At 51.4% G+C, this 139,789-nt stretch overlaps 5 protein-coding genes and 2 non-coding genes across 20 annotated transcripts; 2 read left to right on the top strand and 5 right to left on the bottom strand.

Moving 5' to 3' along the window:
• Positions 1-756: 756 nt before the first annotated feature.
• Positions 757-9,828, bottom strand: DACT3 (dishevelled binding antagonist of beta catenin 3). Its single transcript, XM_057712247.1, has 4 exons — positions 9,540-9,828; positions 4,309-4,405; positions 3,988-4,140; positions 757-2,997 (listed from the first exon to the last, which is right to left on the bottom strand). The coding sequence occupies exons 1-4, from the start codon at positions 9,786-9,788 to the stop codon at positions 1,601-1,603; spliced, it is 1,896 nt and encodes a 631-aa protein (XP_057568230.1). The 5' UTR covers positions 9,789-9,828; the 3' UTR covers positions 757-1,600.
• A 7,350-nt stretch (positions 9,829-17,178) lies between these two features.
• On the bottom strand, positions 17,179-49,819 carry PRKD2 (protein kinase D2). 3 transcript variants are annotated; one of them, XM_057711724.1, is made up of 19 exons: positions 49,702-49,811; positions 48,813-48,902; positions 46,458-46,596; positions 42,661-42,792; positions 39,190-39,344; positions 38,863-39,085; positions 37,192-37,269; positions 36,963-37,116; positions 34,306-34,423; positions 33,935-34,012; positions 32,320-32,578; positions 30,746-30,798; positions 30,525-30,597; positions 29,926-30,032; positions 28,749-28,910; positions 25,088-25,186; positions 21,184-21,451; positions 17,966-18,051; positions 17,179-17,631 (listed from the first exon to the last, which is right to left on the bottom strand). In XM_057711724.1, the coding sequence occupies exons 4-19, from the start codon at positions 42,698-42,700 to the stop codon at positions 17,419-17,421; spliced, it is 2,166 nt and encodes a 721-aa protein (XP_057567707.1). In that variant the 5' UTR covers positions 42,701-42,792; positions 46,458-46,596; positions 48,813-48,902; positions 49,702-49,811; the 3' UTR covers positions 17,179-17,418. The 3 variants fall into 3 exon arrangements, with proteins under 3 accessions (XP_057567707.1, XP_057567706.1, XP_057567705.1); XM_057711723.1 differs by having other exon boundaries at positions 48,813-49,233; positions 49,525-49,807; XM_057711722.1 differs by having other exon boundaries at positions 48,813-49,819.
• A 2,556-nt stretch (positions 49,820-52,375) lies between these two features.
• On the bottom strand, positions 52,376-81,961 carry STRN4 (striatin 4). Of its 4 annotated transcripts, none has more exons than XM_057711726.1 (19): positions 81,641-81,961; positions 74,485-74,588; positions 73,932-74,005; positions 72,891-72,969; positions 66,964-67,161; positions 64,721-64,862; positions 62,817-63,077; positions 61,316-61,475; positions 60,620-60,733; positions 60,159-60,253; positions 58,186-58,361; positions 58,032-58,079; positions 57,609-57,730; positions 56,238-56,405; positions 55,922-56,062; positions 55,365-55,463; positions 55,106-55,192; positions 53,570-53,804; positions 52,376-53,322 (listed from the first exon to the last, which is right to left on the bottom strand). In XM_057711726.1, exons 1-18 carry the CDS (start codon positions 81,920-81,922, stop codon positions 53,635-53,637), a joined length of 2,520 nt encoding a protein of 839 aa, XP_057567709.1. In that variant the 5' UTR covers positions 81,923-81,961; the 3' UTR covers positions 52,376-53,322; positions 53,570-53,634. The 4 variants fall into 4 exon arrangements, with proteins under 4 accessions (XP_057567709.1, XP_057567708.1, XP_057567711.1 ...); XM_057711725.1 differs by having other exon boundaries at positions 60,159-60,274; XM_057711728.1 differs by lacking the exon at positions 62,817-63,077 and having other exon boundaries at positions 81,641-81,960.
• On the bottom strand, positions 76,752-76,824 carry TRNAG-CCC (transfer RNA glycine (anticodon CCC)). The gene has a single exon. It is a non-coding gene; the product is annotated as a tRNA-Gly (tRNA).
• On the top strand, positions 81,559-94,536 carry FKRP (fukutin related protein). Of its 9 annotated transcripts, none has more exons than XM_057711736.1 (4): positions 82,098-82,769; positions 83,162-83,223; positions 85,375-85,470; positions 89,587-94,536. In XM_057711736.1, exon 4 carries the CDS (start codon positions 89,627-89,629, stop codon positions 91,112-91,114), a length of 1,488 nt encoding a protein of 495 aa, XP_057567719.1. In that variant the 5' UTR covers positions 82,098-82,769; positions 83,162-83,223; positions 85,375-85,470; positions 89,587-89,626; the 3' UTR covers positions 91,115-94,536. The 9 variants fall into 9 exon arrangements, with proteins under 9 accessions (XP_057567715.1, XP_057567719.1, XP_057567717.1 ...); XM_057711734.1 differs by having other exon boundaries at positions 85,404-85,470; XM_057711732.1 differs by lacking the exons at positions 82,098-82,769; positions 85,375-85,470 and adding an exon at positions 81,559-81,577 and having other exon boundaries at positions 83,092-83,223.
• A 2,428-nt stretch (positions 94,537-96,964) lies between these two features.
• On the top strand, positions 96,965-97,068 carry LOC130839451 (U6 spliceosomal RNA). Its single transcript, XR_009049848.1, has one exon. It is a non-coding gene; the product is annotated as a U6 spliceosomal RNA (small nuclear RNA).
• A 2,157-nt stretch (positions 97,069-99,225) lies between these two features.
• SLC1A5 (solute carrier family 1 member 5) lies at positions 99,226-110,261 on the bottom strand. The gene is made up of 8 exons (XM_057711729.1): positions 109,068-110,261; positions 106,717-106,759; positions 106,229-106,276; positions 105,010-105,176; positions 102,998-103,231; positions 101,948-102,142; positions 101,668-101,802; positions 99,226-100,096 (listed from the first exon to the last, which is right to left on the bottom strand). Exons 1-8 carry the CDS (start codon positions 109,634-109,636, stop codon positions 99,862-99,864), a joined length of 1,626 nt encoding a protein of 541 aa, XP_057567712.1. The 5' UTR covers positions 109,637-110,261; the 3' UTR covers positions 99,226-99,861.
• Between the last annotated feature and the right edge of the window lie 29,528 nt (positions 110,262-139,789).

Below are 139,789 nucleotides of genomic sequence, written 5' to 3' on the forward strand. Positions count from 1 at the left end.
TTCCTAGAATACAACCTAGTAAAACTGACATGAGAAACAGAAAAGCATAAACAAATAAAATAAATAAAAAAGTTAAATAGTACTAAACCCTCAAAGAGATTCAATGAATCAAAATCCTTCCCATAGATGAACTGGGAGATTGGGATTGCCATACACACACTACTAATAAGAAAAAAATATATCAAATTGTACACACAAAAAAATCCTTCCAGGCACAGATAACCAAAAAAACCAAAACGACAACCCCCCCCCCCAAAAAAAACCAATGCATACATATGGCTCAATTTATGTAAGTATAGTTTTACCTATATAGAGTATAATGTATGTATATGCATATATAGTTATATATTTATATATCTACTAAGAATCATATATGTATGCAAGCACATAAAGGAAAACAAACAAGGATGCACATCAAACTGATTACGATGACTTCCGAGAGAAGGCATTTGGGGCTGTCCCTTTACCTATATTATTTCCATTTTTTAAAATTTTGTTTGTTTTTTCTTTATTCTTTCCAGTTTTATGAAACCGTATTTATGACCAAACAAAACTCAACCAAAGGTCAGATTCCCTGAGGTAAAACAGTCAATGGTAAGAAAATGCTACTGGGACCTACCCTGGGATCTGCCATCTGTTTTTGGACGCTACCATACCCAAAGCAAACAGTGGTTGCTCAATAAATATTAGTGCAAAGGAAAAGCCCATTTAACCACAGGAGAGTCCACCAACACGTATGTAACACTGTGCATTTATTTACAAAGAGGTTAGAGAAACACACAGATTCTGGCCCCCCTGTGCAATGGGGAGTCACCATCGTCATAATAAATACAGTAATTTTTAAAAAAAGGAAAAAAAAATACTGGATTGGAACAACTGAAGGTCATCCTGGTCTCCCCCACTCCCTCTCACAGAGGGTGCTGCGAGATAGAAGCCATCTTCCTTCCCCTCTTCTGCCTCCCAATCCTCCATATCCGTCCAGAGAGGGAGGTGAAAGAGTCTTTCTTCCCAGGTGTTACCAACTCCTACTTGACCCTCAAAACCCCAAAGTCAGTGCTCCTTCCCTTCCCAGGGCACTCTGCAAGCACCGTCTGGGTCAGACACAGAGTCTCTGACCAGGGTGCTAAGGGGATAATCCTCAGGGTCCAAGGACATGGAGGGGGGCACTTCGTAAATGAGGAGGGGGGGCCATATCTGGGTATGGAAAGGAGGAATAAGAGGGCTCAGTGAGAGAAATGAAGGGGAACAAACAGACTAAGTGTCTAAACTAAAATGGGGAAATTCAAACTGAATTACCCCTTCTGCATACCATAGTACACCCATAGTACAGATAAAGAAAGTGAGGCCCACAGAAAGAGAACTTTCTTGGCCAAAGGCTGCAGAGCCGGCAGCTGAACTGGGTCAAAAAGGCCCCTCCCCCATTCCTCCCTGTGGTGAGGGAAAGCCTTTTCAACCAAGACTGCAGGGGATGGGGCAGTGAGGAAGGGTCTTTGGAAGCAGAAAAAATGGTGGTCTTTGGAAGGAAGGTGTAGGAGGGTCAGTGATTGGGGGTGTGGTGGTGCAGAGGCCATGAAGGGGGAGCCCAAGCAAACCTCTAAACTCACACTGTAGTCATGACCTTGAGAGAACCCGAACGGAAACGCAATATCTTCTTCTTGAGCGCGTGGGAAGCCTTGATCTTCACAAAGACTTTAGCGGGGCCCGCGGGTGCCCCTCCACCTGCACCAGCCCCTGGCCCGGAGGCCGCGGTGGCTGCCACCAGCTGCTGCGGCCACACGAGGCCACCGCTGCCATCGGAGTCGCTGGATGCAGAGCTGAAGGCAGGCGACTCCCCCTCGCTGGCGCTGGATTCACTCTCCCCGTAGCCGCTGCCAACGCCGCCTGTCGGGCCCCGGCGTCCGAGGGGCCCCAGGCGCCCTGCCGAGCACTCCGAGTCGCTGCCCGCGCAGCCATAGAGCAGACGGCGCTGAGGAACTGACGGGGATGGGCCGGGACCCGGGCCTCGGGCGGCGGGGCCGCGGGGCCGTCCGCGGCGCCCATCGGCAGCGTCGATCTCGGCCGTGGAGCGCCAGCGGCGGCAGGACCCCGCGGCCTGAGCCGCGAGAGTGGGCGCTGGACCACGGCGAGGCCGTGGCGGCCGAGGCTCTTCTCTTTCGGCTGTAGGGTACTTGGGGGGGCCCGGAGGAACCGCGGCGGCGCGGCCCAAAAGGCTGGTCTCGGACTGGGAGCGAGCGGCCTTGCGAGCCCTGGGCGAACCCCGGCGGCCCGAGGCCTCGGTCATGCGTCCGCGGCGGCCCGCGGCCCGGGGACGCTCCCGGGGTGGGGACTGCTCCACGCTGCGGCCCCGGGTCAGTGGGGGCGCTTTGCGGCGCGCCGCGCGGCCGGGGAGGCCGCGGGTGGCGGCCTGCGCGCCCGGGATGTACTGTGCCTTCACCAGGCGGCCCTCGGCCGGGCTGTCGGGGGGTGAGGGGGCAGCGGGCAGCACGGCAGGCTCGGCGGCCGCTTCCGACTCCCACGGCGAGGCCCAGGCGCGGCCCAAGGGGGCCGGGCTGGCGGGACGGCCCCCCGCGCGCTCCACCGGGGGCTCCGGCGCGGGCCGCACGCCTCCGGGGGGCGGGGACGCGTCGGGCGGCCGCTGGCGCACGCTGTTCTGGCGCCTCGGGCCCCCGTCCGCGCCCCCGGGACTGGTCCGGGGCTGGCCCGCCCCCCGGCGGCGGCGCCTGCGCAAGAGCGCCGAGATGTAGCCGTCCAGGGGCCGCCCCGCGCCCGTGGCGTCCGGCGAGTCCGGGGGAGGACGGCTGCAGGGACGTGGGCTGCGCAGCGCCACGGCGTGCAGGGGGCTGGGTGTCAGGAACGGCCCCGCGCGGGCTCGTCGCTCCGCGGAGGAGCAGGCCTCCGGGCCCGCAGACCCCGCAGCCGTCGGGTAGGGCGCCGAGAAGGACCGGGGCACGGCTGCCCGAGCGCCCACCGCCTCTGGTGCGCTGGGACTGGCGTCTCCTAGAGGAGGGAGGCAAAAAAGGAAGAGAGGCTCTCAAAGCCCTTTCCCAATGAGCCTAGGAGGGGCAGGCTGCCCACCGCCTCGCCTACTCTCCCGCAACATTAAAAACAAAACAAACAAAAACCACACAGAGACACACACAAAAACCTGCTCTCACCCCTTCCCTCATACCAGGTTCATAACAAAATCTTCACAGTGGCCTATAATTCCTTGCACAATCTGTCCTGCTTCTGCGTCTCTGACCTCCAACTCCTCTACCTTTATAGGTCTTCAGCTACATAGGCTTGGATGCACAGGCCAGTCACACTCCAACCTCAGGGCCTTTGTACTTGCTGTTTCTGCTGCCTGAATACACTTCCCTCAGGATATCTGCTTGGCCCACTCTATCACTAACTTCAGGGTGCCACTCAAATGTCACAGCCTCAGTGACGCCCTCCCTGGCCATATTTTCTAAAATTGCAGTTCCCTCCCCAACTGAAAGGGACAGGCCCTCGTCCGCTTCCCTAATTCTCATGGTACATGTCAGTATCTAATATCCTAGACATTTTACTTATTTATCTTGTATATTATCTATTTCTCCCACTAGAATGTCAGCTTCATGAAGACAGCAATTTCTTTGCTGCCATACCCTCCACCCCTAGGATATTTGCTAAGACAGCACATATAGGGACTCAGAAACTTACTTGAATAAATGAATGACAGCAATTTCTGTTTACTGAATGGCTACCATGTGCCAAGTTCAGTGTCTTAGGGCAGAGGCTCACTGAATAGTCAAAACTTCCCTATGAAGTAGGTGCTGTTATTAATCCCATTTTAAAAGATGGAGAAACAGAGGCCCAGAAAGAAGCGACATGCTCAAAATCACACAAAAAGGGACTGTCACAGCCAGAATGCGAATCCAGGTTGGTCTGACTCAGAAGCTTGTGCTCAAAAGCATCCTCTTATTGTCTATTTCCTGGCTCTCAGGTGCCCAACCCCACCCACCTTACCTAAGGACTTGGGCCTCTCGCTGGCATAGATGCCCCGGGGTTCAGAGGGACCCAGGCGTCCATAAGAGCCAGATCCGGAGAAGCCACTGTCCCCACAGAAGGTCGAGGGTGGTGAGTCCGGACCTCCCGTGGAGCTGGGGTCTTCATAGAAGCCTGGATTCCAAAAAGAAGGGGAGAGACAGTCAAGGGGGGGCTGAAAGGGGAAACCAGGGACTGGGGGGAAAGGAGGAGATCAAGAGGCAGAGAGTGGGGAGCCTGAGAAACAGGAGACAGTGGGGTGGGGTGTCCCAGGCAGACTCCATTACCTCTACCCATGCTTACCCGAGCTGCGCCCACTCTCCTGCTCCAGGCCCCCAGACTCCAGGCTCAGGTCTCCCAGCTGCTGGCCCAGGTCCCAGATGAGCCCGGGCAAGGCCTCCTGAGGAGGTGGGGAGAGCAAGATGGTCAGAAGTCCTCCCCGCAGTCCTCTGCCGACTGGTTCCCTGTTCTAGGCGCTCATAGGCAGAGGTTCACTTTGACAGTGAGGCTCTGATTTCAAAAACGTAAAAGCAGTATCTAAGTTCCAGGATCTCCCTCAAGATCTCTGTCCCTTCATCCCATTAGAAAGTCCTTCTGGCCGTCTAACCCCAGTCCCTCATGCTGCAGTCACCTCATTCCCTCTTAAGTGTGAGTGATAAGTCTTCAGAAGGCCCCATCCCTTGTCCCCTCCCTATCAGCTGTTCCCTCCATCTGGTGCTCATGACCCTTTAACCCCTATTAGAATGTCCCTCTTTGAGTGTACCTTCAGGTGTTCTTGCTGTAAGTGCAGTTCCCTGCTGAAAGTTGGTGTTCACGACCTAGCAGATCTCTTAGCCGTCCATGTGTCCGCCTTCTCCCAGACTTTGACTTTCCCTTCTCAGATGTTCCCATCTTCCCCCACTGCCCCTTATCACCAATGGAAGGTCTTTCTGCAAGTCTTCCTTAAGTCTTTCCTGCTGCAGATTGACTCTTCCTCATTTGAATAAAAGAGTCTGACCGCAACTCTTATAAATCTTTGCTCCTTCTCTCAGAAAGAATCCCCCCATGCCTACTGGAAAGTCCTGTGAATCTAGCCTTAGTGATACTGTACTACAGCAGTGAACCCCAGAGGGTTCCTTTGCCCCCAACAGGGACCACATCCTCCTCCTGCCCTTGCTCCATTCCCAACCAGAAGCCCCCAGTGTCTGCCACAGCTCCTCACCCCCATGGGAAATTTCAGTGGAGTCTACCCTGGATCCTTCTTGCTGCAGGAAAAGACCATTTCCTATCCGACGTGAATAAATGAAGGTGAAAACCCTTTAAGGGGAGTGACTGTGATGGTGGGGGTTGGGGCTGAAACAACAGAGATGGGGTCTCCAAGACACGAGGACTTAACCCCATTTTGGAAAACAGGACCAGAGCCCGGAAGAGTCTCACAGGGATCTGGGTGAGGCCAGAGGTGGCGGCAGCCTCAGGCTGACGGTTGACCCTCAGACAAAAGCGGCTTGTCTGGACGGCAGGCAGAGGGAAGGAGGGAGGAGGGGCTGAGAGGGCAGACGCCCAGCCTTGCCTATTTAGGGCAGAAAGACTGGCCGGCTCCCCCGCAGACCCCCCCCCCCACCAGCTTCCTACTCCTGTGGCTGCTCTCCTGGGCCCCAGTCCTCCCCCTCCCCCCTAGAACAGAAGCCCCCATCTGGGCTTGTTTATGGGAGGAAAGTCAACAAATCGTTCCACTTTGGGCTCCTGCCCTGGGTGTACAGAGATGCTCTGGGTGGTGTCCTCCTTGAGCAGAACCCAGGAATGCAGCTGAATTGTGCAGCATTGGGGGTGGCTAAAAAACATCAAGGACTGTCTCTATACCCCATACCTTGTCCCCCACTGATTGCACCCTTGGTCACTCTGCTCTAGCCACACTGGCCTCCTGTACGTTGTCATGCGTGCTCCTACCTCTGTAGGATGTGTTTCCCCAGCATACCCTCCTGGCTCCCTCCCTTACTCCATTCAGATTGGAGCATACATGCTCCCTTCTCTGACCACTCTTTCCAAAATAGCTCCCAATCATTCTGCACCTGGGTTGCCCTGCTTTTTTTTCCAACATAGCGACAAAGACCTCCTGACTTAAAATGATATATCAGGCTGTCATTTGTTTTTTGTCTTTCTCACTAGATTGTCGGCCCCAGTCCCAGGAGGGCAGAGATTTTTGTCTGTTTTGTACACTGCTGTGCCTTCCCTGCCACCACCCCTCCCCCCAACCCAGTACCTAGAATGGCTCCTGGCACAAAGTAGGTGCTTAGGAAATGTTTGAGGAAGGAATGAATGCATACAACAGAATACTATACAGCTGTTAAAATGGAATGAGGCAATTTCTATATAGAACCATCACCAAGACCTATCGTGGAGTGGAAAAAGAAAAATGCAGAATGTATAGTATAAGGGTGAGTCAGAACTACCTGAGGGTTGTGTTAAAACCTAAATTACTGGGTCCAACCTCCAGAGCAGGAGGCTGAGAATTTGCATTTCTTTTTTCTTTTCTTTTCTTTTTTAAAAAAATCTTTATTTTGGTTTCACCAGGTCTTAGTTGTGGCACATGTGCTCCTTAGTTACAGCAGGTGGGCTCCTTAGTTGCAGCACGCATGTGGGATCTAGTTCCCTGACAGGAAATGAACCTGGGCTCCCTGCATTGGGAGATCGGAGTCAACTACTGTGCCACCAGGGACGTCCCTGAGAATTCGCATTTCTAACAAGTTCCCATGTGACGCTGCTAGTCCAGTGGGCCACACTTTGAGAACCACTGTCATAGTCTCTGACACCTCACCCAGGAAACTGGAATTTGAAAAAAAGCAAAGTGAACGCTACGTTTCTTGGTATGTAAGCTGTTTCTGCACGTAGATGCAGAACTCACACCAGGGTGACAACGGTGGTGATCACAGGGGAGAGGGTGGGTGGCAGTCAAATTGCCAGGGTTCAGATTCAGCTCTGCCACGTCCCAGCTGTGTGACCTTGAGCAGGTTACTTCACCTCTCTGGGCCTTAGTTTCCTCACCTGTAACACGGGCATCAGTCAACTCCCTCTCCTGTTGTTGTGAGGATTAAATGAGTCTAAACAGCAGTTCCTTTTAAGCACTTAATAAATTCTGGCTTTGATTATTGCATGAAAGCTATGATTTCTAACAAGGAAAATATAAAATCTGTAGGTCTAATTTCAGTTTTTCCACTGCAGGGAAGAGCAGGAGTTTGGAAGACAAACAGAGGCCTCCTCCTCCCCTGTGCCCGGACCCCTCAACACCCCCCTAGTCTATACCCCCCACATTTGTAAGTCTGACCTCATTTCTTCCAGCTGCAAAGGGATGAATCTTTAAAAGACCAGAAGGTCCTTGGCCTGAATCTGGCTCCCTGCCTACCCACAATGCCCCTCATCCTTTTCTGCAAACCCTTCTGCAAGTGGGCCTGAGGCTGTCCAGTGCAGGCAGGTTTAACATAAATGTGGTTCGGAGCCCTGGAGACCCCTTTGCCCACACTTTCCCAGACCTCTGCTCCCCGCACTCACATGCCCCTAGTCTGTGTCCAATTCCTTTTATCTCTGTTAGGAAGTCCTTCTACAAGTCTAACTTTAATTCTTCTTGCTGGAAGAGGACCATTTTCTTTGCTGGGAGAGAACAGGACTCCTGCTCCCATTCAGGATTCTTGCCTCTTCCCTCTGAGGCACCCCAAATCTTTCCCTGCATCCCTGTCACTCCAATTAGAAATGAATCAACTCTGGCTTCAGTCTTTCTTGCTTCAAAGAGAGTGTATTCCTGGGCGTGGGGGGTGCAGGAGTGGGAGGGGTAAGCATCACACAGCAGAGGCTCAGGGATCAGACGAGGTCCCCACCCCCTCTTTGGAAGGACCCAGGAACCCCCAACACCAGAGGAGTTTATATTTAGCGCTTCTCTTCTCCTCCCTCGGCGCCGTCTCCCTCCGGTTGCCTGCCACCGCCTCCTCCCTGACGCTGGGACGGAGCTTTGCCTGGAGATCGTGTGCGGAAGAGGCCTCGCCACTACCACCTCGTGGGGGGATACTGAGGGCTTGCGGGTAGACAGAGAGGCAGAGGAGGGGAAGACTGAGGCAGAGAGAGGGAGAGGGTGAGGGACAGGGAGGCAGGACACAGCGGGTCCATGCCCATACCTTCTCCCTCTCCTGGGAGGGGTGGGAGGTGCCTTCCCAAGCCCAGCTAGCTTGGGGTGGGGTGAGCTGGTGAAGGCCCCCACCACGCGTCTCTAACTTTGGGAGGGGGTGGGGCCTCCCACAGCTGTTTCTGTTTCCAGAGAAGAATGTGCAGGGTCCCTCTCCCCGCCGGGGGGGGGGGGGGAGGGGCTGGGCGTGCAGAGTCTGGCTTCAGTCTTCCTCCCCATTCCCCATCTGGGGAGGGGGCAGTCGAGGTCAGTAGCAGGGAGAGCCCCCTCCACCACCACCCCACCCCCCGCCCCCTGCTACCTCGGCTCAGGTTTCCCCAAACGGGAAGCTCTGACCACACACAGGCTTGGGGATGGGATCCGCCGGTGGAGCCGGGTCTGGGGCCTGGCAGGCTGGGGGGAGGGGAACAGAGAGAGGGACGAGGTTGTGGGGCAGGAAGAGAGAGAGGTGCAGAAATACAAGAAGGGAAGACCTGGGAGACAGAGATAGAGAGACAGAGGATTGAGAAAGACAGAGAAATAGACACAAAGTCACAGAGATGTGGCAGTAGGGAAAAGAGTGCAGGAAACCCAGGGAGAGGTCAGGAGAATTAAGAAATGGCATAGAGAGGAAAAGAGGGCTGATGCTCCTTCAGTCTTTCTGGAGACCTCCGCCTCGTCTTCCACCATCAGAGCACCCAGGGAGTCAGACACCCATGATACCTCAACCTGCCACCTCTTGGGTTAACCAGGGCTGTGGCCAGGTAGGAAAGGAGGGGAAATGTCACCAGAGGGTCAAGATCACCGTAGGATCCTAAGGGACTGTGAACTTCCTCTCAGCAGCAATCCCTCGCTCAGGAAGCCCGAGGATCCCCTCCCCCCTCCCCGCCCCCTCCGGAGATCTCCAAGCACACCAGGACTTCGGGAAGTCGAGGCCCTGGTATGGAGGCCGGGAGAGGGGCATGTTTGGATCCCGCTGTGTGACCTTGGGTGAGTCGTTTGCCCTCTCTGAGACTCAGGTTTTTTTCTCCATGGAATGGGAACTATCACCCCCTATCCCCCCAGCTGCAAGGAGACAACGCCTGCCAAATTCTCAGCCCAGGCTTGACACATACTTGGCGCCCAGATGGATTTTCTCTGGGGAAAGGGTGTAGGGAATGGGCCTGTGCATCTCACGAGGGTCCCGCGGAGGCGATGCAGCCCCCTTCCCCAGTTTGGGGGCGGGGAGGCCTGATCCCTCCCGCCGCCCAGACTCTCCAGCCCCACCCCCCTCTCCTTTCCCCCTCTTCCCTCCCCCACCCGGACGGGTGTCTGAGCATCCAACCGAGACAGACAGACAGACAGACAGACAGGACAGACAGATACAGACGGGGGCAGAGGAACGGACGGACAGACGGCCCCTCACCAGCTGCTCTTCCAGGGCCGCTGCGGCCCGGCGCGCCGCCGCCGCATCTTCGTCCTCGTCGGCGTCCTCCTCGTCCTCGGCCTCGGCGCCCCCCATTCCGGGCTGGGCCAGCCGCAGCGCCTGCTGCACGCGGTACTCCTGCCTCTCCCGGAGCCAGTGTAACTCGCAGAGCCCGGCCAGGCTGCCCTCCAGCCAGCCCCGCAGCCGACCCCGCTCGGGGCTCACCGGGAACGAGAAGGCCCGGATCATGGCTGCGGCCCCCCGCCCCAGCCCGGCCGGGCCCCGCGGCCACCCCTCTCCCGGTCCCACCTCCCCGCCCCAACAGCCCGCCTGCCCGCCCGCTCGCTGGCCCGGCTGTCACCGTCTCATCTGCATAGACGCCCGCCCATTGGGCCGCCCACCCGCGCCTTATCTGCATGGCCACGCCCCCAGCGACAGAGCAACCATCGCTTATTGGCTGGTACCCTTCCTTACGAAGATGCTTCGCTGTGCACCCGCGCCCCTCAACGCGACGCATGCTCGCAGCTGCCTACTCGCTCTGCTTACGAGCCTCCTCGCCACGCCCCCCTTCTCTTCTCCCTTTGGGCCCTGGACACGCCCCCACGCGTCACAATGAAACAAGTCCGCCCTTGCCCCGATGTCATTGGCCCGTGTCTCCCCCATCCCGCAACTGGTTCCGCCCCCTTGCGGGAGAGCTCTGGCTATCATTGGACTGTCCCGCGTGAGGGGCAGGGGTGATCTATAAATAGAGAATGGGTCCACGTGACATTTTGGCAGCCTCTGCTCTCCCCCCACCCCTCCTAACCTTCGGCTTCTGAGGCAGCGTGAGGGGCGGAAAGGATTTGAGAGTGGAGTGCTGATTTTGCTTCCTCTTCCAGGAAGCCTTCCCAGACATTCAGCTAGGATGTTTAAAACTAGAGGGCCAGGCCAACTAAGACCGACATTCTCCCATAAAATTGTGCTTCTAAGCGAGGCCGAAGCATACGACCGGCTTAGAAGGTCCCCGAGCTTGGTTTAATAGTCTGCTGTTATTGCCTTGAAATTCTTATTCTTTGAAAAGGGGCCTCGCATTTTCATTTTGCACTGGGCCTTTCAATTTCGGTAGCCAGTCTTACGTCTAAGAGTCTAAGATCGGTCATGTCCCAAATTCTGGAATTATAAGACCCTGGCTGTAAGAGTCTGTGATTCCACCCGAATAGAATCTAAGCGTTTTTTGTCTCCCAGATGCTGTAAGGCTTTGCGCTCACCAGTCTGCGATTCCAGGGGCCTTTGTTCTACGTTCTAAGAGGCTTTGTTCTCAGCCTTCTAAGATGCTCTGTTCTCAGTGTTCTGTGGTTCATAGGAGTCTGAGCCTGACATTCGTTTCCAAGGTTCCCTCGTCTCTCCCCTGGCTCCGCGAGCGGGGCTGGCACCCCCTCAGGCGGCCAGCCTGTGTCACTACGCCGAGTGTGCGTCGCTACAACCTTCAAGTTCTAGCTCCAATATTCATACCCACTTCTCAGACAGACCTTGACACCCTGAAAGCCGGGGCCCAGAAGATCATGTAAGACCCTCCCTCTTTTATGATCCCAGGTGACCTTTTGGTTCTGAACTGGAGAGGCAGATTGAGAGCAAAGACTCTAGAACCAGACTGCCCGGGGTGAGCCCTAGCTCTGCCACTTTCTAGCTGTGTGACCTTGGGAAATGTGCATAACCTCTCCGTGCTTCAGTTTCCTTAGCTGTGTAATCGGGGTTGTAATACTGTCTGCCTCATAGAGTTTTTATGAGGATTAAGGAGATGTTTGTCAAGTGCCTAGAGCTGTTCCTTCTGTGTATAGAGAGGTCTGATAAATAAGTTAAAAATAATCTAGTGAGTCACAAGGAGAAAAATGAGTCTGGGTTTTAGTAGAGATAAACTTTATTTAATCCCCCTCTTGTTTAAGACAGATGTAGACTGTCCTTAAATTACCTTAATTTACCAACAAAGGGGAGATGATCAGGTTGATGAAAGGGGATATGGAAATCTCGCTCCCAAATAAGATTTTCTTAGTAGTAAGTGTCTGGGGTGATGTCAGGATTGGTTTTCATCCCTGCTGTTTGTGCAAGACCAGCTGAACCACTTGCTGTGTAAAATGTTGGATCTGGAGCTGACTTGGGGTTCTGGTCACAGCCATTTGATGATGGGTAGTCCTAAGAAGGAATTATTCATGGTTGAGTAAGGGAGTAAAACCAAAATTTGAGACCAGAGGGCAGCCAGTTGAGAGGGTTCCAAGTAGGAGGTGAAAAGAGAGCCTTGGTTGGCGGAGTCAGAACAGCGATAGCAATTTTATGGATTTCTTCGTTGGCCTTTTGATGTTGATGACGATGATATCTGCAGCGTTCCTGGGGATGAATGTGCAGCGGTTGCTTCCAACCACAGCACACAAGTCCCTTCCCTGGAAACCCCTAAAGAGCTGTCCAAACACGGTCAGAGGCCATATGAAATCCTTGGAGTTTACTCCCAAGCATTTGGTTTCTTGTTCCGAGGTTTCTTTGGGTCCTGATGAAAAAGGAGATTACAGGCATCCTGGATCTTGTGTCCGCATGACCGTCAGCCTTCACAGCATTTGGCGGCTTTCTCACCTTTGTGAGGAGTTGGGGGTTTGATAGGAGAGTGCAGTTTGAGGTATTGACAGAATGATGGGAAATTGAAATACTGATAAGGGCTGTGAAGTCTCCACATGTAAATTATGCATCGTTGAGGGGCAATCCAAGACGCGTGGAAATAATTGCTTTGTTTATTTGAATGGTCAGAAAACAAATATTGATTAAAGGTGGAAAACCAAGAAGAAGATACAGGGACGGGACCGGGACCATGAGATGAGTCACAAAAGGAGCGATGCCACTGACACCAAGAGACATTGTCAGTGACAGGAGTTGACTTGGGATTAGTAATATTGTGATAGCTGGGAAACCCAGGTGAGTTCAGTGAGGAGGTGTTCCTGCCATCAGGGTTGTTACGGCGTCATTTAAAGTTCAGTGATTACAGGGATTTCCCTGATGGCTCAGTGGTTAAGAATCTGCCTGGCAATGCAGGCGACATGGGTTCGAGCCCTGACCCAGGAAGATCCCACATGCCACGGAGCAGCTAAGCCCGTGTGCCACAACTACTGAAGCCTGTGCTCCACAACAAGAGAAGCCACTGCACTGAGAAGCCCACTCACCGCAATGAAGAGTAGCGTCCGCTCACTGCAACCAGAGAAAGCCGTGCACAGAAACGAAGACCTAACGCAGCTAAATAAAGAAATGTATATTTTAAAAAAAGTTCAGTAATTACAGAAGCCAAGTCCCATGCAGGGGCCATTAGGGAAGTTGTATTGAATAGAAGCAGCACATGAACCCTGATTCGTAGATGGTGGGGATGGAGAGAACTTCCTGTAACAATCAAGTACTGAGTTGGGAGGAGTCTTCGAAGGGAGTCAGTGGGACAATGCTCAGTCCCTCTGCAATGATCCTATTTTCCAAATCAGGTCACATTCTCAGAAATTGGGGGATAAGACATATTTTGGAGGGACACAATTAACCCGTAACAGACCCAGAAACCGCTGAAGTTGTGTTTCGGTGAAGATGAAATGAATGATGGGGTAAATGCATTCTGTGGATAAGGTTTTACCTTCAGGTGCAAGGTCCTGTCCTAAATAGTGTGCTTGTGGCTTACATAGTTGTAATTTGTCCCCAGATATCTTGCATCTCTGTAAGCAAGGGTGCGGGGTGGATATTGAATGGCAGTGAGTGAGCTGTTGAAATGAACAGAGCTGACGAGAAGATGATCCACGTTTTGGATTAGAGAGGAACTGCGACGGAAAAGTAAGTAGGAGCTTCAGTGAATCCTTGAGACATCACCGTCTGTGTGTATTTTTGACATTCCCAGGTAAAAACAAAGAGGGACTGTGAATTGGGGGGTGTTGGAAGGAATAGAGGCTGACGGTGATGGTGTTTGGATTGGGAGCTCTCGGGAACCAAGGTTTGTCTATTTTATTTATGGCCTAGAGGTCTCGGATTAGCCCCTATTCCAATGGTAACGTTGGGGTTCTTCTTCGTTCCCCAACCAGGTATTGAACCCAGGTCCTCGGCAGTGAAAGCACAGAGTCAACCATTGGATTGCCAGGGAATTCCCAATATTGGGGTTCTTGACAGTCAAGATGGGAGTGTTGCAGGGGCTGGAGGCGGGTATGGGGAGGCCTTGAATGATGGCTTGAGCCTGTCAGAGTGTATGAAGGTGGTTTCTGGAGGGGCGTGAAAAAATCTATTTCCACTTAGCCTCCAAGATGCACCCTGTTTGCTGAGTTGGAGGCCCAAAGAGAATCATGGATTGGGTTCAGCATCTCTTGATTCTGTGGGCCTCAGGGAGAGGTTGATGGATTTTTTTTCTGGGGGGTGATCTAAGATGATCTAAGATGGACAGTGACAGTCAAGGACTGTGAAAATTAGGCTCATAAAAAGGAACAAAATTGGGTCATTTGTAGAGACATGGATGGACCTAGAGACTGTCATACAGAGTGAAGTAAGTCAGAGAGAGAAAAACAAATATCGTATATTAATGCATATATGTGGAATATAGAAAAATGGTACAGATGAACCAGTTTGCAAGGCAAAAATAGAGACACAGATGTAGAGGACAAGCATATGGACACCAAGGGGAGAAATCGGGGCTGGGGGTGGGGAGGGGTGGTGGAATGAATTGGGAGATTGGGGTTGACATATATAGACTAATATGTATAAAATAGATAACTAATAAAAAATTAAATTAAAATTTAAAAAAAAGAAAAATAGGCTCTCTTGTGAACATGAAATGTTCATATTCCCAATTGATAGGCTATCCCTTCCTGAAAGATTTATTGGAATAGTTCTGGTAAGAGATTGTGCTGGGTAGTAAGGGGCCTAACAAGATGGAGTGACTTAGACAGTGGTGTGGCAAATTGTGGCATCTCACGGCAATCATTCCTGGGCACCGAGGACGTGTAATGGGTGGGCAGGCTATGAGATACTTAAGGGGGTGAGGTGGCCCCTGTATCTGCAAAGCTGGGGGAAGCATGCCTATTAATGGGAATGGCCATTTCCCTCTGTGGGTTGAGGGGGTGTTTGTGGACACAGGAGAAAGTCTGCTGGGAGTCACCAGGGAGACTGAGTCTCAGGTTCAAATTCCTTTCTTGTATTTTAAAGCTGGACAGCTTCAAGTCAACGTCCCTTTTCTTTACAGTACCTATGGGTGTCTCTATCAAGGTTAGGTTTAGTGTTTTCTGATGGCCCTGATAGGATGGACTTTTTTTTTTTTTTTCCTTGTCTCCAATCGTTTAAGTAGCAGGGCCTTAAATGGGATTGTGTGGAATTTTGTTTTCCCCCTGCATCCTCATGTTGGGCTCTCTTGGAGTTCTGGAATCAAGGCATTTCGCCAGTTAGTATGATGTTTTTGATCATGTCTCTAATTTTTGGTCTCAGGATGTTGACAAAACTCATGGCCAAGATAGAGGCAGTGTAATTGTCAAGGACCAGGCCTGAGTGTTCTTTCCATACATTTCCTGGCCTGGCTCTATCATCGCAGGTGGATTCGGCCTTCTGTTGTCTACACTCCTGGACTTTAGACCAGTCAGTTTTAGGAGCATTCAGGATGGAGTCTAAGAGACATTCCCCAATAGTGTTGGCTTGGATTAAGCCTCAGGGGTGTTCTGGCTCATTTGGAGACCCTCATTGACTGAGGTTCATTTAGCTTTTTCAAATTAAAGAACTGCAACTCCGGAACCGACCAGCAGATGGACTAATTGATATAATATGGGAAGACATGGAGAGTAAGCTCTGGGTAATAACCTAAATTGGCTGCTAAATACCACCCTGTTTTTATGGTGCTCAGGAAACTTTTTTTCCCAATTTATTTATTTACTTATTTTTTTAATTAATTAATTTATTGGCTGTATTGGGTCTTTGTTGCTGCACACAGGCTTTCCCTAGTTGTGGCGGGCAGGGGCTACTCTTCATTGTGGTGCGTGAGCTCCTCATTGTTGTGGCTTCTCTTGTTGCAGAGCACAGGCTCTAGGTGCGTGGGCTTCAGTAGTTGCGGCACACAGGCTCCATAGTTGCGGCTCATGGGCTGTAGAGTGCAGGCTCAGTAGTTGTGGTGCACAGGCTTAGTTGCTTGGCAGCATGTGGGATCTTCCTGGAGTGGGGATGGAACCCGTGTCCCCTGCATTGGCAGGCGGATTCTTAACCACTGCACCACTTAGGAAGTCCCTTTTTATTACTGCTGCGTTGGGTCTTCGTTGCTGCACACAGGCTTTCTCTAGTTGCGGCGAGCGGGGGCCATTCTTCATTGCACTGTGCAGGCTTCTCATTGAGGTGGCTTTTCTTGTTGCAGAGCACAGGCTTCAGTAGTTGTGGCCCACAGCCTCAACAGTTGTGGCTCATGGGCTCTAGAGCTTGGACTCAATAGATGTGGCTCACAGGCTCTACAGCACAGGCTCCCTAGTTGTGGCACACGGGCTTAGTTGCTCAGCGGCATGTGGGAGCTTCCCCGCACAGGACGATTCTTAACCACTGCACCACCAGGGAAGTCCCAGGAAACTCTTTAACTATGGTGTGTAACTCTGAGTGTGACCAAGCTGTAAAGAGAACTTGTCTAAGTGCATGCTCTGATGGCTTTCCTTCAGCTGTAGGGCAAAAAATCTGGGTGACAACAGGGAGTTAGGGAACAGAAGGGCACGGGGTGAAAGGAGGAGAGAGGTTCCCTCTGCCTACAACCTCAAGGCCAAGGTAAACCTTAAGAAGTCAGCTCAGCGACTTCCCTGGTGGTCCAGTGGTTAAGACTCTTCACTCCCAATGCAGGAGGCCTGGGTTGGATCCCTGGTCAGGGAATTAGATCCTGCATGCTGCAACGAAAGATCCGCATATCGCAATGAAGATCCCGCGAGCCATGCCACAACTAACACCCGGTGCAGCCAAAATAAATTAAAAAAAAAAAAAAAAAAAGTGCAGCTCAGAAGAGGTGCCCCCACAGACTCCCAGGCTCCCTCACTGCTCCATCCTCTTGGGCTCTCCCATTCCAACCCTCCCCCCCACGCTAGGTCATCGCTAGCTGGCAACAGGTCTGTCTCCCCCACTGGATGGTAAACCCCCTGAAGGTGGGACCTGGGGTGTCTGAGTCACCACTGTGTCCCCAGCATCATCCAGCACAGTGTGACGAATGGATGAACCAGTGAATGAGCACTTTCACTGTGTGTAGGAGTCATCGCATAAACCTAAAAGAAAATACCAACTATTGTGTATCAGCTTTCTACCATGGACCAGACTTGTGCTGACTGCATTGTTATTAGTAGCTGTAATTAGTAGCAATAACACCAAATAAAAAATTAAGCCGTTAAGCCACAGATTACTTGCTTTTCTCTAAATCCTTCCCCCCCGCAACATATTCATTACCCTTCCCTCTCTTCTTTATGCTCCTCCATACCGTTTCCCCTTTTAGTCTCCCCTCCTGGCAGTGCTCCCTCTGTACATTTTTTACCCCAGTTAGTCCTCCTTCCAAAACTCCTCTCCGTTCAGTGCCCCTCCCCCCATCCCTCCTCCAGCCCATCTTCTTTCCAGGTGAACTCCATTCAGGTGAACAACAGGCTAGTGATACGAGAGTGCGGTGTGGCCGAAGACCAAGGCCACCGGGCCAGAGATGAGTCCGCTTTAATTATTGGGGAATTATCCTTGTAAATAACCCCCGCCCCTGCCCCCACCCCCCGCCATGCCCCTCCCCCGGGGCGTGTCCACTTCGGACGGGAAGCTGCTTCCCCTAGAACAGTTCATCGCTGGGAAGGTGTGGAGGGCCCCTCTCCGAAGACAGGAGGACAGCATCACGAGGCAGCCTGGGAGGGAACACGAGGCCTCAGAGGACACTGATGCGCTCGGCCAGCCCCTGCATCTCGTGGTCAGGGGGTGGGAGGGTCCCACCGAGCTCCCCGTCGGCTGGCAACCCCGGCCCAGGCAGTGGGTGCTCTGCCACGAACTGCTCCCAGCGTGCATCGTCACTCTCGTGCGTGATGTACCGCTCGCCCATCTTCCCCTCCAGTTCTCGGAGGTCCAGCCACGTCTGGTACTCCTGGGCCGGGGAGAACAGGGGTTAGTTTGGGTGCTGCACCAAGGACAGCCAACAGAGGCCGGGACTTCACCCCCGTATAATCGGCCCTGCCAGTAAGAAACCGGGTACCAGGGAAGGTGAAGCCACGCTTTTCACAACCTACCTAGCCAGTTAGCTCCACCCCCTTCTACAGCCCAGCCAATGGGAGGCTCAGCCACGCTCCACGTCCACGAAAAATGCACCTACAGCCTTCACTACCTTAGCAGTCAATAGGAGATGTGGTTCCACCCCTTCCTCTAACCCAGCCAACGAGTCAGCCCCTCCCACTTCGCTCTCAGCCCTGCCCCTGCATCACCTGTAACCAGGGGTGGCTGAGAGACTTGTCCACGCTGTAGCGCTTTCGCATCTTCACCTGCAGCAGGTTGTTGATGAGGTCGATGGCTGCACCGGAAGGAGAGAGACAGCTTAAGCCCTGCAGGGTGAGGGGCCGCCCCTCCTCCAACAGGCACCTCAGCCTACTTACCTCCCATCCAGGCCTTCCTCCTGCACTGGCCCAGGTGGCGTGGAAGCCCCACCTGCACTAATCACTCACCCACCCATTTCCTCATTAAATTACACACGTATCCCCACCCCTCACATGGCACACACACTAGATACTACATCTCTTCACCAAGTCTCTACCTCAGTTTCCCCATTGCTATGTCGCCATCATAAGTTTTGTCATACACAAATGTATACAGGTACATCTGTTCCATTCTTTACTTGGTATTTTTCTTTAAGCCAACTCATTTACCCAAGATTGCTGGGATGTGGACAAAGCAAGTTGGAAAACATTGTGTATAGTATGCTGACATCTGTGTAAAAAGGGGAAAAAAGAGAATATATATCCACATATCTGCTTGCATATATATATATAGAGAGAGAGAGAGACTCGTAATAGCCATTGCCTTTGGGAAGAATGGCAGATAAAAGAGTAAGAGAGAATTTTCATTTTAGACCCTTTTGTATATATAAAAATTTGAACCATGTACATAACCTATGTAAAAGTTGATAGAATTTTGTTTTAAATCAATTCAATTTTTCCAACTCACTTTTTAAGGTGAAAATACACAAATATTATATATTATATAATGTATGAATATATATATTATATAAAGCATATAATTATATAAAACGGAAACTTTATATCACCCTGGTCAATGGAAATCCTAAGATCACTTGCCATGTGCACAAAAATAAAATGAAAAGAAAACAATGTTATAAGATGCTAGTCACCGGTTTTCTATAGAAGGCCCAGAGTCGGAGGCCTGCTCTTTATGAAAAGGATTAGTGAGTGTCAGGCATTCAAGACAAGCCAGCACTCATCCGAGGCACCCTCCTTGATCATAAACCTTGAAAGACAAGGCCCGGCTGAGTAAACCCCTCTGAGTACAGGCCTTGTCCACACAGGCTCCCTCACACACACCCATCCACGCTCAAATTCACTCACACACTTTTGCTGAGGGACTTGCAAGCTGGTCCCAAAAGACAATTCTGAGGACTCCCAGTATTCCTCCAGGATTCAACTCAATCCACCTCCTCACTGCTCAGTATTTACCTCTTTTAGGCCACCAACACCTTTTCCTGCACTGCACAACCCCTCCCTGCCTGCTCCATGAGGTCACACCCTTCCAGGGCCCTAGCCTCTCATCTTTAGAAACCGCTCAACAATCTTCTCCCCACATGATCCCTTCTCTCCAATTCATCCCAGGATTCCCAGAACCTAGGACAGTCAATATCAGGCACAAAGTAGCCACTCAAAACATACTTGTTGAAGAAACTGATATGGGTAAATGATTGTGTGTTTTTTCTTGTTTGTCTTTTGTTTTTGTTTTGTTTTTTGGCTGCACCATGTGTCTTGTGAGATCTCAATTCCCCAACCAGGGATTGAACCTGGGCCACAGCAGTGAAAGCACCCAATCCTAACCACCAGACCACCAAGGAACTCCCAAATGATTGTCTTCTTAACTAACCACACTCCCATCTTCCTCTGTCTTCTTGAGCCTCTGGCTTCAGGACCTGCCCCTTGTTCTAACTTATTTAAGGCTTCTTGATGTGGGCCAGGATCTCAGCCCCGCCCCTGGCTCACCCTCACACCTGGCTTTGCCCCAAGGCCACAGGCCTCAGGACTTGATTGTCCCAGGCCCTTCCCCAAGTCGGCAGGAGTATCACAAGGCCTGCCACCACTACCAGGCCACGATGCCAAAGCCTCTATATGCAGAGATCCCAAGGTCCTCCTCCCAACTGGCTCCCTGCCCCCCCTCCCCCCCATGCTTCCCCAGACCTCCACCTGCTCTCAGGTTCCAGGCGTGACTTTGATCTCAGGATCAGTCCTTCTCCTGGACAGCTTCAGAAACCCTCCATGGCTCTACCCCTCCTCTAGCCATGTCCCTAAACCAGCTCCCTCCAACACTGGATCCAACCCCAGGCCCCAGGCCCACCTCCATCCCAGTCACAGCCCCAGTACCCAGCAAATTAGCCAAGCCCTTGTTCCTCAACCCTGCCCCCTGGCCCCACTGCTCCTGCAGGGCTAACCCTTTTGGGGTCACAACCCCAAAGACTCCAGGCCCCAGCCAACGCCTTGGGAGGATCTGTTCTTTCTCCTGGCCACCCAGCCCTTCGGCTTTCTCGGGTCTAGTCCCTCTCCTGGTCCCGCCCTAAACAAGCCAAGTCTTACTCAGTACCCAATGTGGCAAGCATCTGTTTTAGTCCTTCAAAGGCACTGCCTTTCCAACTCACATAACCTAGTCTAGGCTTGAGTCTCAGGATCCTGGTTCCATACATGCTCTTGAGTCCCTACCCCAAAGTTCTAGGTCCTGGTGCCTCTCTGTTTAAAAGACGGCCCTTGGGACTTTCCTGGTGGTGCAGTGGTTAACACCCCGGCGCTTCCACTACAGCGGGCACGGGTGTGATCCCTGGTTGGGGAAATAAGATCCCACGTGCCTTGCAGCGCGGCCAAAAAAATAAAAATAAAATAAAATAAAATAGGGCTTCCTAGGTGGCTCAGTGGTTAAGAATCCGCCTGCCAATGCAGGGCACATGGGTTCAATCCCTGCTCCAGGAAGATCCCACATGCTGCGGAGCAACTAAGCCCATGAGCCACAACTATTGAGCCTGCGCTCTAGAGCCCGTGAGCCACAACTATTGAGCCCATGTGCTGCAACTACTGAAGCCTGCACGCCTAGAGCCTGTGCTCCGCAACAAGAGAAGCCACAGCAATGAGGAGCCCGCACACCACAACAAAGAGTAGCCCCCACTCACCGCAACTAAAAGAAAGCCTGCGCACAGCAAAGAAGACCCAACACAGCCAATAAAATAAATAAATAAATAATAAATTAAAAAATAAATAAAATAAAATAAAATAAAATAAAAGACGGCCCTCCCTGTGACCTTTCTCCATCACTAGGCCCCACCCTCATGGCACCAGGCCCTTTCAGGGCCCACCTCTCCTGCGCCCCGCCCATTCTTCCCGCCACGCCCCCCTCACCGGGCCCCGCCCCTCGCCTCCGCCCAGGAGTCCTGTGAGGCCCACACCTCCAGCCGAGATGCAGCTCCAAGGGCAGGCCGGGTACATGAAGGCAGCATTCTGGATCTGGTCTTTGATGTCCTCGTCCTCGTTGAAGGGAAACGTGCCGCTGAGGCTGACGTACATGATCACGCCCACCGACCACATGTCCAACGAGCGGTTGTAGCCCTGGTTGAGCAGCACCTCGGGCGCCAGGTAGGCCGGCGTGCCCACCACCGAGCGCCGGAACGACTTCTCCCCGATGATGCGCGCGAAGCCGAAGTCACACAGCTTCACCTGAGGAGGCGAGGGGTGGAGGGTCTGAGGGGGTGTGGAGGTCGCGCCTCCCGCCCCTCCGCAAGTGCACCCCCACCACGGTATTCCAGACAAGATCGAACGCTGGTTCAAATCTAGGCTGCTCACTGGCTGGATGACCCTGGGCAAGTGACTTCCTCTCTCTGTGCCTCAGTTTCCTCATCTGTAAGAGGAGCAGGAGGAAGAGGAAGAGGATCGTACCAAAGCCTATCTCAAAGGGCTGTGGTGAGGATTACATGAGTTCATCTAAAGCTCCCAGGACAATAGATGCCTGGCGTGCAGTGAGGACTCCACAAACACTCTCTGCCATTATACCTCTGTCACATGGAGCAGGTCTCAACCTCCTCATGCCTCTGTTTCCTCCTTTGCACAATGGAGATGCTAACAGTCCCTACCTTAAAGGGTAGCTGTATGAACTGAAAGAGGAAATACATGGAAAGAGTTACGAGCAGCGGCGGGCAGAGAACGAGCCTCGGTGATCTCAACGGAGGGACCTAACTTCTCCGAGCCTCGGTGATCTCAACAGAGGGACCTAACTTCTCCCAGCCCCGGTTTTGTCATCTGGACTGGGGATGTTAACAGCAGCTGCCGCTCAGGCTTCCCTGGGGATTAAATGCCACAAAGCATGTAAACTGCTGACCATGGAATCCAGACAGTAACAGGTGAGAGCTTACCTTGCCCTTGTGGGAGGCAGTCTAGGGTCCTGGACAGGCTTTCGAGCCAGCAAGATCTGGGTTCAAGGTCCTGTCTGCTGTCTACCAGTCCACAGGCAGCTGTCACCTCTATTCACATACTGTCCCTCCCCTACTCAAAACCCTTCTCTGGCTCACTATTGCCCCAAGCCTCTGTTGTCTTCAAAAACAGCGACACCCCAACCTCTGACCCAAATCTTAGGTGGTATGACAGCCATACCACCCTTTCTTAAGATCCTTTGACCTTCTGACAACCTTATAACCTTGTCCTTTTCTAAGATCCACCCTTTTCCACCTATCTTACAATGGAATATTATATGGCCATAAAAAGAAGTGAAGTACTGATACATGCTACAGCATGAATGAACCTTGAAAACAGTAACATAAGTAAAAAAAGCCAGTCACAAAGGACCACATATTATATTATTGTATATTATATACATAAATTACATATATATATAGTTTATTCCATTTATATGAAATGCCCAGAACAGGGAAATCCACAGAAAGTAGATTAGTGGTTGGGGGTGGGGGGATGGTGGGACTGGAGGATGTAAGAGGTACGAGATTCCTTTGGCGGTGACAAAAATGTTCCAAAATTGATCATGGTGACGGTTGCACAACTCTGAATACACTAAAAGCCACTGAATTGTATACTTTAAGTCGGTGAATTGTATAGTACATGCATTATATCTCAATAAAGCTGTTAAAAAAACAAAAGTACAGATGTTTCCACCACAGGGTCTTTGCACAGGCAGTTTCCACTGCCTAGAACACTTGCCCTACCCCCTGCCCCACCAACTACTCTTTTTCCAGATAGATTTTCTCTGGCCCTCCACTGGGCTATACAGTTATGTGAGCTCATAGAAGTGTGTCACAAAACTCATCACAGATATAATTACATTTTTGTGACAATTTGATCAACCTTTGCTTTTCCATGGTCTTTGCTGTCCAGTATGGTGGCCACTGGCCACATGTGGCTGCTGAGCACTTGAATGTGGCAAGTGCAGCTGAGGAACTACTTTTTATTTAATTTTAACTAATTTATATTTAAAAAGGGATCCTAGGGACTTCCCTGGTGATCCAGTGTTTAAGAATCTGGGCTTTCACTGCAGGAGGGCATGGGTGCAATCCCTGGTCAGGAAACTAAGATCCCACATGCCGTGAGGTAGGTCCAAAAATAAAAAATAAAATAAAATAGTAAAATAAAAAGGGAATCTAGATTTTGTTATTGGGAAACTTTTAAATATGCTTGGAACAACTTGGGTATGTCGATCTACTTTCCCAACAGTTAATTTTATGAAACCTAAGTACAAAATCAAGTATTTCTGATAGAAATTTCTGAATTGAGATGTGCTGTTAAGTGTAAAATACACACCAGATCTGGAAGACTTAGTATGAAAAGAAAGAATATTTCATTAATAATATTTATGCTGATTACATGTTGAAATGGTCATATTTAGATATACTAGAATAATTATTAAAGTTAGTTTCACCAGTTTCTTTTCGCTGCTTAAAATGAGGCAACTAGAAAATGTAAAATGACACACATATAGTTCACATTGTATTTCTAGTGGATGTTAGTGCTCGAAGTTAGCGTTTCTCATTCCCTGCACTCTTGGCATTAGGGAAAGATAACCCTTTGCTATGGGGCTGTCCTGCGCACTGTAGGATGTTTAACAGCATTCCTAGATGCCAGCAGCAACCACCCCCCTAAACAGTTGTGACCACCAAAAACGTCTCCAACATTATCAGATGCTCCCGGGGGTGGGGGGGGGGGGCGGCAAAATCACCCCCAGCTGCAAGCCAGTAAGCATAGAGATGGGGATGTCTCTACTTACCACAGTTCCTCATGCCCCAGCATAGAGCTTGGCACATAGTGGGCGCACAGGAACTTTTAGTTGATGACTAAAATGAGCTTTTAAAATGAAATGAACTAAGTAATTGCAAAGCATAGGTAATAAAGCAAAAACTTCACAGGGATGTGGAAGAGCTAAATGAGAACCTGTAACCAAAGGCCCTGAAACACGGTAAACACATGTTCAGTTGTAGCTGGTATAATCATCACCCTTGCTCAGGCTGGCTCTGCCTCAAGGGGATTCTCATCCACAAGTCAGAGGCTCATCAAAACTGTTTTCCTCGGACTTCCAGGGTGGCCCAGTGGTTAAGACACAGTGCTCCCAATGCAGGGGGCCCGGGTCTGATCCCTGGTCAGGGAACTAGATCCCACATGCCTCAACTAAAGATCCTGCATGGGGCAACAAAGTTTTCGCATGCCGTGATTAAGACCTGGTACAGCCAAATAATTTTTTTTTCCAAAACCCAAAACATTCTCTGGGGAAGAAGGGAGGGAAATGGGATGGAAAAAAAAAAAACCCCAAAACACAAACAAAAAATCCCCCGTTTTCCTAAGAGACCCACAAAAGAAATTACCAGTTGCTCCTCGCAATATGTTCTCTGCTTCTCCCCTTAATAAAAATCCTGAATTTAATGAGCTACATGACCACCCAGAATTAAAACTACATTTCCCAGCTTCCCTTGCAGCCAGCCACGACCACATGATCAAGCACCAGCCAATGGGATGTGAGAAGTGCTCTGCAACTGGGGAAGGAAAGGGGTGTGTCCATTTCTTCTACTCTGTTTCTTTCCTCCCTCCCCCTCCTATTATCTTTTCACATGGGGGTGGGGCAATGCCACAGAGAGGCCAGAACAAGACTGCAGGCAGGAGCTGTGGTCCCCAACACCATGGAACTGCTTTTTCAGCCTCAAAATGCTTCTGCTGGACCCTTCATGAGTGAGAAACAAGCCTCTATCTCATTTAAGCCATTGTTATCTTGGATCTCTGTATCTGATTAATTATCTTAATTAATGCACCCACCACCAGTATTGGATGGACTTCCCCAAGTCAGGAGGGGACATGTCTGACCTGAGGAAACGGGTCGGCTGACGACAGCAAGACGTTTTCCGGTTTCAAGTCACAGTGGACAATATTCTTGAAGTGAAGGTGTCTCAAAGCCACCAGGATCTGAGGGGAAGAGATGGGGCCAGTAAGAAAGATAGAAAGGTCCCTGCCCCGAGATTCTGCCTTCAACAGCCAGCCCTCCAAACCCCACCCATGCCCCTCTCTGTATCCCTAAAGATGACCCCCAGGACCAGGGGAGGCACTGGAGCACGAAAGAAGAATTTCAGAACCCCGGAACCATTTCCATCAGAGACAGGAGTTGGACATATAATTCTAGGAAGGCTGAACTGGAGCAGAGGGTTTGGGAAGATGCTGAGAGCCTCTGGCATGTGAATTCTGATGAAAAAGAGCTATGAATAAAACAGTGGCTTTCAAGGAGGTACTACTGTGTGATTCAAGGTTTAAAAAAATATTTTTCAGCCATTAAAAAACTGAAATATGAAACAATACAAACAATACCAATATGACATGTTATAAATCAAACGTAACATCTTTAAAAGGTGGGGGGATTCTAAAGCCAGCCTACCAAGGTAGCAAACCTGGCTCCACACTTACTAGCCTGTTGCCTAGGGCAAGTCACTTTACCTCTCTGGGTCTCAGTTTTCTCACCTGTAAAATGGGGCTAATAACAGTACCCATCCTCATGGGTTGCTGTGAGCTTTGAATGAGTTGAGGCACATAAAGTGCTTAGGGCAGTGTCTGGCACAGAGCAAGCACTCCATGTGAGCTATTATTATTGTTGTTGTTTTTAGTTATTATTCTTGTGATGGCCTGTTAGTGGATGTATTCCTGTGTTTCAAATAAAGTTTTTCCTGCTGTATCTGTTAACGCAGGAGTATTCTATGATGGCAAGGTAAGCTGACTTAAAAACAAAACAAAACAAAAAATTGCTAACATTAGTAACCAGTTATCTATGGGAGCCACGATTTTCCTTGATTGTGTGTAACCCAAACAAAATGCCAACTGCACCGAAGTACAGAGTGATAATAAGCATGAAGTTGTAATCTATATCTGAGAACTGAAATATTTGTACTTTCTCATTCTTTTCCCTAGATGATTTTCAAGTATGGAAATGCTATTTGAAAGCTACTGCTGAGGTCCAAGCTCCTCATTCTATAGACTGGGAGACTGAGATCCCAAGATGTACACAGACATCCTCTTCTACAGATCTTCAGTTTATTGATTTTCCCAACCCCTAGTAAATGTGGTGAAGAAAAAGGGCGGATTGGAAGCTAGACAGACCCAGCTTCAAACCTTGGCCAGATTGCTACCTAGCGATGTGACCTTGTAGCTGTGTAACCTTGGGTGAGAACTAGGAACCTCCCTCCACCTGTTTCCTCATCTGTCAGATGGGGGTTATAGTAATACCTACCTCAAAGGTGGTTGTGAAGCCTATAAGTTCATGAGGTATAGGGCTTAGCACAGGACTTGCGGTGAGGCAGACAAGAGGCAAAAAGCAGAAATCTGCAGAGAGAAAAAGAAAGAGAGAGAAGAGCACAGGCAAAAAGAGAGGAAGAGGTGAAAGACCAGAAAGAGAAACTGCCTCAGTTGCTGAAGGCAGGCAGTTTCCTCTCCCCACCTAAAGTCTGGGTGAGTCTGCCTCAGTGGGTTTCTATCCCCACTCCGCAAGCCAGCCTGACAAAGGCACACAGCTTGGGAGAGCAAGGGTTCTGGGCCTGGAGAAAGGAAGCCAGCACATGGGACTTTGCAACCAACAGAGAACATGTCCCAGAATCAGGTGTGGGACCAGCCAGGTGGAAAGATCTTTCTAGGAAGGTTGTGGAACCCAGAAAATGAAAGTAAACACCATGAACAAAATGAAGAGGAAAAGAAATACTGGGATAAAAGACAGGAACAATACAAGCAACAAAGATCCAGGGTCCTTCATATACAAAGAGCTCTTACAATTCAATAAGAATAATTCAATTGAAAAATGGACAAAGTGCATAAAGCACAGGCCAATAAACATGTGAAAATATGCTCAACTTCACCCATCATTTTTAAACCACCAAATGAAGCTACATGAAGTATTATTTTTCCACCTTTAAGACTGGTGATTATATTGGGAATTCCCTGGTGGTCCAGTGATTAGGACTTGATGCTTTCACTGCCGTGGCCTGGGTTCAATCACTGGTTCGGGAACTAAGATCCCTCAAGCCATGTGGCATGGCAAACAAAAAACAAACAAAAAACCCTGGTGATTATATTATCCAGAGTTAGTAAGGAGTGAGAAAATAGACACCCTCAAACTTTGTTGGTGAGAACAAAGATTGAAAGAGGTTTCAGAGAATAACCACGCAACATCTTTTTAAAAAATTTAAAGCACATTTCCCTGGGCTCGGGAGTCTACTATTTGAAACACATTCTGTTGAAATTCTCCCACCAGAGCCTGTCGATGTTTGTAGACAAATGTTCACAGGATGTTTGCAGTAGTGGAACAGTGAAACCAACTACGTGCTCAGCAACTGGGGAATCTGGTGATATCCGTCATGGGATGCAATTAAGAAAAAGAGGCAGTCCTGCCAACTACACAATGAAATAGAACAGTCTTCCGGAAGCACTATGACAGTGAAGAAAGTAAGCAGAACAGCACAGTGTTATATATAATATGAAATCAATTAAAATGCATGCACGCGCGCACACACACATAACAGAAATTAGTTTGACTTCACTCGGTAAAAGCACAGCTCCTGGGTTTAAATCCCACCAGCTGTGTGACCCTGGCTGAGTTCCTTAAAGTCTCTGAGCCTCAGTAAAATGGGAGTGATCATAACCACTACCACATAGGTTGCTATGAAGATTAAATGAACTAAAACAGTGCCTGGCATACAGTCAGTGCTCAATAAAGGTGAGTGACCACATTGTTTGTCATCCTTATTATCAGCATGCCCCGTCCCAGCCCCTCCCCCTCTGGGTGATGAGTGTCCAGGGCTGGGGCTCTGTTGGTCACCACCGTGTCCTCGCACTGCCCAGTGTGGGCCAGGCACAGGGCAGGGGTTCAGGCAGTGTTTCTTGAATTATTTAGTAAATGAATGAATGAATCATCTCCCCTGAGAATGGCCTCTCGCCCCTTCCCTTTTTCTTCAGGAATAAAGACAGGCCCAGCGAACCTGACTCATTATATAAAGTAATAACAAAATATAAAATAATAATCATTTGTTACTTTTGTATAATAATAGTTATTACTACTCTTTTATTTTCTACATATTATCCTATTATGTTTCTATTGTTATTACTCTATGATTATTATTCTATTAACTGTTCTACTTTCCTCTTTTTTTTTTTTTTTTTGGTGTACCAGCTTAGTTGCTCCTCAGCATGTGGGATCTTCCTGCAGCAGGGATCGAACCCATGTCCCCTGCATTGACAAGCGGATTCTTAACCACTGCACCACCTAGGAAGTCCCAACTTTCCTCTATTTTAATTTTAAAATTATCATTCTAATACTTTTTCTATGATGATGATTATTACTCTATTATTACGTTTTCTAGTATCCGCTATTATGACTCCCACCCAAGGTCTGCCTGCCCTTCGGTGCACATCCGGCACAAGTGTGTCTTGCGGAGCAGGTGGGGAGCCGGGGGGAGGGAGGCCGGCGGTGGGCGGGGCGGTAGGCGGGGCGCACCTGGGTAATGAGGAACTTGGTGAGGCGCTCAGGCAGCCGGCCCTTCTCGCTGGAGAGAATCATCTCCAGCATGTCCCCGTGCAGCTTCTCCATCACCACAAACACCTTCTCTGGGGTCTCGAACATACACTCCAGGTTGACAATCCCCGGGTGCCGCAGACTCTGGAATGGATGGGGTTGGGGGGCGGGGTGGGGGTCAGAACCCAGGTCACCCACAAACGTGGGACCCCAGAAGGCAAGACATGGGAGCAGGCAGAAGACAAACAAGAAGGATGTCCCCAGAGGGTCGGCTGTCCCTTCCCTGGGGGTGGCACTGGGGGAGGGGAAAGGGCTTCTGCGTCCTCAGACAGAACCACACCTCCTGCACCACCAGGTGTCCGGAAGGATCCTTACATCATGAAATTCTGGTGAAGGTCCAGGGTTGCAGGAGCAAGAGAAGGGGAGCGTGGAGAAATGGGAAGGAGCTTTGTACATCTGCATCTTTTAAATCCCTGCCTTCCTTCATCTTCCCCAGCCCTTGCCTGGCCGAATGCCATCTCTCCCACCCAGGTCCCCACGCAGCCTCCTCCCTGGGGTCCAGGCTCCATCCCTACACCCTTTCCACCTACCCTTCAATAGCAGCCAGAGGGATCTTTCTAACATTGCGCTTTTTGGGGGGGAGGCGGGGGCAGGGGCACGCCACATGGCTTGTGGGATCTTAGTTCCCTGACCAGGGATTGAACCCACGCCCTCGGGAGTGAGAGCACCAGACCGCCATGGAAGTCCCCAGAGGGATCTTCCTAAAGTTCACATCTGACCCTGTCCCTTCCCTGCTCAAAATCCTTCCATGGCTCCCCAGCACCTTCAGAAGTAAGTAAGGTGTGACCCCACCCTCCTCCCTAGCCTCACCGCCCGCCACCTTTCTTCACAGAAACCATCTAGTAACCTTGAACTCCTTCAAGCGCCTAGAGGACTTCGTGTTCCCTCTCACCTCTGGACCTTTGCACAGGCTGGTCCCTCTGCTCAGAATACCTTTTCCACCCTTCAGTCTCAACATGCATACTGCCTCCTCTAGGAAGCCTTCCCAGACCACCCCCAGACTGGAGGAAGTAGGAAGGGGGCAAAGGAGGAAGTGGGAAGGGAAGGCCCTTCCTGGGTGGAAAGGGGACAGAGCTGGGCCACAGACCCAAGGGGTCACCTGTAGAATGGCCACTTCGTTCCGGAGTTGGCTCTCCTGCTTGGTGGGGAAACGCAGTTTGTCGATGACCTTTACTGCCACGTCCCGGCCTGTCTTCCGGTGCTTTCCTGGGCAGGAGGTGGGGGAGGTGGGGGATGAGAGGATCAGGACCTTCCAGTCCTGGCAAGAGGAAGCCCCCACCAGAGAGACACAGCCAGAGTTGGGCAGAGGTGGATGACAGCCCGTCAAGGGGGGGCTCTGAGGGGCCACCAGGAGAGATGTGGGGGGGGGGGCCATGGGAATAAAGGTGGAATGAAGGAAGGTAAAGACAGAGCACCGAGGAGGGGAATTTATAACTTGGGGAGCTAGATTTGTAACCAATCAGAATCTAGCATCTAGCTCTGTGGCCAATCAGCGCAGAATTTACCTGCCCTATTAATAACAGGAGAAAGTCACTGGCCTTTCCCAGTGAGAAAAAGTGAGCCTGCAACCTCTGCCCCCAGGATCTAGCTTTCTAATCAACTAGAAAAAGTGGTGAGCGAGCAGCCAATCAGAGGGAAGGTCTGGAGCTCAGAAACCCTGAAGACCCCTTTCTGGGTCAGCTCTTGAGCTATCCTTACCGCCATAGACCACTCCAAACTGGCCCGAGCCCAGCACCTCGTCCGGGAAGATCTGGTACACAGTGGCGATGTCCTGCAGGGTGGGACAGGGAGGAGGGTCAGGGGTGCAAATGGAGGTGGGGAGGTCAAGGAGACTGGGAGGGCAGGAGAACTGGGAGGCTGTTTGGGAGGGGGAGGGGGAAGCACATCCTTGGGGCCACGGGGCATGGGCAGGGTCTCACCACATTCTCTTGAATCTGGCTGTTAGACACAGAGATGCTCAGAGAAGCTTGTCCTGGGGAGAGGGGGAGGTGGAGGTGAGGGGACTCCACTCTCAAGATCATGTCCGTCCGTAACTCCACCCTCTGGAGCCAGTAGTCAGTCAGGCTACTGACTGACTCATCCACTAAGAACCTCAGTTTCCTCCTCTGGAAGAATGGAAACAATAAAAAGACCTCCCTCCTAGGGCCAGTGAGAGGAGGAAATGAGACAGGCACTCAAAAAAGTCCTGCCATGAATGCATTTCACTCTGTGATCTCAGCACCAAGTCATGATCCCATTTTACAGAGGAGGAAACTGAGACTCAGTGGGAAACTCCAACATCCTCCCCTGCATTTGCCCCACTACTAATCCAACCAAGGTCAGGCATTTCCAAAGTCTTGATCCTTCTGCCATCTGAACATCTGTCCCCTCCCTGAGGAACTTCTGGTCCTTTGCCCCTCAGCCTCCTCCCTGGTCTCCCTGCCCTTTCCCGCCCTTTCCTATTCACCCTCCATAGGGAAGCCAGAGGCATCTTGCTGAAGCACAAACCTGAGCCTGTCCTTCCCCTGCTCAAAACCCTGCCACGGCTCCCCAGAGCCTTGAGGAAGGCCAAGCCCCTTAAATGGCCTAACAGGAAGAGTCTGGTCTCTCTGCCTCTTTGACTTCACCCCTCCCTTGCTGTTGTGTATTCCCGACATGCTGGCCTCCTGGAAGGGCCTCTGATACAGCAAATTCTCTCCTGTCTCTGGGCCTTTGCACATGGAGTCTCCTCTGCCAGAAATGCTCTTTCCCTCATTCTGGAATTAGTTAAATCCTCTTTCTCTCTCAGTCTCAGCTCAAGTGTCACTCCTGGGGCCACGTCAGATTCCTTTAGCACATGTTCTATATCCCGCTTGTCATTCATCCAGGATGATCTGATGAATGTCTGTCTACTCACCCTGGACTGAGCTTCATAAGGCGGGAACCTGGGACTCTCTGATCATCCTTTGCCTCTGCCTGAAAGGATTTCCCATTTCCTTTCCCTTCATTTCACCCCTCCTCAACTTCTAGGTCTTAGCTCAGATGTTGCCTCCTCCAGGAAGCCCTCCTGGATACCAGGCTGGGTTAGTTACCCACTGTGAGCTCCCACCGCCCTCTGGCTCCCCTGTCCTAGCCCTGCCCACTCTGAATCATCACTGTCTGGGAACAGGTCCGGCTTCCTTACTGGATTATGAACCCCAGGAGGGCAGGTCCTGGGCTGTCTTGGTCACCACTGTGGCCCCAGCACTGTCCAGTACAGGCCAGGCACAAAGGAACATGAATTAAAAGGTCTGAACTTACAATGTGGAGGAGTCATTATCCCCCCAGGACAAGACTCAGAAAGGGAAAGTGACATGCTCAAGGCTGTACGTTAGGTCTGGGGCTTAATGATGTAGACCCGGACCTGCTGAGTCCAGAAGTCACATTCTCCACTCTGCCATTCCCTGACTTCTCCTTGGCTCTTCTTCCCTCGTCTAGGACCCCACCCAAGCCCTCTGAGACCCATCCTCCCAGGGACCCAGGGTGAGGGACTTACTGTGGGGCGCATGGCCTGGGGCGCTGGGAGCATCCTGGAGGATGACGGGCATCAGGGCCTGGCGGATGGCCGTCTCCCAGCCCCGAGCAGTCTCGGCCCCCTGCCCGCTGGGCCCCCCTGGGGCCCCACCAGGGGTTTCACCCACAAAGTAGGTGGCATTGGCAGTGACAATCTCGAAGCAGTGAGGGTTGGTGCCTGGTGGCACAAGGCTGAAGTTCTGGGCAGGTTCCACGGTGAGGATTTCAGACAGTGGAATTTCCTGGCAGGACACAGAGCCAGTACAGGTGAGGGCGCCAGGCAGACCCTGGGGCTCTCCACTTACTCGCAGATGAGCACACAGAATCCAGTGTCAGTGGGAAAGGGGCTGGTTTGCATGGAGTGGTCAGGAAAGGCCTCCTGGTAGAAGTTACATTGAAACAGAGATCAGAAAGGTAAGAAGAGGCTAGCTGGTGGAGGAATGTCTGGGGAAGGCATGTGCAAAGGCCCTGAGGTAGAAAAGGCTTGTGTTCAAGGTACATGCCATATCCCCATTACATGGATGGTGCCTGCCACACAGTAGGTATGCCATGTTTGATGAATAAATAAAGGAAATCAGGCTAGGGCCAGACCTGCAGGGCCTTGTGGGCCACAGAGAGGAGCCTGGGCTTTGTCTCCAGGGCCCCAGGGAGCCATGGAAGGGTTGAGTTCAAGGCGGGAAGCAATTCTCTCTGGCTGTGTGTGGAGGGAGGATGGGAGAGGATGGGCCTGACATAGGAAACCAGAAAGGAGACAGAAGGGGCCCTGGGAGGAGAGAAGGTACAGGGTCTATGGGGGAGGGAAAAGAGTGTGCTTTTAAAAGTGTTGAAAGACAAAGGAAGGGAGGAAGAAAAGAAAGAAAGAATGAGAGAGACAGATTTATATAGCCAATAAAACCAGGAGACAGAGACGTCGTGGTGAGGATGGTATTTTAGATAGCGTGGCTTGAGGAAGATGGCAAGGATGAGAAGGAAGCAGCCACGGGAAGGGTAAGGAAGATGCTCTAGAGCAGGTAAACAGCAAGGTGTCTGGGTTTTTCTCCAAGGGAAGTGGGAGCCATTGGAAGGTTGTGATGGTTTTAATAGACTCCTCTGGCTGCTCTTTGGGAAAAGACTAGGAGGGCAAGGGCAGAAGCAAGGACCAGGGAGGAGACTGGCTGGAATGCAGCGCTGGCATGGAAGGCGGTGATGAAAGAATTCAATAAGTGAATTATAAAATTATAATAACACATAATTACTGGGAGTTTAACAGAGCTTCATATACACATGGACCTAAAATAATTGCTCCATGTATCTTCTTGAATTCTGGCAACAGCCCTGAGGCGAGGACTATTCTTTGAGGCCTTTTACAGGTGAGACACGCGGGGTGCAGAGAGGTGAGGTAACTTGCCTGGGTCCCCCAGCTGGAAAGTGATGGAGCTGAGATCAAACACAGGGCAGGGCGTCCAGGTGGGCGACACTTGCTGATAGGATGGAAGTGGGCAAGCAGGGGGTGGGCAGAGGGTGTGATTCGCAGGTGTTTGGCTGAAGCAACTGGGAGAAGAGGGGAGAAGCTAGTGGACAAAGAGAGGTCTGGGGGATCTGGGAGCCAGAAGGCCCACCTTGTAGTATCTGTTGGTCGTGTTGTTCTGGAAAAGCGTGATGCACTTGCAATCCAGGCGCCAATAGTGCCGCTTCCTCTGTTGGGAGAGGTGCTTGAGAGACTGAGGATGCCAGTCCCCCACGCGGCTAGGGCTCTAATCCCAGCCAAAATCCGCCCCTAACTCTAGCCCCGCCCCCACTCTGCCCTTGCCTTGGTCCCGCCCCTCCCCTAAATCCTGACCCGCCCTCTTCATCCCTACAGCCACTCCTCTAATTCCAGCTCTGCCTCCAGCATGACCCCGCCCACTCCAAACCCCAACTGCTCCCACCCCCTCAAGCCCCGCCCTCCCCCAACTCACCCCACCCACCTGGCCCCGCCCCACCCACTCACCAGTGTGTCCTTGTTGCTGTAATGAACCACCCAACCCTCGCGAAGCGTCGTGCTGGATTTCCGTGTTGTGTGTCGCACTGACTGCACCACCCTCATTAGGGGGATGTACCCCAGGGAGCTGAGGGTGGGAGAAAGGAAGGGGTGAGAGATTACAAGCAGAAAATAACCACAGCGTCTGGGGCCACGAGGATGGGGGGCAGGGGGCCGGGGGACATCTCTGGGTAGCCAGGGGGTTTTTTTGGCCCCACTTTTTTCCTCTGTGGTTTCCAGATTGCCCATAATGAAGAAGGGGACTCTTGAGAGGCCCACATTAAGAGGCTGGGTTCCGAAGCCAGGATGCCTGGCAAATTACCTAACCTCTTTGTGCCTCAGTTTCTCCGCCCATAGGTGTTGCTGTGAGAAGTGAAGCCTTTCTTAGGAGCTTAGCACAGTTCTTGGCACAGAGTGGGCCTCCAGTAAGTGCTAATTAGTACTGAGCCCATTGATTGTGGAGCCAGCTGTGTGACATTGGGCAAGTGACTCAGCCTCTCTGTGCCTCATTTTTCTCATCTGTGTACATGCTATTATGACAGTGAGGAAATGAAGGCTGAGAGAAATTAAGTGAATTGCCCAATGCCAGAACCAACAACTTCTTGATCCCTGTGCTAGACCTGGACTTGAGTGGCCTTGGCCACTTCTCTTTGCCTCACTGAGACTTGGTTTCCTCATCTGTGAAATAGGCTGCCTCTCCCAACAGCCCTCCCCTCCCAAGTCCTTCAAGGTCCAACTCTGATAGCCTACGATTCTGTTACTAAATATTCCCAGGAAAGACCCAGGAGAAAGGGATTCTGAGTTCCAGGTGGCAAGGGCCAGGTGGCACTCTCGGTGACCATTGCAACCTGAATACCCATTCCCCCTCTGGCCTCACTTCCCATTCTCTTCCCTGCGCTCTCCCTGCTTCAGCCACACCAGGTTCCTTGCTACTCCTGCAACATGCTTGGTTCCACCTCAGGGCCTTTGCACTTGCTGTTCCCTCTGCTTGGTAGGCTCTTCCCCCAGATATCTTTCACATGGCTCCTTCCCTCCCCTCCCTCAGATATCCTGAAAGGTACCTCCTTGTAGAGGCCTCCTCTAACAACCCTAACTGCTAAGATAGCATGTCTCCATTTCCTAGCCCCTCTCATTTCCTTTTTAATTTTATTTTTGAAGGCAGTTATCAATATCTTAATAACCTATAATGAAAAAGAATCTGAAAAAGAATATATATATTCATATACATATTCATATATATATATGCTGAATCGCTTTGCTGTTCACTTGAAACTAACAGAACACTGTAAATCAACTATACTTCAATTCAAAATTTTTTTTCTAAAATATATGCAAGAAAGCAAAAAATTTCAAAGGATTAGATTAAAAATAGATGGAAATTCAAATATTTTCTTCCCATTCCCCCGAATGGATAATCTCTCACCCTTCCCACTTTAGAGATTCAAAATTCAAATACTAGGGAGAACCCCCTTTCCATTTTCTGAGCACTTATAACCTGGAAAGCACTTTCCCTGCGTGATCTAATGGAATTTGCACAGTTGCTCTGTAAGGCACATCCTCGGTCCCCAGGAGGAAATCGATGCAGGCAGAGAAAGGACCAGCAGTTTAAATGATGGAGCCAGGATCCCTCTCTCAGCCTCCAGCGCACTGAGCTTTTAGCCCTCCTGTCTCCCTGCCTCCTCGATAAACAGTCAGCCCACACCCACACCCATGGAAGAAGCCAGGCCTTGTCCCAGGCACTTGGAAGACAGATAACTATCCTTGCCCTCAAGCGATTGACCTCACATTCTAGTGGAGTTGAAGATGAATTCCATTTCTAATTTAAGATGTGTAATTAAGTAAAAGTTATTATTATTTTTCAGAGCTTCTATGCCAGAAGAAAGCCATTGCCTGTCCAGTCGTTAGGGATATTTTCCTGTCTCCATTTTACAGATGGGAAGACTGAGGCACCGAAAGAAGAGACTTGTTTAAGGCCACACATGTCAATCCAAGGCCAAAATGGTAGAAATAAAACAGATATTTTCCCTGCTTTTTTAAGATTTGGGGGCTCTGGGATGAGAGCTAAAACTAACACCTACTGTATACCAGGCATTGTTTTAGGTACTTGATTTATATGAACTCATTTCATACTTACAACTACCCTATATGGTAGGTACTACTTTATCCCCATTTTACTGATGAGAAAACTGAGGCCCAGAGAGGTTAATCTCTTGCCTAAGGCCATGCAATAGTCTGGTTCCAGAGTCCATGTTCTCACTCACTCTTTGTACTGTCACTTTGCCATATGGACTGTTTCTGGAAGGACCCACCAGAACCTGATCCTAGTGGCATCCTCTGGGGAGAGAGGCCAGGCAGCTGGGAGGCAGGGAAGTAGGGTAGGTTGACTATATATGTTTTGAATGACTGTATTACCGGTTCCAAAAAAAAAAAAGAAAAACAATATGTTAAAATAGGCGTCTATTGAAATTTGTTAAAAATGTAAATCAGGAAAAAAGGTTAGGTTAAAAAAATAAAGTTTGGGTGCATGAAAAGATTTGCCTCAGGAACCTGGGAAATTTACAGGTACGGGGTGATGTCAACCCATTGTAGGGACGGGGAAGGGCCTTCGCTGGGGGGGCCCTGGGTACCTCTGGGCCTTGCCTCCCTCGCCCTCCTCCTCCTCGCTGGCATGGAGAGCATTTTCTGAGTGGGAGCCTGGGACAAAACCCGAGTCATCTGATTCATCCATGAGGCAGCTCTTGTCAGCCTCGCTGAAATCGGTGGCCTCCTCCATCGGCACATCTGCAGGGACAGGGGCATCAGAGGGGCCTCCACCTGGTCCTGCCACCCTTTCCCACGCAGCCCCCAGCCTCTTACCTCCATTGATGAGTGCCTCCCCAAGACAGTCATTAGGGACGCGGGTGGCGCAGCGTTTGTGACAGTTGAACTTGCAATCTGGTAGGACAGGGAACATGGAGACAGGTGGGAGGGGGAAGAGAAGTCACCTCTAAGGGTTGACCTTTGACCTCCTAGCTCCCAGTCTCAAAAGAGTTTGCTCTTGTTTTGGGGGGAAGGAAAGCTAACTGACCCTTCCCTGCTCATTCCTCCTTTAAGCCACAGTCCCCAACTTTGGAGAGGCTCGATTAAATAGAGGAGAGCCAGATGAAGTGTCTGTGGCTTGATAGCCCTAGGACTCTAAGGGTCTAAAGTTCTAACAGTGTAAATATCCATTACCCTAGACTTCTACAATTCTAGAATGTAATCGCATCTAACATTCTATGATTCTAGGCTTCAGGCTCTCGAGGACAGGGTTTCTCAACCTTTGGCACTAGGAACATTTCGGGCTGGACAATTCCTTGTTGTGGGGGGCTGTTCTGTACATCATAGGACTTTTAGCAGCATTCCTGATCTCTACCCACCAGATGCCCGTAGCACCAGCCCCATATGACAAATGAAAATGTTTCCAGACATTGCCAAACATCCCCCACTTGGGCAAAACTGTCCTTGGTTGAGAGTCATTGCTTTAGAGTTTAAAGACTCCAAGATTCTGGGATGCTATACATCAAAGATCTTGGAACTGTATGAAAACTTATTTTGCTAAGGTCCTTATCATTCTAGATCCCTAAGACTCCAGAATTTGATGTCCCATTTTCTAGAACTCTATATATCTGTGATTCTACAGTTCTAGACTGCTAAGATTCTTTGACGTCCGAGGTTTTAAGGTTTTACGTCTCTAAATTCTACAATTTGGTAACTCTACAGTTGTATGATTCTTGACTTCTAAGCCTCTAGAATCTGATAGTTCCAAAGTTCTAGGATTCTGTACGCTCAGGAACCTAGAACTTAATGTTTCTATGGTTATTTAGCTCTAGACACCTAAGATTCTAGAATTCGATTGTTATGATGAATTCTAGAATTGGATGACTAACTTCTTATGGATATAGACTTCTGATATTCCAAAATTTGATAATTCAAAGTTCTGGGACCCTAGATTTCCAGGACTCTGGAAATGGATGGTTCCAAGACTATATGATCCTAGACTTCTAAGACTCAAATGTGTTGCTTCTAGGTTTCTATTATTCTCATTTCCTATGGTTTTAAAGTTCTAACCTTCTGAGAATCTGTAATTTGGTAGTTCTAATGTTTATGAGTCTAAAGTTCTGTGATTCATTCTGCTGAATCCTTTGGTCCAGAATTTTTGAAAGTTATGTTTCTAAGGATCTCTGATTCGAGAACTCTCAAGTTCTACAGTTTTAGAATTCCATGCTAAGTGTCATATGAATCTAGATTTCTAAGCTGCTAGGACTCCAAGTTTCTAACGACTGAGGTCCTAGGACTGCAGAATTCCAAAGGTTCTAGGACTCCAGGATTCAGGGCACTCCCCTTCTGAGGCCCTGTGCTTTTAAGGATCAGAACAGAGATTCTTGCTTCCTGCTACAAGCCCAGTGGGCGATCCTAAGCCTCTGGTGTGTGTTTGGGGTGGGGGTGGGGGTTCTGACTGTCCCTCCCCACCCCACCCCCGTAGTCCCCTCCCCGCCCCCCTCTGACCTTTGCACTGCAGGCCCTGGCGAAAGAGGCCCTTGAGGAGTTTCTTGCAAGCCTGGCAGACAGTGGGCCGCGTGTAGCTGTGGATGAGGAAGGTGTGTGGCACCTTGACCTTGGACAGCAGCATCTTGTCCAGCTCGATGGGGCGACCGGTGTAGGACGAGGCAGAAGATGAGGAGGACGAGGATGGGGGGCGGCGAGGGATGAGATCAGTGGTGCTACGGCTCTATCAGACCGCAAGGTGGGAAGGGACACCTCAGTGCGATGCCCCCACGCGTGGGCCCCATCCCTCCCCAGCCACCAACCCTCCCCGCTCCCCCAGCCCCTCACCAGCTCATCAGTCATGCTGAGCAGGGACTCAGAGGTGCCGAGGCGCACCGAATGGCCACTGGCCAGAGACGTGGACGACAGGCGTCGCTTGCGGGCCCCACTGCAGTTGTTGGGGATGCTGAAGGCGCAGCGCTTGTGGTAGTTCAGTCCGCAGCCTGTGGGGGGCGCCAGACGGTCAAAGACGTCGCCTCCACCTGGCCTGGGCTCGCAAGCTCCGCTCCCCCGCCCCCCTCCCCTTCCCTTTTTCTGAAGATCTAGCAGAGCAGATCCCTGAGGATGCCTCCTCCTAGTGTAATTAACGTCAAGCAAACACTACAAAACCCAGTGCAGGCAGAGCTGCTCATGGCTGAGAGCCTTTAGGAATAGAGGTTCGGGGAATTCCCTGACGGTCCAGGGGTTAGGACACCGCGCTTTCACTGCCGAGGGCGTGTGTTCAATCTGTGGTCAGGAAACTCAGATCCCACAAGCTGCGCTGTGCAGCCCCCCCGCCCCCAAAAAGGAATAAAGGTTTGGGCCACCCCACCGGGCAAAACACCATGAGCAGGTGAGGTGCTGGCTGAGGGCAAAGGGAATACGGAGCACGCAGTGAAGAAGGAAGAGAAGGAAGCCGCAGCCAGGTGACCAGTTGCAGCCATCAGGATTGTCGCAGTTATAAGTACTTTGTTATGAATGTGTGTATACCAAATATTTTTGTTTTCTTCCCTCCTACCCCCCATCATCTAACATAAGATGTTAATAATTAACTCCCCTACCCCACCCCCCTGCACCCTGCGGCATGCAGGATCTTAGTTCCCCGGTGATCAAACCCGTGTCCCCTGCATTGGGAGCGGGGAGCCTTAACCACTGGACTGCCAGGGAAGTCCCTAATAATTAACTTTATATGGTGATACGTAAGTTACAGGATATCAATGGAGAGGAGGCAATATCACATAAGGATACTGCCTTCTGGGGAAAGAGCATTTTTGGTTGTACTCCGGATGGTTGTAACATATCATGTGGAAGTGTGACTCTATTCTTTTTTCTTTTCTATTTTTAATCCTTGACCATAAAACAGTCAGGTTCAGCTTGTCATTTCCTACTGGACTTCCCAAACGCTTCTCCATACAATCTCTGGTGATTCCAAATGATTCCAGGATCGCTCTCTATCCTGGAGTAAAGAATGCTCCTCCAGGGACTTTTCTGGCGGTCCAGGGGTTAAGACTCTGGCTTCCACTGGTCGGAGAGTTAAGATCCCGCATGTGCTGCGAGGCCAAAACAAAACAAAAGAATGCTCCTCTGTCTTTGGAAGCTTCCTTCAGACACTTTCTGAAGCCTGTCTTCTGGCAGCCCACTTGTTATAGACTTCTCCTGCTATAGCTCAGTAATTCCTCATCATAGGCACTGTCTTGAATGCACGATGTCACACTGCAGAGGCAAGCTTGGGGACCGCTGTTGGTGCTACGAGGAGAGTTTCCGGATGGCAAATTGCATATATTCCAGTTTTGGCCTTTAATCACTCCCATGCTTCACAGAATTTCAGAATTGCATCGATGGCTCCTGGTATGAGTATCAAGGTAGAGTCAAACTCCTGTAGGAAGGTGTCAATGGCATTAAGTACAGGCCACTTTTGGAACCATATGAACTTGGACCATCAACTGTGATGCTGGGCCGATGAACTCCATTCAGAGAATGGCCATTAGAACTTGATGACACCAGGGTTGCCCCATGACGAAGGTTACATAAACCAAGACATCAAGAGTTGGATATGGCGTGTCGACGATGGTAATATTCATAGCAGATTTGAAGGCACTAGATTAGTTTTGCAGACCTGATTATCTAGGGATCAGGCCTATCCTCTATCCCTGGAGTCCTTATATAACGCCACAAATTATTTAATTATGGTTTTTGTTTTTGTTTCGGCTGCACCTCACGGCATGCGGACATCTGAGTTCCCTGACCGGGGATCGAACCTGTGCCCCTGCGGTAGAAGCACGGAGTCTGAACCACTGGACCACTGGGGAAGTCCTCCACAAGTATATTTAGGGCTGAATGATAACAGTCCTCATTGATGCTGTGGGTCACCTGCAACATAGGGTATCAGGGACTCCAGATTTCTATACATGAGCATGACAGCCCACAAAGCTGGAAATCCTTAAACAATGGAACATCTGAGAATACGCCTCGAATAACGGGGCAGGGTGAATAAACAATGGAGGTGCCGATCGTCATTGTAGAACGGATGGTCCTCATCCGCTGTGTGTAAAGCAGAGCCAAGGCAGGTGTGCGACCTTCGTCTGTAGGGAAGGCGTGATCTCAACGTTCTCCCTCAGAAGCATCAAAGATGCGGACAGTGAACCTGAGGATCCTGACACTTGGGCTTAACCTTGAGGCATCTTGGCTCCAATTTAGGGAGACGTGTATGGGTGCCTGTTATGGACCAAATGGTTTGTGTTCCCCCCAAATTCATATGTTGAAGCCCTAATCCTCAATGTGACTGTATTTGGAGATGGGGCCTTTAAGGAGGTAATGAAGGTTAAATGAGGCCATAAGCATGGGGCCCTGATCAGTGGGATTGGGGTCCTTATAAAACGAAGAGGCAAGAAAAATCGCTCTCTCTCCACATGCTATGTGAGCACGTGATGAGATGGTGGCCACCTGCAAGCTAGGAAAGGAGCCCTCGCCAGGAACCATATCTTGTCGGAACCCAGATCTTGGACTTTCCAGCCTCCAGAACCAGGAGAAAATAAATTTCCATTGTTTACACCACCCAGGCCATGATCTTTAGTTAGGACAGCCCTAGCAGACGGAAGTGCCAAGTTGCCAAGGGGTGGACTCTGACGGTCAGCTTTATGTGTCACATCCCCAGTTATTCAAACGTTAATCTGCGTGCTGCTGCGAAGGTATTTGGAGACGTGATTTAATTCCAGCATCGGCTGACTTTAAGTGAGGGAGATCATCCTAGTTAATCTGTGTCAATCAGCTGAAAGGTTTAGAGAGCTGAGCTGAGATTTCCCAGGTGGAGAGCGGCTTCAGCTCCTGCCTGAGAGCTCCAGCCTGCTCTTCCTGACGACCTGCCCTGGGGATTTCAGAACTGCCAGGGCCCACAATCCTGTAAGCCAATTCCTTCCAAAAACCCCTTAATATATGCCTCCCTACAGGCTCTGTATCTCCGACTGATCCCTGATATAGGTTCCGTCCCCTTCCCCATCACTCCTTTCCTCCCCCAAAGATCTGCCCCTTACCACTCCCTCGGAGCCCCACCTCCCAGTCCCCACCCCCAAGCAGAGCCCCACCCAGACCCCGCCCTCCACCAAGGCCCGCCTCTTGTTCCCACCTCCAGTTCCTCCCCCCAAGCCTTTGCCTCAGGGCGCTCACCTCTCCCTCCGAGACCCACCTCTTAGGCCCCACCTCCGGTCCTGAGCTCCACCCCGGCCCCGCCCTCAAGCCCACACCCTACCTCTTGGCCCCGCCTCCAGCCTCTCCGCCTCTCACCATCACACTTGAGGCCTTGGCGCACTAGGCCGAAGAGCATCTCCCCGCAGTGGTCGCAAAAGGCAGGCGCTCGGTAGGAGTGCACCGTGAGGGCGTGCGGGCGGATCTGGAAGTCCTCGAAGGTGGCCGAAGCTGCAGGCGGCAGGGAGGGGCGGAAGGTTGAGCCGGGACCAGCGGTGGCCATTTCAGCCTCCGCGTTCCCAGGTTTCTCGCAGTTCCCTCAATTGCAAGGTTTGATCTTTCCTTCAATCATTTACTCGCATCCTACATTCGACCTGGGTTCAAATCCCAGCTCTAACTGGCTAAAACACCTATGTACCTATGCCAGGGACTGAGGGGAGGGGGAATGGGGGAGTTGTTTAATGGGTAAGAGTTCCGGTTTTGCAAGATGAAAACAGTTCTAGAGGTTGGTTGCACAACATTGTGAATGTAATTAACACTACTGAACCCTGGACTTAAAACATGGTTAAGATGGTAATTTTACATTGCGTATATTTCATCACAATTTTTAAAATTTTAATTAAAAAAAATATAGGTGCTTGGGTCCCACCCTCAACATTTCTGATCTACTTGATCTGGAAAGAGCCTGAACATCAGAGAAAAAAACCAAACACCTATGTAACTCACTCTTCTCATCCTTAAAATGGAAATCCAACAAATATTTACAGGGCATTGTTCTAGGGGCTAGGGACACCACACAGAACAAAACGGACAAAATTTCTGCCTGGTCTCTAGTAAGGGAGACAGACACACAAAATAAATAAAAGGAAAGAAATATTCTTATTTAACAATCACCTCATCTAGCAGTTACTCTGTGCCAGGCGCTGCACTGAGTACTTCATGATATCAACAAATTTCGCCCTTCCATGAGCCCGCCGAGGTACATCCTTATCCCCATTTTCTAGATGAGAGGACTGCAGCACAGATAGGTTAAGCAACTTGCCCAAGGTCACATGGCTAGCAAGGTGCAGAACTTGAATTCGAACCCAGGCCAGGATGGCTCAAGAGTTCATGCTTTTAGCACTGCATATACTGCCTCTCTGAAATTTTTAAGTAATAAAATATATGGTAGGTAAGAAGTCAGTAAATGCTTGGGAGAAAAGTTAAGCAGAGAAGGGAGATAGGGACGATGCAAGAGGTACCATTTTAAATAGGTGGTCAGGGGAATCCCCTGGTGGTCCAGTGGTTAGGACTCAGTGCTTTCACTGCTGGAGCCCGGATTCAATCCCAGGTCAGGGAACTAAGATCCCCCCAAGCCGTGCTGTGCGGCCAAAAATAAAATAAAATAGATGGTCAGGGAAGGCCTCCTTGAGAAGGTGACTTTGACAAAGGCCTGAAAAAGGAAAGGGTCTGGGCTGTGCAGGTAGCTAGGAAAGAACATGTCTAGTATCATAATAGTATCTCCTTATAGTTCTTTTTTATGGGTTAAATGAATATATGGAAAGTTTTTTTCTCTTTTTTTTTTTTTTCTGGCCATGCCATGTGGCTTATGGGATTTTAGTTCCCCGACCAGGGATCAAACCTGGGCCCTCGGCAGTGACAGCACAGAGTCCTAACTACTGGACAGCCAGGGAATTCCTGGAAAGCTCTTAAAACACTACCTGGCACAGAGAAAATACTCAATAAATGTTAGCTATTATTTTAAAAGCTTCATTTTTGGACTAAATCTTATTCCTCTCCCCACCTCCACCCAAATTTCTGTTTAACGTTATTTTTCTTAGTATTATGCAATGGAAAGGGGACTCTTCTATGTGCCAAGCACTGTTTACACACTCAGGGCAAAAGCTCTGAGCAAGAGAGATTTTCACCCCACTCTCAGGGAGCTGACATTCTTTTAGGGAGAGAGACAAGAAACATTAAAAAAGAAAAAAGAAAAAAAAAAGGATATTTCAGACTGTGGAAGAAATGGCATTTAAGCTGATATCCAAACAGGACAGGGTCGGGGGGAAGGACAGCAAGTGCAGAGGCCCTGAGGCGGGAGGGAGCTTGGTTTCTTCAAGGGACAGAAGGCAGACAAGATGGTTGGAACAAAGAAAGTAAGGACAGTGTTAAGAGATGAATTCAGGGAGCTGGCAGGGGCCAGGTCATGGGCAGCTTTGAGGCCACATTGAGGAGTTTGCATTTTGTTCCAAGAGTCATGGAGACTCATGGAAGGATTCTGAGCAGTGAGTGTCATGAGCTGACTTAGGTACCACTGCAATAGTCTAGGCAGGAGGTGACAGCAGCTTGGATCAGTGGAGGGAGTAAGAAATAGATTCAGGATGTATGTTAAGGGTGAGACCACTAGGTTTGATGATGGACCAAGTGAAGGGGGTGAGAGAAAAAGGAGTCAGGGATGGCCCAAGGTTTGGGCATGAGCACCTGGGTGAAGGGTGATACCCTTCACCAAGCTGGAGAAGACTGTGGGAAGAGCAGGTTTAGAAGGGCAAAATCAAGATTTCTGTCCTGGACAGGCTATAGCTGAGATGCCTGGAGGTGCAGAGCAAAAGCATCAGGGAGATAACTACATGAACAAGACTTGGGTTTGGGGAGAGACCAGGATAAAGATAAAAATCCAAGGGCTGGACTTCCCTAGTGGTGCAGTGGTTAAGAATCCGCCTGCCAATGCAGGGGACACGTGTTTGATCCCTGGTCTGGGAAGATCCCACATGCCGCAGAGCAACTGAGCCCGTGTGCCACAACCACTGAGCCTGTGCTCTAGAGCCTGTGAGCCACATCTACTGAACCCGAGTGCCACAACTATTGAAGCCCGCATGCCCTAGAGCCCACCTAGAGCCCATGCTCTGCAACAAGAGAAGCCACCGCAATGAGAAGCCAGTGGACCACAACAAAGAGTAGCCCCTGCTCGCCGCAACTAGAGAAAGCCCGTGCGCAGCAACAAAGACCCAAGGCAGCTGAGAGGAAAAAAAAAAAAAAAAAACCTAAGGGCTGCAAGCCTATACGAGGGACACAATCCAAACTTCTAATTGTCATTCATCCATCCAACAAATTTTACTGAGGACTGCAGTACTCGGGGTGCCGTGCGGGGCAGGGGAGGATATACAGCCAAGAGTAAGGAATGTACCTCCCACCCTCACCCTCCTGAAGGAACCAAGGGCTATAGATTCCTCTTAGTGCTGAGAGCTTGCCCATCTATCAAATAGGAATGGGCAGTGGGTGGACTAGATTCTGGCTGAAAATACAGGTGTCCAGGTTTCATCTCACGCTGCAGAGTCTGATTTAATTTAGCATTTCATCGGGAGGAGGCACAGGGAGCAAAACATTTTTAACTTTACATCAAAGTGTAATGTAGGTCTAGGAAAGGACGCATCAGAAATGCACAGCTCAGAGTTCTCAAACTGTATACACCGTGTCACCAGCATCCTGATGGATAAATGGAAATTTAAACCACTGTGCCCCCCCAACCAACTCCAGCTTCTTCAAAGCCACTCACTCTCCTGGCTTCTACCAAAATAGCGTAATTGTCTTTGAGCTTCGTAAGTGGAATGATACATTGTCTAGCTTCTGTCCCTCAGCATTAGGTATGCGAGATTCAACTGCGTTGCTGTGGGTCATTTATGTTCACTGCGGTGCGAATTCCACAACGTGCAGGCACCCCGTCTACCCATTCTGGGAGCTGGAGTTCGTAAAAACTCCCGCGGTGATTCTAATTTGCAGCCAGGGCTTAGAACCGCTGGTCTCTAACTTTAAGAACTAAGTTTCTGGGCCCCTCTCCCCCTCCCCCTCCCCCTCCCCCTCCTCCCGATTCCCCCGTCGCCACTGGAGGCTCCGCCCCTGGGCGTGCCTCGGCCTCTCACCCGACAGTACCACCTCCACCAGGTCGCCCTCCTGGATGTCTCCGGCGGAGCGCACCAACTGCAGGAGGTTGGCTGACGTGGGGTCATGTTTGAAGAGCAGGATCTTGTCGTAAAGGCCGTAGAAGCCACACTCGGGGAACTGAGGGGCGGGAGAGGGAGGTGGTGACGGAAAAGCTCAGAGCAGCGGTCTGGAACCCTCCCAGGGCAGGGCGGGCTGTTTCCCCCGGAAACTCAGAGACCCCGCAGCCCCTCGTTTCCTGCCTGCTCCCTCCCAAGCCCAGCTCACGCCGAGCCGGGCAGGATGCCAGGGCCCCAGGTGTGCTGGAGAGCGCGCCGGCCAGAGTTTGGGAGGGAGAGTGGCTCTGGGAGAGTGGGCACCTAGAATCTTCTGTAGATTGAGGGAGGGGAAGACTGAGTAAGCACCCCTTCCCTTATCTTCCCCCCACCTCCCGCTCGCGGTCCCCACCCCCCCACTCCCCCCCCCCCAGCTTCCTTCCTGGATCTATTGTTGTCCCTGTTACCTGGCTCCAGGCCCAGCAGTGGGGCTTGGGCGATCTGGAAGGAGGGGATTTAGGACTCCTAGTTGCGGGGATGGGAGCGGGGGTGTGGAAAGGCTAGGGCTCAAGGGAGATAGAAACAGACAGGGCGCCCCCACCCATTGCCCCAAGGACCCAGGTGTCCTGGTCCCCAGCTTTGCGGGGGGGGGGGGCAGGAAATGAAACCTGGTAGAACAGAAAGTGAAACCGCCCAGGTGGAGCCGCTGGAAGGAAGGAAAGGGGCCCTACCACACCTGGACCTGGGGGGGGGGGGGGCAGGCAGAAAATAAAACTAGGGTGAGGCCTGCGGAGGTAGGCTGAGGACTTAAGCATCGGATACAGAATTTCACGCAGGGGACAATCTACCCTCCCCGCAGCCTGTTTTCCCCAGGAGCAGGCTAGGCGTGGGAGCTGGGCTTGCTAGTCTTGGGGTTTGGGGGGGAAGGCAAAGGCTCTATCTGTTTTTGCTGCTGGGAGAGGGTCCATAGGTGGCCAGGATTCCCTGGGTCCTGACTGCCTGGGAGGTCCTTGTCTAAGCTTCAGTTTCCTTGTCTGTAAGATGGGAGAATTGGCCGAGTTCCTAATGTTTTCTCTGAAGCCCAAAGAATTCATTCTCAGGAGTCTAAGAAGATTCTAGAATTTAGGTATTTGGGGATATCAGCATGCTCACATTATAGGGGTATACATTCTAGATTCTAACAAATTATTGTGACAAGTTTTGGGATTTTAACAACCTAGATTAGCGATAGTCTAATATTTTAATGTTCTAGGAACCTAACAAAACGAGGATCCTAATATTTGAATATCTTATCATGTAAGGATTTCAACAACCCAGCATTCCAAAATTCTAACCTGTTTATGCTCTAGGATTCTAACAACGCAGGAATCGAATATTCCAACATTTTAACGTTTTAGTATTTCAACAACCTCGGATTCTAATGTTTGAACACTTTACTATCAGAGTTCAGTTACCTAACCGTTGCATATTCCAACAATTTAGAATTTTAACATTTTAACACTTTGCAGTCCAAAATTCCAACAATACAGTAGCGCACTGTTCTAACTTCTAACGTTCTAGAATTCAAGCATTGCGTGCTACCTGAGTTCCCCTTGCTGTGACTCCCAGGCCCCCAACCCCAGTGACCCTGGTGTCCAAACCAAAGAAGAATGGGGTAGGGATGGGGAAGGCTCGTATTAACAGGCCAGCATCAGAGCTGAGGGGTGGGGACACTGATCAGGACAGGGGACAGAGACCTCAGAGCCTCTGGGGATTTTGAAGAGGTGAAGAGGCGCGCCTGCCCCTCCACACACACTCAGGCCTGGGGAGGCCAGAGATTGGACTCAGACCTCACTTGCCCCGGCAGCTACAGAAGGCACCCACACCCACACATGTCACCCGATCACCATGGCCAGCCCGGCTTCAATTTCTACTGTTTCCACCAAATGGGAGGCCGGGGATAGGCCTGGGCAGAGAGGTCCCCCCACATCTGCTCTCCCACCTGCCCCTTCCTCTGGGCTCCTACACCTGGCCGGCCCCTCCCTTCCTCCGTGCTGTCTGCAGCAAACAACAACATGCAGGGACATGCAATTTGGGGAGGCCTCTGGGGCACCCCACCCCTGACCAGGCCTCTCTCAAAGGGATAGTGGGGTGAGGAGGCACCTGGAGGCCAATGCCCCACCCCCACCCCTCAGTCGCCCAAGGCTTGGGCCCCCTTCTCTCCCTCTTCCTTATACTGGCTCGAGGTCGCCTCTGCCAGCACCTCCCCACCCCCCTCCAGACCCCCCGTCAAGCTAGATGAGAGGGACCCTGTGCCCTCACCTTCTGGTCAACAATGGAACAAGCCAGCTGCTTCACGTGGGCCAACTCGGAGGCGGCGGGCAACAGCACGAACTCGCGGGTCAGCCCGATCTGGATGTGGAAGGAGACCCCCGAGCCCGGGGCCGGGACATGGGGCAGCAGCGGTGGCTGCGACTGCAGTTCCAAACTGCCGGAGGGCGTTGGAGACCCCGGCCCGGGAGAGCCCGGGAGCCCAGCGGGATAGGAGGGGGCGGCGGCCATAGGGCGAGGCCCGGGACCCGCCGCCCGGCGCCCACCCGGGATCCGGCTGGAGGAGCTGGAGCAGGGAGTCTCGGGTCCCTGGATCCGAGGGATCTTGTAAGCTGATGTTGGGAGCGCAGGGATCCCGGGGATCCGACAAGAGAAACCTGGCAGGTTGAGGGAACTCGAGGATGGTGGGACCCTGGGAAGTTAGAGAAAAGGAATCTAGTGGATGAGACGCCCGCCGGGGAATTAAGGGATCACAGACGATCAGAAAGAAGAAATCTAATGGTTTGGGGGAGCCCAGCGATTGGGCTTCCAAGAACTCAAAGAAGAAAATCTAGTAGGTTGGGGTCACAGGGATCAGAAGAGCCCAGGATTCAAAGGATCCCAGGAGAGAGAGGGGATTGGAAAGGGAGCAGGTGGAGGCAAGAATCCAGTGGCTCTAAGAAGAGGATCCATTTAAGAAGGGGGCTCGAGGGATTCACCAGACCTTGGGGGTGGAGAGAAGGAGTCTCTGAGTCGGGGATCTAATAGATCCCAGGGATCCGACGTTGGGCCCGGGGATGGGCAGAGGGATTCCGAGGGCCGGGGTGCTAAGGAGGGAATCTCACGGGTCTCGGAAGTTGGAGAAAAATTCGGTCGGGGGCCACGGAGAAGGGGGTGTTACCGGCGGCAGTGGGGTGGCGGGGGGTGGGAGGGAAGGGAGGGTCGCCCGACGCAGGGCGCTGGAGCCTCTTACTCCCCCTCCAAAGTTTAACTCGGCGGCTGCGGCCCAGGAGGAAGTGTCCAGAGTGACAGTTCAGCCGGCCAATCGGCGCCGGCCTCGGTGACGTCAGAGAGGGCGGAGCCTGATGAGGACCTTGGGGCGGAAGAGGAGGGTGGGCTTAGCGCCTCCGAGTTGGGGGCGGCACCTCCCCCTCCCGGCTCTGGGGACCTGGAATGGGAGATGCGGGGCAGGGAGGGGAGACTGATTCCTCCCCCAACACACCCAGGTCTGGAAAGTTGACTTTTCTCTGAGCTGGAGAGGGAGGGGCAAGCCACCGTCATCCCCACCGCAGGACGCGACGCCGGGGCTGAGGAGGCGTCTGGCCCTTTAAGGACGGGGGCTGTCTCGCCTGGCTTGCATCCGGCGCCCACCGCAGGGGAAAGGGTGGGAGATGGTGTCAGGTCCGGCCTGCTCTCCGGGCTGGGCCTCCCTCTTCCCAGAGCGTCACCCCCCCGTCCGCAACCCCCCAACGCCCATTCCACAGGTTGGGAGGACGGAGACCTCCAGATGCGCAGAGGTCCTTGCCTCAGGTCTGTCTCCAGCGACCTTGGCCAAAGTGCCAGGAGCAAACTGGAGGGGCCAGGGCTGGGTTACCCGTGTGCGCAGAGTCAGGCACAGGGCAGGTGGAGAAGGCGTGTAGTTTCCTTCCATCAGCTCTCCACTCCACCCCAGTCTTTAGGAGGGTGAAAAGCCAAAGAAAAGCCTGGGGGTGCCTGGCAGGACCGTAGCAACCAGGGAGGACCACACATCCACACCACTTCATAGATGGAGAGCACATTGTTCTCCTGGGGAAGCGTGCACGTGTCTGTCTCTTTGTGACTTCAGGTTGGTGACCTCCCCACTCTGCGCCTGTTTCTCTGTCTCTTAGATGGGACAATAACAGGACTGACCCCAGAGGGTCTTTGTGAGGATTAATGAGACGGTATAAGGGTACCTAGAACACAGCAGCAGCTCAGAAATGGTGGCTGTGTCGTGGGCACCTCAGGCACTCATGTGTTAGTGGGTGAGTTTGTTCATTCAGTCATTCAGCAAGTATGGATTGAGGCCCTACTATGTGCCAGGCCTGTCATAAAACACCTCTTTCAGGAGCAATTCGGACTTGATTTCTCCTCCCCAGCTAATAATAAGAGTGGCTACCATTTAGTTTACATACAGGAAGCTGAACCCTGAGAGACAAAGTGACTTGTCCAAGATCACCAAGTGAGTAGCTACCACCCACTGGCTTCATCGAGGGGCCTGGCTGAGCCCCAGAGGCATCCTGATAGAGATGGGCCACCACCGCCTGGGCTCCCGACCAGCAGGGCTGGGTGCGAATGAGGACCTCAAGATGAGCCCCCGTTCCTGGTAAAGGGCTGTTGGGGGCAGCTGAGGTCGGTACAGTAGAGAATCTGTCACCACATCCGGGGGCTGGCTGGGGCTGGGGAAGGAAGTGTGAGGCTGGAGCGAAAACCTAAACCACCACCTGGGGAAGCTGCAGAGCCCAGAGGCATGAGGGGGCAACGAGGCCGCCTGGCACCCATAGCTGGGCTCCCGTCAGCCTCACCTGATGGCCATCTGCCCACCTGCGCCCTTTGTCCAGACAGGTGGACGACCACCACAGTGAAATCCTAACATGAGTGTGTGCTTCTCAGGCTTTCATCCTTCCTCAGGTGTTCACGGGACCCTGACAGGAGTCAGGCCCTGTTCTGGGGCCCTTGATAAGCCAGGAGGTGGGCATTTCTGGCAGGCTCACTTGATACGGGATGCTGACACCCAGAGAGGTGCCAGGACTTGCCCAAGGACCCCTGGCTGGCAGGGGTGGAGGCCTCACAGCGAGCTGAGGGAGGCACAAGGGACTGGATACAAATTCTGATGACCTGCTGGGCCCTGAGCAAGCTCCTCAAGCTCCCGCCTCCATGTTCATCCTCTGTGTGTACTGCTCTGCTCCCCACTTCTTGAGGTTGTGGGGACCTAGTGAAAAGGCACGTGAAGAGCTCTGAGGGCACAGCCAACCACTGGGAACCTGCCACCCCAGAGAAGGGAAACGGGAAGGGACTCCTCAGGGCGCCTGCAGTGAAAGGGTCAGGCACGCGCATCCCCTCCGCGGGGCAGCTTCCAGCAGGGCGGAGGTGTTCTGCACGGGCTCATCCCAGGGTCTCCCTTCCTTCTTGCTCCATGTGGGCCCAGGGGTGGGGCAGGGGGAGAAGGGGGGTGTGAGTCCCTCAGGGTTAGCACTTTAGCCCCACTACCAACCACCGTGTGTAGGGGCGGGGGGACGAGGAGGAGTCCTGAGCTGAACTGTGTAGCGTATCATTTGCTAGTCAGGGCTCTGCTGTAGCCCCCAGGGAGGGAGCGCTTAGGAACAGAAAGGAGGGGCACAGGGAGATTCGGTCCTGTGCCCCCACTTCCGCCCCTCCACCCACACCCCGCCCAAGCTCTGGGCCCCTCTCTGGCCCCCCCCACCGCCCTGCCACAAAACCCCAACCCATCATATCCCCTCTCTCCAAGCCCCACCCACCCCTGGCAGAGCCAGTTACTCCTCCCCAAAAGTCCCCAGCCCCCTCAACAGTCAGCACTGCCACCCATTTTACTCCAAAGGGTTTATTGAGACAAGATTCACATACAAGTCCAGGGCAGAGGAGATGGGCCTTATAAACAGGAACCTGGAAGGGGGCCTGAGGGCAGAGGGTGGAACCCAAAAAAGAGTGAAATAAATAGAGGAAGAGAGTGGAGGGTCAGGAGAGGAGACGCACAGACTATCACACAGTGATAACAACATGGGTGGGGGTGGGGCTCCATTAAAATCCCATTTATTTATACAGATATACAGGGAGTTATGGGGGGCCCGGGGGACCCCACTCCACCCTCCATGCCCCACGGAGGGACAAGAGAAGGCCATGTCTCCCCATGGGTGACCCCATGGGGGTTCGGGGGGGCTGCCCTTGGAGGAGTACTGGGGGAGGTAGGGACGGGCGCCTCCCCCAAGGGCCTCACCCGCTCCCCAGGCAGTTACTGGCCCCCGCGGCGTTGGGTAGTGTCTGGAAAGCTGTGTCGAGGGAGCTGGAGGGGAGGGGGCTTCCTGGGCACGCTCCCGGGGCGGGCCAGGCCCGCACCCCCGGGGAGGACAGCCCGGCCTGCAGCTGGGTCCAGGGCCTCGGCAGACCCGGAGCAGGGGCATCGGGCTCCTGGCACAGAGCCCACCCAGGTCCAGGGAGGTGGAGAGGAGGGGTCAGGGGTTCAAAGAGAGAACCTGGCACCTTCTGGCGTCTTGGAACAGCGGATCCCCAAGGACACCCTGCCCTGGTTGTACGGCCTCCAAGAAGGTGGCTCAGAGACCTGGAGTGGGTGTCAGGGTGAAGAGGAAATTCCCAGAGACCATCCTGGAGGGCGATTCCTGAAGGAGGGCACACCCTGCCAGGAGGCCCGGGGAAGGGCGGGCCGAGGGGAGGGCCTCCTGGGGAGAGGGCCGTTAGCACCACCAGGCTCCAAGGCAGGCAGGAAGAGACCGGGCCTCGGGGCCTCCAGACCGAGGCTGGGGGTCACCTATGGGAGACAGAAGGGACGAGAGACTGGACCACAACCTCCAGGGTGCGAGTCAGGCAGCTCCAGCCCCTCCTCTGAATGCCCAGGGGCTACCTCGGTGGTCCTCACAGGTCCTCCCGACTAGGATTTGGGGACCTGGCACCCTCCAGAAATGCCAGGCAAAGGGGTACAGATGAGGGCCCTGACGGGAGGATGCAGGGCGCTTCTGCCCTCCCAAGCCACGCCTCCCTCCCGTCCGGGCCCTCACCTCAGTCCCACCTGCCCGGCCCGCTTCCTAGCCAGCATGGCGGCCTGGGCGGGGCCAGGTGGGCATCATACGAAGACCTTGGCCAGGGCGTCGGCACCCGCACTGGCGATAAGGGCCTTGCTGGGGTGGCAGGCGACGGCGTGGATGGCCTCCTCATGCTTCTTGCGGTGGGCTGTTATCTCCTGAACGCACGTCTTATTGTCCAGACTCCACAGACGCAGGGAGCAGTCGTGGCCTGTGCAGGTGCGGGAGCAGGAGGGGCCGTCACCCAGCAGCTCCGGGTCCGCGGTTCCTTGCCCAGACCCGCCCCCTGAACCTGGCTTTGTCCAAAGGCCTGGGGGTCAAGTGGAGCTCGATCCTCTGCCCGGTTACCTCCAGACACCCATGTGAAGGCCAGCCCTCCTGTCCAGCCTATCATCCGACCATCTAGGCACCTAGTGTTCACTGAGCACCTACTGTGTCCTGCACTCAGGGGCGTGGTGAACAAAACAGGCAAATCTCCCTGCCCCTGTGGCGCTGATGTTCCAGTGTGCGAGAGACAGTAAGTGAGAAAACAGGATAAACAATGCCAGGTGGGCACAAGTGCTGTGAGCACAAGTCTGTCGGTGTGAGGACAGTGTGGCCAAGGGGGTATGGCCGGGGGAAGAGCCTTCCAGGCAGCGGGGACAGCCAGGGGCAGGTCCTGAGTACTGCCAGCCTGAGCAGGCGGGCAGGCAGGGGGAGGGGGAGCAGACTGCGCCGGGCCCTGGGGTCATGAGCCACAGGGGAGAGACGACCGGACTTACGCGCTACCAGGATCTGGCGGGCTGCAGCGGGGGGACCTGGGCCCTGTACTGAACCTTCTCTGCCTGGGCCTGATCTCCCCGGCCATCCCCTCAACGGGCGTCCTCCCCGGAGACAACTACCGTCCTGGGCCACCCCCGCCCTCCGCCGCCACTGCTCGGGCCTCTGTGGGTGCACTGCCTCGCTGACACCCTGGGGCAGGCTCGGCTCTGGTCAGGCCTCTGTGACCGCCAGCGCACACCCTTCACCCCCTGGGGAGCTTCAGCCCCTTCGCCATCCGCCCAAGTCCCAGCCCATCCCGTCGAGGCGCAGCCCCACAGTCCCCGGGGCTCAGTGTTTTTCTCCACAGGCAGCAGGTGCACAAATGCTAAAACTTCTTATGGGGACTGAGCGTCAGACCTGAACTTCAATTCCTACAACCCAGTGGGCTGCGACCAGTGAAGTGACTTCTCTAGCCCCAGTTTTCACATCTGTGCGATGGCATAACAGTACCAACCTCATTCAAATCCAACAAGAGGACGTGGCAGGGGGCCGAGCGTGGGCTCCGGTGCCCAGTGCTGTGCTGTCCCCACCCTCGTGACCACGGTCAATCCAGCCATGGAGGGGCTCCCAGCGCCACCAGCTCCCCAGCCTCAGGGCACCCCTGGAGCACTCCCTCAGGACCAGAGCCTGGCTCTCTCCCTCTTCCCCTCCTAGCCTGCCAGGAAAGGCACGTGCCCTCGCTCCTTAGAAGCCAGAAGGCTCCCGACTTACTTCCCGATATCAGGAATACACCATTGGGGTCCACGGCCAGGCAGGTGACCGCATCGAGGTGGGCGACCATGGAGTGCACGGATTTCCCTGAAGGGAGAGAGGGTGGGCGGCCCGTTACTCTTCCGCTCCGCGCCTTGCCTGGGAAGGTGAAGGGGCTAGAGGGACACCGAGCCTTCACCCTGGACCCCCGGAGGTCCGCTATCTGAGCTCGGTCGACCCCTGCCCCCCACGAGCACACGTGAGGAAGGCTGGGCCGCACCTGTCCGGTTGTCCAGGAAGCGGATGCCTCTGTCGTCATGGGCGGTGATGCTGAGGGGCTGGCTTGGATGGCTCACCACCTGGTTGATCTGGGTTGGGCCTGAAAGGAAAAGGAGGGAGAGGGGAAGAGGTCAAGGGGGGTGAATCAGGGAGACGGGTACAAAGAGAAGAGGAGAACCACATCTCACGCCTGTCCTCTGCCTAGACGTCGAGCAGGTCTGGGCACCCCCGCCCCCCCACCCCGGGCCCAGCGCTTCACCTGTGCCGTGGACACGGTACGGCCCTGGGGTGAGCAAGAGGGGCGACAAACAGGCAGACAGTCCTTCGGCCCCGCCAAGTGGCCTATGGGCGAGTCCCTCGTGATGTCTCTCCCCTCAGCCCCCCCAAGAGCCCTGTGCTGTCTGCAAGGGCGGTGACTGGGACCTGATCTCTGTCTCAAAGCCCCCGAGGGGGCAGGGCAGCCACCCTCTGCTGCCTCAGCGGGTCTCCAAAGCCACAGGAGAAGCTGGCGCCCTGGAGGTATTCAGACCTCAGCCCCTGGCCCTGGGGCCCCCTTACCACTGTTCCCCCGGGAGTCCAGCGTGAGGAGGGCACTGCCAGCCTCCAGGTCATACAGGATGGTGTCGCCAGAGCGGAAGGAGGCCACAATGTGGGCAGGCTCGGTGCTGGTGAAGGCCACTGAGGTGGGGATCCCATGATCTGTAGGTGGAGGGGAGAGACGGCTGCCCACCGGCCCCGCTCCTCCCTGGGGGGGAGGGGGGACAGGAGGCAGGAAGCCTGGGCCCGCGTCAGGAGGTGCCCCTCCTCTGGGGGCCTCCAGCCCTGTGTGGCTCCTGTGCCACGCGTCAGGGCCCCCGATGTCCCCCCAACTCACCGCTGGCTGCGGGGAAGGTACAGAGGCAGGTCGGGCTGCTGCTGGGGTCCCAGATGCGGACGGTGCCGTCAGCAGAGCAGGAGGCCAGACGCTGGGAGGTGGGACTGAAGGCCAGGCCCCACACCGCGTCCCCGTGGCCCTCCAGGACATGGCTCAACACGCTCGGGTCTGGACCCGCCGCAGGGGGGAAAGGGCTACGTCAGGGCCGCCAGCCCTGGCCCCAGCCTGGACAGCCCGCGTTCTGCCGAGATGCAGGCACGGTGCTCAAGCTGCCCTTCCGCCCGGCTTCGCACCCGAATCCTCACTGCCCTCAGAGCTGCTCCTGCTCTGCCCACTAGCTGTTCTGTGAAGGTTTTAGGGCTCTGAAGATGCCCCGGAGTGGAAGCTCCAGAAGGCAGGGATTTCCCTGCTCCCTGCCGTGTCCCCAGGCCTGCAACAGTGCCCGGCACAAAGCCGCTGCTCGAGACATACCTTTTAGGACTTAGTTAAGGGGACAAGGGACAGGGGTGGTGCTGTGGCCCTGAGACCCTTTGCAGCCTGGCCCCTGCGGCCGGCCCCACCCTGGGTCCCCGCGGTCTTTTCTGCCCAAGAGCACGGCCTTGCCCGCTCTCTACTAAGCCCTCTTGTCATTCCCACCACTGCCTCCCTGGTCACCGAGTCCACACAGGCTCCTCTGGCTGGTCCTGCTGATACCCGACGGGGGACAGCTTGCCTGGCCTAGAGCAGATGCTGCCTGGGACTGACCCTTGACCTCTGACACGGGAAGACTACTCTTCAGAAAACAGCACACGCTCCCTGAGAGGAGACACAGACCTCTAAACTACCTCTCAACTCTGCCACGACAGGCTGCAGCACGCAGCCGTGTGTGACCCAAACGGTTATCAAGAGACGTCAGAGGACGGGGACACGAAAACGAAACAGATGTGACCGTCTGGTCACTTCTCCACTTAATCTTAAAAGTGTCCCGACGATAAAGAGCAAACTCCCTACAGCCCGGCCCAGCAAGCGTCCCCGTCTCACCTCCCCGCCTCCTCCTCGCCGGCTCTCTCTGCGCAGCCCCACAGGTGCGGCCGAGAGCGCAGAGCACTCTGGGGCCCACCATGCCTCTGCCTGGGCTGGTCCCCGGCCCCAGAGCTCAAGCCCAATCAGCTCCCCCGTGCAACGCTCCCCTGCCGCCCCCGCTGCTGCCCCGTCCTGTCCCGCCCTCCGCCCCGTGCTGTGTCACGGTGGCCTGTGCTTTACCAGAGCAGCAGCCCGTGGCGTTCCCTCCCGAGTACCCAGTGTTAGGCCCGGGTGCTGAGGGAACCAAGAGGCCCCGGTGGCAGGTGCGTGGGGGAAAGAGAGGAAGGCAGGGGAGGGAGCTGTCCTCACCGTAACCGTCGTAGGGGTCCATGTTGAGGTCTGGAATCTTCCAGCTGTGGATGCGGGCATCTGCCCCGCCACTGTAACAGTATTCACTGCGGCTGCCCATGGCTACTGCCAACACGGGGCCCCTGGAGGATACCGAGGTGGGGGGGGGGGGGGGGAGATGGAAAACTCAGAGCTCCCCCTCCCTCACGGGACCCCGGGTGCCCCACTAGCGTTTTTCAAGGCTGGTGAAAAGGAATCCAGCACGTGGACCTCTGGCTGTAGCCACCCGGGCAAGCTGCCTGTCTCCCGCCTTCCCCCCACTCCCCATGTGTGCAGAGGGTCCCGGGGACTCAGAGCCCTCCTGCCCCGCTGCCTCCTGCCTTGGCTCCTGGGATGGCAGTGAGCGCGCCGGGGGGCACGGTGCCTTTGTGAGCGCTTCCTTACCTGTGAGCCCGGAAGGCGTGGATGGGCTCCACGTCTAGCGCGGCATTCCTGTGGGGAGACGCGCGCTGGATGTCGCTGGGAGCCCCTCATCACCCTGCCCCCTGCGCCCGGACATCCCCACCCCGCCCCTGCGCCCTGGGGCTGCCGCTCTCACTTCTTGGCCGTGACCGCCTTCTGCAGGTTCCAGAGCTTGAGTGTGCCATCCTCGGAAGCCGTGAGCAAAGCTGACTGGCTGTGGTGGAACGCGAGGGAGCGGATGCCGTCGTAGTGGGAGCGGAGGGTGAATTTGGGGTTCCAGGTCTTCTTAAAGGCATCTTTGCTGTCAGACAGCTAGGGTGGGGGAGCTGCTTCAGTGTCTGCTCGTCCATGCCGGCGGTCCCGCACATGCCCACGGCCCGCCCCACGTGGAGCACCCCACCGATGGCCTCGGCCCAGGCCCTCTCCCCCGTCCTCCTTGCCCGCGGTGTCCCCTCGCTCACTCAGCAAGTGCCTGCAGCGTGCAGGGACTGTGCTGGCTTCTGGGGCGGCAAAGGTGAGCCCAGACCCTGGGGATCTCAGCATTCAGAGGGAGCCTGGGGGAGACGGTGATCAGGTCTTCTCCACAGCGCAGAGGACTACAGGCAGTGCCGTGAATTACACATGCACTGAGAGGAGGAGCAGCCCATCCTCCGCTGTGGGGGTCAGTAAGGCTTTCCTGAGGAACTGACAAGCCATCGGGACATAACCAGATAAGGGGAGAGGACAGAGGACTGACACCCCATGTGCCAAGTCCCTGAGGCAGAGGCAGCAAGGGCGGATTCCGAGCCTGAGAGGAAGCTTGGGATGCAGAGAGTAAGGCAGGGAGCAGCAGGAGATGAGGCCTGGAGGGCTGGCCACAGCCACAATGGTGGCCCACGCTCGGGAATCTGCAGCTCGTCCTAAGTGACAGGGGAGCCGCAGAAAGGTTCAGAGCAGGGAAATGACAAAGCTTGTTCCGGCCGCCCCGTGGAGGGGCTTGACTGGGGGAGCCGAGAATGGCTGCAGAGAGAGAGGTGAAAAGGTCCCGAGGGAAGTCTCCCAGGGAGAGGTGAGGCAGACCAGACACTGGGGAGTGGAGATGGGGATGAGCACACAGTGGGGAGAGACTGGGAAGTAGAAGCCACAGGCCTCTGGGGAGAGTCCCAGAGACACCAAGCAGGCCCTGGTGGACGACGGTGTTGCTCTCCAGGTTGGGGGTTCGGGGAAGGCCACTCGGGAAAGCAGACGAGCAGATTGTCAGGCGGGCCTCAGTGCTCTGCCCCAAGGTCATCACTTCTGCCACAGTGGTTTAGGGCAAGGGTCTAGCCCTCATGCACACGCTGCCCCGGGCAGGGGAGAGTGGGGGAGGTTCTCACCTTGGGGAGACCAGAGGAGCCCTGCAACACGCTCCCTGCTCAAACCCTCCACTCTGGCCTCACTTCCCAACACCCCACGGCAGCGCCCTAACCTTGCTGGGACCACCAAACACCTGAAATCCTGCTAGAAGTTGTGGTCAACGTCCTGCCACAGGAACGTGCTCACGCGCCCGTGTCAGAGCTGCCGGGTAGCCAGAGGCCTGGCCACGGAGCTCAGGTTCAGGACACTGGCCCTAAGGTCTCCCATCATTCCAGCCCAACATACCAGGTCAGCCTGATTTTTTGTTTTGTGTCTTGAGGTCACCTTCCCTTCCAGAGTCAGCTCAGCTCCCACCTCCTGCACAGACTCTCTCGCCCACACGGCCACCAGCCCAAAGCCCCCTGCCTCCTCTCACGCTGTATTCTGACTCAGCGCCCCCGTCGCCCCTGCCTCCTGTCCGTGGCAGGTCCTGGACTCGAGGTGCGTGGAAGCCCCGGCTGGGAGGGAGCGTCGCCGAGAGAAGAAGCCTGGCAGTGTGATTAAAACACAGGCTCAGAGCCTTCTAGGCCAAGCACCTCGCTGACCCTGGTCGCGTCCCACTGCCTGTCCGCAGCCCTCCGTGAAACAGGCTGAGCTGGTGGACAATCTCACGTCGTCCCCGTGTGTGAGGAACTGGGTGCAGGCCGGGCACACGGTCGGAGCTCGGCCAGTCCCTGCACGGCACAGGACGCCCGACGGGGGCCCGTGGCGGGGTGGGGCACCCTGCGAACTTACATCACAGCTGAGGTCGTTGTCATTGGTGACGGTGAGATCTGCCAAGTCCCCCAGGCTCACCTCCCCGCCCCCGATAGTGTCCATGATGAAAACGTCTGAGGAGAAGCCAAAGGAACCTGGTAGGGGGAGGGGAGGGAGGAGGCAGAGAGGGGCAGGGAGAGAGAGAGAAAGACAGAGAGGGGCAGAGAGAGAGGTGAGGAGTGAGAAAGAGAGACAGGGAGAGGACAAGATCAAGAATCACAGCTGGAAAGAAAGAGACAGGGAGAGACAGACAGACAGACAGTTCAGGACAGACAAAAAGAGAGGGAGACAGAGACAGACAGACAAACTTTTGGGACAGGGAGGCTGCAGGCTAGAGGCTCGGCCTCGACCCTGAGGACTCAGAAGCCCTGGGCTTAGCTCTGCAGCCTCCCTCTGCCGTGGGCCCCTTGGAACTGGACCAGGGTGGAGGGGCCTCTTACCTTCGTGGGGCCGGGGCTGCGGTGTGCCGGGAGGTGGGCCAGGCACTTTGGGTGGCAGCCCATCCACATCCCGAAGGTCGGCCAAAATCCCCTGGAGTTTGACCCGTCGGCTTTCTGCAGGGACAAGGCACAGGGCAGGAGTCACTGACCGGTTCACTCAGCCACACGCGGGTGATGCCTCCCCTACCCCCAAGAGCTCTCCTGCAGCTGTGAGGCAGGGGAGCCCTGGGCTCTGGCGGGGGGTGGGGGACAGGCAGAGACAGACTGAGATGGGACCCTCCATGGGCCGCCCTTGCTGGGGCCTCAGTCCCCAGCCATCCTGCGTGACCCCTGAGGGCCTTGTGGCTCAGAGACACAGGACAGGAAGCGGCAGCACCACTGCCCCATCTGCCCTCCCCGCTCTGAGTCTGCATACTGTCCCTCCCCCACTCCCGCCCTGAGGTCCGCCAACAACTGGCCACTCAAGGGGAGGGCTGGAGGCCCTGCATCAGGAAGAGCCAGGCCTGCCTGTGTCCTCACGGGGATTCTGCAGGGAAGGGGCGAGGGCCTGGCCACTGTGGCGCAGGCCTCCTGCTCTCCTTGGCCACCCTCCTCTCAGGAAGTGTATCCGTCCGGTGGAGACCCTGGGGCCGGAAGCAGATGCAGGCGGCTGTGTGCGCCCAGTGAGCAAGGCCAGCCAGAAAACCCTCCACTCACCCAGTTCATGGTGGGTCCCCTCTCCAGCGCACCGCCGGGGGTCTGGAGAGCCCTCCCCGTCTTCCCCTGAGCCCAGGAAATCAAATTCATTGATGGCATCCTCTGAGTCGTCCTCCTCGTCTTCCTCTTCCATTTCGGGAACCAGGGCCTTGGGTGGCAGCTGGGGCGTGGAGACAACCAGAAAGAGGTCAAGGGCTCTTGCCTAGGGCCGAGGCCCACCGGGTCTCCGGGCCCAGAGGAACCAGGGTTCCCGGCCTCTGCCTGCTTGGCGGCGTCCCGCCCCCACCCCACATTTTGGCGCCGTGCTCCCCCTGCCGGGAGCCTTCAGGGCTGCTCCTCACTAGGGCCGGGGCAGTGCCAGCCCCCCGGCCGGGCTCTGGAGCCCCTCCCGCCGCTGCCGCCTCCAGCTGTGATCCTCAAACAGGGCCCTCCTCCTGGCTTCCGCTCAGGCTGCTCCTGCTCCCCCACGCCCCGCCCCCCGGCACAGTGCTTCTCATGAAGACACGTCAGATAACGTGACAGCCTGTTTCGGGGGCGAGGGAAGATACACGCGCGTCTACGGGCCTGAGAGAGTGGAAGGAGGCACGCAATCACAGTGAGAACAGAGCCCTGGGTGCAAGAGCGGCAATAAAGAACGCTGGCCACTGCGCCCGCCTCTCCGGGTTGTTCAGCACACCGAGTCGTCACACGGCTGATTCACACCCCCATGAACAGTTACCACTCTTGTGACAGGAGGAAACTGAGGCTGAGCAGAGTGAAGCCCCTTGCCCCAGGCTGCCACACCGTTCCTTATACACTAAGACGGCTCTGGGGCGTGAGACGAGCTGGGGTTCTCCAGGTTTTCCTTATAACTTCCTATACGGGCTGAATTTTTGTTTTCTTATATAACAAGCAGCAGCTATTTTTAGCATGAGAGAAAACACCCCGGTTCCTCCATTCTGAGAAACAGAATGCTGGGAGAGTGAATCCTGAGCTTGCCGAGTTTCCCACAGTCGGTCTTAACCAGGGGTAAGAACCAAATCCTCTTGTTTGCCTCAGTTCACAAGCTTGGACCCCATCCCAGGCCTGTGACACGAGGAGCCGCATCACACCTGCGTTTCCCCACACGGACACCTTTGAGATGCAGCCTTGTGAAGTGACACCTTGGGTACGATTCCTTACCCTTTCATGGCGTAAGCAACACTACATTTTACATGAAGTGCCATCTGGGAGCTGTGTACTTGGCACTTCAAAGACTGCCCTTAAATGGCTTAAGGGAGTTTCAGAATTTTCAAAAGTGTTTTTGATATCCGAGTTCTGCTTTCAGGGATGGCTTAGGACATATCCCACCCTCAGCACTGGGATTCTGGGACCACTGGATCCAAACACCACCTCTTCCAGGAAGCCTCTCCCTCCTGAGTGTTCCCTGCCTGGGCCCAGCCTCCGTCAGACTGTGGGTTCCTCCAGGGAGGGGCTGCCCCCCGCCCCGGTTTGGAGGGCATGAATTTGGAGGCAGCCACACCTGTGAAGCGCCAGCCTCTGGCCCGTGTGGGAGGAGGGGGATGGGATGAGCGCCTCCTTCTTCCTTCCCGGGAGAAGACCGAGCGTCAAGGTTCAGACAGCCTGCCCAGACAGACAGGGCAGGGGTCGGTCCGGAGAGGGGCCCTGCGCAGTTATGTCCAACGCCGCCTGGGACTATGAGCGCCATGCCCCTGCCAAGCACTGCTAGTGCTGCCGCCGCCACGAGCTCCTGGCCTGCAGCCACCGTGCAGCCAAGGGCTTTCTACGTGAGAAACGATTTTAATTAATTCCTCAACAACCCAGAGACAGGGACTATGAGCCCCTGAGACTGAAGCCAAGACAGAGAATCATGTGCCCACAGTCACAGAGTCAGGCCAGCAGCTACCCTGGGAAAGTCATGGGCAGGTCTTCTGAATCAGGGTCTGGTCACTGAAGGTCTGCCATGTGGAGACTGAGGGCCTGGGAAAGCGTGGGACCCCTACTTCATGAGTCACCTGACAGGGCACGTGGGACAGATGCAGTGACAGACGCAGAGGCCGAAGGGAGTACGCAATCGTTTCTGACAGGAGGAGTGGGAGGGTTTCCTAGAGGAGGCTGACGCAGGTCCTGAAAAAGGAGCGAAAATCCCCACCTGGGGCAGGAGGCACCAGGCGTTCTGGACCAGGAGACGGGATTAGAGACCCTGGGCTCAGAGACACCCTGCTTCTCCTGTAACCCCAGCGCCAGTGTGCCAGATCCGTGCATTCCTTTCCCCTTGGTGTAGTCACTGAGCGCCTGACCTGCGTGGGACCCTGTGCTGAGCCACGCCGGGGACACTGGACACAGAACGGAGGCTAGGACGGACCTGACACCAAACAGGGAGGACCCAGAGTGGTCCCGGTCAGGACGGGTCGGGGAGCCCACAGAAGGTTCCTGACCCTGTGGGGGCAAGGGGAGCAAGGGTGAGTCAGAGAAGGCTTCCTGGAGGAGGTGGTATCTGAGGTGAGTCTGAGGAGGGAGGGCTGGAGTTCAGGTGGGAAGGCTAGGTCAAGGAAAGCCCGAGGCCATCTCCCACAGGGTGCCCCCCTTCAGGGGCACGTCCCTCTGCCTATGACTACCTATAAGCCCACCAATGGCCACAAGCTCCTCCAAGCCAGGACAGGACCTCTGTGTCTCCATGTCCTTCTGCTGGCACAGGGAGTGGCCCGTGAAGGCCCATGGATGTTCACTGCACAGTGAAACCAGGCCCTGCCTAAGGACAGAGCAGTGAGAGTGGCGGGAGCACGGGGCTCTGGCAGTTACGGAGTGGAGGGGGAATGTGGTGGGAGCTGCATCTCCAGGCCAAGCTGAGGAGATTTGGACTCTACCCTGTGGGCAGTGTCCCTGGGCCTGGGTCCTGCCACCAACAGCAGACTAGACATTCACATCCTATGAAGTCCCCCACAGAGGCCTCCAACCTGGCTCCAGCCCGAGCCCTGGGCCCAGCCACATTCCCTCAGGGTGGTGGGGAGGGGACAGTAAAAGACCCACACAGTCCCTGCCTCGTGGAGCTCACAAGCTACCGCGGGAGGAGGAGCTAGAGTCACATCAAAACATTTCTAAGTTCCACCGTGGTCAGGCTGGCGGGAAGGAGAGCGCACTGTGAGAGGATGTCGCAGGCTGGCCTAGCCTGGAGATTCCAGAAAGGCCTCTCGGGAGAGAGGATGGAGAGTATGACGGGGGTGCAGGTGGAGAAGGGGCCGGCCCTGATGGAAAAGCCCTAGGCACCCCCGAAGGTACCTGAGGAAAGGGACTCGGGGAAGGGATGTGATCCGGCCACAGACCAGTCCTTAGAGGCCACCCCACAGCACCGCTCCGCTCTGCACACACAGCAGGGGTCCTCTTGCAGAAAGGGGGGAGAGGCGCCCCCGGGGCTCACGAGCTCACCTTCACGCGCTGCTTCTTGTGCTGCACGCTGTCCAGCTCGTCGTCCTCGTCGCTGTCCTCATCCTCGCAGTTCTGCAGGAAGGGGATCTGCTCCAGCACCGAGCCACCCAAGCGCTCTTTGCCGTCTTTGCCGGCCGCATTCCTGCCCACGACAGGGGGGCAGAGGGGGCATTAGTCCTGCCAGGCGACAAAGCTCAGATGGGAGAGCGCCGAGGCTCGGAGGCCAGAGCCCTGGGCCTCAGGGGTGCCGAGCTCACCTTGACCCCAGAGGAGCCTTGACTCTGATCACACACAGGGCTTCAAGCCCCGCCTCTGCCTGACACATGCTAGCCCCAGCTGGAACCCTCCCTGGGACCACAGACCGGGCCCAAGCCCTCACTGAGCTCTGACCCCGCCCCCGCCCCGGGTTCCAGACTAGCCCCCAACCCTGAGCGCATGTGCCCAGCACGTGCTGAGTAAAAAGGAGAGCTGGACGAGAAAGCACCACTGATGCGGCAGCGCCCGTTCCCACAGCCCGGTCAAACCATGAGCACAGGGCAGGCGAGTGATGGGGACATACCTAGCCGGAAAGAGGAACCGATTCCTCCACGACTGCTCGGGTCCCTCAAAACCTGCACTCTCCCCACTGACAGACAGGGCTCCCCTGTCTACCGCTGACCCACTGGTTAATGGCTCCATCGGGATGAAAAGTTCTAGCATAGGAGGTTATTTTCCAAACCTGACTCCAGGGCAGAACGGAGAGTAGAATTCGAAGTTCAGATAAATGCAAATACCCTCCTCTTCTGCCACTGGGCTGATGCTCTAGAGAGTTCTTGTAAACTGCCCAGGTGGATGGCTGCCACTCAGTAGAGATTTCTCCTCCGGGTTGCCAAATGGCCTCTCCGCAGACCATCACTGAACTTAGCTGTGGAGCCGCGTTCCCGGGCTTTCCTCCCACACACTAGCTGCCTCGGCCCAGCCTCCTTTGCCGGGCCACTCCCTGCTCCTCTCTGGGGGCCTCTAGTCGTGCGAGAGCCCCCAGGGCTCCATCCTCGGACCTCCTCTCAGCACCACCTACACCCTGTGCCTCAGTGACTGCGGAGTCCCGCGGCTTTCAAACCTGCCCGTGTGCTGGTGAACTGGAGGTGTGCCGAGAAGTCAAGTGCCCCACCCACTGGCACCTCAAACTCCACTCGTCCTGAACGGCCCCCCTGAAGCCCCCCACCCCTCATCTCCCCCATCTGGGTCAATGCTGCTCCCAGCTGCTCAGACCACACCTCCAGTCACCCCTAGTTTCTTTTCCTCTCCCCCCACAGCCAGTCCTTTAAATAGTGGCTCACACTAGAAACCCGCCGAGAAGCAGACCCCTTCTCACCCTTCCACTGCTAACGCCCAACATCTCTCGCCTGGACGTCTACAGGAGTCTCCTACCTGGCCTCCCGGCTTCCACCCCGGCTGGCCATCAGCCTCTCCTACTCGCAGCAGACCAAGTAAATCAGATGATGTCACGCCCCTGCTCAAAACCACCGGCTTCCCACAATCCTAGACTCCAAGCTCCTAATCATGGCCCGTGAGGCCCTATGTGATCTGATTCCTGAGATTTCAGCCTCACCACAGTCTGCGGTCCCCACGCGCTCGCGCCACTGCAGTCATGCAGCCCTCTGCCTGCTCCTGAACATTCCAGGTCTTTCCCGTTCCAGAACCTTGACACGTGCTGTTCCCTCTGCCTAGAACATTCTCCTTCCAGCTACTTGGGTGGTTTAGCCTACACTCCATGCAGTTCTCTGCCCAAATGTCACCCCATCCGAAGCCGTACTACTTCTCCCATCACTCTTTCTCACTGCCTTTTATATAGCACCTCACGTCACCGCCCATTAAGTTATTTATTTTGACAAAAAAACTGATGAGAGAATGAACACATGAGAGCTCCCTGGGGGCAGCGACCACGTGTTGCGCCCTCCCCCAGGTCCTGGCGTGTGGTCCGAGGTCTGCCTTCAGCAGGAGCTTGTGGTTTGCTGGGGAGCACATAGGCCTAAGCCTCCGGAGGGGCCAGGCCGGAGGGGAGCAGCGGTGCACACCAGCACCAAGGCAACACCAGGGGCGGTAACCCAGAGGGACCCAGGACAGAACCTGGACACGCCACAAGGAAGGGACAGAGGACCCCATGATAACACTCTGGGAACAAAGCAGCCCCCAGAGCACAGCTGACTCCCCTAGGACGGATAAGGCACAGAGAGATGCACCTGCCAGACCCAAGGGCTCACCTTTTGATCTGCTCCTCGATCTGTTTCACCAGCAGTGACTCACCCCCGCTGAGACCCCCGGGGCCCGGCATGGCCCTGGGGCCCCCTTCGCTGGGCTCCATGGCCCCATTGAGTTCCAACGAGCGGCCCAGTAGGGAGCGCACGCGCTTGGACCGCATATCCAGGATGGTGTCAGTGTAGCCCACCTCTTCCAGGTACCTGCAGGGAGGCAGAACCAGGGCGGGTCAGGCGCCTTGTGGCTTTTTTATATGCTGCGGGGGGCTGATGCATATTGGGCCAGCCTTTCTGGAGGAGCGACTTAAGACTATGCATCCAGATTTCAAAGAAGCATACCCCTGACCCTGCTGCTTCCCCTTCGGGACTATTTCCGGTGGAAGCCTTTCTACAGGGGCACCATGCCGTCACAGGTGCTCGCAGAGATAATGTATAAAGACAGGAGAGCCAAAAGGCAGGGGCCAACCTACATGTCTGCTGATGAGGACTGTGGAAGCAAATGACTGATGGGACGCTTCCCACAAGATAAATGAGGCAGAGCGCCAAGAAAAGAGGGCCGTGATGACCAGCGGAACAAAAATTGTAAGTTAAGGGTTCCTTATAATACAAGTGTTTGTGGGGGAAGAAAAAGAATGTGCAGACACACACACACACACACATCTGTATCATGCCCCCCACTAGGCCTAGCAAGAGACACACTAAACTCAAGAGCAGTGACCTCTGGAGAGCAAGCTGAGGGAGATTAACAGGAACCTCTGACACTGACTCTACTCACTTCTACAAATGAGCATTTATTACTTCCACATCACAAAAAATGAAGCCAGCTGGGACTGGTCTAAAAGTTAAAAAAAAAAAATGGGAAAAAATCAATTATGGGGATCCGTGGCTTCAAAAGACTGGAGACCAGAGTGCTGTGCTGGTCCTCAGGGGGCGCCTCCAGAGCCTTTTCTGTTGAGCCGGATCCTGTCCCTTTGGCAACATCAGACAGCGCCTGCCTCGGCCTGCTGTCTCATCCAGGTGCCTGTGTGTGTCCGAGGCTTCCCATCCCCACCAGCGGAGAGGCAGGGAAGTGTGGGGCGGGAGGAGCTGGGCTCTGGGGGCAGGGTGCCCGAGATCACACCTCAGACCCTCCGCGGATTAGCTGTGACCTTCCATAAGAAGAGATATCCTCTCTGTACCTCGGTTTTTTCATCTGTGAAAATGAGGGGAATGCTAGCAGTTACACCACACAGGGGTTCATGTCAGGAATCCTTGTGTGCAGAGCGTTTAGCACGGTGCCGGCCACATAACAGGGACCTGGCGTGCGTCGCCTGTCACGATCCTTCTGTTGTCACTGATTGCACACCTTTTAGGCTGGCAAGTGCACTCCCAGATATTCAACTTAAGGAAACCAAGGATATGGACAATAACTTTCGAGTATTTGTCACACTGTCTATTAAAAAACACTGTTAATAGGAGCACCTCAATACATAAGGCAAATGCTAACAGCCATAAAAGGGGACATCGACAGTAACACAATAATAGTAGGAGACTTGAACACCCCACTTACATCAATGGACAGATCATCGAAACAGAAAATAAATAAGGAAGCACAAGCTTTAAATGACACATAAGACCAGCTCGACTTAATTGATATTTATAGGACAGTCCATCCAAAAACTACAGAATACACTTTCTTCTCAAACGCACAGGGAACAGTCTCCAGGATAGATCACATCTTGGGTCACAAATCAAGCCTTGGTAAACTCAAGAAAACTAAAATCATATCAAGCATCTTCTCTGACCACAAGGCCATGAGACTAGATATCAATTACAGGAAAAAAAATGTAAAGAATACAACCACATGGAGGCAAAACAATATGCTATTAAACAACCAAGAAATCACTGCAGAAATCAAGGAGGAAATCAAAAAATACCTAGAAACAAATGACAATGAAAACACAACGACCCAAAACCTATAGGACACAGCAAAATCAGTTCTAAGAGGGAAGTTTATACCAATACAGTCCTACCTCAAGAAACAAGAAAAATATCGAATAAACAACCTAACCCTACATCTAAAACAATCAGAGAAAGAAGAACAAAGAAGCCCCAAAGTGAGGAGAAGGAAAGAAATCATAAAGATCCGATCAGAAATAAATGAAAAAGAAAGGAAGGAAGCAATAGCAAAGATCAATGAAACTAAAAGCTGGTTCTTTGAGGAGATAAACAAAATTGATAAACCATTAGCCAGATTCATCAGGGAAAAAAGGGAGAAGATGCAAATCAACAGAATTAGAAATGAAAAAGGAGAAGTAACAACGGACACCATAGAAATACAAAAGATCATGAGAGACTACTACAAGCAACTATATGCCAATAAATTGGATAACCTGCAAGAAATGGATATTCTTAGAAAAGTACAATCTTCCAAGACTGAACCAGGAAGAAACAGAAAATATGAACAGACCAATCACAAGGACGGAAATTGAGACTGTGATGAAAAATCTCCCAACAAACAAAAACCCAGGGCCAGATGGCTTCACAGGCGCAAACATTTAGAGAAGAGCTAACACCTATCCTTCTCAAACTCTTGCAAAATATTGCAGAAGGAGGAACACTCCCAAACTCATTCTACGAGGCCACCATCACTCTGATACCAAAACCAGGCAAAGATGTCACAAAAAAAGAAAATTACAGGCCAATATCACTGATGAATATAGATGCAAAAATCCTCAACAAAATACTAGCAAAGAGAATCCAACCGCACATTAAAAAAATCATACACCATGATCAAGTGGGGTTTATCCCTGGAACACAAGGATTCTTCAATATACGCAAATCAATCAACGTGATACATCATATCAACAAATTGCAGGGTAAAAACAGTATGATAATCTCAATAGATGCAGAAAAAGCTTTTGACAAAATTCAACATCCATTTATGATAAAAACTCTCCAGAATATGGGCATAGAAGGAAATTACCTCAACATAATAAAAGCCATATATGAGAAACAAAAAGCCAACATCGTTCTAAATGGTGAAAAACTGAAAGAATTCCCTCTAAGAACGGGAACAAGACAAGGGTGTCCACTCTCACCATTATTATTCAACATAGTTTTGGAAGTTCAAGCCACAGCAATCAGAGAAGAAAATGAAATAAAAGGAATCCAAATTGGAAAAGAAGAAGTAAAATTGTCATTCTTTGCAGATGACATGATATTATACATAGAAAACCCTAAAGGCTCTACCAGAAAACTGCTAGCACTAATCGATGAATTTAGTCAAGTAGCAGAATACAAAATTAATGTACAGAAATCTCTTGCATTCCTATACACTAACAACGAAAAAGCAGAAAGAGAAATTAAGGAAACTCTCCCATTTACCACTGCAACAAAAAGAATAAAATACCTAGGAACAAACCTGCCTAAGGAGGCAAAAGACCTGTACGCAGAAAACTAGAAGACACTGATGAAAGAAATCAAAGATGATCCAAACAGATGGAGAGACATACCAACTGGATGTCTTGGATTGGAAGAATCAACATTGTGAAAATGACTATCCTACCCAAAACAGTTTACAGATTCAACGCAATCCCTATCAAATTACCAACGGCATTTTTCACAGAACTAGAACAAGAAATCTTACGATTTGTATGGAAATGCAAAAGACCCCGAATAGCCAAAGCAATCTTCAGAAGGAAAGACGGAGTTGGTGGAATTAGGCTTCCTGACTTCAAACTATACTACAAGGCCACAGTGATCAAGACAGTATGGTACTGGCACAAAAACAGAAAGGAAGATCAATGGAACAGAATAGAGAACCCAGAGGTAAACCCAAGCACATATGGGAAGCTTATCTTTGACAAAGAAGACAAGAATATACAATGGAAAAAAGCCTCTTCAATAAGGGGTGCTAGGAAAATTGGACAGCAACATGTAAAAGAATGAACACTTTCTAACACCATACACAAAAATAAACTCAAAATGGATTAAAGACCTACATGTAAGGCCAGACACTATAAAACTCCTAGAGCAAAACATAGGCAGAACACTCATGACATACATTAAAGCAAGATCCTTTTTGACCCACCTCCTAGAATAATGGAAATAAAATCAAGAATAAACAAATGGGACCTCATGAAACTTAAAAGCTTTTGCACAGTGAAAGAAACCATAAACAAGACTAGAAGGAAACCCTCAGAATGGGAGAAAATACTTGCCAACAAAGCAACGGACAAAGGATTAACCTCCAAAATATACAAGCAGCTTATGCAGCTTAATACCAAAAAAGCAAATAACCCAATCCACAAATGGGTGGAAGACCTAAATACACATTTCTCCAAAGAAGACATGCAGATGGCTAACAAACACATGAAAAGATGCTCAATGTCACTAACCATCAGAGAAATGCAAGTCAAAGCCACAATGAGGTATCACCTCACACCGATCAGAATGGCCATCATCACAAAATCTGGAAACAACAAATGCTGGAGAGGGTGTAGAGAAAAGGGAACTCTCCCGCACTGTTGGTGGGAATGTAAGTTGGTACAGCCACTTTGGAAAAGAGTTTGGAGGTTCCTTAGAAAACTACAAACAGAACTACCATATGACCCAGTAATCCCACTACTGCGCCTATACCCAGAGAAAACCAGAATCCAAAAAGAAACATGTACCATAACGTTCACTGCAGCACTATTTACAATAGCCAGGACATGGAAGCAACCCAAATGCCCATCAACAGATGAATGGATAAAGAAGATGTGGCCCATACATACAATGGAATATTACTCAGCCATAAAAAGGAATGAAATGGAGCTACATGTAGTTAGGCGGATAGACCTAGAGTCTGTCATACAGAATAAAGTAAGCCAGAAAGAGAAAAACAAATACTGTATGCTAACTCATATACACGGAATCTAAAAAAAAATAATGGTACTGATGAACTCAGTGACAGGGCAAGAATAAAGATGCAGATGCAGAAAATGGACTGGAGGACACGGGGTTGGGGGTGTGGGGGGCGAAGGGGAAGCTGGGACGACGTGAGAGAGTAGCATAGACATATTTTCACTACCAACTGTAAAACAGATAGCTAGTGGGAAGTTCCTGTATAACAAAGGGAGATCAACTTGATGATGGGTGATGCCTTAGAGGGCCAGGACAGGGAGGGTGGGAGGGAGTCATGGGAGGGAGGGGATAAGGGGATATATGTATAAATACAGCTGATTCATTTTGGTGTACCTCAAAAGCTGGTACAAGAGTGTAAAGCAATTATATTCCAATAAAGAGCTTAAAACAACAAAAAAAAACCCTGTTAACGAAATACACAAGAGATTGCCCATAGGAAATCATGACTATCCACATGACAGACCATTATATAGGTCTTGAAATGATGCAACATAACTAATTTACGTGGAAAGATGTTCACGACACTTAGCAAAAACAATGCATTATCTAACGCTGTGAAGGGTGAGTCCCTGCTTTTATAACACACACACACACACACACACACACACACACAGGCACAAATACATTTCCACAGAAGAGAAAGCACATGTGCCAATATGTTTACAGGGATATGAAACTCCTTGGGTGGTGGAATTACAAGTGATTTTTATTCTTTTCTTTGTGTTTTCCTATGTTTCCCAAGTTTTCTAAAACACACACATCTCTTTAATAAAAAACAATTTAACATTACCCTTGCGGGGGAAAAAAGGCACAGACACCTGGGGTCGCTTTCCAAGAGTGGGGGTCCCCCTGCCTCCTGCAGGGAGACTTCCCTTGTTCTCCCCCCAACAGGATGACAGGCCATCTCATCTGCGGCCAGCAGGGATCCTGATAGCTCAGGGTCCCCAGTGGGGACAGGAAGGACTGTGGAGTCTTCAGGCTTATCTCCCAAGCCAAATACGTCTCCCCACCCCCCAGCCTCCCGCCCTGGCCCTCCACACACTCACTGTCGGAGAAGCTGCCGCCCCTCCTTCCACACCAGCGGGCTGTTCTCCAGGGTGACCGACTCCACGGGGCCATTGGAGACTAGAAGGCGGAGAGAAAGGAGGCAGGCTGTCTTCGTCAGGGCACCGCCTGGCACCCATCACCTCCTCTATCGTCCTCACCCTCAAACCCAAATAGGTCACTGCAGAGCCACTCCCTGAGAGCGTCTGCAGCCTTCTTCTCCTCCTGCATTTCTTCTCTCTAGTCTCTGGGTCACCCCCCAAACTATCTTCAGACTCTACTTATGTTATTTTCTCACATGGGAAATGGGCTCAGTCCTGAGCGAGCGGGCAGACTCGACTGCGTCCCAGCCTGGCTTGGCGGCTTCCCGGTTGTGCGGCCTTGAGCCGGTTAGTTTACCTATCTGAGCCTCAGTTTCCTCTTCTGAGAAACAAAGTCAATATCTGCAGCACCTATCTCTCGCGACTGCTGTGAGGATTAAGTGAGGATTCATCGAATATTTATAGGGCATCTATCATGTGCCCAGCTCTGTGCCTGGACTCCATCCGTCAACAAAGACCCCTGCCCTGGTGGAACTCACGCTCTGGTCGGAGGAGTCTGACATGAAGAGCAACGATCACTGTGAGCCTGGCCTCGAAAGCCCTGGCCTCGTGAACACAACACATGCTCACGTCTCCGTGCTCCTATACTCTTCCCTCTACCTGGGGCGCCTTCCCTACTTCCCTGATCATGAACTGATGCCCCTTTCCAGGAGCTTAGATTGTCAGGGGCCCCGGGTGTCTGTCTATCTCACAGAGGGACAGCAGGCAGGACTCCCAGGCCTTCTTCACCCCCTGCCCTCACTCCCCCGAGCGCCCAGCACAGGACCCGGCAGGGCAACCTATGGGGAGGGGCGCCGAGAGTGAGACCCAACACCTCCCCGCCCCGGGCCAAGCCTGCTTCCTGTGGAGCACAGTGAGAGAGACCTGAGCCGTCTCTGCCCTCCTCTGTCACACTCAGTTTTGCAGGGAGGGGGCAAGCAGGGAGGATCAGGGGGTGGGTACCTTGTTCCGACAGTTCTGGTTTCTTCTCCCCCTGGTTCAGGTCTGTCCCGAATTTCAATTTATGATATTTGGCCCTAAAAGATCAAATGATTAATGAATGAGAGACACAGAAGAGCAGATGGGGCCAGCCCTTGCCTTGGGAATCTCAAATCCTAGGTTCTCTCTAATCCACTCTCCTGTCTCTGAAGCTGAGCTGCCCAATTAGGAAGCAGCCCTGGTGGAGGAGGCATCACAGATGGCACTGTGAAGAGCCTGCTCTTTGGAAGCTGGCAAACTAGGCTGCGGTCCCAGCTCCAGAGTCCTCACCCTCTGGAAGCCCCACCTGTACCTGTCAGGCCACCGGAAGGGACAAATGAGACAATGAATACACGGTGTTTGGCACAGAGTGGGCCCCCAGTATTATGAATACTGTTACTCGTTGTTCACCCTGAATCCCACCACGTCCTGTTTGTCCCCCTCTCCTGGAACCATGCAGTACCAGGTGATGGGGAAGAGAGCACTGAATCCCAAAGGCTTGATCCCTGAAGGCAGGACAGGGGACAGCAGGGCTCACCTCTCCTGCTTCAGTGCGTATTCTAACATCTTGATCCGCCTCACCAGGTCTGTCTTGAGATTCTCTTGCCCCTTCCTTTCTCCCTGGAGGAAGGCCACCTGAGCCTGTGGGGGACAGAGAGAATAGCAAGGCAGCAGGGCTCAGGCTCACGGACGTGTGTCCCTCACTCACTCAGGGACAATCAGCTCTAGCCCCACCCCCGCAGTGACACGCAGCAGCCACTTCTTCAGGCATGAAGACCATGAGCCAGGGTTCAGGGCAGCAGCGAAAAGGAGGCTGGATCTGTTTCCATGTTACCCACAATGAATCAACGGAAGAGAAGGCCTTAACCTTTCAAATTAAATGGGGACGGCCTGGGCCTAACTTGGTCCCTACCTTTTGGGGAGAAGTGGGGGAGGTAGGTGTTAACAGCCCTGGGCGCCTCCTCCCCCATCCTCAGGCAGGTGCTGTCCCCAAGGTTGCTGGTGGAGGTGGCGTGGCACTATTCCTACCAGAGCATCTGTCTCTGGGAGGCGTGGGAAGCTACTTCTGGAGTTTAGGGACGAGAGTGGGTGGCTCGGCTCAGCTCCCGCCGCCGTGCAAAAGCTTCACCACCGACCCCCACGGTGGGGACCAACCGTTCCACTGGAGTCCGCCCAGGGTGAGGGAAACGTGCCACAGACATGCCCCAGGGCCCCTGCCAACCACTTCACACCGTCTGCGGGCATGGGCTGCCTCAGTCTCCTTTGGTCTGTCAACAGGTCTTTTGCAGACACTGGGCCAATGGCCTTCGAGGCAGGACCTTGGCCCCTGACCAGGTTCCAGAAGCCCAGTGCCAAAGCCCTGCGCGCAGGGCTCCTCCCTGGCTTCTCCCCAAGCCCCCCGTGTCCCAGGCCAGGACTGCCTGAGCTCCAGGCCTGGCTGGGCCACTTACTCGCCGCATGCTCCTGGGTAGGTCACTGGCCCTCTCGGAGCCTCCGATTCTCCTAGAGAATGGGGCTCCCGAGAGTGCCCGCCCCTCACGTGTTAAGTCCTTCTCAGTCCAAAGCCTGGCACAGAGAAAGAGCTAACAAATGCCCTCTCCTACCTCTTATTATTTTGATTCTCGCTGTCCGTTCTTCCACAGTGTGGAAGTGGGCCCAGCTCTTTAAGGGAGCTGGCATCCCTCTGAGACCCGAGGCCAACGGAGCAGAGATGTCTGTGGCTCACAGGCCTCCTGCCCCACAGGCAGCTGCATCTTCCTGGAGTCAATCTTCACCTATCACGTGCTTAACTTCAACAGCTCGCCCAGAACCCCCAGTTGCCCCAGACACCTTTTCCAGGCAGTGAACACTCCCAAAGCCTCACTGCAGGACTGTCCATTGTCGGTGGCCTCTCAGACGCCCATGAACATGCCTCTTCCTCGCCCCGGGCTCAAAGGGCCCGGACCTGTGGGCCCCTGGGGCTTGGAGCACAGCATGGCCCTGTGCCCACAGGCCTCTTCTCACCTGTGTCCTGCTCCAGGGACCAGGTCTCTTCCTCAAGTTATCAGAGAACCAAATGTGTGCTAAGTATTGCCGCGCACTGGGCAGGGCTGGGGGCCAGGGAAAGAGGCCACACTCAGAAACCGCTGGCGGGACCATAAACTGACAACCTCTTTCGGGAGGGCAGCCTCGCCATAGCCACACACAAGTTAAACGCACATTCCTTTTGTCCTAGCAGTTCTGCTTCTAAGGAATTTACCCAACAGGCATAAGTGCCATGGCAGGCTTCCTTCTGAAAAAATAAAAAGGGATCTACACACATTAACGTATGACAAAAGTATCATTCATTCATTCACTCCCCAAATATTTATCGAGCCCCAACTACATATCAGATACAGCTGTGGACAGAGGCTGCAGCACTGCACAGCAGGAGGTTTATATTTTAGAGGAGGATGTGGGACAAACAACAAATAAATCAACACGTCACAGGTGTGCTATGGAAAAGAAACCTCATCTGTACACTGAGAGACAGGGACCCCGCCCCCAGTACTTTTCTCTTTCTATACTTCAAGTCAGCATATATGTACATAAACACCTCCCAGACAGGCAGACTCAAACAAGATCAACATCTTAGAAGTCTGAATTTCTGTCCTTTGTGTAACTTCTCAGTCACCTGAATCTACTCTGTCCATGAGTCCTTTTTATTTACTTATTTTTTAAAAACACTTTTTAATTTATTTTGGCTGCACTGGGTCTTAGTTGCAGCACATAGGATCATCGTTGCAGCATACACACTCTTAGTTGTGGCATGCATGGGGGATCTAGTTCCCTGACCAGGGATCGAACCTGGGGCCCCTGCATTGGGAGTACAGAGTCTTATCCACTAGACCACCAGGGAAGTCCCATGATTCCTTTTAGAAGGTAGGGGGAATGGTGGGTGGCAAAGAAAAGGTCGATCACCGAAAACAAGCCTGGGTCACTGCCTCCCTGTGCTATGAGCTTCTGCTTCCCAGTGCCTGCACGGACTGCTGAGCCTACAAGCGTTCAACATCTGACACGAGTGACCGCCTGTGATGGGCCAGGTTCTATGTGAGGTGCTGGTGAAGGAATGGAGAAGGTGAGCGCCTCCTGTCCCCGCAGAGGCCTCAGTCCAGGGCAAGGGACAGGCACGAGCAGCCACAACTAACACACCTGATGTGACCTAGGACCCCGGGGAGGGAGCAGAGGAGGTTATGGGAGGCGTGAAGAAGTGAGAGTTCAGCTAGGACCTGAGGACTGACCAGCCGTCAGCCAGGGGGTGGAGCGTGCAGCACAAGAGTGGCAGCACGGTGGGCTTGAGGAACTCTACAGAGGCCAGTATGGCCGCATCCAAATGTGTGAAAGGGCTAGTGAAGCTTGTAGGCCCGACAAAGGATCGCAGACCACGTGAGCAAGTCTGAAATTGATCCTAAGAGCACAGGGGAAGCTATGGAAGGGTTTTTTAAGCAGAGGAGAGATATAATCAGATTGCGTCTTACAAAGGTAATTCTGCAGGCTATAACATGGAGAAATGATAGCTGCAGCGGGAGGGGGGAGGGCAAAGCTAAAGGCCCAGAAATCAGTCACAGAGGAGGCCATCCCAGGAAGCCCAGGGAGAAATGACAGGGCCCAGGCAAGGAACAGGCAGGGGTGCCATGAGCGGATTTAAGGTAATAAGGAGGTGACCCTCACCTGTGGGGGAAGAAAGCGGAGCTGAGGGGGAGAAGGCAGGGTCCAGAATCACACTCAGACCTCGCACTTGCTCAGACCTCCCCCTCCCACCTCCTTGCCCCTGGTCGTCCTTCTTCTAATGACGCAAGGATCTCACTCTGGGGGAATTCCCTGGCGGTCTGGTGGTTAGGACTCTGTGCGCCCACTGTAGAGGATATGGGTTCAATCCCTGCTCCATCAGGGAACTAAGATCCTGAATGCTGCCTGGTGCAGTCAAAAAAAAACAATCTCTACTCTCTGGTCCCCTTCCCAGTCCCTCTGGAAAATAAGGGAGAAAAGAGAAGCAGAAACATGTGGTCAAAGTGTCCCGAGTTGGTGGAATACCACAGAGAGGGGAAGTGCTGGTGACCAGTCCTTCTCACCCCGCAAACACCAGCAGCCACGGCTGCCTGATCTGCCAGTGCCACGGCGGGCTGGCAGATAAGGCTGGGACCTGGAAGTTTTCTACCCACCACATCCACCAAATGCCGCTCTGAGACAGGACCGCCGCCTCTCCTCCGGCTGTTCCCTCTCCACCCAGGCGGCATCGAAAAAGCTTCCGGAGGGGTCTGAGCATCTCAGTCCTCCCGGGGGCCACTGATGACTCTCTGCATCCCAACCTTTCTGTCCCAGCCCCCTCCTGGTTCCCATTTGGTCCCATCTGGCCCTGCACCTCCTGCACTCCACTCCTCCTCCTCAAGCTCTGGAGGCTCCTGGCAGGGCTGAGTCCCCGTGGCTCCCTTAGAGCCCCTTGTAGGAGGCTGGCAGTGGGGAGGGGCCAGCTCCATACCTTCTCCACCGGCTGCTCCTACGTGAATGTCCAGTTCAGACTCACCCCGCCCCGCTCTGCCCACACCCCCAAGTTCCTCTTGTCCTCAAAGAGCTCGCTCCCCATTGCAGAAGTGCCACAGATCGTGGGCAGAGCCACACGATCAAACACTCAATTGCGTGTGAGTGCATATAGTTCTCTGTAACCTCCTGCGCAAACCAGCCTTCTCTATTAGCCTGAAAGTTTCCGAAGGGCAGAAACCGCATCACCTCCTTCTCGGAATCCCCCTGCCTGGCACAATCCTGCTTATTATCCCATCACATCAATGCCACCTCCCTGCTCCCATCTTTGGGCGCCTTCTGGCAGGACCTCACCAGAGGCTGCCTTTTCTGCCATTCCCCACACACTGCCTGCCCATGGGTCCTGTGCCAGGAGCAGCTGCACGCAGCTCTTTGGAGAAAAGGTATTCAGAGTTTATTGGGAAAAATCTGACACAGTCCAGGCCTTAAAGGATCTCGCAGAAGTCACACCTCTCTAAGTGATAAGTGCTCGGGTAAAAGTGTATAAAAAGAGGTGCTGCTGTTGGGAGTGCAAACGTGGGGCAACTTGGCAGAACCTATCACCATTTTATACACACATCTATCCCACCACTGCACCCATGCATGCTGCTGTATACTCACCCGGGAATACAAGGACACTCACTGCAGCCATTTCTGATGGGCAAAAAGCAGAAATAACCTAGAAGTCCATTAAGAGGGCTCAAACTAAATGAGCTATGGTACAAACACCAGTGGAACGTATTAACAGTTTTCAAAAATAATAAAAGCTCTCTGTGCTGATGTGAAAGGAACACAAAGACACATAAGTACGTGCAAAAAAAGTCACAGAATGATACATGTAATATGACCTCATATATTACACCCAAAGAGCTGAATTACTTTTATAGCAGTAACAGTTGGGGGGGACTTTCCCTCTTCTGTGTGTGTGTGTGTGTGTGTGTGTGTGTGTGTGTGTGTATACATCTATACATGCAGACGTTTCTGAGATCTTTGAATTTTTACTAATGTAACAGAACGAAAGGAAAGTACAAAGTAAGAGATGCTAGAGCCTAGACAAAGGAGAGCCTAATTAGGTGCTATCCACAACTTCCTTTCAAACTCCAAGAAGGACCACTAAGTGCAGGAACAGACACATCTTTTATCTTGTTCGTCTCAAAGCTGAGGAGGTGGGGTGCGGGTGCTGCAGGGTACACTGGTCTGCTATGACTGCTTGGATGATCCTGGGCAGGCCACTGAGCGTCCTTGGAACAGCCTTCTCATCTGTCCTGGGTGTCAGAGAGGTATAATACATGGGCTTGAAGGCCCACAGACCACCCCTGCCACCCCCAGGCTGTGATCCTAGATAAATCACTGACCTGCTCAAAGTCTCCATTTCCTCTTCTCAGTATTAAAAAAGAAAGGGGGGGGGGGGAGGGGGAATAGTATCACTTACCCTCCCAGAATGTTGCAAGGATTAAATGATACCATGTATCTGAAATGCCTAAAACAGTGCCTGGCACATAATATGTGCTCAGTAAACAGCAGCTACTATCATGATTGCTAAGTGAGGGCAATGGCATTGGCCCTACCTCCAAAATGGGGTTTTGAGACAATCTAATAAGATGTTCCCTGGGAAAGAGCTCCGGAGGTAGAGATGGGACACAAAAGCAAGGGGTACTTACGTAAGGATTTCTCTCCCACCCCAACCCCAAGCCTCAGCTACCACAGAGCTAAGATCCCTATTGGGTTGGAGAATTGTGGGATGCTCTCTTTATTCACCTATGGACAAAATTCTAATTCCATACTTACTTGGGCCCCCACCTCAACTAGATAGGAAACAGCAAATACGAAGGGGAAAGATGAGCTGCTAGAAGTAGGTACTGACTTCTCCTAATAATGCCCCAACCAAGGGACCCGTCAAATCCTCACGACTCTGAAACCCAGGCTCCTCAGGACACTCTGCCAATCGACCCACACTTCTCAAGGTCACAAAACCCAGCCCAGCTCCTCAGCCTCTTCCAAACACCATCCCAGGGCACATCCTGCCCCCAAGCTACTCCACAAACCACAGGGTCCTTTCCCAGAAACTCCCACAAACACCTCCTGCCCCGAAATCCTTCTGAGATGCTTCCTTTGGTTGCCTTCCTGCTCTACAAAATGCTCTTCCTGCCACCCCTGGGGTCCCAGGGATTCCTCCTCACTGTCTCCATCGCACGTCCCATCTCCACAGCTATACATGTTTGACCCTCCCCTACTCCAGTTCGGGGTTCTCCATCTGACATCCTACACACCTCCCATCTCAGGGCGGGAGCCCCCACTCCTCCACACCCCCAAAGAGTTTCGGCTCTCAAGCTCTTCCAACACAGGCTCCTGGGGCGCGCGTCCTGGCCCCGTCCCTGCGTCCAACCCAGGGACCCCTCCCCTGCACTCCGAAGCCACGCCCGCCAGGGCTCCCCAAAGTTTCCTTCTCAGAGGGGAGGGCATACATCTTCATCGGGGACCTTCGAGACCTTGCTCTCATCCTCGGAGTCCTCAACACAGTCATCTTTCAGTCCCTCCCGTCCAAACGTTCCGAAACACACCCGTCCCGAGCTCCCTGACTTCCTCTCCCGACTCACAAGGGTTCCCCGCCCCGACCCGCTCTCGCCCCCAAAGGATCCCAAGTTCCCCGCGACGACACCTCTCCCCCACCCGGGGCCCATCGGGTCCACCTCCAAGGCGCACCTGGTCAGGGACAGAGCGGGAGTCCCTCGGCACCCCTGGCGCTTTCTGCTCACTCGCACACAAGATCCCTCCATGCCCTCTCACCCCCCTTTGCTGAGTTCTCTTGGGGTCCCCTCGGGGCCCCGAGGCCACTCTCTCAGGAACCCTTCTGCCGGCCCGTTCACTCCCACTGCCACTTCCAGCCGGTTCTGGTTCCCCGCGCCCCTTCTCCCGGCGGCCGCGGTCGGGCCCTCCCGGCCCTGGGATCCCCGCCCGCCTCCAGCCGCCCGGGTGCCCTCAGGACCCCCCTCGGACGGCCCCTCACTCCGTCTCGGGGCCGGTCGCCGTCCCCTCCCGCCCCCCCGGCCGTCCCGGCGGCCATTGCTCCAAGATGGCGGCGGCGGCGGCGGCGGGTGAGGCCGGGCCGGGCCGGGCCGGGCCGGGCGGGGGGTCGGGGGTCCCGGGGCGGTGCTCACCTGCAACTCCGCGCGCTCGGCCTCCCAGCGGGCCTTCTCCGCTTCGAAGCGCGCCCACTCGTGCTGGATAAAGTGTAGGATTCCGGGCAGGCTCAGGGGCTCCGGTCCTGCCGTGGGGCCGGGGCTGCCTCCGCCGCCGCCTCCCTTAGCAGCCGGGCCGGGCCCGGGGGCGGGGGCTGAGACCGGGGCCGCCCCCGTCGGGCCGGGGCCCGCGCTGGAGCCCAGCGGGCGGCAGGAGGAGGCGGCGGTGGCGACGGCGGCGGCCGCTCGCTCCTCCATCATGGAGGCCCCGGGGCCGGCCCGCGCGCCCGCTGTGCCTCGCGCGCCTGCGCGGCCGCGCCAACCCTTACGCGCGCTCGCTGTGGGCCGGGGGGTGGGGGGGGGGGGTGGGCACTGACGGGAACGAAGCCGGGCGCGCGCCTCGCCCACCCGGGTTGACCCCGAAGGCGCGCGTGGGGGGCAGGGCGGGAAGGGGCGGGGGCGCGCGCCTGGAGGAGGGCAAACGCGACCCAGGCCCCGCGCGAGGGTCGCCCCTGGGAAGCGCGGGACTTTGGGAGGGGCCGCTTTCTGCCCCCGCCCCCCCGCTTCACCCCAAAGACTCTAGCCCTCTCCAGACCCAAATACCACTCTCCTCGACTATCACTGTCACTCTTTGAGAGAAAAAGCCACCACCAAGGGTGGTTTCAGCAATGGCCCCATCCTGATTCCTGCCCCAAGTCGGTTGTCATGGTAACTCTTCCCAGTCTGCAACACCCTTAGCCTCCCGTCCCCTCTACCTTTGTGGTTATGGAGCTCCAAACCTCTCCTGGCCCTGCACCAGGAAGAGGTTGCTAAGGTAACCCAAGTCCCTGGTGGTCCTTATGCCCCTACGCATATTGGTTACTATGGTAACCTCACCTAGCACTCAGGTAGAAAGGACCCCAGCCCCAAGGACACTGCTGAGGGAAACATCTCTTTCCCAGCCCCGCCCCGCAGCCCCCCCAGTTGGCATTACCATGGTAACCATCTCTCCCTTTCCCATCGGGGGAGGTCTGTGGACCAAACCAACCAGGTGTTTTTATTTAGAGGAGGAGATGCTCTGCTGAGGAGTAGTTGCTATGGTTACAAGACCTGGACCATCCCCAGGGAGGTAAGAAACAAGCAAAGGCAAGTCCTGGTTACTATGGTAATGGGGGCAGTCCCCCTTCCAGTGACCCTAGGAACCAGGTCCACCAAGGTAAAGGACATTTTAGGATTGTCTCTCAGGATGGAGTATGTCTAGGGAAGGGGTTGTCATGGTAACACCTTCTGTCACTTCTAACCTTACCTTTCTGGACACATATATGAAAGAAGGGATGGTTATAGGTTGCTATGACATCCTTCGCTTCACTCCTAAGATGCTTCAGGCGGTGCCTGAGCTTATGAGATTTCAAGAGAAATGATTTTGTGACCTTCTTATTGCACTTTTGTAGGTAAGATGATATTGTGCTCTGTTGTGTGGAATTGGCTGATTTGGGGTTTTCTGGTATCTCCTTCCCTCAGCAGTACAGCTGAGCTGGGCTGGAACAACCCCCCTGGAGTTCCCTCAGCCTGCAACCTAGGAGGTAAGAAGCCCCTCAGTGTCACCAGCACTCAGGTGGAAACTGCCCTTGTCCCCAAAGGTTTTCCCACACATCACTCATTTTCTCTATCCATCACATTCCCATTCTACAGATGCAGCAACTGAGGCTCAGTCCGGGTGAAGACTGGCCTTAAGTGATCCACTTACCTTGTTCTGTGGGCAATGGAGAGACAAAGTCTCAGCTTAACTGTCCTCTCCTCCCCTCACCACATTTTCTCTCTCACGCCCCCTGCTGGTTTCCTGCTCTATCTGTAAGTTATATATGGGGGTTTTGTCTGTCTTCCTACCTCTGGAGGGGCTGCCGTATCCCCAGAACACAGAGGGCACTCAATAAATATCTGTTCGTTGAGTTAATGAGTTGATGCATTAATTAATATGCCATATTCAGCTTTGAAAGCACCTGTCAAGTGAGGGCTAGGGAAAAGGGTTGTCTCACTGCAGATGGACTGAGAGTTGGACTGTCTTCATGGACCCAAAACAGACAGCAGAGTTTATCGGCGAAAAACACAACTCTGGAGCCAGCTTCCCGGTCACATCCTGGGTCCACCACTTCTCAGCTGTGTGACCTTGAGCAAGTGACTTCCCCTTTCTGTGTGCCTATTTCCTCATCTTTAAATGTGATCATAATGTGAAGATTAAACAAGTTAAGATCAGTGAAATGCTTAGAATGGGATCTGGCGCATCCAGAGCGGCTAGAATTGTTGATATTATTATGATCCTGTCATGATCCTTCAAAATCATCATTTCATCCACTTTATCCCAATGAAGGATTTTGAGACCTTACTGTTGGGGGAGCCAAGACTGACCTAGTCAGGGTACTAGATGATTCCTCTCTCTTTCTTCTCTGATCCTTTCACCTCCTCATCTGGCTCATACCCGCTGGTCTCTGAGAAACCAGCTTATGTCCTCTGTCCTGTTGGGCACCTCCTGGTCCAGAGTCAGCCAGACAGCACGTGGCGAGGGTGGCCTTCCACTCTCTGAGCTGCAGGTGCCCCATCTGAATGATGGGGGTCAGTCATTCATTCCACACAAATTTAATGAGCACCTGCTGTGTGCCAAGTACTGAGCTGTGTTCTAGGTATACAGCAGGGAACAAAACAGACAAAACAAGAAACAAGATAAGTAAAATTTACATGAGAACCAATAGGGGAGGAAAATAGCCCAGGGACAGGGCACGGGAAGTATGTTGGTGATAGGGAGAGGCATTTTTTAAATTAATTTATTTCTTGGATCTTCATTGCTGCATGCGGGCTTTCTCTAGTAGTGGTGAGCGGGGGCTACTCTTTGTTGCAGTGCACAGGTTTCTCATTGCGGTGGCTTCTCTTGTTGTGGAGCATAGGCTCTAGGTGCGCGGGCTTCAGTAGTTGCAGCCCGTGGGCTCAATAAGTTGTGGCTCGTGGGCTCTAGGGCGCAGCCTCAGTAGTTGTGGCACACAGGCTTAGTTGCTCCGGGGCATGTGGGATCTTCCCGGCCCAGGGATCGAGCCCGTGTCCCCAACATTGGCAGGTGGATTCTTAACCACTGTGCCACCAGGGAAGTCCAGGGAGAGGCATTTTTAAGTAGAGTGGCCAAAGGAAGGGCTCACTGGACAGGAGACACTTGAGCAAAGACCTGAAGGCCAGGGGAGGAGGCATGCAGCTGCTACCTGGGGGAGAGCGTCCAGGCAGCAGGCAGTGCCGCAGTGAGGGTCTCCCAGGTGTATTTGGAGAATGGTGTTTGGTGGCCCATGTGGCTGCAGCTGAGTGGGCGAGTGGGAGAGGGTGGGGGATTTCATGGAGCCTTGTGGGCCGCAGCTAAGACTTTGGCCTTTCCTTTGAGGGAGTCTCGAGCCACAGAAGGTTTGAGCAGACCCAGCACAGGATCTAATTCAAGGTTGAACAGGATCCCTCTGGGCTCTGAGTGGGGCATAGACTGTAGGGTACAAGGGCGAAGCAGGAGGATGGCCTCTTTAGAATTGGTAGAAGATTCTGAAACCATCGAAGAGTCTCTTCTGTGCTTCTGTGTACCTGAGTGCTAAAATTCTAAGGTTTTTAAGACCCTGAAGATTCTGTGGTCCCAATGTTCCCTCCCCCCACAGTAATGTGAGTTGCCCGAGCTCAGGGGTATTGTCTGTCTCTGTGTTATGTGTCCCCAGTGCCTCAGACAGTGCCTGGTATGTTGTAGGAGTTCCACAGCATGGAAGGATGGAAGGACGGAGGGATTGATCGAAGGTCCAGAAGCCAATTCCAAGGTTCTTCTTTTTTTTTTTTTAATATTTTATTTATTTTGGCTGTGTTGGGTCTTCGTTGCGGTGCGTGGCCTTCTCACTGTGGTGGCTTCTTTTTTTTTTTTTTTTTTTTTTTTATTATTTTTTTGGGGGTACACCAAGTTCAATCATCTGTTTTTATACACATATCCCCATATTCCCTCCCTCCCTCAACCCCCCCCACCCTTCCTCGAGTCCCCCCCACCCTCCCCGTCCCAGTCCTCTAAGGCATCTTCCATCCTTGAGTTGGACTCCCTTTGTTATACAACAACTTCCCACTGGCTATCTATTTAACAGTTGGTACTATATATATGTCTGTGCTACTCTCTCACTTCATCTCAGCTTCCCCTTCACCCCCCGCCCCCTCCCAAACCTCGAGTTCTCCAGTCCATTCTCTGCATCTGCGTCCTTGTTCTTGTCACTGAGTTCATCAGTACCATTTTTAGATTCCGTATATGTGAGTTAGCATACAATATTTGTCTTTCTCTTTCTGACTTACTTCACTCTGTATGACAGACTCTAGGTCTATCCACCTCATTACATATAGCTCCATCTCATCGCTTTTTATAGCTCAGTAATATTCCATTGTATATATACGCCACATCTTCTTTATCCATTCATTTGTTGATGGGCATTTCGGTTGCTTCCATATCCTGGCTATTGTAAATAGTGCTGCAATAAACATTATGGTACATGTTTCTTTTGGGATTATGGTTTTCTTTGGGTATATGCCCAGAAGTGGGATTACTGGATCGTATGGTAGTTCTATTTGTAGTTTTTTAAGGAACCTCCAAATTGTTTTCCATAGTGGCTGTACCAACTTACATTCCCACCAACAGTGCAGGAGAGTTCCCTTTTCTCCACACCCTCTCCAACATTTGTTGTTTCCAGATTTTGTGATGATGGCCATTCTGATCGGTGTGAGGTGATACCTCATTGTGGCTTTGACTTGCATTTCTCTGATGATTAGTGATGTTGAGCATCTTTTCGTGTGTTTGTTGGCCATCTGTATGTCTTCTGTGGAGAAATGTCTATTTAGGTCTTCTGCCCATTTGTGGATTGGGTTATTTGCTTTTTTGGTATTAAGCTGCTTGTATATTTTGGAGGTTAATCCTTTGTCCGTTGTTTCATAGGCAACTATTTTTTCCCATTCTGAGGGTTGCCTTCTAGTCTTGTTTATGGTTTCTTTTGCTGTGCAAAAGCTTTTAAGTTTCATGAGGTCCCATTTGTTTATTCTTGATTTTATTTCCATGATTCTAGGAGGTGGGTCAAAATGTGGTGGCTTCTTTTGTTGCAGAGCACGGGCTCTAGGCGTGTGGGCTTCAGTAGCTGCAGCACACGGGCTCAGTAGTTGTGGTGCATGGGCTTAGCTGCTCCGTGGCATGTGGGATCTTCCCGGACCAGGGATCAAACCCATCTCCCCTGCATTGGCAGGCAGATTCTTAACCACTGTGCCACCAGGGAAGTCCCTGTTTCCAAGGTTCCGAAGAATAATGAGTCGCTCTGAAAGTACAACTCAGATTCTTTTTTTTTTTTTTTAAGATGTTTTTTGATGTGGATCATTTTGAAAGTCTTTATAGAATTTGTTACACTATTGCTTCTGTTCTATGTTTTGGTTTTTTGGCAGGAGGCTTGTGGAATCTTAGCTCCCAGACCAGGGATCAAAGCCACACCCCCTGCATTGGAAGGTGAAGTCTTAACCACTGGACCGCCAGGGAAGTCTCACAAATCAGATTCTTAAGTGCCATCAGAGTTGGGTCAGAGAAGGGCAAGCAGGCCTGGGCTGGGTGAAGAGGGATGGGCGGGCGTTCCTGGTGGGAAAGAAGAGAGAAAGGAGACAGGGAGACCAGGGCAGGTTTGCAGGCGCACGGCCACCATGCAGAATTTGGCCCTGGGGACCTAATGGGTTTTACAGACACACAGAAACCATGTACCCAGTCATCATCCTTTCTCCAAGTGTGGTTTCAATGCCCAGACATGTGTGAGGAACACAGCAGTGATTGAGACAGTCCTGGCTCTACCCTCCTGGGGCTCACAGTCTAGTAGAGCAGACAGATGCAGACAGTGCCAAACCACAGTGGGCAGCCCAGGGGCTCTGGGAGCCCAGAGGGGATTTCTGACCCAGCCTGTGGTTCAGGGAGGGCTTCCTGGAGGAGGGGCTGTCTGAGCTGAAGCCTAAGCGTAAGTAGGAGTTCGCTAGAAGAAAAGAGGCACGGGGAGAAGGGCTGTTGCAGAGGAGATTCTTCTAGGCAGGAGGAACAGGATATGCAAAGGCTTAGAAATAAGACCTGTTTGGGAATTCCCTGGGGGTCCAGTGGTTAGGACTCGGCACTTTCACTGCCATGGGCCTGAGTTCAATCTCTGGTCGGGAAACTAAGATCCTGCAAGGTACGTGTGGCATGGCCAAAAAAAAAGAGAGAGACAGAGAAAAGAAATAATACCTGTTTGAAGAAAAGTCCAAGATGGCTTAGGCATAGAGTTCGAGGAGGTGTGGCAGGAGATGGCGCTGGAATGGTGGGCAGTCAACGGCCAGGTCACACAAGGCCTGGTGGGATGTTGTAAGAAACTTAGACTTTCTCCCCAGGGTACTAGGGAGCAATGGCAGATTCTGAGCAAGAGAGGGAGAGGTCACATTTGCGCTTTATGTGGACCCCTCCGGCTGCCATGAGGAGGGGACTTTGGAGACCGGGGGCGGCTGGGAGGGGATCTGGGTGAACCAGGGGGAGCTGTGGGAATGTGGAGGAGGGGTCAGAAGTATTTAGGAGGTAGGAAGATTAGCTGGGTCTCTGATGTCCCCCTCTTTGGGAGGGGCAGAACCTATGAAGATGCTTCATGGGGAAATTTTTTCTGAATATCTGCTCAGAACCCAGAGAGTTAGTTATCCCTTCTGTGCTGGAGACCAGCCAAATCTTCCAGTTGTGATGGGGACAGGGAGACAGCGCCATCTGCGGGTTGCTTAGGAGTGTGGCCCATGAATAGAGGTGTGGGGTCCCCTATGGAGCACAGCCTCTTTGGATGCAGCCCACTCTTACTTAAAAAAAAAGAAAAAAAAGATGTTTTAATCATGATAAAATACACATAACAAAATCTGTCATCTTAACAGTTTTTAAGTGTATAGTTCGGTAGTGTTAAGTATATTCATATTATTGTGCAATCTCCAGATCTTTTTCATCTTGCAAAACTGGAACTCTGTCCCCATTAAACAACAACAGCTCCCCATTTCTGCCTCCCCACGGCCCCTGGCAACCACCATCTCCTTCCGGTTTCTATGAGTTTGACCTATCCTATTTAAAAAAAATTAATTAGTGGCCAACATTCCAAGTTGGAATAATTCTGATTTAAGAAAATATTTCTAGCTTTTCTTGCAAAACCAAAACCATCTGGCTGACGGTCAGGAAAGAGATGGCCAGATGGCACAGGATTTGAGGAAGTGAGAAAGAGACAGCAGGGGAGGGGCTTGGTGGCCAAGGCTCTGACCCCAGGGCCAGGGTGTAGGAGGGAAGGGAAGGAGAGATCAGAGGTGAGAGCAGGGAATGAGTGGGTGGGGTCTGGGCATTTATAACTGAACCCGAGCCTTAATGAGAAGTTGATGGTGAGTAAAAGGGTGGGACTGAACAAGGAAGAAGGGAAGGTGATTCATTTGACAAAAACTTCCAGAGCATCTAATGTGTACCTGGCTCTGTGCTGAGTAGCCTTGGGTACCCAGCAGTGACCAAGACAGGCTCAGGACCTGCCCTCACACAGACTGGTCCATACTCAGTAATGAATTAAGAGTGATAGGGCTTCCTAGGTGGCACAGTGGTTAAGAATCCGCCTGCCAATGCAGGGGTCACGGGTTCGATCCCAGCTCCAGGAAGATCCCACATGCCGCGGAGCAACTAAGCCCGTGTGCCAAAAAAGAAAAAAAGGAGTGATAGGCTAGCAGGGGGCTGAAGAAGCCCAGAGGGGATTGCATGACCCCAGAGGGCTTCTTGGAGGAGGAAAAGTTGGAACCGAAGAAACCAAAGACGAAAAGGACTGGGTGAGGAAGACAAGGCTGAGGATGGGTGGGGGGATTTCTGGCAACCAGCTCCAGTCTCCCCTTTCATTTCCCCCTCCCAGGATACCCCGGAAGCCCAGCTAAGGGCCTGGCTTCAGCCCCATGCGGCTCACCCGCTGCCAGGCTGCTCTGGCAGCCGCCATCACCCTCAACCTCCTGGTCCTGTTCTATGTCTCCTGGCTGCAGCACCAGCCCAGGAACTCCCGGGCCAGGGGTTCCCGCCGTGGATCTGCCTCCGGCCCCCGCGTCACCATCTTGGTGCGGGAGTTCGAGGCCTTTGACAACGCCGTGCCAGAGGTGGTGGACTCCTTCCTGCAGCAGGATCCAGCCCAGCCTGTGGTGGTGGCCGCCGACACACTCCCCTACCCGCCCCTGGCCCTGCCCCGCATCCCCAACGTTCGCCTGGCGCTGCTCCAGCCCGCCCTCGACCGGCCCGCCGCAGCCTCACGCCCCGAGACCTACGTGGCCACCGAATACGTAGCCCTGGTGCCGGACGGGGCGAGGGCCGAGGCACCGGGCCAGCTGGAGCGCATGGTGGAGGTGCTCCGAGCAGGAGGCACACGCCTGGTGGCCGCTCCCGTCGTTTCGGCCAACCCTGCCCGGTGCCTGGCCCTGAACGTCAGCCTGCGGGAGTGGACGGCCCGCTACGGCCCGGCACCTTCTGCACCCCGCTGCGACGCCCTGGACGGGGACGCCGTGGTTCTCCTGCGCGCCCGCGACCTCTTCAACCTCTCGGCCCCTCTTGCCCGGCCTGTGGGCACCAGCCTCTTCCTGCAGACCGCCCTCCGCGGCTGGACGGTGCAGCTGCTGGACCTGCCCTTCGCTGCGGCGCGCCAGGCCCCGCTGGCCACGGCCCACGCGCGCTGGAAGGCGGAGCGCGAGGGGCGCGCGAGGCGGGCGGCGCTGCTGCAGGCGCTGGGCATCCGTTTAGTGAGCTGGGAGGGCGGGCGGCTCGAGTGGTTCGGCTGCAACAAGGAGACCCCGCGCTGCTTCGGGACGGTGGTGGGCGACACGCCTGCCTACCTGTACGAGGAGCGCTGGACACCCCCGTGCTGCCTGCGCGCGCTGCGCGAGACAGCCCGCTACGTGGTGGGCGTGCTGGAGGCGGCCGGCGTGCGCTACTGGCTGGAGGGCGGCTCGCTGCTGGGGGCGGCCCGCCACGGGGACATCATCCCGTGGGACTACGACGTGGACCTGGGCATCTACCTGGAGGACGTGGGCAACTGTGAGCAGCTGCGGGGCGCCGAGGCGGGCTCGGTGGTGGACGAGCGCGGCTTCGTGTGGGAGAAGGCCGTGGAAGGCGACTTCTTCCGCGTGCAGTACAGCGAGAGCAACCACCTGCACGTGGACCTGTGGCCTTTCTACCCTCGAAACGGGGTCATGACCAAGGACACGTGGCTGGACCACCGGCAGGATGTCGAGTTCCCCGAACGCTTCCTGCAGCCTCTCGTGCCCCTGCCCTTTGCCGGCTTCATGGCGCAGGCGCCTAACAACTACCGCCGCTTCCTGGAGCTCAAGTTCGGCCCCGGCGTCATCGAGAACCCCGAATACCCTAACCCGGCACTCCTAAGTTTGGCAGGAAGCAGCTGAAGTTCCAGCGCCTGCTCCTGAGGTCGGGAGAACATTCGGGCACAAGGCACTGTCCTTTGTCTTGGTGCCACTGGTGTTTGGTGGGCGGGTGAGGGATGCCAAGCCGCCCTGCAAGGCCCAGCACAGCCCCTGACATCAAAGATGTGCCCTGCCCAAGATTTCCAGAACCGGGGCTCCAGGGCTGGGACAGAGTTTTGGAAAGAGAAGGAGAAAGAGGGTAGGTTCTGGGGCCAATCTGTCGTGTCCCAATTTCCCTTTGCCTCGGTTTCCTCCAGGATTCAGTGCGTGCCCTCAGGGTCTAGCGCTCAGAGCCCCGGGACACTCGGCTGTTGGGGTTGCTTCTGCCACTAGAGGGCGCCTTTGTCCTACCTGGGGACCAAGGCGAATGTAAGCCCAGGACCTCTGTCCCACGTCTTTCACGTCTCTTGAGCCTTTGGTCTTCCCTCTAGTCTCCTGTGCCTGGCGAGACAGGATGACTAAATACCCTTCTTTCAGAAAACCATCTCCTTCCCTCCTGGGAGAGCCCTGTGAGGTGCCTGCTGCTCTTAAACCCATCTTGCAGAGACGGAAACAGGCTCAGAGCTCTGAGCTGCAACTGTGGTTAAGGAGCCGGTTTGGGGGGTCTTCCCTGGCACTCTGGTGGTTAAGTTCTGCGCTTGCACTGCAGGGGCCGCGGTGTTGGATCCCTGGTCAGGGAACTAAGATCCTGCATGCCGTGGGGTGTGGCCAAAGAAAAGGGGGAGGGGGGCAGGTTCTGGATCCCAGCCCCACTCCATTTAAATGTGTTACCTCATTATTTTAGCTCTCTACACTTGTTAGCTGCCTGCTTGCAAGGCAGGGTAAACAATAATCATAGCTCACATTTACGGAGCACTTACTGTGTATCAGGCATCGTTCTCAGTATTTCACACGGAGTAACTGACTTATGCCTCGCCTCGACCCTCCGAGGTGAGAGCTATTATTTTGATTTTAGAGATAAGGCCAGAATGGTAAAGTCACTTGTCCAAGGTCAGACAGCTTGGGGAAGTGGCAGAGCGGGGACTTGAACCCAGACTGTCAGTCTGGAGCCTGCACTGCCGTTGCCGGGTGATGCCCCTCTGTGGTGATGGTACCTGAAGGGGGCTTTGGGAAGCCACACGGCTTAGCAGGTAAGGCAATGGCAGGCTTCCTCTTGTGATTCTACACCTAAGAGGAAATACTGTTTGAGCTTGTGCCTCCCATATGTGTATTTATTTATAAATTATATCAGGTACTACTAGCATTCTGTAAGTTAGTAATAAGGCTTAAATTATTCCATTTTAAAATTAAAAATAAATAGAGAGGGTTTTGTTTACCAGCCTCATCCTAATGACTTGTCCCTCACACTCCTTGGGCATATGCACCTGGCTTTGGGACCACAGGCTCTGAAGTGGGAAAGGCTTGGGTTCAAATCCAAGCACTGCCGCTTCCTCCCACTGTGAAGTTGGGCTGCCAGTGACTTTGCCTGTCTCTCGGCTTTGAACCTGGGAAACAGGGGTCATGGTGGTCCTCGCCCCACAGGACTAAAGGGGTTGTGAGTCAGGGCTGGGTGAGGCTCCTGGCTTGGCTACTTACTTTTTTTGTGACCTTAGGCAAGTTGCTGCTTCTCTGAAAGGGTAGGGGGATTGGTGATATTGCAGAAGCCTGAAGCCCTCAGAGGAGGAGGCTTCACAGACCAGCAAGAGAAGATAAATGCCAATTTGGCCCAATCTCCTGAGACTCAGACATCCGCGCCTGTTTTTAACCAGTGAAACTGCCAGTGGCTCGCAGTCTGTTGCGTTCCCAGGAAGAATTCTGGAAACACATGGGGATGATTTGGGTTATCACTGCAATCAGACGGTGCTCTTGACTCTCTGAAGGCATGGCCCAGGGATGGAGGTGTCTTATAATATATGCAGGGCACCTCCACACATTGAAGTAGGGTCCTTTGTCACATACTATTTTACAATGTCCCACTGGGCATTCGTGAAGGACAGGTGTTCAAAATATTTTGCACCTGGTATGGTAATATAAATATATAAATCAATATCTGCATCACATTTTAAAATATTTTTTTAATTCTCAAAATAATCAAAATTAGCTATCTATATATACATATTTCTTTCAGTTGTTGCCAAAAATGTAAGTTGAAGCTCAAATCACTCAAAGTATTGTAATGGTTTTGTTTCATTTAGAAATTGTTGGTGTGATTTCTTGATTGACAGCTGTATATACGTACATACATAAAATAACATATTGTATATGTACATATGTATATTTAAAATAACCTTGTCTTAGCTGTGGTTTGATAAGGGAACCACATCAAATGCTTCTAGCAATTTCCCATTAAATTGAAAATCATTAGGGACTTGAGATCTCAATGGATAAAGAATTTCTCTTAGCATCAACTGTAGTGTTTTTATGTTTTTCTCCTCAATTTGCTGTTCCTGAAGTAACAGCAATTACATTTGAAACTTCCCTAGCCCTTAAAATATTATCTAATAGCTTTGTCTATTCAATATCTTTATTATCAACTAAGTAACGGGATGACAGAAAACCTATCACAACAACTAACAAACATAAGTTGGATGCAGTGTGTGTTATTGAATTTTACTGCTTTCTTAATTACTCTTCTACTATTCGCCAGCGAAAACAGGCATTTCAATATTTTAACAACCAGCCCATCCATACTAGTGCATACTAACGAAATTTTAGCCTTGCTTGGAAAAACCTGGTTAAGAATTATCTGAGCCTAGAACTGAACTCTTCTTAGGCAAACACCAAGTCCTTTTTGGATGGTTTTCATAGGTTCTGAATTTTCCAGGAAGTGCAACTGCCACGTAAGATGAGGGAAGCTTGTATCGTGTTTTTTTCGGAAACTTGGCCAAGGATTGTCAACAAATATCAGAAAACCGCGTTCCACCTGGTTCTAGGTAACTTGACACCTACAGCAAATGTTTACAGGGGAGCCTAGCAAGCATTCGGAGCTGCTTAGGTCACAAGTGTAAATGTTTGGCTCCCTCCTCGGGTTCTGGGGAGGTGGCCCCGCACATTTGCATACTGAAATGCGTATTTTAAATGCCTATCCTTTTATTTCTCTTTTTTCTTACAGTTTAGGCAATGGGATCATTGTGTGTGTGTGTATTTGCTTTTATTTTAATTTATTTTAATTTTTTATTGAAGTATCGTTGATTTACAATATTGTGTTAATTACTGCTGTACAGCAGAGTGATTCAGTTATACATATATGTACATTTTTTAAATATAGTCTTTTCTATTATAGTTTATTATAGGATATTGAATCTAGTTCTCTGTGCTGTACAGTAGGACCTTGTTGTTTATTGGAATCATTTTTAATATTACATGCCCGTGGGTTATATCATCTGTGAACTTCATTTCAGGAGAGCCAACAGGACTTTCCCAGAGCTGACATTCAAGCCAGCACCTGCACTGGTGTGACCATGCCTGTGGTTTAAACACAAAAGCATTAAATTATGGGTTCTTAATCCATTCATAAACAGTCACTGCCAAAAGTCCCCTATTATTACCCTCCTGTACCCCCTCCCCACAGCTGCCCCCGCCGCGACCTAGCAGCCCAGGAGGTAACACTAGGCACAGTGGGGGAAAGGGAGTCCACGTCCCAGGGACTGTGGGATGAGGCAGTGCATTTACCACGGAGCAAATCTTTCATGTATCGCCCCTGGACATCACAAAATATTTGCTCTGAAAAGTGAATGGCACGCAAAGACATGTTTACAAATGCGCCTTTATGCACGATAACTCAAACTGGAAACTACCCAATGTCCATGAACACGCGAGACAAACTGTACATCCAGACAATGAAATACTCCTCAGTGATTAAGGCAGGGGTGGGGGGGAAGGGAAATGGACTACTGATACGTGTAAAAACATGCCTACATCTCAAAAACATTCTGCTGAGTCAAATAAGCCCATACAAAAAGCCATATAAGATATGATTCCACTAACGCGAAATTCTAGAAGAGACAAAACGAATCCTTAGGAACCAAAAGCAGATCAGTGATGGCCTGGGCCTGGGGGTAGATGGAGGGAAAGAATACAAAGGAACATGAGGAAATTGGGGGGTGGGGGGTAGACTACTGTGTGGGTTTTTTTAAAAGATATTTATTTATTTATTTGGTTGCGCCGGGTCTTAATTGCGACAGGCGGGCTCCTTAGTTGCAGCTCACAGGCTCCTTAGTTGTGGCTCTTGTGCTCCTTAATTGTGGCATGCAAACTCTTAGTTGTGGCATGCATGTGTGATCTAGTTCCCTGACCAGGTATGTAACCTGGCCCCCTGCCTTGGGAGTGAGGACTTTTAACCACTGCACCACCAGGGAAGTCCCAAGGAATATTGTGTGCTTTGATTGTGGTCGTTTTTTGAGAGTGTACGTATCTGTCAAAACGCATCCCATTGTCTGCTTTGTTGGATGCAATTTATTTTTTTTATAGATTTATTTATTTATTGGCTGCGTTGGGTCTTCGTTGCTGCATGAGGGCTTTCTCTAGTTATGGCAAGCAAGGTCTACTCTTCATTGCAGTGCTTGGGCTTCTCATTGAAGTGACTTCTCTTGTTGTGGAGCACGGGCTCGAGGCATGTGGGTTTCAGTAGTTGTGGCGCAAGAGCACAATAGCTGTGCTTCACGGGCTCTAGAGCACAGGCTCCATAGTTGTGGTGCACAGGCTTAGTTGCTCCGAGGCATGTAGGATCTTCCTGGACCAGGGATCAAACCCATGTCCCCTGCATTGGTAGGCGGATTCTTAACCACTGCGCCACCAGGGAAGTCCCAGGTGGAATTTATTGTATGTAAATTATACCTCAATAAGATTGACCCCCAAAAAGCAGATGGGGGAGAGGGGCCAACTGGCCTAGAAACATTGATCTATCACTAGACGACAAAGCTGAGTCACGATCCTCCCTGCCCACCAGACTGTCCCTCTGAGCTTGAACCTGGGCCCAAGCCCAACCCAAGGCCAGCCCAAGCCCTTCCTCCCACGCCAGACTCCTTGGGAAAGAATAAGTGGGATGTCCCAATAATAGGCGTGGATGGGGCAGGGAAGAAAGGGGGAGGGAGGTGGGGCTGGGGGGCTTTTTCTTCTGCTCTCAAGTAACCGTCATCAGTGGTCTTTGGGTGAGGCGTAACAGTCATTGTCACCAGAGGGTGACACCTGGCAGTGCGTGCCCAAAGTCACATAGCTGGCTGGTAGCAGAAGCAGGATCTGCACCAGGGTAACAGCCTCTTTTTTTTTTTTTTCCTTTTTTACATTTATTATTTATTTATTTATTTTGGGCTGTGTTGGGTCTTTCTCTAGTTGTGGCAAGTTGGGGGCTACTCTTCCATTGTGGTGCACAGGCTTCTCAGTGCAGTGGCTTCTCTTGTTGTGGAGCACAGGCTCTAGGCGCGCCGGCTTCAGTAGTCATGGCACGAGGGCTTAGTTGCTCCACGGCACGTGAGACCTTCCCGGACCAGGAATCGAACCCATGTCCCCTGCGTTGGCAGACCAATTCTTAACCACTGCGCCACCGGGAAGCTCCGTAACAGCCTCTTGTAGTGAGGCTGCTCTGTCGCTGGAGTCCAGTTCACTCCTTCTGCAAATATTGAGTACGTACTCTGCACCAGGCCCTCTGCTGTGCTCTGGGCGTAGGGCTGTGAGCAGGACAAAGGTGGCTCCCTCCTGGAATGCACGTCCTAGTGGGGCCCGGGTCTGGGAGTCACTCGAGGCCCTATGCATACGGAGGAGCTTGAGATGGCTTCAGTTTTTCTATATGACCTAGATCAGCATTTTAGGCAAATTAATGGCATGTGCCCAGCAAATTTTTAAAAATGGAATAGAATGCTTGTTTCGGCAGCACATATACTAAAATTGGAACAATACAGAGATTAGCTTGGCCCCTGCACAGGGATGACATGCAAATTCGTGAAGGGTTCCATATTTTTCTAAAATATGATGCAAATGAGCCTGTCTACGAAACAGACTCACAGACACACAGAACAGACTTGTGGTTGCCAAGGGGTGGGGGGTTGGGAGAGGGATGGATTGGGAGTTTGGGATTGGCAGATGCAAACTATTATATATACGATGGATAAACATCAAGGTCCTACTGTAGAGCACAGGGAACTATTCAATATCCTGGGATAAACCATAATAGAAATGAGTATGAAAAAGAATGTATGTATGTGTGTAACTACATCACTTTGCGGCACAGCAGAAATTAACACAACACTGTACATCAACTATACTTCAATTTTTAAAAATGGAATAGAAAAAATTGGGTAAGTGGGAATTCCCTGGTGATCCAGTGGTTAGGACTCTCCACTTTCACTGCTGTGACCCAGGTTCAATCCCTGGTCGAGGAACTAAGATCCCACAAGCCACACAGCATGGCCAAAATTTTGAAAAAAAATTTAATTAAAAAAATTTTTTAAATTTAAAAATAAGTAAGTACTGTTTGGTAGAACTTGGCCCAGTTGTATATATGCATATTTTCTACACAGATTCTATGTGCAATATATTACATATGTAGGTGTGTGTCTCTTTAAACAGGCATCCCTCTTCATCTGAATCTAACCCATTCCCCAAAAATCATGAAATAGAAAATTGGGGAATAAACAACTATTTCAAGTGGGGAAAATCATGCACTGCTAGCTCCATCAGAAAACCCCAACTGATTTCCCCAAATATCATTCTTATTAAACACTTCTATAACAGCCCACTAAGGCTTCTGTCATAATAGAAAACATCGAAAACAATTACTTAATTATTCAACACAACGAATTCATAAGTGGCTATGTTTGTGTGTGACACACAATTTTGCACAGAATTAGATATGAATATTTCCCTGCCACAGAGCAACCATCAGGAGATACAACTAACTAAACCCCCAAAAGGAGCTAAAGCTATAACATCTACAATTGGACCCAGATTGGTGGTGCCTCCAGGGACCTAGGAAGGGCGAGAGAATGTCAAGAGTAACATGCTTCAACAGTACACAAGACAGGATCCTGTTAGAACGGGTGAGTCCTGACTGGTGTCATCCTCATCTGGGACTCAAACAGTACCAAAAATAGTTGCAGAACAGGTTTTTGGTTCAAACAGCAAATTGGGGGTTTAAAAAGAGCGAGTCATTATTGCGGCTATTAGGCTAGTGAGCGTTCAGCTATCAAAGGACAACTGCATTCCTACGGAGGTGGCTACAGCAGGAAATGAATGTACCACAGGTGGTGCAAAATTTTTAACTGGATTAACTGGAAGAGAACATATCCAGGGTGTATAATGCACACATCTTAAGTGTACCAGTTATTTTTCCAAATGTTTACATCTGTGTGAGCATCCGTCATACCACAATATAGGACATTTGCTGTGTCATAAATTTCCCTTGTGCCCTCCCCCAGTCGATAGATCCTCATAGGTCACCACTGTCCTGATTTCTCTCTCCATAGACCCGTTTCGTCTGTTTAGACCTTCATATAAATGGAATTATATGGCCTGTACCATTTCCTGTTCCTTTCCTTCAAATGTTACCAGAGAGATGCATTGCGTGGAGTCTATCAATACCGTTTTTGCCCAGCAGTCTTCCATTGAATGAATGATTGGATCCGCCAATCCAATGGATTCGTTTCTAAATTTTGGCAGTTAGAGAACAGCTCTAAACATTTGTGTACCAGTTTTTGTGTGAATAGGAACTTTCATTTCTCCTGGGTCATTACCCAAGATCGGGACTCAGGAGCTCCATGGTAAGTAGATACTTGAATATACACTTTGATATTAAAGTGCCCGGTTTTTATAAGCAACTGCCCAGTGATTTTTTTCCAAAGTGATCGGACCATTTTACATCCCCACCAGCAATGCATGGGCTGGCTGATTGCACATCCTCATCAGCACTTGGTATTGCTTTTGCTTGTTGCCATGCCAGGGTGTGTAGTGGTATCCCGTCGTGGTTTTCAATGGTGGTGTGTTTTGTTTTGTTTTTGGCTGCACTGTTTTTTGACAAACAGATATTTTATTTCAATGAAGTCCAATTGATCATGTTTTTTTGCTGTTGTTTTCTGTGTGGCTAGCACTTTTAGTCAAATTCTTGAAAACATCTGATTAGGTACACTTGACAGTTTTACTGCTGAAAAACCCCTCTGGAGTAACAGCAGTGTGTCCTCAGTCTCCCCTCAGGGTTCTCAGGAGCGTTTCTATTACTGTGGAGGGAACAGAGGGCCTGGGACAGGGTGGGACTGTACCGTGGAGAGTCACAGAAAACACACACACGCAGACACACACTCAGAGCTAGGGCTACAGCCACTAAAATAACCAACAAAGGGGCCAACAATCTGTCAGAACATCCTTCTTCTCAAAGAAGGCAGAATTTCCCGTGGTGCCCTGTGCCCTCTGCCCTGAGACAGGGAGGCTCCCTGGATAGGGTGTGGAGGCTGCTACTTCTCCATCTTGCTGTTTCCTAGCCTTGGGTGGAGGCAGGAGTTGAGGACTGGGGAGAAGATCTGGGGACAGACAGTCTCTCTCTCTTTCTCACACACACAGGCGCGCGCACACACACAGCAAACACATATACCCCAGCAGCGAGGCCTCCCAGATCTGACGCTGGGGAGGGAAGCTGAGGCCTGTGGCTCCCCAAGTGTGTGGGTGGGGCCCTCCAAGAGTCGCTGTTTGTCCGTTCATCCATCCCACATGATTCCAATGTCCAAAGCGCCCCTCATCGGGGCAAGGAAGGTCCCTACTGGGATTTACATGACTGATTCCTTCTCACAGGGGTCCGCGTCCCCAGCAGGTTCTGGACAGCGTTTGAGAAGAGGGTTCCCTTCCTCGGTGGGGACCGGCAGCACGGCCAGGGGCGCCTCACTTTTCACCTGGATCAGCTCGGGCACCGAGCTGCGGGACTCTGTGCGATCCACGTAATTTTGGAGGAGTCCCGCTCCAAAGGCGTCCCCTTCCACGTTGAGGACGGTACAGGACCGGTCACTGAAAGGGGAACAGTGAGGGGGAAGTGAGTGGGAGGGGAGGGGTCAGGCCCCAACCCTTCCCCCCCGCCCCCCAATCTTCAAGTCTCCATCATGCCCTCCTTCACAGAAGGCTGTTCTACTCCTCCTACACCCAGAAGCTCATCCCTCCATCCTCCCAGGATTCCAAATAGTCCTTCCTCTAGAACCGTAAAGATCTTTTCCTCCAGAACCCCAGAAGCCTCCTACCCACCTTCCTTCCCCTAGAATTCCTAAGTATCCCATCATGCTTTCTCTGCCTTAGAACCCCAAAGATCTCCTCCGTCCTCCCTGGATCCCCAAAGATACTTCTTCCAATAAAATACAAGATTTGTTCCTTCCGGAACCTCAGAAAGTCATCCCTCCCTTTCCTTGGGGCCCCAGAAGACCCACCAATGCCTCTTCTTCCTTCTGAAATACTAAGTTCTCCCTCAGGTCCTTCTCCGCCCTAGAATCCTAAGGGTCTTTTTCCTTCCTCTTTACATACTTTTTGGGTAGGTGTGTGTGTGCCATTTTAAAAAACTGAGATATAATTCACATACCACCAAATTCACCCTTTAAAAGCATACAACCCAGTGGTGTTTCGTTTATTCACAGCTACGCAACAATCACCACTATTTAATTCCAGAATATTTTCATCACTCCAGAAAGAAACCCTCACACCCATGAAGCAGTTATCGCCCATTTCCTCCCATGCCCCAAGCCCTAGGCCACCACTAATCTACTTTCTGTCTAGAGTTTTGCCTATTCTGAACAGTTCGTATAAATGGAATCATATATATGCGGTCCTTTGTGTCTGGCTTCTCTCACTTAGCATAATATTTTTAAGAGTCTCATGGTAGAGTATATATGTTTGTATCACTGCTTCATTCCATTTTATTGCTGAATACTATTCCATTGTACGGACATATGACACTTCGTTTATCCGTTCATCGATTGATGTATTTGGGTTGTTTCCACCTGTTGGCTCTTATGAGCAGCGTTGCTATGAACATTCATGTACGAGTTTTTGTGGACATGTTTTCAATTCTCTTGGGTTTAAACCTAGGAGCGGTATTGCTAAGACACATGGTAACTCTAACTTTTGAAACCAAACTGTCTTCTCATCGTTTACGATCTTAATAGCCTCAACATGATAGCTAACAATTACACAGCATTTACTACTTACTGTTCGAAGTAGCTGTTCTCAGAAAACTGTGTGTTTTAAGGCATCTAATCCTCCAGGAGAAACTATTCTCTCCATCTTACAGGTGGAGAAACTGAGACACAGGGAGATTTAAGTACCTGCCCAAGGTCAAAACAGCTAGCAACAGCGGCTCTGGGAGCCTGGTCTATTAACCACTGGGGCATGCTACCGTTCTGGGGCTCCTCTTGGAACCCCAAAGATCCCTTCCTTCCCTCTGATTTTAACACTCAAGTTAAGGTCCCCTCCACTTTCTTCTAAAACTCCTTCCTTCCTCTCTTCATCTGCTCAGAGGCGCTCAATGACCCTCTTGTTCATCCCCTTTCTCAGGAGTACCCCTGAGCGCTCCTGAACCGCAAACCCACACTCACACTAGCCAGTCCACCGCCAAGATCAAGGAGATGTCGCGAACCGGCAGGTTGACCGCCTCAAGGATGATGGCCAGAGTGAGGACACCTCCAGCGGGGATGCCTGCCGCGCCCACGCTGGATGCTGTAGCGGTGACCCTGGGGAGGAGAAGGTGGTCAGGGGGAGGCCCCTTGGTCGCGGGAGAAGCTGTGAGGGGTGAGGCTGCTCCCCCCGGCCCGTGCCCATTCTCAAGGGAGGGGTCAGGTGGGTTGGAGGTCCTCGCCGCAGCCACCCCACACTCACAGGATAGTGATAATCTTTACAAAGTCCAAGGATCGCTGGTTGATCTGCGCAATAAACACGGCGGCCACACACTGGAAGAGCGCGGCCCCGTCCATGTTGACAGTGGCACCGATGGGCAGAATGAAACGGCTGATGTGCTTGGCCACGCCGTTCTTCTCCTCCACGCACTTCATCATCAGCGGCAGTGTGGCGGAGCTGCAAGCGACCGCAGCAGATCTGAGTTAGCGGTTACCGCAGCCAGCCCCGCCCCCCGCTCAAGCCACGCCCCCCTCCCCTGATCATCCGCTGGACCAGACCCCGCCCACACAGCTACGCATCCAGGGCGCAAGCTCCGACCTCCCCCGCCCTCCCCCGCCCCCCACCGCTTCCCACATCCCCAGGCCTCCCCACCGCCCCCAGCCCTCCCCAGCTCTGCCCCCAGCCCTCCCCAGCTCTGCCCCCAGCCCTCCCCAGCTCTGCCCCCAGCCCTCCCCAGCTCTCCGTACCCTTCTCTTCCCTAAGCCAGAAGGCACTAGGGATCCCAACAGAATGGAAGCATTCCAAAATATAGGGAGTCTTGAACCCCTGAGAGATTACCACCGGCTACTCCTCAAAATACAGGTAAAAATTCATACCTAAATTCTAGAACGTCAGAGTGCTCACTGACTCACACCCCTTCCCCATCTCTACCAATAACAGACCACGACTAAGAATTACGGTACTCTTGGGGATGCTGCTATAGGGAGGGTCGGGTCCTAAGGGGACAGGCCCAGCAGAGATGGGCTAACTACCCAGGAGAGGTGGAAGCAGCTTTTAGAGGTTGGATCCAGGGTAAAGCACTAGATAGAGGCGGGGTTCTCAGCAAAGGAAGGATACATCTCCAAGGGGCAGTAGTTTCCTAACTCAGGGAGGTGGGGGTGTTCTACGACCTTATGAGAAACTTATAAAAGTATGGCCCCTGTATCCAGATCCCATGTCCCCAAACAAAATTTCAGGGTCTTTAGACATCTGATGCCCACTCCAGGCCCCTTAAACTTAAAAACCCTGCCCTGCTCTGCCCCAAGGTCACACCTGGAGGAGGTCCCGAAGGCAGTGGCCAATGGCGTCATGATGCCCCACAGGAAGCGGTAGGGGTTCTTGCGGGTGAAGAGGAAGTAGATGAGGGGCAGCACCAGGAACCCATGGATGGCGTGGCCGAGCAGGCAGCACAGGATGTATTTGCCGAGACTGGCGAAGAGCACCCCCACATCCTCCATCTCCACGATCTTGCCGGCCACCAGGAACAAGATGCCCACAGGGGCATACCTAATTACCCAGGAGACAAATTGCCACCTCTGACCACGTGCCCACCCAGGGCCAGACATTGTGCTGAGCACATGGCCTGACCCCATTCCTCAGCCTCCCTCAAAGTCAGGAAGCGCCCACAGCAATGTGGGCTAACATTCAGGCACTTCCCCTGCCATTCTCCACTCTCTCCCCTTGAACACAGTGCCACTGGGAGATAAAGAAGTTTGGGTGGTTCCATCACCACTTGGAGTAGAGTCACCTACCAGATTTGAACTTAACACATGACCAGGAAAGAAACACCCACCATGCGTATCATTTACATCTTCTGGGTTTGTTTGTTACAGCAGCTAATATGACATAAACCAATATACTCTCTGACCATAAAAAAATAAAGACCGTGGCTCACGTCTTAATGACAATTCCCAGGTATGACTCATTTATGACGTGCCAAGCCCTTGAATGGGGTTGAATCTTTATCACAACCCCACAAGGGCGCTCCTATTTTGTGTCTCTTGCTGCTGTCATTGAATGGAACAAAATCGAATAGGTCTATAAAACAGGAACCATAATGCTACCAACCTCAGAGGAAGCTTGGGAGGATGAAATGAGATGCCAGTTGAAATGAGTTGAAAGCTTTTGGTACACAGTAAGTGAAGTCTCTAATAGACTTCTGCTGGAATTTATTATCACCTCCCAGGGGTTGCTCGCGTCTCCCAGGCAGGAGGGCTCCCAACATCACCTCCTTGACTGCCTGATCACTATGGCTACTAGTCTCCAAACCTCTTCTCCTCTTTAGTAACAGAAGAAAAGTGCCATTTCCCAACCACCTGTGCACCGAGGTTTGGCCAGATGTCCAAGTTCTAGCCAGTGAGACAAGCCCAGAGATTATAAAAGTACTTCACAAATATTAGCTAAGCTTGTTTATTATAGGCACGCTATGGGTCAGACACTGTCCCTAGAACTTTACAGGTATTAACTCACTCAACGGCATTTTCCAGATGGGGAAACTGAGCCACAGCAGGATGGGAACCCAGGCTGCGCAGCCGCAGAGCCTGCTGTTACCCACACGCCAAGTGTTTCTGTTAATTCCACACAGCAGCTTCTTAGATGTTAGCTACACTGGAATTGGGGTAGGTAGCAGGGACCAGTGGGAGACGTGGTAAAAATGCACAACCCTAACCCACCTCCTGATTTCTGACCTTCTGGATAGGTCCTGAGAATCAGTGTGACACCACGTGGAGATGAGACAGGGAGATGGCACAGGTGAAGCCCAAGGCCTCTGCATGTGTTTTTTTCCCTCATCTGAGGCCATTTAACAAAAGCTCATACATGATGGTAATAATTGTAGCTGATATTAAATGAATGCTCAGTAGGTGCTAGACATTTAAAGCACTTTCTAAGTGTTTTACTTATGCCTGTCATTCATTTCATCTTCATAATAACCCTATAAAGCAGGCATTATTTTTCAGTATTGATCCAAAGATGAATATTTGGTGACAATGAAATCTCAAAAACCGAGGTGCGTTAGTCAGGCAGTGGCCACAGCTCGGTGGTCTTTTTGTCAGCCTCCAGTAGGATCCAGAAGTGTCCAGGATCAGTCTTAGCTCTCATAGAATACAGCACTGTCCTCATCTTATAGATGAGGAAACTGAGGCACAGAGAGAGTAAGTCCCTTGCCCAAAGTCCCACGGCCAGGGGAGGGTCGACACTGGATTTGAATCTAGGCCACCTGGTTTGAAGGAGCAGACAGAGGGCTGCCCCACCCCACACCGCCAGCCTGCTTTCCCACCACCTACCACATGATCCAGGAGACCAGCACCATGGTGGCATCGTTGAAGGAGTTGAAGAAGCGGATGAGCAGCTCTCCCTCGGGCCCCAGCTTCCGCAGGGCCACGCCAAAGATGATGGCAAACACCACCAGGCCGAGGATGTTCATACCCTCCACCTCGCTCCCAACGGGCACCTGTGGGCAAGAACAGATGGGGATGGGAGGGGCCATTCAGTCAACCTGCCCTCTGACTGAGGGCCTGTCCTGCTCACTGCTGGGACCCAGCAGAGACAAGACTATTCCCCGGGCCCCTTCCTCCCAAGGCTCACAGTCCAGGTCCAGGAACCACCCACAGTGGGCAGGGCTGGGGTGGGGGGAACCCAGGGGAGTATGGGAATCGAGGAAGGTGGTGGTGCCAAGCTTGGAGGAGGGGAATCAAGGAGGGCTTCCTGGAGGAAGGGGCTAAGATCTGGAGACCAGGGGTGAACAAGGTAAGGGGGAGAGGGGTAGAAGGGTCTAGAGAGAGGTAACAATAGGCAACAACCTCTAACTTAGGCATTCAAAGAATGGAAAGAAATTCGCTGTGGCTGGAGCAGGATGGGCCAGGCAGAGTCACAAGATGAGGCTGGGTGGGCAGATGGGCAGGGGTGGGACCTCACAGGACCCTGTGGACTATGCCGAGGAGCCTGGGCTTTCTTCCGAGGGCTCTAGGGAGCAGGACAGGGCTTTAGGCAGCAGAGAGACCCGGTAAGGGTAGGTTCGTGCTTCAAAAAGAATACTCAAGGGGACTTCCCTGGTGGTGCAGCGGAAAAAACTCTGCACTCCCAATGCAGGGGGCCCAGGTTCAATCCCTGGTCAGGGAACTAGATTCCACATGCATGCCGCAACTAAGAGTTCGCATGCCACAACTAAGACCCAGTGCAACCAAATAAATAAATTAAATATTTAAAGAAAAAAGAATACTCAAGCTGACAGGCTGAAGGTGGGTGGGAGGGGAAAAGAGGAGCCTAGACCTGAGTGTGGCTGTGGGGAGGGAGAAAAGAGGGCAAAACGGAGATTCCAGAAAGGCAGAAAAGAGAGAAATTGGGGAGGGGCTTCAGCGAGTTTAACACAGGTTACGCCGCAAATGTTAGAAGACCCAGAGGGCAGAAAAGACCAGGGTTAAGAAAAAAACGGAGAAATCACAACGATGAGCCAAGGTGCAGGGCACCCCGCTCCCCTACCCCATCACCCTTCCCAGCTCTTACCTTCACCCGGGTCCCGATGAACACTCTCTCCTTATAGGAGGTAGCATACTGCAGGTGGAGATGGGAAGAGTCAGCGTCTGTTGTCATCGAGGTGCCCCCACCCTGTCCTGGCACTGACAATACTCCAAGCCCGCCCTAAGCATCCCTTAACTGTGGTCTCATTCCATCCCACCAGCAGCCCCGCTGCGGTAGGACTATTCATGCCCCCATTTTGCAGAGGTGGAAACTGAGGCTCAGAGAGGTAAGGGCCCTTGCTCAGGGTCACACAGCTGGAATTAGAACCCAGAGGGTGCTCAGAACCCATATCCTTATGAGGGGCGTGGATGCGTTGCATTCAGAAGTCACCCAGGAGCCCGGCAACATGGCCTGTAAATATGTGGGCATGTGTGTTTCTCCAGGTACCACCCAAAATCAGGCACCAAGGGGCTGCGACTGGCTGTCTCCCTCCCTGCCCACCCCAACCCTGAGGGACATCCCCGAGGACTCACTGAGCGGAAGGCTGCGGACACCAGATTGGAGGGGAAGATATTTCTGCAGAGATAAACATGGGGACGGGGAGTATTAGATACCGCAGGAGGAGGTAGGGGGTGTCGGGGGGCTGGGTTGGCCTCCTGGGGTGAGGGGACCCTTGGAGGCCCCATTGGTACCCAAATGTGGTCCCCACCCATGCCTCAGCCAGGTTCAGCCAGGCAGAGATGAACCTGGACCTGCACATCTTTCCAGGGTGTGGGGAGTCTGAGTTGGAATCCTGGGGCCCCAGGAGGCCCACATTCTAGCCCCCAGGGAATGTGGATTGAGGGTAAGGGATGCCAGCTTCCCAAGGCAGGCTGGGGCAGGGTTATGGGACGGAGACCTTGGCTCCACCCCAAGCAGCATCCTCAATACTCTGGACGTCTTGCATCAGCCACTTCCTCCTGGAGGCCCCAAGAGGGCTGAGGAGACAGCTGGCCCTGGGGCTGGCTGGTGGGTTGCAGGGTGTGGGGAAGATCTGGGTGTGTCAGCGAAGAGGTGGTGAGAAAGCGACAAGGACTGGCTGTGCTGCCCTGAGTGCACCTTTGTGTGTATGCGGCCACCCTTGTGTGAGGGTGTCTGGGTGTGATTAGGTGTGCAGCAGCGTGCGTGAAACCCCACCGAGCGTGTGAGGGAGTGGCCCCGTGTGTCTCAGGGTAAGACAAAAATAACATCCAAGGCGGCCATGGGCGCTGTACTGAGTGCTTTATATAAACCAGCTCATTTACTTCTCCCCACAGCCCTCAGGGCTGGGCACTATTATCCCCATTTCACAGAAAGGGAAACTGAGACACTGACGGGTGAAGAAACCTGCTGTTATGAAGTGGCAGAGCTGGGATTTGAAACGGGCCAGCTGGCACCACGGTCCTGACCACTTGGCAACCTCGAATGCTCCTTCGCACCAAAGAGGCAGATGTGCAGCTGTTGGTGGTGACTGGTAAACAGTTCGTCGTCAGTTGTCAGTATCCGGTTGCGGGGGGGGATGCCGGTTAGTGTTCAGATATGTGTGACTCTGTTGGTGTGTGGCCCCATAGGTGTGTGTGGGAGTGCGTATGTACGCTTGAGCTGTGTGTAGGCAGTGTTCCACGTGTTGGTGTGGTCAGTGGTATCACTGAGTGTCTGCATGCCTGTGTCCAGCTGTGTGTCAGCTGCTTATAACGTTGGGCGGCTCTGAAATGTTCCAGCTCAGTGGCCGGGTGGCTGGCCAAATGAGTTACATGGATTTTGGCACAGCCGGGAAGCCTGCACACATAAACAAACTTTGAATGGGTGTGCCACCTGCAGGTCGGCCTGTACCCACCCAGGCCAGCCAGGGCTGGGTCAGGACGCAGCTAATCTCCTCCAGCCAGGAGGTGCCCTCCTGCCGTAACTTCTGGACACCAAGCCTCCCCCCAATATCAGCCTGTGCTGATGCCCCAAGAGGCTGGGGGGACACTGTTCTGTGACTCATCATTTCCTTCGCCCACTTCCAGGAAGTCCCCAACCAACCTGGAGACACTGAATCAGCAGGCATTAAAGGCAAGGCCATGTGGACCCAGCAGTCTGCCCTCCTTAAAAAGGGGAAGAGCCATTCTTGAGGGGCGGGGAGCAGAGGCCCGAAGGAAAAGAATCTGCCCCCTTTCTGGGCAGCCTAGTGAGAGAGGAGGGCGGCCAGGGACCAAAGTAGGAAATAGGATGGAAAGTTTGCAGAGGTGGCAGGACTTACCGACCAGTAACATATAAAGGGGAAACCAGGGTACTGCCCAGCTGGGCGGGGAAGAGAGGCTGAAAAAAGGATGTGGCTGTCTGGGGGACATGTGGTGTGGGGAACCACGTGGGAAGAGGGCCTGGTGGGGGGGTCACTCTGATCTCAGGTCTTCCAGGGCTTCCGAAACTTTTACCCAGACACTTAAATGTTTATCCACAAGCCCCATCCTGGGGCCCTTGGCCACCCAAATATCCCCTTCCAAGTTTCCTCAGGATCCTCCCCCTCACAGCAGAGACCCTCTTATGGCCCCCTCAAACCCCTCAAGCATCACTCCTCCCTCTGTAAGACCTCCACACCCCATCACCCTCCTGTGGGGTCCCGCTTATGTACCCAGGCCCCCATATTTAGAAACCTCCTCCAGGAGTCCGTCCTCACCCTCTGTACCCTGACCCTCAAGGGGCCAGAGCTCCAACTATCCCATCCCGTTTTCCTGAGGCCCTGGGGATGTCCCGGCCCCGGAGGACCCAAAGGCCCTCTTCCGTCCACGTGGCGACTCCCGCCAACCTTAAGACGCATCCCCTCCCCACGAGGCTTAAGCACCCCTTTCCCCCCCACCCCTCCACCGGGCGGGCGGGGTCTGACCTCACAAGATCCAGGAACGAGTCAAGCACCTCCTTGGTGGGGGCCTCTTCCACGGGGTCCATGGCCCCGACCGAGGCGTTGATGGCGGCGAAGGCGGCGCCCGGCTTCAGCGCGAGAGCCAAGCCCACGCCGAGCGCCGACGCTAGCAGCGTAGTGACCAGGAAAAAGAGCAGCGCCCAGGCGCCCAGGCGGCCGAGCGCGCTCGGATCCAGGCTGGCCGCGCCGCCGATCAGACTGCACACGACCAGCGGCAAGATGATCATCTTCAGCAGCCGCAGCAGCAGCTCGCCCGGGAAGGCAAAAGCCTCCAGACGCGCGGGGCCCAGCGCGAGCGCGCCCCCGGCCCCCGAGACCCCCAGCCCCAGCGCCACGCCCGCCACCACCGCCACCACCGTCAGCAGCACCAGCAGGTTGGCGCGAAGGCAGCGGCGCACCTTGTCCCGGGAACCGCAACAGCCGCCTTTGGCCGAGCCTGGGTCCTCCATGGGGACCAACGCCGAGACACCGTTGGCGGTGGGCTCCGCCGCCGCGTACCCCTTGGGGTCTCCCTTAGCCGGATCTGCCACCATGATGAACGCGCCGGGGTTCCTTGGCGCCTGGAGTCTGGGAGGGCTTGGGGCTTCTTCCTAGGACGCTATCGTTCCTTAAAACTTTGTTGAATTAACAGCCTGGAGGCTAGAACTTTGGAGGCTTCCTTGAAGCTGGGAGTTCACAGCGCTTAAGTTCCTTGGCTCTTAGAAGCTGGAGTATTTGAGATTCCCTAGGCTGGGCGCTGGGGCTCCTCGGCTCTTCGTTTGTGCCCGGCGCTGAAAGCTGGGAGGTGGGAGTACCTGGGGTTCTTGACCCTGGGGGTTAGGAACACCCGAGTTTCTCAAACTGGGACCTGGGGTTCCTGGCTCCGGAAGGCTGAAGGCGCCCAGGCGGCGGAGGTCTTCAAGAGTCCAGGTCCTGGTGGCGCAGATCCGGGACTCCTGGATCCGGGAGGCGGGGACCTGGGGTGCCTGGGTCCTGGAAACGGAGAGCTGGGGAGCCTGAGTTTGGGGGCCGGAAGACGGAGCTCCGGGAAAAGGGGGGGCCAGGCTCTTGGGTCCAGGAGGGATGATCCAGGCCCCTGGGTGCCGAAGGCGGCGGCCCGGAATCCCGGGAAGAAACAGCTGCTAGCTGAATCCAAACCTCCCGGGCGCGCCGCGTGGCTCTGAGGTTTAGCGGAAGCCGCCGGGATTAAGACCCCGGGGCGAGGCTTGAGAGAGCGGGGACCCACCCGCCGGTGCCGATTGGCTCAGTGGCCTTCCAGGGCGGGGCTTAGGGCGGGGTAGGGCCAAGTCACCCAGATAGAAGCGGAGAATAATTCAATTCAGGGGCGGGGTCGGGGGGAAATGGGAGGGGTCCGAGGGGGGCGGGGCGTTGGGAGGAGGCTTTTTCCCCCCAATAGGGTCGGGGACCTTTAAGCCACAAAAGTTCCCGGCGCGAGGGTGCCAGGTGATCCGCGGGTGGCTCATCTGCAAATCAATTTAACCTGCAACTCCTCTTCCGTCCTCAATTCCGGTCTTTTGTCCCTTCTCGTCAATTCCTAAATGTAAAATACAGATTCCCTCACGTGATCGGTGTAAGGGTTCAATGAGATGGGGTGATTTATTTAACAATGTTAATAATTTTCAAAATAAAGGTTTTCTGTTCAGAGCTCCACACGTATGAACTACTTTCAGTCATTATATTAGGACTGTAATCCACTTCCCCCTAGGCAGGAAATTTGCAATTCATCCATTAAAAATTATAATTCCGTTTAATGACTGTGCTAATGTGTTTGCTTTCACCAAACATTTCCCCCTTTTTATTATGGAAAATTTCAAACATACAAAAAAGTTTAAAGGATTTTACGGTGAACATCCGTATAGCCACCACCCAGCGTCTACAATTATTTAACCGTATAAAATTTCTATGCGTTTATCTATCGCTCTAGCCATCCGCCCATTCATCTCCTTCTTTTGATATATGTCAAAGTAAGTTGCAGATATCAGCGCCCTTTCCCTCTAAACACTTCAGTATGCATTTATTAATCAGAGTTCAATATTTGTACACAGTCCTCCTCCCCCTCCCCCACCCCCCACCCTCCCACCCGCGGCAGCGATGCCCAGCCTGTGGGATTTTAGTTCCCTGACCGGGGACTGAACCTGCATCCCCTGCGCAGTGAAAGCACAGAGCCCTAAGCACTGGACTGCCAGGGAATTCCCTGTACACAGCCCTCTTTTTCATAAAATGCACAAACCATAAGTGAGGTCTGCTGGTTTTTGACAAATGCATGTGCCTGATTTCACTGGACTCTTCATAACTGCTTGGTGAGGTTGGGCCCACTATTCTACCCATTCTCCAGATGGGCAAAACTGGAGCTTGTGGTGAGAGGAAGTCACTCACCTTGAGGCCACACCTGGGGGAGCTGGGAGTTCCAAGCCTGCCTCTCTAGGCCCTAACCTTAAAGGGAATCAGTTGTGATTTACTACTTCTCCTGGCAATAGTGAAAGCCTAATTCCCTCCCCACCTGGCCTGTTCTCTGATAACATATCAGGTGTTCACACTTGCTCAAAGACTATCAATAGTGATCACCTCAGAGGCTTCCTTCTGAAGCAGCTGTGGGGCTTTAGGCAAGTCACTGCCTCTATGAGCCTGTTTCCGCATCTGTAAAATGGGTACACTAATAGTAGCTCAGACCTCCTTAGGTGCTGAAGATCAAATAAGAGCCCACGTTCAGAAGCATTTAGACAGTACAGGTTAGCCCTTAATAACGTTAACTACTACTACTATTGTTGTTCTTCTCCTTATTATCGAAGAACATGGTTTGGGCCTGACCAGCTCCAGATGCTGCTGGGCCCTTGTGGTGAGTTATTCCTCCTGATCACTTGGTCACTGCCAGCCCTAGACCTAGACCTGCTTGGGAAGGAGCTTTGAGAGCTTGTGATGCCATCTTGCAGGATCTGAGAGGTCAAGCCGGGCTGAGATTTTGCCCAGGATCTGAAGGATCTGCCTCCCAGGCACAAGTGGCTTTGTGGACCTCCTTCCTGCATCTCTCAGACTCTCCCCTCCCAAGGCCTCCCAGATTCCACGCCACCTACTTCAGAAAGCACCCCCATCCCACCCTCCAAGTCCAAAGTCATATTCATTCAACAAACTGATGTTAAATTCCAATGTTCCCGGCTCTGTGCTAGACACCGAGAGCGTGGGCACTAAAGCCACACAGACGTTGATTCGAATCCTGGTGCCACCACTTACCAGCTGAGCATCAGTTTCCTCATTTGTCCTAGAGTCAATGTGAGCGTAAATTTGATGGTGCACACAATGACCCTCGATACAAAACACGAGGATACAATTCCTGAGCCTTCTATTCATTCCATAAATATTCCTCAGGCCCTTACTAAGGGCGAAGTGCTATTCAAGCTGCCAGGGATTACAGTGAAAAAAAAAATTAAAAATAAAAACCCAGGGGACTTCCCTGATGGCACAGTGGTTAAGAATCCACCTGCCAATGCAGTGGACACTGGTTCCACCCCTGGGCCGGGAAGATCTCACATGCTGCAGAGCAAGTAAGCCCGTGCGCCACAACTACTGAGTCTGCGTGCCACAACTACTGAAGCCCACGTGCTCTAGGGCCCCTGTGCAGCAACTACTGAAGCCTGCACTCCTAGAGCTCAGGCTCTGCAACAAGAGAAGCCACCACACTGAGAAGCCAGCGCACCACAACGTAGAGTAGCACCCACTTGCCACAACTAGAGAAAGCCCGCGTGCAGCAACAAAGACCCAACGCTGCCCTCCCCACCCCTACCCCCCCAAAAAAAGTGCTAAGGAGAGCCTGGAATATTCAAAAGCACAGAACTAATCTAGTCACCCCAGTGACTTCCTCGAGATAAAGTCTGAACTCTTTAGCCAGGCATCTGTCTATTCAGTAATTCATTCCTTCAATCATTCAACAAACCACATCCAGTGAATGGAACCCTGAGAGGCAGCAAATAGAATGAGACAGATAAGGAGCTGGGTGGAGGGCAGGTTTCAGTACCAAAGCAGGTGGTCAAGAAATATTGCTAAGGGGGGAAAGACAAGGTGTGGGGGTGGGGAGGTATAGAGGACAGGGCACCTACCATCCGCGGAAAAAAAATAAAAAATATTGAAAAAAAAAAAATATATATATAACAGCCTCTGTTTCAAATGCATTGGCTATTCTCTGCAAGAATTCACAGAAACTGCTCAGAATGGAGCTTTCAGGAAGGAACTCTGTGGCTTGTGGTTCAGCACCGGTACCATGAAACCCTCTTCTTGTCTCATGGCTTAGCAGCTGAACGACCTCCAGCAAGTCACTCAATCTTCCAGCCTCAGTTTGCTTGACCACGAAATGGGGACAAAGGGTAGCATCTGCCTCCGAGGTCTTGGAGAGTGAACCAAGTTCACGCATGTAAAACACTTTGGTTGATGCCTGGCAAATCACAGCCTCATGGTATTTTAAGCAGCGATGACCTTTTGAGATCAACATTATACCTAAGGGTGAAAGTAAAAAGCCCTCTTCCTTGAGTTCCTGCAGACTTGCACGCTGGTGCTTCTCCCCAGAAATGTTCAGGCCCCAAGGACCACTGAGCAAAGGAGCCTGAGTACCCCAGGTGGAACCCGGCAGCAGGTGGCCAGGCTAGGGGCCAAAAAGCTCCTGGCAGCCCTCCTAGTAATCAGGGCCCCTGGGGGATGGAGAAGCGGCCCAAGACAGTTGGGCAACATGGGTGTGGGCCAGGCTTAGCCTAGTCACTGCCCACCCACAGTGGTGCCAGACAGAGGATGGGGAGGGAGGAGGACTCAAGGGACCCTAGAATCCCAGAACTTTAGGGAAGTACGGGGCGGGTCTGGACCAAGAGGGCAACGTTTGACGGTTTGGTCCAGGATTGGCCAGGAATGTCCCACCCCCTGCCCTCCTCAGACCTGGAGAAAGAAATAGACCAACTGGTCTCAGCCAGCCAGGTTTCTTCCTATTCATGCAAACCTCCTACCCAGATTCGGATTTCGTCATCAGGAAAAAAAAGAAAAAGAAAAAGACTCCGGGAAGGAGGTGAGAGGGACCAGGAGGAGGCTGGGCTGAGTGGTGGGAATCTAGACCCCACAGAACAAGAAGGCCCCTCCATGCCTCAGTTTGCCGCCTGTGAAATGGCTATTGTTCTGAATGGTGTCCTCCCTGAGAGGACCAGGTGTCCGACTGCAGGAGGGATTGAGTAAGCTCCAGGGCTTCAGCCTTCTCCATCACACCTGTGATCAGGCCTCTTCCTTCAGATCTGCATTTATGCATTCACCAAACCTTTTCTGAGTACCCACTGTGTGCCAAGCCCTATGCTGAGTGGTACTGGGGAGCCAGCAGTGGCTGAGACAAGCCTAGCTCCCACCCTCCTGGGCTCATAGTCCAGTGGGACAGACAGTGAGGACCCAGAGTGAGTAGGGCTGGAATGGAGGAGCTCAGGGGAAGTGGGGTCTGGAAGGCTTCCCGGAGGAGGGGACATTTGAGCTGAATTTGGAAGGATGTCAGAGCCAGCTAGTGAAGGGAGGAGGGAAAGGTTATGGGCAGAGGACACAGCAAGGGCAAAGACCTGGAGATGAGAAATTTTATGAAACCAAGAATAGTTCCATTTGGTCAGAGTGGAAATAGGAAAAAACTGCTGAGAAATGAAGCTGGAGTGGTGAGCTAGATCAGGTAGACAGAAATAAAAAGACTGAGGTTACAATCATTCATTTAACACATCTTACCTAAGCGCCTGGCTCTGTGCTGGGTCCTACCAGGGCCTGCGCAGTGGCCAGGGCGGGTTCTGCCCTGTCCTCATGTCATTGTGTTTTGTTTGTTTGTTTTATTCATTTATGTATTGGCTGCGTTAGGTCTTCGTTGCTGCACACAGGCTTTTCTCTAGTTGCAACAAGCAGGGGCTGCTCTTCGTTGTGGTGCACGGGCTTCTCACCACAGTGGCTTCTCTTGTTGCAGAGCATAGGCTCTAGGCACATGGGCTTCAATAGGTGCGACACATGGCTCAGCAGTTGTGGCACACGGGCTTAGCTGCCCTGCGGCATGTGGGATCTTCCCGGACCAGGGCTCGAACCCTGCATTGGCAGGCAGATTCTTAACCACTGCACCACCTAGGAAGTCCCTCCTCACCTCTTTTTCTCATATGCCTTTCTCTTCACTTAACCAAGATCCTCAGACTTCCACTCAGGAATCCCCTTAATCTTTAAGACCCTGAGCCTGGCTCACATGTCTCTCTAGACTCCTCCAGCCCTTTGGATGCCCCCAGCCCAGCCCTGCCCACTCTAGGTGGTCATGATCTAGGGATGGGTCTGACCCATCCCTTGGGTGGGGGTTGGGGACCATCTCAACCACCACTGAATCCCCCCAGCATTGCCCTGCATGGGGCCAGGCACACAGTAGGGACTCTGGGAATGTGGGTTGAGTCTTTTAGAAACAGGAAGGAAAGGAGGAAGCGGAACCCTTGGGTCCGTCAGGGCCGAGAATCATGAGAACGTCATGCATTCTAGCCTGGCTGGGAAGCTGCAGCCTGGGGCCTGGAGACTGGCCCAGACCCTCCCTTCCTACCTTTCTAATTATTTATTTCAAAGCTGGCTTGTCTGCACTGCTCTGCCCCGCCTCCCCCAGCTGCAGGCTGTCCGGGCCCTGTGGCTTGTGGTACAATGTGTAACTCGTGAACTCGGGTTTCTGGCCCTTGAGGCCCAGACCTGGGGGCGGGGGGGCAGTTTGGTGTCAGGCCCTGGCCGCCTCACCTCCCCCCAGATCCAACCAAGGCCATGGAAACTGTTTCCCAAGGCAGTTGCCCCTGCCACCACTCCAGGCCCTGCCCTGGGACCCCACAGGTGTTGAGGGGCTCAGGTGACCGGTAGAGAAAGACAACTGATGCTTCCAGGGAGACAGGCTAGGACAGTGGTCAAGGGCATGGGGGAGGGTAGACCCTGAGAGATGAGCCCTCCCGCTTCTTGGCTGACCTTGGACAAAGGATTCCACCTCTGAACCTCAGGTCCTCATGTCTGAAACAGGATGAAAGTCGTTTCTACCGCAGAGGCGGCAGGGGAATGAAACAAAACCACTTGACAAAAGCCCTCAGCATGGCTCTGGACAATGTAATAAGAGCCAGTTTATTGGAGAGGCTTTTGTAACTGTGATTATTAGCTTTTCCCTGTAGACAGCCTTGGTCAGAGGCGAGCCAGGCCACGCGCGGGGGAGGCCGAGGCGACGCAGGCCTGCCCTGCAGGTGAGAAGGACCAGGCTCTGACACAAGCCAGTTCTGAGGGCAGATAACCACACAGCCGGCTCCTGTGACTGCGTGGGCGCCGTCTCTGAGGGCGGCTGGCCTGAAGGACCAGGACATTGTGAGTCTGCAGACAATTGCCACCTCTAGGACCGCCTGGGGCTAGAGACCTGCAGTGTCCAGCCACTCCCCTCACTGTGTGCAGCCGGCTGGATCCTAGGAGCACAGTCCAAAGAGCCCCCACCTCGCTTTATGAGAGGAGTGAGGGGCTGGTGGCCTGGCTTCCAGAAGTATGAGAGCCTGCAGCCCAAGATGAGAAGGGTGGTCTCACAGCTGTTTAACAGGCCCTGGGCAAAGTCCTGCCAGAGCTGGAGGAGAGGGTCAGCATTTGGGGTTGGAAAGGGTAGGGTGGAGGGGGTTGCCACTCTGGGCTCGATTCAGGCCTGGCCCTGTGAAATGTGAGGACACGTTAGAAACCTGCGGATCTGGGGAATTCCCTGGTGGTCCAGTGGTTAGGACCTGGTGCTTTCACTGCTGTGCCCTGGGTTTGATCCCTGGTAGGGGAATTAAGATCCCCAGCAAGCCTCATGGCGTAGCAAAATAAAAGAAAGAAAGAAAGAAAGAAAGAAAGAAAGAAAGAAAGAAAGAAAGAAAGGGAGAGAGAGAGAGAGGGAGGGAGGGAGGGAGGGAGGAAGGAAGGAAGGAAGGAAGAAAGGAAGAAAGAGAGGAAGGAAGAAAGAAAGAGAGGAAGGAAAAAAAGGAGAAAGGGAGAAAGAGGGGGGTGGGGGGAGGGAGGGAGGAAGGAAAAAGAAAAGAAACCAATCCCCTCTTGGTACAGACAAGGAAACTGAGTTCCAAAGACCCACAGCAAATTACTGCAAGAGCCAGGAGAGGAGCTTTGAGCCATGCCAGCTAAGGCCCCGGGGTGGGGGTGGGGTATCAGACCTGGAAGAGAGAAGGGCCCAAACCGTCCAGGACAACAAAGCCTCAAGGCCTCACAGTCGGAGAATGACATCAAGATAAATTCCATCCAATTTTTTTTTTCAAAGTACCCATGAAAAAAATTTTTGTGAGATGAAATTCACATAAAAATTAACCATTTTAAAGTGTATGATTCAGTGGCACTTAGAACAATTGCAATGTTGTACAATCATCTCCTCTACGTAGTTCCAAATCATTCTCACCATCTTCCCAAAGGAAACCCCACACCCACTCAGCTGTCACTCCCCATCCCCTCCCCCCAGATCCTGGCAACCATTAATCTGCTTTCCGTGTCTATGGACTTGCCTATTCTGGACATTTCACACAAATGGAATCATCTAATATGTGATTGTGATAGTCTGAGTGTTTGTGTCCTCCCCTCCCCACAATTTGTATGTTGAAACCTACACTGCAGCACCAGTTATAATAGCCCAAACGTGGAAGCAACCTAAATGTCCATTAACAGATGAATGGATAAAGAAGATGTGGAATACATATAACTCAGCCATAAAAAGGAGTGAAATAATGCCATTTGCAGCAACATGGATGGACCTAGAGATGATCACACTAAGTGAAGTGTCAGACAGAGGAAGACAAATATCCCATGATATTGCTTATATGTAGAATCTTAAAAAAAAGATACAAATGAACTTATATACAAAAACAGAAATAGACTCACAGACATAGAAAACAAACTTATGGTTACCTACGGGGAAGGGGGGAGGGATGAATTAAGAGTTTGGGAGTAGCATATACACACCACTATATATAAAATAGGTAACCAACAAGGACCTACTGTATAGCAGAGGGAACTCTACTCAACATCTTGTAATAACCTATAAGGGAAAATAATCGGACAAGAATAGATATATATGTATGTAAAATGAAAATAAACAAAAACAAACAAACAAAAAACGCTAACCCCCATGGTGGTGGTATGAGGAGGTGGGGCCTCTGGGAGGTGATTAGGTCATGAGGGTGGAGCCTTCAGGATTGGGATTAGCGCCCTTATAAAAGATGCTCCAGAGACATCCCTCGCCCTTCCTACCCGTGTAAGGGTACAATGAGAAGTCTGCAGTCCAGAAGAGCACCCTCACCCAACCGTTCACCCTGATCTTGGACTTCCAGCCTCCAGAATTGTGCGAAATACATTTCTGTTGTTCATAAGCACCCCCATCTGTGGTATGGTAGCAGCCCAAACAAGCTAAGGCAGTGACCTTTTGCATCTGGCTTATTTCACTGGGCAATCCCCCCAAAATTTTGATTGAACAATAAGAACTAACAGTTACTGAACACTTAACTATATCCCAGGTACTACCCCGAGGACTGCACGTGTATTAACCTGCCTGAGTCTCTCAATAAGCAGGCAAGGTTGGGGGGTCCTATTATTGTCCACGCTTGATAGTCCAATAAACAGAGGTGCAGAGAAGTCACACAGCTGGTAAGTGGTAGAGTCAGGCTTTTTTCTTCTTTTTATTTTTATTTTATTTTTATTATTATTTTTAGCACCACCAGCCTCTTTTTTTTTCTTTGGCCACACCACAAGGCGTGTGGGATCTTCTTAGTTCCCTGACCAGGGATCGAACCCACACCACCTGCAGTGGAAGCACAGAGTCTTAACCACTAGACCGCCAGGGAAGTCCCAGGGTTGTTATTTTTGTACTGCAGTAAAATAGATATAACATGATGTTGACCCTTTTAAACATTTTCAAGTGTACAATGCAGCGGCCTTGAGCACATTCAAAGTGTTGTATAACTATCACCACTATCTAGTTCTGAACTTTTTCCATCGCCCCAGGATTTGAACCCAGAGTTTTTATACCTCCAGAGCCCAAGCAGCTATTCCCACCCTGCCTCTCAGTTGAAGAATTTAGCACGGGGGCAAGAACTTGTCTTCTCCTTGGAGTTCAGCCCGCAGGATGGTATGTAGCTATCAGGTTGTCCACTACACCCAGCCAGGATCTGGGTTCACCAGCACCAGTTCTGGGCTGTTTTCTCTGCCTGGAACCTTCCCTAGCACCTCTAGCTCTTTGCCTCCGGTGGCCACGAGGAGCATTTCTAAAGACAGGGGATGCCAAAGGGTCTTGATGTGGAAGAGAACAGAACTGACAGGCCAAGACTAGCTTCGAGGGATCATCTGAGCTCCTGAAACCAGCTATTCCTGAAGCCAGCCAACTCGACAATTTTTTTTTACTCAGATGAGCCAATCCCCTATTTTACCGCAGACAGTTACACTGGGGTTTTCAGCCTCTTGAAACAAAAAGGGACATAACTGGGACTTCCCTGGCCATCCAGGGGTTAGGACTCCACACTTCCCCTGCAGGGGGCACTGGTTTGATCCCTGATCAGGGAACTAAGATTCCGCATGCCATGTGGTGCGGCCAAAAATAAAATTCAAAAAAGGACAGAACTGATGGAATGGGAGTTAGCCTGGTGATTAAGGTTCTGGGAAATAAGTTCCCAAGAAGGGACAGGCATGAACAAACAAGAGTGGGTGGGAACACGGTCCACTTCAGAGGACAGGCAGCAGGTTACGAAGGTGGGTACAAGGTGGAATTTACAAGGGGTCACAGTGGCGTCATGGTACAACCTTCCACTTATAAAAAGAAAGGGACGAGGACTGACAATGAGGGGCCCAGGCCCTGGGAGAACCCGAAGGCTTCGTCCTAGGAGCAGTGGGAGTCATCAAAGTGTGTAAGCAGCAGAGTGATACAATCAAATTTGTGTCCTTAGAAGAAGCCTCTGCACTCTGACCCATTTCCTCGTGGCTGTGGAAATTGGTACAGCCTCCATGGAAAGGCATTAGGCAACAGGCCTTCACGTTAGAAGGTCCCATGCCCTCTGACACAGCAGTTCCTCCTCAAAGGATTGATTCCACAGTTATAATCACACACGTGGGAAATCAGTCCTGTTTGTGTTTGCAGGAGACTGGATGCCCCCCAAGTACCCATCAGGAAGGGACCAGGAACATATATTATGATCCATCCATGCACTGGAATACTATGCAGCTTTGCAAAAGAATAAGATCTATATGCATTTCAGCGGTGTGCTGTTAAGTGTTTAACCATTGGCTCTTTGGGGGAGGAAACAGTCCTGAGATGTAGCGTTTGCCAATGTCTGTGGTGTAAATACTCCCATCACGGCTGATTTTAAGCTACCAATGCGACCTCCTTGAATGTGGAGTTGGAAGATATCCTCAATACCTCACCATGATGTGGGATTTTCATAACCTCTAGAACAGAGACAGCAGTAAAAAGTAGTAGAATAATTTAGGAAGTGAAAAATTGTGACTACTTATCGTTGTGCGTAATAGAATTTATTGAGTTGTAAGTTGATATAATTTAAGTTTTAGTAAAAGCTATGTTTAACAACAGGCTTGCAAAATTCCGGGAAGTTTAGCAATCAGCCTTCACAAACTGTTACAAGCCAGCCCCCGCACACCACTGAGACAGCTCCAAGATGAGACAGCACAGCCAATTTATGGACAAAGATCTACAGGACTGTATCTCACCCCCAAAACATAAACTCCCGCCCCTCACTCACTCCTCTCCAGCTTGGATGGGGAACACTTCAGGCTCACACCCACCTCAGGGCCTTTGCACTTGCTGTTCCATTCTTCCCCTCACATAAACACATGACTTGCTTCCTTACCTCCTCCAGGCCTTTGCTCAAATGTCACTTTTATCGAGGCTTTCTCTGACCATCCTGTGAAAAAATAGAAGCCTTCCTGCCTTCTCAACACTCCAGCTTCTTTGACTGCTTTATGTTTTATCAACAGCACGGACTGTTCCGTCTGACCTACTTTGTAATGTTAAAATGTACTTGTTGTTTTATTTATCAACTCTGTCTCCCCCACTAGAATGTCAGCTCCGTGAAGGCAGGGAGTTTTGCCTGTTTTCTTCTCTGCTGTATCCCCGTTGCCTAGAAGAGTGCCTGGCATGCAGTAGGTGTTCAATAAATACTTGTTGGGCTTCCTAGGTGGCACAGTGGTTAAGAATCTGCCTGCCAATGCAGGTTCAATCCCTGAACCAGGAAGATCCCACATGCTGCGGAGCAACTAAGCCCGTGAGCCACAACTATTGAGCCTATGTGCCATAACTACTGCAATCCACGTGCTTAGAGCCCATGCTCCACCACAAGAGAAGCCATGACAATGAGGAGCCCACGCACCACAGTGAAGAGCAGCCCCCACTCACCGCAACTAGAGATAGCCCGCATGCAGCAATGAAGACCCAACACTTCCAATAAATAAATAAATAAATAAGTTCATTTAAAAAATAAATAACTAAATACTTGTTGACTAAACGAGTATACGCTTAAGTAAAAAAATAAAGCACAGACTATTTACAATAGCCAAGACATGGAAGCAACATGTGTCCATTGACAGATGAATGGATAAGGAAGATATACATACAATGGAATATTACTCAGCAATAAAAAAGAATGAAATAATGCCATTTGCAGCAACGTGGATGGACTTAGAGATTATCATACTAAGGGAAGTGAGCCAGAAAAAGATAAATCCCGTATGATATCACTTACATGTGGAATCTAAAAAAATGATATAAATGGGAAATTCCCTGCTGGTCCAGTGGTTAAGACTCAGGGCTTTCACTGTTGGAGTCTGGGTTCCATCCCTGGTCATGGAACTAAGATCCCATGAGCTGTGCTGTGAGGCCAAAAAAAAAAAAAAAAAGATACAAATGAATGTATTTACAAAACAGAAACAGACTCACAGACACAGAAAAATTTATAGTTACCAAAGGGGAATGAGGGCAGGATGAAGGATAAATTAGGAGTTTGGGATTAACAGATACACACTACTATATATAAAACAGATAAACAACAAGGACCTACTGTACAGCATGGGGAACTCTATTCAGTATCTTGTAATAACCTATAATGGAAAAGAATCTGAAAAATATATATATATATGTATACACATATGTATACATATATCTGAATCGCTTTGCTGTGTATCAGAAACTAACACAACATTGTAAATCAACTGTACTTCAATTTAAAAAATAAATAAATAAAATAAAAAAATAAGGTACAGAATCACATAAGTAACCTGAATAATATTCCCCTATCTGTATTTACAAATGGTAGACTATCTCTGGGAGAAAATCCAAGAAACTGGCGGCCCCAGTGCCTCCCAGGAAGGGCCCCAGGAGGGAAGGGAGAAGAGAAAGCTTTCACTGTATCCCCTGGTATCCCTTTAGAAATCTGTGTCATATGCCTTTAATTACCTATTAATACTTTTTTCAAGGGTTCTATTAAAAGCACCGCCTCAGGCTGCCGTGGGGAGCTGGGACGTGGAGGAGGCCAGGGCAGTGACCGGGAGCACGGACCAGATAGGGCTGCCAAGCCTTCAGGGCCTGTTCCAGAGGGACCCACTCTGGAATGTTCTACAGAAGCCCTTAGAAGGCTCTGGGGGCAGGGGGTGGGTGGGGGTGGGGGAGCTGTCCTTTAGGCCTGAGTTTTACGAGCCAGACAGGCGGGTCTCCCAAAAAGGCATCTTGGCCACCTCCGCCCCGGAATAAAAAGATCCTAATAAGATGCTACCTTCTGCAACCAGCCAGTGGATAAAAGCTCCTCTCTCTTCCTCTCCTTCCTCCTTCCCACTCATCTTCTGACCACCTGCTCTCCCCTCCCCTCTCCTCTCCCTCCCTCCTCTCTCCTCCTCCATCCTCCTTCTTCCTTCCCCTCCCTCTGCTCCTCCCTTCAGCCACGCACCACCTCCCCCAGCGCCTCTGAAACAGAGCTCGCGCTCTCTGCTCTGTGCCTTTGCCAGTGCTGTTCCCTCTTCCTGGAACTCCTTTCCCCTACCTCTTCACCCATCCCTGGTTGATCCCGGAGATCTTAGCTTCCTTCCTTCACGTCACAAAGATTTACCAGGCATCGACTGTTGGTCAGGCGCCCTGCCAGGGGTTAGGGATCAGGCACTGAGAAGAGGTCACATCCTAGCTGGGAAGGGCAGGAAATAAAAAAGTCAGCAGCAACTCAAAACAAGGTAATTCTTAAAAAAAAGAGCTAAATGCTGCAAGAACAAATGGTCTACAATCTGAATGAGGAGAAGGAGGCTGCCTGGTGAGGAACTGGGAAGAGAGAATCAGGAGGAGGGAACAGCAAGCTCAGAGGATGGGAATGAGTTTGGAGAGTTCAGGAATCAGAAAGAAGGCCAGTGTGGCTAGATTCCAGGGAGTGAGGGAAAGTGTTATCAGCTGCGGCTGAGAAGGTAGGTTTCTATGAAGGATGTCAGAGACTCTGTGAGGAGCTCTGTCTCCTGTTCCAGGAAGCCCTCCTTGACTGCATCAGGCACCCTCACCCTAAACTCTCTGGATTGTAGCTGTCTGGTCACAGACCTGGCTCCACAACTGCCCTATGAGGGCAGAGCCAGTCACAACTGTGTCCCCAGCACTGCCCAGCACATGCCTGGGTACTCAGCAGGTGCTCAGTAAATGCCCTGGTCATCCCCAGGAAGGCTTGCCTTCTCTGCCTCCTTGCCTCCCCTCTGCCTATGCCTCTTCCTGACCAAGCCCAACCTTTCATTCTATCCTCAAAGTCTCATCTGGGGAGGATACCAGGCCTCTTTCATCTTATCCTCAAAGGCCATCTGGGGAGGATTCCAAGCTCCGGCCACCTCTGATGGGCTATAGGCCCGAGGTGAAATCTCTGAAGTGGTCAGATCAAACACCTCTAGAGCTGGCCTTGGGCTGGGCCAGCATGAGGGCGGCTCCGAGGAGACACAGCTTCCCAGGCATGAGTGTTCCTGGATGAAGAATGGAGGTGGGGGCTGGGCAGCACATGGAACCAGCCAAGGGGCCCATTTGTTTCCTCCTCATCCTAATCACATCACTTCCAGTTGCTGACTCATTTCGTGCCAGGTGCTGGGCTAATTTTTAAAAATAATGTCATTTATTAATTTAAATGGGTAAGATCCGGTCAGGGCGCAAAATTCAGAAGCCTCCAAAGGCCTGTGGGAGAAAGTAAGCATCTCTATTTCACAACTTTAAAAGGCTGGAAAAAAAGCACCCCTCACATTGAATAGGAGCTGCTTGGTTTTTTTTTTTTTTTTTTTGCATCCCTGGGTGGGCCCGAATCAATTTTCTTTTTAAAGCTCTTTATTGGAATATAATTGCTTTGCGAATCAAATTTTTAAACAATGCGGATCTGCTGTCCACCCGGTTCCCCTTCCTGGAGGCAAATATCATTATCAGTTTCACCCAAAATGCTTATTCAAAAAAATATTTATTGAGCACCTACTATGTGCCAGGCATTAACCTATGGGCTGAAGATATGATGATGAACGTCCTAGGGCTCATGGAGCTGATATTATAAATGGAACAGACAAATGCTAGACACACAGATAAGGAGACTATGGAGTGTGTCAAATGGTGAGACATTCTGGGGGAAAAGATTAAGTGCACGTGGGAGGCAGGGGCTGGGGAGTCAATTTTTTTGCTTCCTTTTTTGTTTTAAGATTTGTTTTATCATTTTATTATTTATTTATTTATTTTTGGCTGCGTTAGGTCTTCGTTGTTGCACACGGGCTTTCTCTAGTTGCTGCGAGCGGGGGCTACTCTTCGTTGTGGTTCATGCGCTTCTCATTGCGGTGGCTTCTCTTGTTGCGGAGCCCGGGCTCTAGGCACTTGGGCTTCGGTAGTTGTGGTGCATGGGTTCAGCAGTTGTGACTCACGGGCCTAGCTGCTCCATGGCATGTGGGATCTTCCCAGACCAGGGCTCGAACCCGTGTGCCCTGTGTTGGCAGGCAGATTCTCAACCACGGCACCTCCAGGGAAGTCCCAATTTTTTTGTTTTCTTTTAAAGACAGGTCAGAGAAGAGCAAGCAGCAGTATGATGGGGATGATCTAGATTCCTAGATCTAGAGGAGAAGCAGAAGAGAGAGGGGAGAATGGCTGGAGTGTTGTCCTTGAATTGGCAAGAGGGGAAGAGTCCCAGGGCTCCAGAGTGTAGTTGGTCACTAGTAGGGAAGGTCTGTTTTCCAAAGATGGCCACACCAATCTCTCCTGTCCCACATGCTCTTACAGGGTGACCTCAACATTCCTCCCATTGTGTGTGTTTTGTGTAGGATTATGTTTTCTCCCTTTAAACCTGGGCAGAAATTTGTGACTGCCTTGACCAATAAAGTACGGTGGAGTGGGGCTTCCAAGGCCACATCGTCAAATGCCAGGCACTTCCCACTTGCTCTTAGGGCACTCATTCTTGGAACCATCCGCCATGCTGTGAGGAAGCTCAGCTAGCCCACGTAGAGAGACCACATGGAGCAGTCCCATGAAGGTGCTCTAGTTGACAGCTCAGCTGAGGTTCCAGCCAGCAACTGCCATCTGCCCAGAAATGAGTGAAGACTCCTCCAGGTGATTCTACCTCCCAACCATGGAGTCACCCCCAGTCTACAAGTCTTCCCAGCTGAGGCTCCAGACATCAGGGAGCATAGACAAGCTGTCCTTGCTGTGCCTTTTTCCAATTCCTGACCTATTGAATCCATGACTATGATACAAGGATCTTTTCACGCCACCGTTTTGGGGCTGTTTGTTACGCAGCAGCAGATAACTGGTACCCCAAGTAATAGCAGGAAAGGTGGGTATATGAGTGGTAGGAGTCTGGAGAAGTTTTCTTCTGCTGGGTTCACTTTTCTCAGTGAAGTAGGAAGCAAGGTTCCCACTGAAAGTGGGCAGGAATGGAGGAGGTGTAGGAATTTGAGGAGAGAGGAGAAGTTATTAAAAAGTCTAGGAAATGACTCGTGTCCATCAAAAACTGAAGGGATAATATGGGGATATGTGTATAAATATAGCTGATTCACTTTGTCGTAGGGCAGAAACTGGCACAACAGTGCACAGCAATTATACTCCAAAAAAGAGCTTAAAAAAAAATGATGAGATAAACAAGACACACTATATCCACACAATGGAATATTATTCAACCAACGTCTTTTCATGCCACCATTATGGTGGAATGAATGACCGGGTCGATGTTCTCAAGAGCATCAACAATGCCAAAAAGAGGGGCACATGCCAAGTTCTTGTTAGGCTACGCTCCAGAGTCATTTTCCAGTTTCTAATTATGATGCTGAAGATGACTGCATTGGTAAACTTGAAATCACTGATGATCACACAGCTGGGCAAATTTTTGTGAACCTCCCAAACCTCCCATTAGTTTGGTTTCATTATACTGACGACCACAGCTGACATCATGGACCAAGAGGAAGCAAGACAAAAACACACAGGAGGGAAAGTCCTGAGATTCTTTTTCTAGAGATGTAATACAAACATACAGATATTGTATTTTTTTCCATTGAGGTAGTTTTCCATACCTCAATGGAAATGAAATTCTGACACATGCTACAACATGGATGAACCTTGAAAATCATACCCTAAGTGAAACAAGCCAGACACAAAAGGACAAATATTGTATGATTCCACTTACACGAAGTACCTAGAATAGGAACAGCATCAGAGATGGAAAGAAGAATAAAGGTTACGAGGTGCTGGGAGGAGGAGGGAGTGGCGAGTTATTGTGTAATGGGTACGGAGTGCCTGTTGGGGACGATGAAAAAGGTCTGGAAGTTGATAGCAGTGATGGTAGCATTACATTGTGAACATGCGTAACGACATCAAATTGTATATTTTTAAATGGTTAAAATGGTAATTAAAAAAAAACGAAGTATAGTTGATTTACAATGTCGTGTTAGTTTTAGGTGTACAGCAGAGTGACTCAGACATACATATAGATTTTTTTCAGATTCTTTTCCATTTTGGGTTATTACAAGATATTGAATATAATTCCCTGTGCTACTCAGTAAATACTTGTTTATTTTTATAGTAGTGTGTATCTGTTAATTCAATACTCCTAATTTATCTCTCCCCTCCTTACCCCTTTGATAACCATAATTTTGTTTTCTGAGTCTGTTTCTGTTTTATAAATAAGTTTATTTGTATTATTTTTTAGATTCCACATGTGATGTCACATAATATTTGTCCTTGTCTGACTTACTTCACTTAATATGATCATCTCTAGGTCGACCCATGTTGCTGCAAATGACATTATTTCATTCTTTTTTATGGCTAAGTAATATTCCATTGTATATACATACCACATCTTCTTTATCCCTTTCTCTGTTGATGGACACTTAGGTTGCTTTTGTGTCTTGGCTATTGTAAATAGTGCTGCTGTGAACATTGGGGTGCACGTATCTTTACAAATTAAAGAGTTTTCGGTTTTTTTCCAGATATATGCCCAGGAGTGGGATTGCTGGATCATATGATAACTGTATTTTTAGAACCTCCATACTGTTTTCCATAGTGGCTGCACCAGTTTACATTCCCACCAACAGTATAGGAGGGTTCCCTTTTCTCCACACCCTTTCCAGCATAAAATGGTAAATTTTATGTTATGTATCTTTCACCACATTTTTAAAAAATTTAAGGGTACGGGGACTTCCTAAGTGGCCCAGTGGCTAAGAATCCGCCTGCCAATACAGGGGACACAGGTTCGATCCCTGCTCCAGGAAGATCCCACATGCTGCAGAGCAACTAAGCCCGTGTGCCACAACTATTGAGCCTGTGCCTTAGAGCCCATGAGCCACAACTACTGAGCCCATGTGCCACAACTACTGAAGCCCACGTGCCTAGAGCTCGTGCTCTGCAACAAGAGAAGCCACAGCAATGAGAAGCCCACGAACCACAATGAAGAGTAGCCCCTGCTCACCGCAACTAGAGAAAGCCAGTGCACAGCAACGAAGACCCAACACAGCCAACAAATAAATAAATAAATATTTTTTAAAAAATCTTAAAAATTTAAGGGTACTGGAAGAACTAATGGTCTAGGGCCCTAAGAGCGAATTGCCAGACAGCAAGACCATCGCCGGGAGGTTTATGATGCTGAAGTAAAAGCGAGACCTGCCAGGGTGGTTATCCAGCCGGGAGCAGGTGCCGCCCATCATAAGCAGAGAGCTGGGGGTCTTCTCCTTGAGACTGATGAGTAAGAGGGACCAAGGGAATTGAGGACAGTGCAATGATCAGCCACAGGCTTTGTGCTGGGTGAGGGCAGAGCAGTCACCAGGGGGGCGGAGGCAGCGGAAAAGGATCAGATTAACGGAATGGGGGTCCTGAGGAGGTTGAAGGAGTTTTGGAGTGGGTCACCAGATGGATGAGCTGGAAAAGTCCCAGTGGTGGGGCTGGTGCAGGATGCTCGACGTTGAGATTGCGGATAGAGCGAGTGTGGTTGTCCGTTGTGACAAGGTGTCTTCTCTGGTCACGAGAGGGAGGGAGAGTGAAAGGCAAGATCTTTGGGGACAAAGAGGTCAAGGCACTGAGGAGCCAGTGCGCTGAAACAGTCGTCTCTGTGTATTTTGAAATGCCCAAGAATGAGGGCAGGAAAGAGTGACAGAAGCTGGAGGAACAAAGGCCAGACAGCTGGGGGTCCGCCTTTGGTTGTAACCAGCCAGCACAGCAGGTGGCGGAGTGTGACTCCTGAGCCTCAAAATGGAAGGTTTAACTCTTCCCTAAACTGCTATTTTTATCCCATATCACTCTAATTCCACCCAAAGGGCATCTGGCCGGAACAGACCTCACCATCCTGAGGATTTGAGGTGGTCATGGCAACAATATCTCCATCCCTTTGGGCCAGGGAGTGGGACCTGGCACCCATCTCCATGGAAACAGCCAGGCTCACATCCTGGAGAGAGTGTCATTATCCGGAAGACCTTTACTGGCCTGGGATTCTTTCTCTTACCAGTCTTACTCCCTCCTCTAGGAAGCCTTCCAGGATTCTTCCAAATCTACCCCCCACCCCCACCCCGACCCCTCACCCAATCCGGTTTCTACCTTGGATCTCTGATCTTGGAAGAGGAGGAGGAAGCCATGAGGGTGAAGTGGGAGCAGGGGGTGTCAGAGAGTTCATGGAGGAGCGAGATCAGCATCGTTAACACTTAGCAAGTATTAATCAAGGACCCACTAGTGGGAAGTGCATTCGTGCCAGGGACATAGTGATAAAACAAAATCCCAGTCTTCCTGGAGCAGACATTCTGTTAGCAGGAAGGAGACAGATAATAAGTAGACTAGCAAAATACATACAGCAGCACTGTCGAATAGAAATAGAATGCAAGGGCTTCCCTGGGGGACCGACGGTTAAGAATCCGCCTGCCAATGCAGGGTACATGGGTTCGAGCCCTGGTCCGGCAAGATCCCACATGCCGTGGAGCAACTAAGCCCATGGGCCACAGCTACTGAAACCTGCGCACCTAGAGCCCGAGAGCCACAACTATTGAGCTCTTGTGCCACAACTACTGAAGCCTGAGCGCCTAGAGCCTGTGCTCCGCAACAAGAGAAGCCTCTGCACTGAGAAGGCAGCATACCGCAACAAAGAGTAGCCCCCGCTCCCTGCAACTAGAGAAAAGTCTATGCGCAGCAACGAAGACACAACGTAGCCAATAAATTAATTAATTAAAAAAAATAGAATGGAAGCCACACAGGTAATTTTTACTCTTCTTGTAGCCACATTTAAAAAAAAAAAAAGGATCTATATTCAATATCCTGTGCTAAACCATAATGGAAAAGAATATGAAAAAGAATGTGTATATATGTACATATACACATGTATGTATAACTGAATCATTTTGCTGTACAGCAAAAATTAACACAATATCAACTATATTTCAACTTAAAAAAAAACTGGAGAATTTCTTTTTTTTTTTCTTTTATTTTTGACTGTGCCATGCAGCATGTGGGCTCTTAACTCCCTCACCAGGTATTGAACCCATGCCCCTTTCAGTGGAAGTGTGGAGTCTTAACCACTGGACCACCAGGGAAGTCCCAGGAGAATTTCATTTTAATAATATATTTTGTTTCACCCAATGAAGGTAAGCAGAAAAATGCCCCCCCCAAATATGTCCACGTCCTAATTCCCTGGACCTGTGAATGTGTTACCTTACATGGCAGGAAGGCCTGCAGATGTGACTAAGTTAAGAAGCCTGAGATGGGGAGATGATTCTGGATCATCCGGGTGGGCCCCATGTAATCAAGGGTCCACATAAGGGAAGGAGGAAGGCAGCAGAGCCAGAGGGAGAGGGAGATGTGATAGGGGGAGCAGAGGTTGGAGTGAAGCAAGGGGGTAGAGAGCCAAGGAATGCGGGCAGCTTCTAGAAGCTGGAAAAGGAAGGGAACAGATTCCTCCCTAGCGTCTCCAGAAGGAACGTGGCTTTGCCAACACCTTAATTTTAGCCCTATAAGATTCATGTCAGACCTCCAGAACTATAAGATAGAAAAATGTGTCTTCCATGGAGAATAGACTTGTGGTTGCTAAGGGGGAGGAGGGGTGGGAAGGAAGGACTGGGAGTTTGGGATTACCAGATGCAAACTACTGTATATAGAATGGTTAAACAACTAGGTCCTACTGTATAGCACAGGGAACTCTATTCAATATCCTCTGCTAAACCATAATGGAGAAGAGTATGAAAAATAATTAAAAAAATATATATATATATAGCTGAGTTACTCTGCTGTTCAACAGAAATTAACACGATGTTGTAAATCAACTATGTTACAATTTTTTTTTTTAAATGTGTCTTCTACTGAACCACTAAGTTTGTGGTTATTTGGTACAGCAGCAATAAGAAATGAAAATATCCATACATCCAAATTATTATTTCAACATGTAATCAATATAAAAGTGGAGTTATTTTGCCTTTTTTTTCATATTACATCTCCAAAGTCCAATATGTACATTTTTTAAATGTTTAGTTATTTATTTATTTGGCTGTGCTGCATCTTAGTTGCGGCAGATGGGCTCCTTAGTTGAGGCATGTGGGATAGTTGTGCCATCTGGGATCTAGTTCCCTGACCAGGGCTTGAACCCAGGCTCCCTGCATTGGGAGCACAGGGTCTTAGCCACTGGACCACCAGGGGAGTCCCCATATTTGGTACTTATAGCACATTTAAGTTTGGATTCGCCGCATGTCAAGTACTTCATAGCTACACATGGCTGGTGGCTGCCATATTTGACAGCGCAATTCTGGAATGTGAAATGGTGATAAACACGGGGGAGAAGGTTAGGAAGTGCCGGTAGTTGGTAGGAAGGGGAATCGTTTGGAATTTTATTTATTTATTTTTGGCCTCACTGTTTGGCATGTGGGATCTTAGTTGCCTGACCAGGAATTGAACCGGAGCCCCCGGCATCAGAATTGCAGAGTCTTAACCACTGGAGCAGCTGGGAAGCGCCTGGAATTTTAAAAAGGGTGTTTAGGGAAAATGACATTTAAGCAAAAGTTAAAAGAAAAGATAGACATATTTGTCCACATTAAAACTAAAAACATTTGTGTGGCAAAAAAAAAACAAATCAAAAAAACCTAAACAAAGCCTATAGGCAAATGACAAATGGGGAGAAAATACTGGCAATGTAGACGACGTATAAAGGTTTTACATATATAATGAGCTTTTGTAAATCAATAAGATAAACACCCCAAAAGAAACATGGACAAAGGATTTGAGTAATTTTCAAAGCAGAAAAACGAACCAGCTAATACGTATATGAAAACTTAGCCTCTCCAATGCAGGAGGCAGGGCAAAGCATATTCAAATATGTTTCCTTTTACACCCACCAAATGGCACACATGTGGAAAAGGGCAGGCTCATATATCATTGATGGCAATGAGAACTGTTACAACCTTTTTTTGAAAGAGCATCTTAGCAGCATCTACTACAGTCAGAAATGCAATTTACCCTTGATTCAATAAGCCCACTGCTGGGCAAGCATCTCATAGAAATCAAACCTCCAGAACAAGGTCAGGGCTTATATGCAAGGGTGCTCACTGCAGGACTAGAGTAGCAAGAAGCTGGAAATTGAAGACGAAAACCTATCTTTGGGTTGAATAAATGATGGTCCACTCACTCTGTGAACTCTTATGCAACCATTCCAGAGAATCTATTCTGAAGGGCTTGGTCCAGAGGTCCACAGCGTTAGTCACACATTATCACCTTGGGGTGTTTAAAAATCATAATCTTCAGGCCATGCCCTAAAACAGCCAAATCAGAGTCCCTGGGGGCCAGAGCATCTGGATTTTGTAAAAGCTCCCCCAAGTGATAGCCAGAGTGAAAACCACTGACTTAGAGGGATTTCCTGTGGTATAAAGTAGGAAAAAGAAGTTGCAGAGATATGAGCACAGAAAAAAACAGTCCCCTGTGTATTGGTTTTTCAAGCTATGTGCCAGGCACTCTTCTAAGGGGTTAATCCTCATAACAACTATATGATGTGGGATTGTTATTATCCCCATCTTACAGATGGGAAAACTGAGTCTCAGAATGGTTCAGGCACTTAACCAAAGCTACAGGCTATTAAGTGGTGGAGTTGGATTTGAACCCAGGTCATCTGGCTCCTAAAACTGTGCTGGGCTCTTAATTGCTAAACTTTACATACATATATATGTATTCATTTATATTCAAATATATGTTCTCATTTTCATGTATGTAATATTCCTAGATATGTAGTACTCCTATGTGTATATTTCTATAACTCTAATCTTCCTATATACATAATAATCCTATGTATGTTTCTATATGTAGTATTTATACGTAATACATATATTTTTACATATAATAGTAATTATATAGTATTTGTGCATATGACTATAATATAGTTTTGCTATATATAGTATTCCTATGTATATTTTTAGAGGTGTAATACACCTATGTATCCTTAAAGTAATGGTATATAAAATATTCCTAAATATAATATTTATATTTGTTTATATATATGATATTCCCATATACCATTAATAAATATAATACATTCATTTATATTTCTTCATATGTTTCTCTATATAATATTCCTATATAAATATTTCCATATATATTTCTATATATAGGACACTCCTGTATATACTCATATATATTGATACATCATATTCTTTTTTTAAATTTTTTTATTTTTTTAAGAACTTTCATTGAGATACAGTTAACATACAATAAACTGCATATATTTAGAGTGTACAATTTGGTATCCCAATCTCCCAATTCATTCCCCCAACCCTCCCTGCTTTCCCCACTTACACATCATATTCTTATATACAATAATCCTATGTCTAGTATGTTTTCGTATTGCTATATACTACACTCCTATTAAGTAATATTTATATGTATTATGTACATAAGCCCTCCCAAGGCCCCCTACTCTGCACCTGCTCCCATCTTTGGACTGGAAAGCTTCCAGGCCTTCCCCTCTTACTTTTTCATTCTTTTAGAGGATGTCCTACAAATTTAGCTCAATTCTGACACTAGCTACCTGGAGGTAATCTCGGATCCCATAGGTTAAGGTCTGGGTCCCACAAGACCAACCCCAATCACAAGTCCGGCGGTCACCACTGCTTCTGACCAACTGGCTATAAATCAACCCCTTCCTCTGCTGTATCACTTGTTAGAAGGACTCACAAAGCTCAGAGAAACATTTACTTGCATTCATCCGTTTATTATAAAGAATATTATAAAGGATAGAGATGAACATCCAGGTGAAGAGATGCACAGGGCAAGGTCCAGAAGGCTCCTGATCATAGGAGTTTCTGTCCCCATAGAACTGGAATGTGAGACCTCCAGGCACGTGGATGTGTTCACCAATCCAGAAGCTCGTCAGATCTTGTCGTTCAAGAGTTTTTATAGAAAAGAGGATTGATTTGCGATGAAGAAAATACAACGTCTCAGAGGAGCTTTATGGTAAGATGTTACCACATTCCTGAGGTGAATAAACTGCTACAGTTAAATTAGTAAACGTCTGTGACAGAAAAGTCACAAATGGGTTACACATCTTTCGCTGTTCCACAAAATTTTGTTTTCACAAGCAAAAATCCTTGCCGAGACTTTCAGAATCGAAATTCAAGATGCCATTCGTCACACGGTTCTTGTAGAAAGAACATTGCGACATAAAGGGACTGCACAAGCTAGCTCATTCACTCCCCACCATCACCCTATGAGGAGGGCCAAATTCATAGATAAAATAACAGGATTTTTCTGCTCAGGAAACAGAAGTCCCCCAAAGTGAAGTTAACAGTTAAAATTAACCTTCAAGTACAGTCTTTGGTCATGATGCAAACAAAGCAAACTCTTTCAGAAGATACATCAGCAGATACATAAAGATAGAATGGTTAAAATGCAAACAAATAACGGAAATCACAGAGAACTTCATTACTGTTTGAAACTCCATATAATGCCCCACTAATACTGAAACTACTCATTTCTCCTAGACGTGAAACTGAAGATGGATTCACAATTTAAGCCAAGAGATGACTGTTGCCTTTGTTTTCTCCAATCCTCAATATAAAACTTTAAAGTATGTTCTTTTTTTTTTGGTTTTTTGGTTTGTTTGTTTTGGGGGTTTTTTTGGCCCCACCACATGGCATGTGGGATCTTACTTCCCTGACCAGAGATCGAACCCACATCCCCTACATTGGAAGCACAGAGTCTTAACCACTGGACCACCAGGGAAAAGGCCTTAAAGTATGTTATTTGTGATTTAAAAGATCAAAAAATGAACTGATGGAAAATTCACTTAAAATGGAGGGAGGTGGTTTATAAAGCTTTCATCTCCAATCCCCTCTCCCCCCACTTCCTGGAGATGGGTGAGTGGGGCTGATTAGGGGCTGAAAGTTCCAAGCCCCGAATCACTTGATTTTTCTGGTGACCAGCTCCATCCTGAAGCTACAGGTGACTCCACGCTGTCACCTCATTAGCATAAACTCAGGGATGATCAAAGGGGCTCCTTATGTATAATAAAAGACACTTCTATCACTCGCAAAATTCCAAGGGTTTTAGGAGCTCTGTGACAGAACCCAGGGACAAAGATCAAATACATGTCTTATTATAGCACAATATCCTCCCCTCAAGTCAAGGAGCTCAATCTCCTCTTTGAGTGAGAGCTTTATTTAGTATCTCAACTTGCAATGAATAGCGTATAGCGGTACCAAAGGCATGTCACTTCCTGGATCGGGGTTATAAAAAGATTGCAGTTTCCATATTTGGTCCTCTCTCTCTCATCACCTGCCCTGCAGGAATCCAGCTGCCATGTGTTAAGAGATAAACTGAGGCATATAAAAATCTTTAACAGTTTAATCAAGGAAAAATCAATTCCAATCAGGCAATGCCAAACCAGAAGTGATTAGGAACACAGCACCGACAGGAGCTGGGGAGACTTTTGTACAAAAGACCTGGAAACAAAGCAAGGAAATTAGTTGATTGAATGTAGCTTAAGAAGTTGCCTTATTTGGGAAAGCCTCGTTGGCTGTGATTGGTTGTCCTTTGATTTTTTTTTTATAAATTTATTTATTTATTGGCTGTGTTGGGTCTTCCTTGCTGCTCAAGGGCTTTCTCTAGTTGCAGAGAGCGGGGGCGGGGGGGTGGGGGGGTGGGGAGGGGCTCTTTGTTGTGATGTTAGGGCTTCTTATTGCAGTGGCTTCTCTTGTTGTGGAGCACAGGCTCTAGGTGTGCGGCCTTCAGTAGTTGTAGCACGCGGCCTCAATAGTTGCAGCTGGTGAGCTCTAGAGCACAAGCTCAGTAGTTGTGGCACATGGGCTTAGTTGCTCCGCAGCATGTGAGATCTTCCCAGCCCAGGGATCAAACCCGTGTCCCCTGCATTGGCAGGCAGATTCTTAACCGCTGCGCCACCAGGGAAGTCTCAGCTTCCTTGTTTAATTAATTTAACACGGGTCATAAGAACTCTGAGGAGAGGTCCACAGGTCCAGCCAACAACCAGTGAAGAACTGAGGTCTCCTGCCATTAATCACCTCAGTGACTTTGAGAGCCAATCTCCAACCCCAATTGAGTCTTCAAATCATGTTGGTCCCAGCAAACAGCAGGACCACAATCTCCTAAGGGACCCTAAGCCACAGCTGCCCAGCTCAGTTGCTCCTGGATTCCTTACACCCAGAAACGGTGTGAGATGATAAACATTTTTTGCCTTCAAGTTACTAAACAGGGGGGTAATTTGTTACGCAGCAAGAGATAACTAACACATACCTCAATAAAAGTTTATTCCAGGAATTCCCTGGCGGTCCAGGGGCTAGAACTCCACACTTTCACTGCTGTAGGCCCAGGTTTGATCCCTGGTTGGGGAACTAAGATCCAGCAAGCCCCAATGCATGGCCAAAAAAACAAGCAAAAACAACTTTCCATGGCTCCCCAGTACCCTTGAGTCAAAGCTCAAACTGTCTACCATGGCCAATGACTCTACCTCCTCCCCTCATTCACCACTTTAGCCCCCCTCTCCCCATGCCTTTTGCACTTTCTAAAGTACATCAGAGTTAAAGGCCAGACTCAAAGTCAGTTGGCCTGCAAGTGATTCCTAGATCTGCAGCTTACCAGTGATGTGAACTTAGTGGAATCACTTACCCTTCCCTGTGCCTCTGTTGTTTCATCTATAAATGTGGCCTTCCTCATAGGGTGATGGTGAGGAATGAATGAGCTAGCTCATGTAAAGGGCTTAGAACAAAGTCTTGAAACTGATAGGTGCTTTTTAAGTCTTTGCTGTTATTATTCTCATAATACTGCAGCCACAAAGAGATACAGTCATTTCCCCCAGATTATGCCACATGCCTTTTTCTTCCTGGCCTTTGCACATTTGTTTCCTTCTCCCAGAACTCTTTCCTTACCCTTCTTCCTTTTGGCTTGTATTTATTCATCCTTGATAGTTCAGCTCAAGTGCCCCCTCCTCCAGGAAGCCCTCTCTGATTTCTCCTTCCAGCCTGGATGCAATACCCACTCTGGGATCCTTCAGTGGATCCTGGGCTCCCCCTCCCAGTCCTGCCCAGTCTGGGATGGGTCTGTTTCCACCTCTGGACTGTAAGCCCCATGAAGGCAGGACTGGGAATATCTTGGTCACTGCTGGGTCCCCAGCACTGCCCAGCACAGGGTGGGCACACAGGAAGTACTCAGGGAGTGTTTGTTGAAAAGACAGATAAATCTCCAAAATCAGGGTCCATGTGTATGTGTGTGGTGTAGTGATTACAAAAGCTGTTTTCAGTATTCCAGGCTAGCATGCTATTTATTTGGTTATTTGTTTTTGATTTATGTGTTTGTTTGGCCGCACTGCACTGCATGTGGGATCTTAGTTCCCCGACCAGGGATTAACCCTTGCCCCCTGCAATGGAAGCACGGAGTTTTAAGCACTGGACCACCAAGAAAGTCCCATAGCATGCTCCTTTTAATCATCAAACTACTGGTATTTTGTGCTTCAGTATTTCTTGGTAACCAGACATTTGCATCGTTGGCCTTGAGCTGCACTCAGAGAATTGCAGACTACCTCATAATTTCAGAGGGACCAGGCTCACTCATTCAGAAAGCTTTATGACCACATATCTCACTGTTAGAAACCTTACAAGTATCTTACTGGTGAAGGTCACTTTTACTGGCTCACCAGAGGGGCCAAGCATTGCTTCCTCTTTTTTTTTTTTTTTAACTTTTTCTTTTGAGATAATTGTAAATTCACATGCAGTCTGAAGCAATAATACAAAGAGATCTTGTGTGCCTTTTACCCAGTTTCCCCCTGATGCGAAGGTCTTGTAAAACTACAGACCAGTTGATTCTCCTTATTAGAGGCAGTGGTGTTCTGTAAAGTTTCCGCAAACACTGAATTCGCAAATACTGAACCGCTTGTGGGGGAATACGAGGATAGGTTCCTGCGGAATTCTGGTGACAACATTTCCTGAATCCGTCAATATATAACTTTGTTTTATGCGTCTTTCAGTTTAAAGATACCTTCTGTAATGTGCATTGTTGATTCGCTCACATTGAACTAAAGCCAACAGCTCTACACTCGCGCCTGAAAGGAGCTTATATAACAAATATAAAAATCTCATGCATTTTCTCCGCAAGACACATCACAGCCTTCTTGCTCTCAGGAACGCTGAACAGCACTTCAGCTCTAGGGCTTGGGAGCCATTTTAAACAGCAAAATCACCAACAAAAAAGCACAAAAATGTGAAAAACGTGGCACCAAGTAGACCGTGAAAGAGACGTTTGTTTACAGTGTGGGAGCTGAACTGAGCAAGCAGAGCCTCGCCTCGGTCGACCTCAGCTGGGAATGCGTGTGCTGGGAGACTCAATTTCTTCGGCCGCTCTGCGCATGTCTGGAAATGACCTCCGATTTGCCGCGAGTATTGATTGTGGGATTTTTCTGTGTTTGCTTTCACAAATAGGAAATCCGCAAACAATGAAGACTGGCTGTCCAATGCCACATCCAAGATGTTGACACTGATGTGGTCAAGAGACAGACGTTTCCTCCCCAAGGATCCAGGCTGGTGCCCTTTTATAGCCACGCCCACTTTCTCTGCTCCCACCCTGTCCCCTCCTTAACCCCTGAGGACCCCTAATCTCTTCTCCGTTTCTAGAATTTTGTCATGTCAAGGATGTTATATAAATGGAATCACATAACATATATCTTTAGGGGCTCCTTTTAAAAGTGTACAATTTAGTGATTTGTAATATACTCAGAGTTGTGCAATCATCGCCACAATGCATTTTAGAACATTTTCTTTACTCCCAAAAGAAACTTCACACCCCTTAGCCATCACTTTCCTCTGTCTCCATCCTTCCCAGGCCTAGGCAACCACCAATCTATTTTCTGTCTCTACGGATTTGCCTTTACTGGAGATTTCATATCAACGAATCATTGGGAATTCCCCCGGAGGTCCAGTGGTTAGGACTCTGCGCTTTCACTACCAAAGCCTTGGGTTCAACCCCTGGTCGCGGGGGGGGGGGGGGGGGGGGCGGGGGGGGGCATAAGATCCTGCAAGTTGCAGGGCGGGGCCAAAAAAAAATGGAATCATAGGCTCTGTGCTAAGTGGTCTTTGTGTCTGGCTTCTTTCACTTAGCCTAACCTTTTCAAGGTTCATCCATGTCGCAGCATGGATCAGAACTGCATTCCTTTTCAAGGCGGAATAATATTGCATTATGCGGATCCTCCCCTTTTTGTTTAAGCATTCATCAGCCAATGGATCTGACTTGACTCTTAAGGTCTGAAACAAAGGGGAGAAGATGGAGCTCAAACGCCATCTTTCTTTTTTTCAAACTAAAATATTTGTGTTACTAATACCATTCTTGCATCTTTCAAAACATGTACCAAAATACTGGTTTAGTCATCTTCTCTGATTGTGCCACAGGAAATTGTGCTCTGGTGTTTGTTTTGGATGATTGCTGGGAGTTTTATATTTTATAGCTCAAGGATTTGAAATCCCAAAGACAAATATTGGCTCTCAGTAAGTGCAGGTTCTGTGCTAAGTGCTGGGTGCATATTCACTCATTTAACCCCCCAACAGCCCTGTGTAGTAGGGACTGTTATTGTTGCCCCCATTTGACAGATGAGAAAACTGAGGCTTTCTTGGGAGGCTGTGCAGCCAGTGAGTGGAGAAGCTGGTTTTGAACCCAGGCTGTCTGGCTTCACTGGCCTCACTGTTGGTCACAACTCTAATCAATTCCA

Source organism: Hippopotamus amphibius, chromosome 16, assembly GCF_030028045.1.
Source record: "Hippopotamus amphibius kiboko isolate mHipAmp2 chromosome 16, mHipAmp2.hap2, whole genome shotgun sequence".
Classification (NCBI taxonomy): domain Eukaryota; kingdom Metazoa; phylum Chordata; class Mammalia; order Artiodactyla; family Hippopotamidae; genus Hippopotamus; species Hippopotamus amphibius.

Coding starts and splice junctions, on each gene's coding strand:
- PRKD2 (XM_057711722.1), bottom strand. CDS start 49,052: ATGGCCGCCGCCCCCTCCTATCCCGCTGGGCTCCCGGGCTCTCCCGGG. Junction 34,424..36,962: donor GAGGGAGGCAAGGCCCAGAG/GTACCCAGGGCC, acceptor TCCCACCCTCAG/CTCCCTGGGGTACATCCCCC. Junction 30,598..30,745: donor GCCAGATTCAAGAGAATGTG/GTGAGACCCTGC, acceptor CCCACCCTGCAG/GACATCGCCACTGTGTACCA.
- STRN4 (XM_057711725.1), bottom strand. CDS start 81,922: ATGATGGAGGAGCGAGCGGCCGCCGCCGTCGCCACCGCCGCCTCCTCC. Junction 67,162..72,890: donor GGGCGGCAGCTTCTCCGACA/GTGAGTGTGTGG, acceptor GCCTCCCTGCAG/GTACCTGGAAGAGGTGGGCT. Junction 55,193..55,364: donor CTTCCTGGACAACCGGACAG/GTGCGGCCCAGC, acceptor CTCTCCCTTCAG/GGAAATCCGTGCACTCCATG.
- SLC1A5 (XM_057711729.1), bottom strand. CDS start 109,636: ATGGTGGCAGATCCGGCTAAGGGAGACCCCAAGGGGTACGCGGCGGCG. Junction 106,760..109,067: donor TCGTTCCTGGATCTTGTGAG/GTCAGACCCCGC, acceptor TTATCTCTGCAG/AAATATCTTCCCCTCCAATC. Junction 103,232..105,009: donor CTGGTCTCCTGGATCATGTG/GTAGGTGGTGGG, acceptor CTGGGTAATTAG/GTATGCCCCTGTGGGCATCT.
- FKRP (XM_057711732.1), top strand. CDS start 89,627: ATGCGGCTCACCCGCTGCCAGGCTGCTCTGGCAGCCGCCATCACCCTC.
- DACT3 (XM_057712247.1), bottom strand. CDS start 9,788: ATGATCCGGGCCTTCTCGTTCCCGGTGAGCCCCGAGCGGGGTCGGCTG. Junction 4,141..4,308: donor GGAGAGTGGGCGCAGCTCGG/GTAAGCATGGGT, acceptor TTTGGAATCCAG/GCTTCTATGAAGACCCCAGC. Junction 2,998..3,987: donor CGAGAGGCCCAAGTCCTTAG/GTAAGGTGGGTG, acceptor TCCCTCCTCTAG/GAGACGCCAGTCCCAGCGCA.